The sequence below is a fragment of the Rutilus rutilus genome (assembly GCF_951802725.1).
Source record: "Rutilus rutilus genome assembly, chromosome: 1".
Taxonomy (NCBI): Eukaryota; Metazoa; Chordata; class Actinopteri; order Cypriniformes; family Leuciscidae; genus Rutilus; species Rutilus rutilus.
Window position 1 is genome coordinate 22,451,359 of NC_140209.1, and position 144,179 is coordinate 22,595,537.

Here is a 144,179-nt window from a genome sequence, read left to right on the forward strand (position 1 = left end):
GGAGTAATGATGCTGAAAACTCAACTTTGATCACAGAAATGAATTACTATGTAAAATATTTTAAAATTGAAAACAGCTGTTTTAAATTGGAATAATATTTCACAATATTACTGTTTTTGTTTGTATTTTTAATCAATAAATGCAGCCTTGGTGAGCAGAAGAGACTTCTCCTAAAAACATTAAAAAACTTACTGACCCCGAACTTTTGAACAATAATATATATATATATATATATATATATATATATATATATATAAATATAGCTGCGAGCAGCGATGGAGGGCCAAAGCCGGCGGTACCGCCACCCCGGTGCCTTTAGGTAACTAAAGGCACCGGGGTTGCGGTGCCACCGGCTTGGGCCCGTAATCGCTGCTCGCAGCTATATTTTTCTTTTATTTTTACCATGTGCTTTTATTTTTGTTGTTGTTTTTGATATGACTTTTTAGTAGCTTGATTTGTGATGTTCAGAGTTTCTGTTTATCTGAATATTTTGTTTGTCACCATTGTTGAGGTTCATATGCTGATTCTTGATATATGTGTGTTCCTGTAAATTTAGAAGTTTTGTGATTCGTAAATATGTAAAACACAAATTATCTGATCTCATGACATGTTGTAGTATCATATGACTATTACAATCAATTTTTCATAATTTGAGAATAGACTTTGGTCAACATCAGCATATCTTCCACTAGACATTGATACCACAGCATCAATACTCAACCATCAACACCACTGCATATTTTACTTTGCTTTTATTGCTATAACAAGCTTGTCTTATAAAGATATGGTTATAGCAGCGAAAGAAAAACTAATGTTAAAGAAACAAAGAGTCAAGAGCCCAACTAAAGAAAGCACTGATCACGATCATGGTAACTTCAAATGAAATATTGTCAATACATCATCAACATCTAAATGCAAGTGTTTTTCTGGACTACTCAGTTTTCCTGTCATTTAAGTGTTGTGTTTTAGTCAAGGTAAGGCCATTTTCGATTCTCTGCTTATTTTCAATTTTTAAACTTCACATAATTCTGTATTTGAGTAGACGCGCTGACTACATTAAACAAAAGCCGCGAGTGAAAATTAATATTGCAGTCTAATTTGCACTTAAGCCTTATTTGCTCTCAGCAGTTTCGATTCGGCACATTGTCACGTTATTTGACTTAATTGCCCGAGCGAAACAGCTGTACTCACTCAAGCGGTGAAGCATTATCTGTATAACTATGTAATTTGCGCGCTGTCGCGGAAGCGTCAGCGGAAGCGTTCAGCTCTCGTGCTCAGCCTCCTCGTGTGAAGACCGACTCGGGTAAAGACCAGCGACTCTACCTGCGCGACTCCACCGAGCAAGGACACTAGAAAGGCACTTACGTATCTCCTTTTCCCCTCTCCTTCCCTCTCTTATCTTATTGTTGACATTAATCAACATGTGCTTTCAACACATTACTGTGATCTCTCGCCAACGCCCCTTCATCGCGCGCAAAAGACAACGCAATACTGCCAATCTGCGTCCAATTCTCTCATCCTCACACACTCCACTCTCTCTTTCCGTGGGTCTATGGAATTGTCAGTCAGCAGTCAATAAAGCTGACTTCATTCCAGCCTTCGCATCTCATTCTACTCTTAGTATCTTGGGCTTGACTGAGACCTGGATTCGTCCAGAAAACTCAGCAACCCCTGCTGCTCTCTCTAGCAATTTCTCCTTCTCTCACTCCCCTCGCCAGTCTGGGAGAGGTGGGGGAACAGGGCTCCTCGTTTCTAACAATTTCAAATACTCCGCACTCTCTTCTCTATGCAACAACAACTCATTTGAATATCATGCTATTACACTTACAACTCCCATTAAGATCCATATTGTAGTCATTTATCGTCCCCCTGGTCAGCTGGGAAACTTTGTAGATGAGCTGGATGTGCTGCTGTCCACTTTCCCTGAGGACGGCACCCCACTTCTAGTCTTTGGTGACTTCAACATCCATCTCGAAAAGCCGCATGCAACAGACTTCACCTCTCTCCTAGCCTCTTTCGATCTCAAACGACTCATCACCACAGGTACTCACAAATCAGGCAACCAACTGGACCTGGTTTACACACGCAATTGCATCACAGACAACATCCTGGTGAGACCTCTCCATGTTTCAGATCATTTCCTCATTACTTTCAGTCTACATCTCTCTACCCCTTCACCACCAACACCCCCACCAGTCACTTTCAGGCGAAACCTGCGCTCACTTTCTCCCTCCCATCTTTCCTCTGCCGTGTCATCTTCTCTTCCCCCACCCTCACAATTCTCATCTCTGGATGTGAACACAGCAACGGACACCTTATGCTCCACTCTAACCTCTTCTCTAGACATTATCTGCCCTCTCTCCTCCAGGCCAGCACGTGCTACTCCCCCTAACCCCTGGTTATCTGAGGTTCTTCGGGAACACCGGACTGAACTTAGGGCAGCGGAGAGGAAATGGCACAAATCAAAAGACGCATCTGACCTGAGTATGTATCAATCTCTCCTCTCTTCCTTTTCTGCGGATGTTCATGCTGCAAAATCTTCATACTTCCACAACAAGATCAACAGCTCCTCCAACACACGTTCACTCTTCAAGACATTCAACTCTCTCCTCTGCCCACCTCCACCACCACCCTCCTCCTCCTTAACTGCTGACGATTTTGCGAACTTCTTCACCAACAAAACAACATCTATCAGCAGTCAGTTTTCAGCTCCACACACACAGGAACCCAGACTGACCGCTTCCACAGCCAATATCCCACTGTTCTCCTTCTCCTCGCTAACCGAGGAAGAAGTATCTACACTTCTCCTCTCCAGTCATCCTACCACCTGCCCTCTAGACCCCATCCCCTCACACCTTCTACAAGCCATCTCTCCGACACTTCTACCATCACTCACACACATAATCAACTCATCCCTCCATACTGGCACCTTCCCTACAGCATTCAAGCAGGCTCGGGTCACTCCACTGCTTAAAAAACCAACACTAAACACATCATCTGTAGAGAATTACAGACCTATCTCTCTTCTACCGTTCATTGCGAAGACACTTGAAAGAGCTGTTTTCAACCAAATAACATCCTTTTTGTCTCTAAACAACCAGCTGGATGTCAACCAATCTGGCTTCAAGAAAGGGCATTCAACAGAAACTGCATTACTGTCAGTCACAGAAGCCCTACGGATCGCTAAAGCTGCTTCCAAGTCCTCAGTCCTCATTCTCCTGGATCTGTCTGCTGCCTTCGACACTGTGAATCATCAGATCCTTATGTCCAGCCTCTCATCACTGGGCATCACAGGAACTTCACTCCACTGGTTTGAGTCCTATCTCACAGGTAGGTCCTTCAAGGTCGCATGGAGAGGTGAGGTATCCAGAGCACATCAACTGACCACAGGGGTTCCCCAGGGTTCAGTTCTTGGTCCCCTCCTCTTCTCCATCTACACTACATCACTGGGACACATCATACAGGCACACGGCTTCTCCTACCACTGCTATGCTGATGACACACAGCTCTTCCTCTCGTTTCAACCAGATGATCCCACAGTAGCTGCACGGGTCTCAAGCTGTCTGGCGGACATCTCCACATGGATGAAGGAACATCACCTGCAGCTCAACCTGGCAAAGACTGAGCTTCTCATCCTCCCTGCCAATCCGTCTATACAACACGACTTCACCATCCAGCTAGAGTCATCATCAATCACCCCATCAAGGTCGGTCAGAAATCTCGGAGTAACGCTTGATGACCAGCTGTCCTTCACAGATCACATTTCAAAGACAGCTCGATCATGCAGGTTTGCACTGCACAACATCAGGAAGATCAGGCCTTTCCTAACTGAGCATGCAACACAACTTCTGGTCCAGGCCCTGGTCATTTCTAGGCTTGACTACTGTAATGCTCTTTTGGCCGGACTTCCAGCATGTGCAACAAAACCTCTACAGATGATCCAAAATGCTGCAGCTCGTCTTGTCTTCAACGAGCCCAAGAGGGCCCACGTCACTCCTCTGTTCATCTCTCTGCACTGGCTACCTCTCGCTGCTCGCATCAAATTCAAGGCATTGACGCTTGCTTACAGATCTATCACAGGCTCAGCTCCCTACTATTTTCACTCACTCCTACGAGTCTACATCCCTACCAGACGCCTACGATCGATCAACGAGCGACGTCTCGTGGTTCCATCACAGAGAGCCACAAAATCACTTTCCAGAACATTCTCATTCACAGCTCCATGCTGGTGGAACGCTCTCCCCGGCCTCATCCGGAATGCAGAATCACTGGCAACATTCAAAAAACAGCTGAAAACCCATCTCTTCCGTGAGCACTTAACCTCATAAAAAAAAAAAAAAAAAAAAAAAAAAAAAAAAAAATCCTTTGAAACATCACTTATCAGACTTATGCTACTCTGAATAATGCCTGAACTTTGTATTCTGAGCACTTCTTGCGTTGTTGTTGTTTTTGCCTCTTCATGATGACTCGCTTTATTTAGTCCTAATTTGTAAGTCGCTTTGGATAAAAGCGTCTGCTAAATGACTAAATGTAAATGTAATGTAAATGTAAACCTCAGTTATTTCTCATTAAGTCTGATTATGATTATCACTCTTCAGGTGATTTCATCTAAAGCTGTGGCTTAAGTCAGTTGTTTACAGTAAAATCTTACAGTCATATTTACTAAACAAAAAAGTACAATTCTGTGATTTGCTTTGTGTGATTTGATGTGTTTTTGCACATAATGCTATAGTGGAGATATGCTAGTGGTTTAATGATCTGTTGGGATTTAAAGGGTTTCTGTTGAGTTTTGTGTGTCACCATTGTGCTGAAGAGTAGAGCCTGTGCTTCAGTCCAGGATGAGCAGAAAAACACTGATGTTATGTTGCATGTTGCTTTATTTAAAGGCAGTGACTGTGTAGTTGCTGATGCATTGATGATGTTTTTAAGTTTTTCAACTCATTCATGTGTGATGATGATCACTAGTAGGATTTAGTTCAATTGATGTTTCTAGTAAATATTTAATGGCAATTGACCAATCAATTTTCTCAAATGAAGTGAGTTATCTCAGGTTTTAATTCAGTACATTATTAATAACAGTAACATACTGTAAAGATTACATTAAAGAACTGTAAATTCACACCTGTTCTTGTTTTGCTGCTTTTACAGGTGTGCTGTATAATTTTACAGTATAATTGAAGTTTATGATTTACAGTACTCTTGTAAAATTTACAGGCTTACTGGCAACCACAATTGCCAGTAAGTTGCTGTAAATTTTACAGCAATTTGTTAGTGCTGTATTTTTACTGTTAAATTGTAGTTGATGTTTTACAGGACTCTTGTAAAATTTACAGGCTTACTGGCAACCAAAATTGCCAGTAAGTTGCTGTAAATTCTACAGTAAATTTTTTACAGTGCATGTTATAGCCAGATATGACGATGCTTACTTAGCCTACAGCACGCGTCACAGCAGATCAGCATCTATTCATAAAGCCAACGTGCAAACTATCGCAAATCAAAGTGAAAGTGGGTCGCAGATGCTTTAACACACAATCAACTTCATTAAAAGTAAAGAATCGAAATGATCTTACCAGGGCTGTTGCCGCTCTCATATTGCGGTCTTTGATTTAGAAATTTTAGCTGACGATCAGTAAAATGCAGCTTATCTGTTGCTAGTTATGTGCACTCCATCACATCTGCCTATAGCGCGGGATTTGAAGTTCGGATTCATATCCGTTTTGCAAAAACAGATTTATGTGTTCATTGTTCATATTGATAAATCAGAGAGAACTATCCGATCTGAGAAAATGCATGACAGCCCCATTCAAGCGCGAATGGGAACAGTTTCTAGGGGGATGCCAGGTGTGAAAAAAAAAATAAAAAAAATTAAAACGAATATTCGAATGTCAAATTTGAAAATCGAATACCAACCCACCGAACGAATATTCGAATACTCGAATATTCTGGTACAGCCCTACTGTATATATATATATATATATATATATATTACACACACACACACACACACTGAAGTAAAATCAGAACAGAATTTACTCAATCCTTTTCATTTTCACATTTTACAACATTTCATTTTAAACACAATGTTCTTTAAAATTGAGATTCAAGCAGCCAATCAGGGCTGGCTCTACATTGTTTAAAAATGTGATCATTGAATCACTTTGTATAAAAGCATAAGAACATCATTCTTAGGTGTACGTTTAGGTGCTGTGGTTGTATTAGTATTCATTCTTGCGGAAATGTTTTTTTCTTGAACTCAGCCTTAATATAATGTAATAATGTCTGGTGAATATATTTTACGAAGAAGGAAGAAATAATTTCATACCTGCTACACAGCAAAAACTCCAGTGTTAAATGTACTCTCCTGGGAGTTTATTTGGCTCCAGACTCAAGAGTGTCAAAATGAATGAGCTAATTAAGTGATTGACTGAGTGATGAATGAGCATTATTGAAGACACCTAATGTTAACAAGCAGAATCACCAACGCAGAAATATATATATTTAAGCCACCATTATAGTGATCAGTGTTTGCTTGAGTTCTTAGGCTCTTGACCTTTAAACTTTTAATATTAGATTTAATTTGTCTGTTGTAACTGAGTTATAACAGCCAGATGAGCAAAGAGAAAAGCCATGGTGTTGGTTATGTTTTGACAATCATCATTTGACTTAAAGCACAAAACTTATTTAGAGAGTTAGATTTACATTTTGATTACAGCAGCCTGTGATTCTATAGCAAACGTTTTTCAGCATTTTCAATGTAATCCAAAATATTTCTTGAAAGTTGTTCTGATCAAAAGACTTTAAAAAAAATAAAAAATTGTTTGTTTTTTTCTTTCTTTTTTAATCAGAGCAACTTTTAAGAAATCCTTTGGATTATTTAAAAAAAATGCTCGTATGCTGTAGAACCACTGTGATGCTGTAATGAGCAATATACGTTTAAGTCAGAGATTAAATGAGTTCAGTGATTCAGGTCAATTGATGATTTTGTTAAAACATAAACACCACCTTTTCTCTTTGTCCAGCTGGCTGTTATAACTCAATTACAACTGTAATACAAATTCTAAAGTTAACAATTTAAGGGTCAACTGCACAACTAAAGCACACACTGATCTCCACAATGATGACTGTGTTCATTGAAATATAATATCTGAGTAATTTGTTGCTAAAATGATTTAAGTAATATATCAATCATACATTTAAACACACAAAAAAAAAAAACATTATTTCCTAAATGTTATGCATGTTTCCTATTAATATATATCTGTCAAGTTTTGTAGTGATATGATCAAGGTTTTTTCTTTCTTGTGAAATCTTTTGAGGTGATATTGATATATTTTCAGCCATCAGTTCCTTCTCAATTCATTTTTTATTACCGTTAACCACCGCATATATTAGTACATATTTCTAATGATCTGAATTATGACTATAATCAGAACTCTGTACTGTAAATATGAAGAAATTACTTTAAAACAGTAAAAACCCGACTCACTGTTAACTCTTTCCTACATTGATAATTTTAATGTAGGGATGAAACCAAAGTTGAATAAAGACTCAGAAGAAGGAAAAGTTTTGACTTTGACATAATATTATTGTCTTAAATCTAATATTAACTTTTGTAAAGATGCCACAAACCAAAACAGTTTTTGAGATTTAGCAGCAGTGATATTGTCTCATTCATGTTTCGCCCAGGGTTGAGGAAGAAGCAACAAGGGTGTAATATAGGAATTTCTCCTCTCCTGACCTGCACATAAACCCATGTGTAAAAGTGTCTAAACAAGAATTTTTATTTGTAAAGAAAATGTAAGAAAGCAATATGTCATGAGATCAGGCCAAAATAACAAACAAATTAACCAACTGGGACAGGAATAAAGCCAGTTCCTGTTTGGTGATTTTCCTTTCAGACTTTTATCTTTATCAGCCAACCCCGACTGTAAATGCAGGTGAATGAACCAATGAAATTGGAGCTATCCCTTTAACCCTCTGATACTGGGGTTAAAGGGATAGTTCAGCTGAGTTGAATTTGTGGAAAAATCATTTATGGGTATTATTTTAATCTTTGCGGCCATACTTTTTTTTTCTTCAATAATGTGCATTGTAACTATTTAAAAACATACGCCAACAATACAGGAAAATGCATCAATATATTTATGCTAATCGATGTTTGAGGTTTCAAAATAAAAGTTTAAACCCTCGTTTTGAGTTTGCATGTTCTGATCCCTACATTCTTGTTCAAGAAATTACAGTGGCTGTAGCATTTCTATCATAAAATGTGACCAAACATTACAGATTAAGTCCTATTAAACACTAGATAAACAATGGTTTGCTCTTGATGTAAAGTGTAACAACAATCCGCAGCCTCTCCTGGCATTTGATATAATCCATAATTTACATAAGTTTAGTTTATACCTTTCTTAATGTTGTACTGTAACACAAAGCAGATGGTCAGTTCTGCATGGGATTAAATTACTGAAATCCTCCCTTGATCAACACCCTCTAGTCTCTGGGACTTGATTAAATTACTGGAATCCTCATTTACAAACACCCTCTATTCTCTTGGACTGTGAGACACAGAGAAAATGGCGCCTACCATCTGCGTAAAACATTGATCTCTGATCTGGGAACACAGATCTCTTCCTGAGTAAACAAAAAAAACAATTCTGTTTGACTGTTCGGCTAATATTTGCTGACCAGCGAGGCGCCAGGCTGGCTGGAGATCCCGATGAGCCTCTGGGGATTTCCCCAGCGTATAACACCTCACAACAAGCCACAATTGTTTAACAGATGTTCGACCAATTTGTCCACTGATTGTAAACTCATCAATTCAAGGCACGCACATACATACTGATTTCCCCTGAGGCACCCAGCAGCCGCCCAGCCGCGTGAACTGTGAATGACTTTACACACACAAAACACAGAGACACTCTCATCCCTGAATACTGTGATCAAAATTACCCTTTTAAATGTATTGAAATGTATTTGTGTTGTGTTTCACGGTCTCCGTATGACACATTGCTATAACTATGAGCTTTATTGGTATGTAAGCCATTTTATATGCATTCAATTATGCAGAATCATGTTTCTTCTTGTTATTAACTCACAGAATCACCATTCGTGGTATCATTTTGTTCAAGAGAACAAGAGTATTCTCTTTTGTTATTATTATCTGCTTTTATTTTTGCTGTTGTTTTTGTTGCAACTTTTTAGTAGCTTGTTTTGTGATGTTAAGAATTTTATCTGATTATTTTGTTGCTTGTCACCATTGTTGAGATTCATACGCTGATTCTTGATTTCTCATTTATTTACATGTTTGGAATAAAGTAATGCAGAATGTTTTTACTTATTGTTGACAATACACATTTATGTGCTGTACACTGTAAAAAGTTTAACTATTATTTACTCAATTTTATTGGTGAAACATTTTTACACTCAAAAAAATTGAGTAAATTTTAAAGCTGTGAAATCAATGAAATATACTGTATGAATTGAGTAAATGCAAGTACAAAAATTAAGTAAATCTGAGTAACTGCATCTGGTACATTAACAAATAAAATTGAGTAGAAATAATTTAACATTTAAACATTTAAAAAACAATATTTATGAGTAATATTAACTGTTTTTATTAATGAGTAATAATATTTTTTTTTATTTTCTCTAAACCTTTGTAAAATAGTACTCCAGACAACCAGCAGTATACATGACATTGGCCTTTATTTTCAATGAGTACAGCAATACAGCACATTTTAAACTGTTTTTAACATGTATTTGCCTGCATTTAAACTTATTTAACAAGTAAAAATGAAATATTTAAACATTCAGGTAGCCTAATTCAAGTGTAATCAACCAGTCTGTTATCCAATATCCACCGAATCTGCGCTGGTCCTCGCGCCGGAGACGGACTCGCCTCTGCGGGTGAACTTCGAACTTCATACCGCCGTCCTGCGTTTCACTCAGTCACAGCCGAAAGATACTGCGAGCGACTGACACAACCTGCCAATAAACAAACAGTGACAGTTCTGAGGACATTTTATCATCAAAATGATAATAATTATATTCATCATCATTAGGAATGAAGTCGTGTGTTTATGCAAAGCGTTTCAATCACGCAAAAAGACAGGCGCGACTCTCGTTTAGGTGTCAAATTACGCCTCTGTATGTTGTTTTGCATTAAATATGCACAGTAAAGATTTTATAGATAAAATAAAACATACACCAACCTGAATTTCACAGAGGAAATGCACCAAATCTGCGACGCTGAGAAGAGAGCTGTTGTCTGGAGACTGGAGAGTTCAAACAGCGCGCGCTCCCTGGCGCGCTCACTCAACCAACCGTCGAGCTGTCCTCAGGTCAGAGGGCGGGGGAGGGGTGCGTTGTTTTAATTGAGTAAACTTACTCAATTTTAAGAGTGTGTTAAATATATTAATAATATTGATTTGAATTAAGTAATTTTTTTGTTTCTTGAAACAGATCAGTTTAATTCAACATTCTCGAATATTTTGATGGAAATTTCACAAATATATTAAGTATATTATAAAGAAATAATTGGTTAGTCAAATACTAAATCATTTTATTGAAAAAAACTTAAATATATCTGTAAATTTTAGATAAAATTAACTGTTGGATTTTTACTCAATTATTTTGGTATGTTTAACTCAAACAATCAAATAAACGATATTCAGAGATTTTATTAAGTTAATAAAGTTAAAAATTTCTGTAATATTTACTAAGCCACAGAATTATTTTTTACAGTGTAGTATCAATCATTTATTACAATATTTATCCTCATTCTCATGTATAAGAATCTGTTATCTGCTTGAGAAATAATTAAAGGGTTAGTTCACCCAAAAATAAAAATGTTGTCAGTAATTACTCACTCTCATGTTGTTTCAACCCCGTAAGATCTTTGTTCATCTTCGGAACACAAATTAAGATATTTTTGATTAAATCTGAGAGCTGTCTCACTCCTCCATAGACTTCTATATACAGTATAAATTGCTGGCCCAGAAAATGTATTAAAGACATTGTTAATATAGTCCAAGTGACTACAGTGGCTCAATCTTAAGTTTATAAAGCGACAAGAATACTTTTTGTGCACAACAAACAAACAAAAACAACGACCACTATTCTTTTCCTTCTCTCTGGGCCTCGAGTCTTTTCACGTAGTATAACTGCGCAGCGCTTCTGTGTTGTACGTCACAACACAGAAGCGCTGCGCAGTTATACCTACGTGAAAAGACACTAATCACTGTTATGGTGACTTAAAATGAAACACAGAGTTAAACCTCTGTTAATTCTGAATAAAAACTTCTGTAGACATCTGACAGAAATAAAGTCAGTCTGGTTAGTAATAAGTGAAGCTGGTAATGGTGTTTGTGGAGTTGTTTAATCCTTAATCCTGTTGTTTCAGCCCCGAAAAAACGTTGCACAACGTTTTTTAAACAGAAACGGTGATGTGTTGAACATTTTTCTGATGACGCAAGAGTTGCAGCTATGGCAGCTGAGAAGGCCACTCTTTGTGTTCTTTGTGAAGAATTTTCGGAGCCTGATGAAGTCGGTATAAATGTGTTTAATACTACAAAATATGCCCGATGTTACAGTTACTACACTTGCCGCCCAGAACAAAAGAGAACATCCCAATCGAGTGAAGGGATTTGTGGAAACTGAAATGGAAGCACACATCTTACCTAATTCAGACTAAAACACATCTATTTAGCCTCACATACTGACTTTATTTGTAGTTCATACTGTTTTAACCCCCTGAGGTCGACAATCGCGCTGGCGCGATAGGCTCGCTTTTTTTCAGTTCAGTTCAAAAGAAATTAATTTTGCTCTGTTGACTTTGATATTACAAGCAAGTTTCATACATCAATCGATTCTGTTAAATGTGTATTATTTTTGTGTATACTCACAATAAAAACAAAGTGTTGTGCTTTTTGCCAAATAAAGAAAAATAAACGTGATGCGAGTTCTGCCTTCTCTCTGTCAGTTAAATCCATTCTGAAACGCGTCCGAAAATGAACTGTAACTCAGCGAATACTCAGTCAAACAGGCATACAGACACACAGGCATGAAGCTTGAATTCTCTTCTTTTAAATGAGGTAATTTATATAAAAAACAAATATTCTCATCTTGTGAAATCTGTATTAAAAGAGAGCGATTCCAGTCAAGCTAATTAGAGCTCATTCAAAAGTAATGTGACTCCGCCCATGGAGAGCGCGTGCTATTCACTGAGGCAAACCTGTGAACGCCCCCCATATCAGCTCGAGAAAACACAAGTTTAATCATATCATTGTAGGCTACGTGTTTACACCATCTGGCAGCGCTGTGAGGAATAATAATAATGGAAAATCTACCTCAGAGTGCGGGTATTGCGAGGAGCGATGATCCGAATACTGTAGTAAGTTTTTTCTCCTTCTCAAGTTAATCGCGTTTCTGTGAATGAATGAACGGCAGCCGCAGAGATGCGCGCTGTTTACCACAGCTCACAAAAAGACAGTTTAAATTTAAATCGCCTTTCTGTGTGTGTGTGTGTGTGTGAATGAATGATGATGTTTTAGCAAACTGTATTGCTATACTGAGATGAGTAAAAATCGACTGAAATATGTTGAAATAAAATGTAGGCTATTTGTATAAGCAACGTATTAAACTGCAAATTAACATTTATATGCCCTAATATTTCATAAAAACAATGTTACAGTCAGGCGTTTGGTTTTAGCAAACTGTATTGCTATACTGAGTAAAAATCGACTGAAATATGTTGAAATAAATGTATTTGTATAAGCAACGTATTAAACTGCAAATTAACATTTATATTTCTTATAATAAAAATGAAAGACCTATGTTACAGACATATGAAAGACAACATTTCGTTGATTAGTTTTGGATAGATTATACATTTTTACTGTAAAATATCTGCCACCTCAAATAAGCTTTTGTTTGCCAATTTTTGCTCATGTTAAATATAGTATGTTTTGTCAAAAATAAAGTAATCAAATAATCAATCAAATCCTTAAATTTTGAAATATGTATGATAAAAGGTATACTTTAGTTTTTACAAAGAAAGATTACAGTTGAATTGTTGTTGTAATTGTAACCTTTTTAATAAAAAAATTTATTTACAAGGTAGATGTAAACAAACTATTAAAAGGTAAATATAAGCCTTTTCTTTAAATAATTTTTATTGTGTTTTATTAGTGACAAATTTGGGGAGAGGATAAATATTCCAAAACTGAAAATACACAATTACTAGACATGTTTTCCTTGGATATTATAGGCCAAATTGCAAGCACAATATGTGGAAAAATAAAAAAGAATAGAGATGCTTCCAACTGTTGCTCTTGCATTCTTGTGGCTCAGTGACTCACCTGAATGAATGGCTAATTAAGTATGCGGGCCCCATTGTCTCCTCAGGTGTGAACCACTAAATATGCATAAAAACAGAAAGTGCTTTTCCAAACAGAAAGTGCTTTGCGAGATTCAAATCAATGTATTGTGTTATGTGAATGATTAGGCAGGGTGATTTTCACTAGCCTGACTACGTCAGACTTCCTACTTCCGCTAATTTCATTTCGCTCCTGTAGTCAGTCTGAGATTGCAGCCTATCTTTCAGTTTTCCACCGGCCTGAAAACAGCCGGGCCAATCAACGAACAGAGGGCGGGCTGAGAGCCGTGGCGTGCACGCTGATTGTACCGTGGATGCATAGATTTACTTCACATAATTTGCAAAAGTCGTTCACAGCCATGTTTACTCTGGTATTTCTCTCAAAGGTTTAGTTTTTGCATCATACATGCGTTTACAGTGGAAGTTAGATGCGGCTGAGCATGCGCATAACACACGCCATAACCAAACGTTATGTGATTGGCTTACGGGTAACCAATGATTTTAAACTTCAGACAAGCGCCCCACCCGTTTTTTTTGCCATTAATATGTTTATAAGCAACTGAAAAAAGCACAAATGTCAGGGCATGTCAGAACATCTCAAGGACCCCAAAAACACCTTAGACCCCAGATGGTTAAAGGGGTCATATAATGGTACATGCACTTGTACAAGTTGATTGTACTAAAATGTCTGTTGGCAGTGCCTGTACACAACCATCCTATCATGATAAAAATCCATCCAGTGGTTTTGTTTTAATCAGCACCCAAGGACGACTTCCTGGAAAACAGCCAGGGAAGCCAGGACAGCATATTACAGCCTCCGATAACACCAGAGCAACAGCCCCTTTCACCAGACACTTTTTTCCTCTCTCCAGCAGAGCCACTTCTGTGCTTCTCACAGAAAATGGAAGAACTGGTGTATGCTGGAACCAGACTATCCCACTATTTTGCTGAAAGCCCCCAGATACCAACCAAAAAAAGACAGGCACCATTACCACCAAAGCCTGCGGGCCCAGCTCGCCCTCCCCCTCCTATGAGAGCTCTTCGGCCTCTGCCACAACGCCAGGGCCCACACCCTCCTCCATCTGCTCGAGGTGAACCAAAAACAACTGATACCAGCTCTCAGTGATATGTGTCGGGTCCCCGCTATGATAACAGTAACTTTCTCAAATGTTTACAAAACAAACGGGAACCCAGTGTGCCTGTATCTTTCTCTATTGCTGTTCTATTACAAGATAGAAAGTCTAAGGCCTTCAATAGCCGTACAACAAACCTAACTAATCTGGTGCCTATTACACGTCGAAATAATATTGCTGTGGGGAAAAGGAAAAGTAAATCTGTTAAGTTAGCACTCTTTAACATCCGCTCACTTAAAAATAAATCACTTCTAGTCAACGACTTAATAACCACAAACAACCTGGATTTTATGCTTCTAAATGAAACCTGGCTAGAAGACAGCTGCAGTGCAACAGTCCTCAATGAAGCAGCCCCTCCTAACTTTACTTTTATGAGTGTCTGCAGAGCTGTTAAGAGAGGTGGGGGTCTAGCTGCTCTTTTTAAAGATATCTATCAATGTAAGCAAATATCATTTGGGAATTACTTGTCTTTCGAATATCTGGGTATTGTGTTAAAAGGTGCTCCACGCATTTTACTTTTCATTATTTACAGGCCTCCAAAATACTCTCCAGCCTTTGCTGAGGACTTTACAGAACTGTTATCAACAATTACCTCAGAGTTTGACTGTTTTGCCATTGCTGGAGATTTTAACATCCACATAGATAGTGCAGAGAACAATATGGCGAAAGAAATCAAAAGTGTTTTAAAAACTTTTGATCTGACTCAGCATGTACATGGACCCAAACACAATCGTGGACACACTCTAGATTTACTTATCAGTAAGGGTCTAAACATTTCATCGATTGTTATTAAGGATGTAGCGCTGTCTGATCATTTCTGTATTTTCTTTGATATATTGATCTCTCCTGCACTCAAAAAAATGGTTTTGGGGCACTGTTCGTTCTACCCAAATGTTTTTTGTTAAAATAACCCACATATATTTGTAACCCAGGGAGGGTTATGATTAAGTACATTAACAGCTAGTTACTGATTAAATCGTATTTATAAGATTTATGATTCAGATAGTATCATAATAGTGTCTGTGTGTTCAGTTGATATTATCTATGTACTGCCCCTTTAAGAGTTACGCTAAACTATAAAGTTTGATTGGGATGTACATGCTAAAACGTGTCTTTGCCCAGCATGTTTGTTCATTTATTGGTGATTGGTTAATTTTACGCTTAGTCCCGCTTCTGTGAAGAGGAGTGAACTTCTGATTGGAGAAGGGGAGGAAGAGGGAGATTTGGGGATTGCGAGAGAAAGAGTTCCGTGAGTTGTGAGATTAAGAGAAGAAAAGAGTGAATTTAACGACTGAATTAGTGTGTTAAACTTAAATCCAGTGTTGTGAAGACTTTTGTTTGTTTTGCTTGTGTTTTTATTATTGAGTTTAAACTTTAAAGTAAGGTTATTTTTCCGAGTCTGCTTCCCAGAGCAGCACGAAGCTTCGTTCAGTATTGAGACTGAGACTGAGAAACCAGACGGCTAACTGGAGTTTGACCGCAAATAGTCATCTGAGTTTAGTTCATTTCGAAGATGGACGAGACTGATTTTGTGCTGAATTAGAGCTCCGGGATCCGGACCAGGCCGCACTCTTATCCCCGCTGACATAGTGGAGAGAACCGCGCCGCCCTTCTGCCGACTGCTGGGGGAGACTACCGGACGATCAGCCGCTTCTAAGGAGGAACATCGCGGAATTCATCGGTGTTCATCTGCGTTCATCTGAGTTCAGGTGATCTGTTGATTTATTTTGGCTCATTCGAGTGAAGCGGCCATTTGCTGTTTTCAAGGCCACAACGCTCCCTAGCAACGTTTCAGGCCTGCAACGGGGTGGGTTGTTTTGACTGTGGTCTGTGGGGTAAGTCGACTTCCTAGAGGGTTAGTGGGTCCCGCCTCAACCGTTCCTGTGGAGCTGAATGGATGTTCTTGTCAAGCTTTACTGGACAGTGGGTCCCAGGTCACCATTGTATTCGAACAGTGGTATTCCAAATACTTACCGCAGATACCCATCCATCCGCTCACTGGATTGTCCATTTGGGGACTGAGCTCTTCTAGCTATCCATACAAGGGATACATCATAGTGGACGTTTTGCTTCCTGTTTCCCTCACTGGGGTTAAAGAGTCCGTTTCCATTCTCGCTCTGGTCTGCCCTGAACCTCAAGGTCCCCAGCAAGTTCCTGTAATAATCGGCACCAACGCAAGCTTCTTTCAACGTCTGACCATGCTCAGTCAGGACTCTGGTGTATCAAACCAAGCACACTCACTGAGAATTCAGTCGTCGCTCCTCAAACCATGTTTCCAGCAGGTCAAGGGAAAAGAGGAAGTCCCAGAGTCAGCTGATGGACAAGTAAAGTGGAAAGGACCAGGAGTCCTTACTATCCCTTCACGAGGTGAAAGCTATGCAGTGTGTAAAGTGGAGTGTGAGAAGCCACTGAGAAAAGACATTTTTCTTGTGGAAACACCAATGGACAGTCAACTTCCAGCTGGACTGTTTATCCCTCCAACGGTTATGTCTTCTTCTGCCATTGATGTGAACCACTTCAGAGTGCTGGTCTGCAATGAGACCTCTAAAGACATCCGCATCCCAACTGACACAGTAATTGCTAAAGTGTTTGCCACTGACACGGTAACAGTTACACCAGACGCTCCGATAGATCCGAAGAGGATAGATCCCAGCGTGTTCAAGTTTGGTGACTCTTCTATTCCTGCTGCTTGGGAGAAAAGGCTTAGAGAGAAGTTAGCTGAGCACGGAAACGTGTTTTCCCTTGAGGAGTGGGATGTGGGCCGAGCAAAAGGAGTGAAACATAATATCAGACTGAGTGACAGCCGACCATTTAGGGAACGATCCAGACGTGTTGCACCTGCAGACATTGACGACGTGAGGCGGCACATTAAAGACCTGTTGGCTGCAGGCATCATAACAGAATCCAGAAGCCCTTATGCCTCACCGATTGTGATTGCGCGGAAGAAAAATGGAACCATTCGTATGTGCATAGACTATCGCACTTTGAATTCCAGAACAATTCCCGATCAATACACCACTCCCAGAATAGATGATGCTTTGGACTGTCTGTCTGGAAGTAAATGGTTCTCCGTTTTAGACTTGCGTAGTGGCTATTATCAGATCGAGATGGCTGAGGAGGACAAGGAAAAAACAGCATTCATCTGTCCTCTGGGGTTTTACCAGTTCGAGCGTATGCCACAGGGGATCACGGGGGCTCCCGCCACATTTCAGCGGCTCATGGAGAGAGCTGTTGGAGATATGCATCTTCTCCAAGTCATTGTGTATCTGGATGACCTCATTGTCTTTGGCCGTACATTAGAAGAGCATGAGGAAAGGCTGCTGAAAGTGTTGGATCGGCTGGAAGAATATGGGCTCAAAGCATCTATAGACAAGTGCCAGTTTTGTCAGCCACAAGTCAAATATGTGGGACATATTGTATCTACTGATGGGATAGCTGCTGATCCTGAGAAGGTGAAAGCAGTGTCACACTGGAAGATGCCGCACGATTTGAAGTCCCTGAGGTCCTTTCTAGGATTTTGTGGTTTCTACCGCCGTTTTATTAAGAACTACTCTGGCGTTGTTAGACCACTGACTGACTTAACCAAAGGTTATCCCCCTGTTACAGGTCAATACAAAGCGGTACAGAAAGGCAAGTACTACCATGAGTCAGAGCTGTTTGGTGAGCGCTGGGACTCAAGCTGCACAGAGGCCTTTCATAACATCATCTATTGCCTTACACATGCCCCAGTACTGGCCTATGCAGATTCAGCTAAGCCCTATGTCCTACATGTCGACGCAAGCTTGAGTGGTTTAGGTGCCGTGTTAAATCAGGAACACCCAGAGGGACTGAGACCTGTCGCCTATGCCAGCCGCAAACTGAGTGCTGCTGAACGCAACTATCCCATTCATCAGTTGGAATTCCTGGCACTCAAGTGGGCCGTTGTGGATAAATTCCACGATTACCTGTACGGAGCAAAGTTCACCGTTAGGACGGATAACAACCCCCTCACCTACGTTCTGACCACCGCTAAGCTTAGTGCAACTGGACATCGGTGGCTGGCAGCCTTAGCCACATATGACTTTAGCCTTCAGTACAAACCAGGGCGTCACAACATTGATGCGGACGTACTGTCGCGCTATCCCTCACACACTGAATTGTCGCAAGAATGGGTGGACTTACCAAGATCAGGAGTAAGGGCCATCTGTCAGCTGGCTGATACTCACACCTCCGATGAATCATACAATAGGCTGGTAGATCAGTTGGGTGCTACTCCAGAAGTCATTCCTTCTGTGTATGTTTGTCCAGTTCAGTTGGAAATGGGACACAAAGAGCAGTTGTCCAACGCTGACTTGAGACTAGCACAAGAGCAAGACCCCATCATCGGACAGGTGAAGCAGGAAGTGGAGAAAGGGCTTATACTTACCACTACAAAAAGTTCTAACCCTATTGAGACTCTCTTACGGCAACAGGGCTTGAAGCTGAACATTCGCCACAACCTCTTGTACCGAATTACAACAAGTACCAGCGGGAGAGAGAGAGAGCAGCTAGTTTTACCAGAAAGATACCGAGCCCAGGTGCTACAGTCTCTTCATGACGAGTCAGGTCACCTTGGAATTGAGAGAACCACAGAACTTTGCAAAGATCGTTTCTACTGGCCACGCATGAACAAAGACGTGGAGCAGTATGTGAAGGAATGTGGACGATGTATCACTAGGAAGACTTTACCTCAAAGATCGGCTTACATGAACAGCATAACGAGCAGTGGCCCACTAAATCTTGTCTGCATCGATTTCCTGTCTATTGAACCTGACTCGAAGGGAATCTCCAACGTGCTGGTCATCACAGATCATTTCACCCGCTATGCTCAGGCATATCCTGCAAGAGACCAGAAAGCATTAACAGTGGCCAAGATCCTTGTTGAAAAGTTTTTCATACATTATGGTTTGCCTGCACGCATTCACTCCGACCAGGGGCGTGATTTTGAAAGTAGGCTCATCAAAGACCTCCTCGGAATCTTGGGAATTCGCAAGTCTCGGACATCACCTTACCACCCTCAAGGAGACCCGCAGCCGGAGCGTTTCAATCGAACTCTTCTGTCCATGCTGGGTACTCTGGATCCTGCCCAGAAGAACAGGTGGAGCCAAAGCATCAGTCAGTTGGTGCATGCGTACAATTGTACTAAGAATGAAGCAACTGGGTACTCACCTTATTACCTGTTGTTCGGGAGAGAGGCTCGACTTCCGGTGGATGTATGCTTTGGGACTTCGGCGGCTGGTGAGAGTGGGATGAAACATCAGCAGTATGTCGAGAGAATGAAAAAAGAGCTGCAGAATGCCTACCACTTAGCCTCTGAGAGTTCTCTTAAGACACAGCAAAGGAACAAGAGACTGTACGACCGTAAAGTGAAACATCAGACTTTGGAGAAAGGAGATCGGGTGCTTATTAAGAACCTGGCCATTACAGGAAAGCATACGTTACAGGATCGCTGGAACTCTTTACCCTACCTTGTTATGGAAAAACTGCCAAACTTACCTGTATACAGGGTAAAGCCAGAGACCGGCACAGGGAGTGTCAGGACCTTGCATCGAGATCATTTGTTACCTATTGGAGATAGAGTGAGGTTGTACTTACCTGATGAGAGGAAAGAGGTCCAGCGCCCAGTGGTGACCAGGGCAAAAGCTGTGGAGAAAACACAAAGAGAGCAATCAGCACAAGATTCAGCACGTTGTGATTCAATAGATTACACTGATAGTGATGAAAGTAGCCTGTGTGATTACTTCCCAGTTCAACAAAGGAGACCGTTCAGACAGATGCCCACCCCATCATTAAATACAGAAAACTTAGAGGTCCCTAACAGCCAGGAAAGAGTTCCTAATCAAAGGGAAGTGATGAGAGATCTACCAGAGTGGGAAGCAGAATGTATTTCTCTGCCGACCCCTGATTGGATAGAGGATCTGGAATCAGAAGGGGGAGACGGGCAGTTCATGAATCTCCCAAAAGAAGCAAAAACTGAAAGAGTTGAACCTTGTCCAAAGAGACAAGTAAAACCAGTGAAAAAACTGAGTTATGATGATCTGGGGCAATCTACGGACAGACCCTTAACCCTAGTATACAGGGGTATGGTGGTGCAAATTGAAGATTTCCCAAGAAAGAAAAATGTTTGCAAAACATTGTGGTGCCACCCTATGGCCCTGTGCTCTCAATGTTTTAGATTGAGTAAAAAATTAAAATCTAGAGCCCTGGTACTAATGTAGATGGCTAGTCTCATGGGGACATGAGTCATAAAGAAGGGGGAGAGTGTAACCCAGGGAGGGTTATGATTAAGTACATTAACAGCTAGTTACTGATTAAATCGTATTTATAAGATTTATGATTCAGATAGTATCATAATAGTGTCTGTGTGTTCAGTTGATATATCTATGTACTGCCCCTTTAAGAGTTACGCTAAACTATAAAGTTTGATTGGGATGTACATGCTAAAACGTGTCTTTGCCCAGCATGTTTGTTCATTTATTGGTGATTGGTTAATTTTACGCTTAGTCCCGCTTCTGTGAAGAGGAGTGAACTTCTGATTGGAGAAGGGGAGGAAGAGGGAGATTTGGGGATCGCGAGAGAAAGAGTTCCGTGAGTTGTGAGATTAAGAGAAGAAAAGAGTGAATTTAACGACTGAATTAGTGTGTTAAACTTAAATCCAGTGTTGTGAAGACTTTTGTTTGTTTTGCTTGTGTTTTTATTATTGAGTTTAAACTTTAAAGTAAGGTTATTTTTCCGAGTCTGCTTCCCAGAGCAGCACGAAGCTTCGTTCAGTATTGAGACTGAGACTGAGAAACCAGACGGCTAACTGGAGTTTGACCGCAAATAGTCATCTGAGTTTAGTTCATTTCGAAGATGGACGAGACTGATTTTGTGCTGAATTAGAGCTCCGGGATCCGGACCAGGCCGCACTCTTATCCCCGCTGACATAGTGGAGAGAACCGCGCCGCCCTTCTGCCGACTGCTGGGGGAGACTACCGGACGATCAGCCGCTTCTAAGGAGGAACATCGCGGAATTCATCGGTGTTCATCTGCGTTCATCTGAGTTCAGGTGATCTGTTGATTTATTTTGGCTCATTCGAGTGAAGCGGCCATTTGCTGTTTTCAAGGCCACAACGCTCCCTAGCAACGTTTCAGGCCTGCAACGGGGTGGGTTGTTTTGACTGTGTGTGTGTGTGGGCCCACGTTTTTATATTGACTGTTATTCTGTTATTTTTGTGTTTTATTCGGTTGGTTGTGGTTTTATATACCAACTAAGTGTGGTGTGGGGATACTGATTTTCCTCATCTCATTCATACAGTGTCTACTGATATTTTTATTGGTGATTTAATATATTTACGGTGTACTGCATTCATTTTGGGGTATTATATGTCGTTTTCTATACTGGAAAGCACTTAACGGGTATTAAGAGTTATTTATCAAAAGTAATATACATTTCTGACTTTTGATAATCCATTCCAGTCTTTATAAATACTTTATTCATTTATTTTATTATTTTTTTCCCCTGTTGTTTTAATAAATCTTATTGTTAATCTCTTTAAACTTACCTTTTGGGTGGATTGAGTTTTTTTCCTATTGAGTTTTAACATCCATTCGGTGTAAGAATACTATTAAAAGAGTATAAATATATTTAATCTGGGTTACAGTTGCCAACTAGGGTAATAGGAAAGACATTAATATAAAGTCAAGAGACATTGTTAGAACCTGGGTGCTCCGCCCTATTAAAGGTTAAGGGTAGGGGGCGCTACATATTTATTTTCCCATCAAAACACTATTGTATTGCGTTTAAGTAACTTAAGTTGTGTAATGGTCCACTATACTTAATTATCAAGCGTTAAACTAACGTAAGTGGTTTGCTTGCGCGATTCAAAAAACCGGATGTGACGATTTCCAACGTATTGGATGAAGACGGCCAACGAGGTGCATGCTAGAAGTCAGAGCTAGAAGTACCAGCCAGGTAAGAAAAGTTAATTATAAAGTTATTCCGAATGCAAAGTGTTTAATTTCTTTTAGTGTTTCGTTAAGTCTGTTCTCGAATGCTTTTAATATTGTTTAACTATCAAATATTGTGCTGAATGTGTTGATTACGTTATTAATTGATGATTGCATTCGATTAAAAAGATGCAAGTTTATTGTGGTTGTGGAAAACGCATGATTCTCTGTCGTGTAATACTTAATATGTATGTGTGCTCGTGGAACAAATTATTTGACAATAATTCAAAATGGTTTTCGTAGGGCTGGGCGATTTAAATCGCGATATTGTTATGCGCATCTCATCAGTAAAGCCGGTTCCTTGATTAGTAGTAAATCACCATCACCTGCTTTCAGATGGAGCGGCATTTACTACAAAGAGCCGTAATTAACTGACAAGCTGAGCCATAACGCATCAATATCGCGGACGTATCGCCAGCGATATTTAATGCGATATGGCTCAGCTTGTCAGTTAACTACGGCTCTTTGTACACAGCAAAACCTCCAGTGTTAAATTAACACTCCTGGGAGTGTATGAGTCCACACTCAAGAGTGTTTAAGTTAATGAGATAACTAAGCGATTAATTTAGTGATGATTGAGCATTATTGAACACACCTGATGTTAACAAGTAGAATCGCTGAAGGAGAAAATCGCAAATTGTAAGTTACCATTATTGTGATGGGTAGTTGCTTTAGTTGGGCTCTGACCCTTTTATGAATACTTTAGATTATGTTTGGTGGTTGTATCTGAGTTAAAACTGCCAGTTGAACAAAGAATCAAAAGTGATCTGATGGTGTTGGTTAAATTTTGACAATCATCATTTGAACTTGATCACTGAACTCAATAAAATCCTTCTTTCTGACTTTGATTTATGTTGTTGGTTACAGCATAACTGTGAATCTGAATAAATTACCAGAGTTTTTTATATAATATAAAGGCTTTCTTAAAAGTTGTTTTAAAACAAAAATCGTTCGTTTAGGCACACACAGATGTCAAGATTCAGTCTATGCATCTCAACAATGGTGAGGAGCAGAATAGTCAATGAGGAAAAGCAAATTACATATGCTGAGTCCCAATTCGCATACTATCCGTCCTAAATAGTATGCGAAACTAGAATTAGTACGTCCCAAATCGTAGTATGTTGAAAAGAGTATTCCAAAGATACCCGGATGGTCTACTATTTCCGGTTAGAAATTGAAGTGCAGATCAATGCACACTCTAACGGCTAATATTGCCCACAACCCATTGCGTGCGGGAGGGGAGCTTTGTGGTGATGGTGGTATCTATGGTGATGTAAACATTAGAGCCGCGGAGATTCGCCCTCAGTTTTTAAGTGTAAGAATTCAAATGTTGAACCCTTATTAAAGTCATATTTTATTGTCTCGTAATATTAATGGGGTTATGTTGTCCCAAAAAGTACCGTGTTTATCTTGTAGGGTCCGATGAAATAAAAAGTACGGTGTCATGCAAGTGTCTTTTTTTAATGTATTTCTTCTGATGTTTCTGTCTTAGATTATTATGATAGTTACCTTACTATAAACCCTTATGAAAATAAACACCTTTTACTACACTAACCATAGTTTAACCACACTGACTTATTTGTAGTAATACTGTGGCTGTAACGTTACAAATGTTAACTTTATCAATCCAACCAAAGAAACATGATTACTACACTTTTACTATAGTAAAAGCATGGTTCATTTTCATTGGGGTATTTTTGAGTATTATACACAAGTATAAAATACGTTTAACAATAGTTATACTATAAACTTTAAAGGGTAACTAAACCCCTGGTCAGAGCCTGACTCCACCCACTGGCAATATTTGAAAAATGCTGGAAAAGTAGGCAGAGCCCTGTGGAGAGGGGGCGTGCATCTGAGACCTATCTCTCTGCAGGCAAGGGCGTGGTTAGCTGGTACCCTCTGACATCAGAGTGTACCACAACTTCCAATAGGAAAATTCAACTGCAGTAGCCCCTGTTCAACCTGAAGAGGGCAGCACTCAGACGTTTTTACACCCTATTTAGTCAAATTAAAATACTTCAAACACAAATGTCAAAAAAATTACTTGAATCAATGAACAGCACTAATAAAGCCCCATTCTTACAGATCATTCACTAAAAAAAGTTGGTTTAGGGTTTAGTTACCCTTTAAATATTTTAGCTTTCGTTACACACATTACACATGAACGTCAGAACCAGCCGCCTCACAAACGACCTGCGTTTGGTTGATCTACGACGACAGCCTGCATCACTCCTCAATTTGGTAGGACAGATTGTAAATGTATTTTGGAAAAAACTATGAGGAAAAAAAGATGGGAATAGTAAATACAGTTATATTGGACATATAAGAATGAATGAAATGTAAACTGTTTTGTTAACAGTCATGGTGTGCGTAACTAGGCAACCACGTTCTCGTTCACGTTGCATGACGTCATCGAAGTATGTCCCAGAATGTGCATACTCTTTTGCTACACACTCAAAAGTATGTACTTTTTCCTCACAAAAAAAGTACATACTTTTAGGTCGTAGTATAAGTAGGCGAATTGGGACTCAGCCATAGACAATTCAGATCATAATTTATTCATACCGCAATGCATGATGGGAGCCATTAATGAGTTGTGATTGGTGGCAGCCACTGTCACATGCTTTATTATTGTCACCATTGTTGAGATGCACAGGCTGATTATTGATGTCTGTGTTTTAAATGAAGTAATCTGAATATCTGTTGATCAGAACAATGTTTATTAAATATCTTAAATTATAAGTAAGTACTGATAATCATAGGCTGAAGAATCACAAAACTGCTGCTAACATGTTAAACCAAAATATCTTAATATGTTTCATTTTTCAGATCACAGCATGCTTATGTCAAAACATAACCAACACTATATGATAACAATTTACTTTGCTCATTTTTACTGTTATTAATCAATAACAGCAGACAAACAACAGTAAATATTAAAGAAAACATATAATGGTCTAGAGCCCAACTAAAGCAAACACCCATCACCTTAATGGTAACTTACAATTTGTGATTTTCTCCTTCAGTGATTCTGCTTGTTAACATCAGGTGTCTTCAATAATGCTCAATCATCACTAAATGAATCACTTAATTATCTCCTCAGCCCTAAATGCCGCTCCATCTGAAAGCAGGTGATGGCGATTTACTACTAATCAAGGAACCGGCTTTACTGACGAGATGCGCATATCAATATCGCGATTTAAATCGCCCAGCCCTAGTTTTCAGTCGAAGTAATGAAATGACTAACGAGGGACATTCTAAAATGTTTAATGTGGCTAACAGTGATATTATACAAATCTAATAATATATGTATGATAAACCTTACAATGTGCAGATAAACAGATGAACCCAGCATATGAATGCAATGCGTTTAGTTCATATTATGGGTTGATTTGTTTAACGTCAGGCTGTGGTTTATTAATAAGGTATGTAACGTTAACGTTACAGAATTTGATCTTTTAATATTCATTTCTCAGTATTACGTATTTAGCCAGCTTAAGCATTTATAACCTGTGAGTAAATTTGCTTTAGAATGTCTAATAACAAAACCTCCCAGTGCTTTAATCTAAGCCAGTGGTTCCCAATTCCAGTCCTCGTGACCCACAGCTCTGCACATTTTGTATGTTTCCCTTATTTAACACACCTGAACCAGATCATCAGCTCATTAGGAGAGACTCCATGAACTGAACTGAGTGTGTCAGATAAGAGAGACATACAAAATGTGCAGAGCAGTGGGTCACGAGGACTGGAATTGGGAACCACTGATCTAAGCTACAGTCCCAGTAAAATTGGTTGAAGCTCTGAAGCAAGCACAGATAAGGCCACAATCGCCTGTCGTAGATGGATATATTTTGCCATGTTTTCTGATGGTCTTTTTTTTTATGACAGTATGTTTTTCATTTTGGTTTTTCCAGTTCATCACTGCCTAAATTTGGTGTAATGAAGGAATGCCAGAACTTTATTGATTTAGAAAACAACGTTTTGGCTAAGGTAAGTGAAGCTCCTTTTTAGGATTTATAAAAAGTAGTAATAATTTTGCAAACTTTGTTACAACCCACGGCTCGGCACAATTATAGTATTTAAAGTTTTACGAATTACACTAAAGCTCTTATTATTGCACTGATTGAGTATTAGCTGTGAGCAGACAGTGTAAATCAATGCACTGTAGAAAACAGTGACCATAAATGAGAAAAAACAAAGTTGGAATGTTATTTAAATTAAATCAATTATTAAATTAAATTAAATTAAGGAAAACAAATTATAAATCAGTTCCATTTCAGATTCCAGATGATCAATGGCTTATGCCACGGCCACACTAGACTTTGAGCATGCAAAATTTCTTCGGGCACTGCAACGATCATGATATGAAGTCGCATCCTTTTTTTATAAACATGAATTCAACATATAAAAAGTAGTAATGTAAAATGTAGAAAATATACAATCTACTCGACTTGACTGCAAAAATATAGTTCTTTTAGTTCAGCCAAAAGGTCACGCCTCGACGTACATGAATAGAAGTCAATGGGACGTAAAGTGTTGTGACTGACCCTTTAGGACAGTGGTTCTTAATCCTGGTCCTGGCGACCCCCTGCTCTGCACATTTTGTGTCTCCTTCATTTAACACACCTGATTTAGATCATCAGCTCCAAGAACTGAACTGGATGTGTCAGGTAAAGGAAACATACAAAATGTGCAGAGCAGGGGGGTCCTCAAGACGAGGATTAAGAACCACTGGTTTAGGGCCTTCATGCATCCTCGTGAACAAGATGGAGGGAAGTTAGTGAGGGAAGGGCATAAAAAAATTACTTAAACGCAGCCCATGATGCTGTTCATCACTCAAATTAAAATCATTGAATTTTAATTGATAATGGCACCGCATTGTGCAGCCTATGATTGTAAACATCTAGCTATAAATTTCAGATTAATCAATTATTTAACAGAACTAACCCCTATATAAACGTGAATAACTTTTGGCTCTTTAGCGTTTAAAAAAAACAATAGTGCATGGATTTTTTGGAAGAACATCGTTTTGCTTGTGCTTTGGCTCTGCATGACTGTGCAGATGAATATGGTTCTTTCTCGTAACTAAAAAAAAAAGAGATAGACAGAGATGATTTTACTGATCATAAAACATTAACTACTAGGCTTTTAGATATAACCAGTTTAGATGAGAAAATTCTTAAAGGAACACTCCACCGTTTTTTCATATTAAACTATGTTATTCCCTTAACTAAGACGAGTTGATACATACCTCTCTCGTCTCAGTGCGTGCACTCAATCGCTCTGGCGCGTGGTGACACTTTGATAGCACTTAGCTTAGCCCAGTTCATTCATTAGGTTCCAAACAGAGATGAAGCTAGAAGCGACCAAGTATGACTGAATTTTCATTTTAAAGTGAACTATCCCTTTAAAGGGATAGTTCACTTTGAAATTAATTTTTGATATGTTTTAGCTTACCTCAAGGGCATCCAAGATGTAGGTGTCTTTGTTTCCGCATTAGTTTCAATTTTGATATTTTTAGGTCAAACCGTTCTTGTCTGTCAGTCATATAATGCAGGTCTATGGTCACTGTCTCAAAACACAAGCACAGAGTCCAAATTAAAACAATTCCCCACGTCCAAATGAAACAATTCCCCATCATAAGTACACATTGATGGCCTAAGACACGAAACGAGCGGTTTGTGTGAGAAAACGAACAGTATTTATATCGTTGTTATCTCTTGAAAACAGCACACGTCCAAATGATCTGACGGCGCGGGCGGGTATAGATATATACATAGATGTCGCCTTGGCTACGGTTTCGTTCCAATGAACTGCAGTAGCGAAGGCGACATCTAGTGTATATATCTATACCCGCCAGCGCCGTCAGATCATTTGGACGTGTGCTGTGTTCAAGAGATAACGATATAAATACTGTTCGTTTTCTCACACAAACCGCTCGTTTCGTGTCTTAGGCCATCAATGTGTACTTATGATGGGGAATTGTTTCATTTGGACGATGGGGAATTGTTTTAATTTGGACTCTGTGATTGTGTTTTGAGACAATGACCATCGACCTGCATTATATGACTGACAGACAAGAACGGTTTGACCTAAAAATATCAAAATTGAAACTACTGCGGAAACAAAGACACCTACATCTTGGATGCCCTTGAGGTAAGCTAAAACTTATCAAAAATTAATTTCAAAGTGAACTATCCCTTTAAGGAAATAATCAGGCAAAGTTATAATAGATGAATGTTGTTATTTGTATCTTTAGACTGATGACATTGAAGTGAGGACAGCATGCATAATCAAATCTCTCTGTGCATACCTGAACGAAGACCCTAGCAGCATATGGTGAGTATGTGCTTTTTAAAATGTTGCTGTATTTTCAAGGATGCTTAATGTTTTGTTAAAGTTAATACATAGGAATTTAAGAGTAAAAACTTTATTTTTTTTAAATATCCCTTCTAGGATACAGACGTTGCCAGCACTGAGGAGGTGATCCAGAAGACTGATGGGAATTTATGTCATAAGACATGAAGGTGCAGACATGGAAGACAGCCCAGCAGATCTTGGAGTGGTATTAGAGGGTCAAAAGGTTCTTCAGGACCTTACCAGTGTCCCATATGCAGCAGCCATGTTGTTGGGACTGATTTATGGACTGAACCTGAGCTACCCTCCTGAACTAAGGTACACATTCGAAGTCCTTCAAAAAATAATTCTGGAGCTAGATGGCAACAAGTTGTCCAATAAAGTCCAAACACTGAAGACCAAGCTCTTCTCTGATGTGTTTGAGTAAGGACTCTAAGGACCGTTCCTGGAATGCCAGAATGTTAATGTAAAAAAAAAAAGGGCAATATTTTGATTTTCTTTTGCAGGTTACACTTGTTGTATTTTTCAATGATCAAAATTGTTGAACTTAGTTGCAAGCTGCCTATTTGGTGCTCGGTGCATCTGTTATTTTCTGTGAAAGATGTCTAGTACATTTTAGCAGTAATATGTAATTTGATAATTGTTAAACATATCGTTAGACACATTGACATTTTGGTTGCATGGAGGATTTTTTTATTATTATTGTATTGTGTAAATTTGCTTAAAAAAATAGAGTTTTAATTTACACTGAATTTGCAGAAGTCTTTTTGACTTTTTTGAACAATGTGTAAAAGTATTTTTTTCTGATGTTAATACATTTGCACAAGTTAAAAGAGTTGAATGTATGGGTGAGCAGGCTGTTAAAAACTGTTTAATTGCAACTGTTGAACAAATACAGTTTGATAATTTGTTACATATCTTGTCTTTTTATGACTCTACAAGACAATCACACACAAACAAATGCTGCTTTGAAAGGAGTAACTTTAAATAGATACTACTGAGTTAAAGTAACAAGAACTAATTGGATGGAACCACTGTCCATAATTTAAATGAGTTATTTGAAACAAATCTCCTTGTGTTTGTTGAATGTAACCTGTTTGGACAGTTTTAAATAAACTACTGCATGTTCACTTAACTTAACCGATTTAAGTTACAGGGAAGCAATTCCATTGATTTAGTTCGACATTACTATTTCACATAGATTCTTCCCCATTCAGTTGTGTTGTCCCAACACAAGGAGTTTACATAGATTCAAAAAATTCCATTAATGTTAATAAAAAGCAATTTGCTTGTGTGGAACCACTGTCCATAATTAAATTAAGTAAGTTTAAAGAATCATTTTTTTGAGTGTGCCACTGAAGCTAGATCTGTGTCTGTCAAGAAGAGATGCTTAAATGAAAACACTAGTGTACTATTTATGAAGGCTATATCCTTAACACCAAGCATATCTGCAGACTCTGTTGATTTTCTCCTTGATTCTTTTAACTCAAAAGTTAAAAGTGTAATTGATGATATTGCTCCTTTTAAAGTCAGGAAGAAGAGTGGCAGACAAAAAGCACCTTGGAGAAACTCAACAGCAGTGCAAAATATGAAAAGACAATGCAGAAAAGTAGAGCGCATGTGGCGGAAGACAAAACTTGTAGTCCATTATAACATCCACAAAGACAGCCTTCATACTTTCAATATGGAACTAGGCCAAGCTAGACAGACTTTCTTCTCAAATATTATAAACAGTAATTTAAACAACACACGCACTCTTTTTGCTACTGTAGAGAGACTGACAAACCCTCCAAGCCAGATTCCCAGTGAAATGCTCTCAGACAACAAGTGCAGTGAGTTTGCTTCTTTCTTTTCTGAGAAAATCAATAATATCAGAAAGGTGATCAGCACATCCTTGAGTTGCCCTGGGGTCAGACAGATCAAACCACCTGAGAAAGTAGTTACTATGTCTGACTTCAAAGAAATTGATGGCAACATTTTGGAAGAAACCGTACAGCACCTTAAAACATCAACCTGCGCTCTTGACAGGGCCGGATTAACCATTAGGGCAACTGGGCACTTGCCCAGGGGCCCATGACATCTAGGGGGCCCTGACAGGTAGGAAATACACATAAATTTAATAAAGTTATCAAACTCTTTACGATCTTCTTCACTGCATAAAGTGCATCTACGCGGGTTCACGCGACTTTCCTCCCTCCCCGCTGAACGCCAGCGATTACTAATTCGTGAAATGCACTCCCGCTGGTTGAGCGCGGTAAAGTTCGTTTCAGTTTCGATATTAGCCGGACATTTGTTCTAGGGTCGGTAGTCTAACAAAGATATCAATAGCAAGATTAGTTTTAACATTATGTGACCATTGTATATCGACATGATGAAATATTCGTTCAAAATCATTCGTGCATTAATGCTGCATAATTATACCTGAGAATGCTTTGACGCGTTTCCACAGCGCACGATGCTTAAGGGAACGTCTGCCAATTCCACCAACTGCGTTAAACGTACTCTATAATTTGTATTATTTAAAATTACTTTTTACATTTAAAAACAGACGTTTTCAAATCCCAAAGCTTGCAGAAGGTTCCTAATGTCAATACTGACTTTACAGCTATAGCTTTCCTGGTAGCCTTGAGTAAATTAACATGTCTAAGAAAATGATTCATAAAATGTATAAATATCAGTTGAGCCTATGTTTATTTTCGTCACTGACACAGACGAAAATGAAAAGACTATCAGTCAAAGTTCAGCTTTAGGAGAGGTAGAAATAGGCCAGTATAAGAATGCTGAGAGAATAAGAAATATGAAGATGCAGGAGAGAGCAGGTATTGACAAATAATCTAATGACAAGGTTTTAAAGCTAGCCTATTTCTTATAATTTTATGGCCTTCAAAAGTCCTAAATTGCACATATGTAGGTCAGAGAAATCCAAATTTCCTCGGGGGAGCATGCCCCCGAACCCCCCTAACTACAGGGGACCTTGAGTCTTGATGCCCAGGGCACAGGAAATTGTTAATCCGGCCCTGGCTCTTGACACACTTCCCACATCATTTTTCAAAAGTGTGTTAAACAGTTTAGAAGCAGATCTTCTAGAAGTGGTAAATGCTTCACTTCTCTCTAGGAGTTTTCCAAACTCCCTGAAAACTGCAGTTGTCAAGCCCCTCCTGAAAAAGAGCAATCTGGATAAGACCATATTAAGCAACTATAGGCCGATCTCAAATCTTCCTTTCATAGGCAAGATTATTGAAAAAGTTGTCTTCAATCAGCTGAACAAATTCTTGAGCTTGAATGGATCCTTTGACCATTTTCAATCTGGTTTCCGACCGCACCACAGCACAGAGACAGCGCTCATAAAGATAATAAACGATATTCGCTTAAATACTGATTCAGGCAAATTATCAGTGCTGGTACTACTCGACCTCAGTGCTGCATTTGACACTGTCGATCATAACATACTTCTTGACAGGCTGGAAAACTGGGTGGGGCTTTCTGGGATAGTCCTAAAATGGGTCAGGTCATACTTGGATGGGAGAGGTTATTATGTGAGTATAGGAGATCATAAGTCTGAGTGGACATCCATGACATGCGGAGTCCAAGGCTCAATTCTTGCGCCACTGCTGTTCAACCTGTATATTCTCCCAATGAGCCAAATAATGAGAAAGAACCAAATTGCTTACCACAGCTATGCAAATGACACACAGCTCTACCTAGCCCTATCGCCTAACGACTACAGCCCCATTGACTCCCTGTGCCAATGCATTGATGAAGTCAACAGTTGGATGTGTCAAAACTTTCTTCAGTTAAACAAAGACAAAACTGAAGTCATTGTATTTGGAAACAAAGATGAAGTTCTCAAGGTGAATGCATACCTTCACTCTAGGGGTCAAACAACTAAAAATCAAGTCAGGAATCTTGGTGTGACACTAGAGTCAGACCTTAGTTTCAGTAGTCATATCAAAGCAATAACTAAATCAGCATACTATCATCTGAAAAATATTGCAAGAATTAGATGCTTTGTTTCCAGACAAGACTTAGAGAAACTTGTGCATGCTTTCATCACCAGCAGGGTGGATTATTGTAATGAGCTCCTCACTGGACTTCCCAAAAAGACCATAAGACAGTTGCAGCTCATACAGAACGCTGCCGCCAGGATTCTGAGCAGAACCAGAAAATATGAACACATCACTCCAGTCCTCAGGTCTTTACACTGGCTCCCAGTTAAATTTAGGATTGATTTTAAAGTATTATTACTGGTATATAAATCATTCAATGGCCTAGGACCTAAATACATTGCAGATATGCTCACTGAATATAAATCCAACAGATCACTCAGATCACTAGGATCATATCAGCTAGAAATACCAAGGGTTCACTCTAAGCATGGTGAATCTGCTTTTAGCTATTATGCCAGCCACAGCTGGAACCAGCTTCCAGAGGAGATCAGATGTGCTCCTACTGTAGTCACATTCAAATCCAGACTCAAAACACATCTGTTTAACTATGCATTTACTGAATGAGCACTGTGCCAATGTTCGTCCGACTGTTTGTACTGTACTGTATTTTATTTTTCTAAACTGTTTTAATTATTCTTTTTTATTTTTATTATTTTAATTTCTTCTATGTAAAGCACTTTGAATTGCCATTGTGTATGAAATGTGCTATATAAATAAACTTGCCTTGCCTTGCCTTGCCTTAATCTCCTTATATGTTTTCCCCTGTCTCAAATCAAGCCGTTCGATATTATGACGTCACAATATCCAACGCCCCTCCCGCGATTGTTGAGTGACAGCAGCGTTTCAACGGTTTCAACACAAGACCCGCCCTGAGCGAGCTGTGACAGCTGTCGTCATAGTAGTCCGCCATTGTTGATATGCTGGAGCAGAATGGCGTCTAAGCGATTGTGGTGTTTCTTGGGTGTAATAACGAACACAGCAGTCATTCTGATGTTCCTAAATCTGAACCGCTGAAGACGCAGTGGCTGAGTTTGTTTTCGAAGGGAATTCCCCACGAATCACGATCAACGTCAATGCTTTCATGTTTGCGCGAATCATTTCACCAGGCTGCTTTATAAACGAGGGTCAGTACGTTATAAAGCTGGTTTTACTAAGAAGCTGCTCCTGAAAAAAGGATCTGTACCAACTATTCGTGTTCCTGACGCACCTCCAGAAGAAGTGAGTGAGTGTAACATTTTATTAATCTTTATATTAATCTTTGCAAATCGCTTGCTGCACGCTTCACAATGAATGCGGCTATTCTTACACACAGGGTACATTACGGCATGTTTTCTATGTACGACGATCTCAATATAATTCATAATCCCATGTTTATAATAAAAAACGCATTATGGATATGGTGTTATTGTTTTTGAAACGGTGTACGCACAGAACAGAGGGGCGGGGTGAGCAAGCTCATTATCATTTAAAGACCCATGCACCCAAACGGCGTGCTGAAAACAGAGCTGTTTTTGACCAGGTAAAATGAGTGTTTTCTTACAATACTAATGAGAATTTTTAATTAAAGTATATTACAAACTTTTAATTTAGACCCTAAAGAATCATATTAGCTTGTACAAAAATGACATTATATGACCCCTTTAAGTGCTAATTACGAACTGGGTAAAATGTTAAACTTGTCCATTTAGCTTTCCATCTAGCCTACAAGGAGCATTATAGGAACAACATTTGGACATACAAATGTAGCATGAATTCAATACATTATTGTAATTACTGTAAACATTAATTTAGGGCATACAGCTGTCCTACAGGAGATGACAACATACAATGCATCATAATGTCAGCATTATTATTTCACTGAACATTTTAATTTTGAGATAAAGGTCTGAGGCACTCAGGAGGATGAAGATTAAAAAGCCTTTATTAATCCATGGCTAGTATAAAAATAAAAACATGCCTACGCGTTTCAGCCAACAAGGCTTTCGTCAGGGCTTGAAGTCCCTTCAAGCCCTGATGAAAGCCTTGTTGGCTGAAACGCGTAGGCATGTTTTTATTTTTATACTAGCCATGGATTAATAAAGGCTTTTTAATCTTCATCCTCCTGAGTGCCTCAGACCTTTATCTCAAAATATATGTGGATCCCTTGACTGAAGAGCACCGGAGGTATATATATATATATTTTTATACCCAAGAAGCACTCTCAGCATTCTCCTGCCTACTGAACATTTTAACTTGAGTCGGACCATTTATCTTTGTATATAGTTGTTTAAATAAAGCTTAATGTAGAATGAGTTACACCTTCAGTATGATGCATCAGAAAAAAACAATCTGAGTTATATCAAATCTGATCCCAAACTGAAAACGGAATATCACTCCCATTTTAAAGATAGCAATCTGTCAGAAGCATAATATAAGCACATGGCTGTAAACATGACACCGTTTACTTAATTTACTGTGTTGATGCTCCTTGCGAATTTCGTCCATTGTCGTCTAATTGACCTTTCGCAAAGACCCGCCCACCTTAGTTACTGTCGCTATGCCCGACAAGCTACGCTGCTCTCACGCCACACCGTGTTCTCGCGCAGTGATAAATACATCGCGGAGCAGAGAGGAGACTGACAACACGCTGACAGACAGGACAGACCAGGTTACTTTTTGGTTACTTTTGATATTAAACATATTAAACAAAGTCTCACCTTTCAAATTTGGTCATTCTTTAAAAGAAATTGAAACGATACATACCGTTTTGTGGCTCTTAAATGTGTCTGACAGATCGCTGTAGAGCATCAGTTAAATCTGCTCGTGAACCGATCATCTCTTCCTTCTAGTTCATTTATACCATCAAATAAACATAAATGAACATAAGAAGGAATGTTGTTTTAAACCACGGAAAGGCGTCAGTACATTCCGTTTTTCAAGTTAAAATCCTCCCATGTTAATCTGCTATCTCTCCTGCCTGCTTTGTCGGACAAAATGGCGGATGGCGGATTATGATTGGTTAGATCGCATGTCAATCAAGCTCCCTGCGAAGGGTCAATTCAGTCCATCACATGATACGTCTGTGTGGACTAAATTAGCCATTCTAAAGTTGAGTATAACATCCGCATACATTGAAGAACGATACAACGTCTACGTTTAAGAAATGAATCACTTAACTTTACTCAGAACACACCGTCAAGGTTCACATGCCAAGTTTGCATTGCATGTTATTCAAGGGCGAAGCAAAGCAACAGACTAACGTTACATAAGAAGGCAACCGTGCCTACACACAACATTAAGTACGCGCATCAAGGATTTATAGTTAAACACATACCATCATTCAGAAAAATTCTAAGCTTCGGCTCTGTAACACGAACAAACTTTTGTTCAGTCTTGAATCTGACTTTTATCAGCATCCTCTTGGGTTAGTCCTGTAGAGCAAATCAAATGATACACAATTAGGCGATGTGTTTGTAAGCCTATGCCTCACGTTGACCTTACGTGACATCTTGCAACCATGAAAAATGGTTTACTTTAACGTTATCAACGGACACCTCTTATTATTTCGGCAGCCCGTTTGCTTTTGAAATAAGTTCCGTCACACTAAAGAGTATAGAAAGTTAGTAACCAGTGTTGGGTATAGTTACTTTGGAAAGTAGTTAATTAGGTTACAACGTTACCATCAATTAAAAGTAATCAGTTACGTTACAGCGTTATCTATTCATAAAAGTAACGCGTTAGAGTACTCATGCGTTACCAAAAATTAAAAGCCGTTTACAGCGGCTCACACATGACAGACACAGCCCCTTTAAATGCACCTAGAAGTCGTGACTCCTGACAATGAATAACGTCAGTCATCCGACTAAATTAACACTGCAGGATAACAATAACAGGAAAGACAGTCAGCAATAGGCTATTCCACATGGCGTTTTATTTATTTATTTATTTATTATCACAGAACATATTAATCAAAATTCGCACCTACCCAGCCCGGGTAGCCTAGGCTACTGTATATGAACACCATACAAGATAACTCCTGATTTTTTCTTTAAATCTAATGCAGTTATCAAAGTGTATCAAGTGTGCTTACTTGTAAACACAACCTGAGGTAAACAGGCTTGCAGATTTAAATCCATTTAGAAATGAACAACCAGTCAACGATCTAACCGAAATTAACAGCTGCCTGTCAAACAAAAATGATTACAAACCGAATTAAATTTTTGGCGGTCGACAGAAGCTTTTCACCAACGCAGAGTGTGCATTTTCTTTTCCTTTTCGTTGACAAATTGAACATGATGTGCGTACTTCCATAATCCAAACGCTGTCTTCTCTGCCATCTTGCCGGGAGTTTAAAAAAAAAAAAAAAAAAAAAAAAAAACCACACAAACACACACAGGGTCAGACTCAGGCGCATGCAGGGCACAGACGTATCACAGCCATTGACTTTACGATCACAGCGCTTCGGCTCCGCTGATATACCCGCAGGTGGCAAAGTAGACCTAAGCCTACTGTCTGACAAAAAGCAGGCTGCAGTCGGGATTTTCCTTTCCTTAAAATAACGGATTACTTTTAAAAAAAAATAACGAATTTACTGATTACTTAACGCAAGAAACTAACGCGTTAAGTTACACATTTCACGAAAAAGGTAATTAGAGTACTCTAACGCGTTACTTTGTAACGCGTTACCCACAACACTGTTAGTAACGTTTGCTAACATTCGCGCCTAAAATAGGTGCTAGTTAACGTTATCATGGACTAGCCAAGCTAGTGCTAGCTAACTATTTTAAGCGCGAACAAAAGCAACAAAACCTAAGAACTAAATTATTAACAACGTAATCCAACCTATGTCATTTTTTAAAATAAATCATGCCTTGTGGTCAATTTTCCAAACAACAATTGGCTTACACAAAATATTTTCATCAAACTCACCATAAATCCCGTGCAACTGTGACTCCGTGGCAAACAGAAAATCCAGCAGGAAAATTTGAAATCAGTAGAGTCGTCGCGCAGAGCCGTTGGCCGTTTTTGGAGGGGTGGTTACCAACATACTTTCTTCAGAGCAAAGTGGCTGGTACTCTGATGATCGACTCTTACTCTTTGGGTTATTTTACACTTGCATGATTAAAAGAAACTCTTTAAGTGCATATGTAATTTTACACTCCAAATTTTACACTGCTGATTTTACTGTGTACCAGCTTTCCTCCACTCGACTCGCCTTTGTTTGGTTTTCCCCTGTGTAAAAGTTGTACCTGTACCTGCTTCCAGGTACTTTTTTTCATATCACCTCCGGCGAGGTTCTAAGCGAGCTGAGGTGATACTAAAATGTGACGTGAAAACACGGCAGACTGCTGATTGGTCAGAGAGATTCGTCACTATTCACCACATCATCATTGCATGCGCCAGACGGATTATCCTGAATAAAAAAACAGCAAAAACATCCAAAAACAGCATACACTCAATTTCCTCCATTGTCCTGTGTGTGTGGGTAGCGGGTGTGTTTCGCATAGAAGATTAAGTCACGGCAGTTTCCTGCGGCGTCACTATGACGACCAGGTACTATTGTGGAGGTACTATCTGCAATGGAAAACGGAGCAAAAAGCCGAGCCGAGCCGAGCCGAGACGAGGCGAGTCAAGACGAGTTGAGCTGGTACTGGTAATGGAAAAGCGCCATAAAGCTGCGGCTGGAAGTCAAGTTGTAGTTTTTGTGTTTCGCTTTTTTTCTGTTCTTTGTCCTTCGGTGATTCTGCTTGTTATCATCAGCTGTCTTCAATCATCACTCAATTAATCATTAATTATCTCATGAATTTCAACACTGATTCAGTGTTACATTTAACAACCTGTAGTGTGCATACTTAGTTTTTATTTGATCTGGGCTAACCCATGTGGGGCCTACATAGAAACTGAGGACAAAACTGGCCGGGCCCCAGTTAGGTAGACCAGGTCAAACCCATGTGGGCCGCACATGTCTGTTCTGGCTGGTAGTGCTTTTCCACTCATGCTGTACAAAGAAGAACACTGTACAAAGTGGTTAAGGTAAGTCCACCTAATATAAAGTTTGACCAGTTATCACGTATCCATACATGGTTGAAAAAATATTGCAGAAAGAAAATAAAATTTTCACAAATAATCAGTAATACCACCATTAAACAGAGTAGATATCATTTTTATTTAAAAAAAAGGCCAAACACCTCATGACATTTTTTGTAAATACATATTCAGATATAGCAGAAGAGCAGAAGGTAGCAGGAGACACAGTAATGATTATTGAATAAACTTTTGTGTCTTGCTTCATCTGTCCAGAAACGAATTCAACAAGTTTTAATATAAGAAGGAAAGGGAATTGAAATGTACTGCTCATGCTCTTGACGATTATGGCAATTAAACAGACAGCTCATCTCTTACTTTTGCAGAAAAGTTATTATCTACAGCAAGGGTCACCAGACTCTGTCCTGGAGGGCCGCTCTCCTACAGAGTTTAGCTTCAACCAGCTCAAACACACCTGCTTGAAGTTTTGTGTATGCCTAGTGCAGGGGTAGGGAAGTTCGGTCCTAGAGAGCCGCTGCCCTGCAGAGTTTAGCTCCAACCCTAATCAAACACACATGAACAATCTCATCAAGATGTTCAAGGAATTCTCAAAGCAGGACTCGCTTGCTGCATCCTGCGGTGGACATCCAACTGTAAAGACAGAAGCCACGTCTGTGACCAATAGGTAGGGTAGGATAGGTTTTAGGTGGGTTTCAATATGTAGGTAGAAGAATGGAGAGGATAGAATAAAGAATGAGGATATTTTAGGAAAAGTTTTAATGGACAGACAAATATATAGAGCACTAATTGCGTTTATATATGATTCAGGCAGGCCTGGGGTGGGTAATCGGGAGAATCGGGAGAATTCTCGGTGGGCCGCTTCATATTTGTCACGTTAGTTACATTAGGCTACATTAGGCATCTCGATCTGATTTCGAGATCGCCCAAAACGTCCGGGATTCGGCTTTTGCGTTCTACAGTCGCCATTCATCATGTTTACTGTGGTGGTAAGCAGGACGTGGCTGAGGGGCGCGGGAGAACGGCGCGAGGCCGGTGGCGTGATTACTGATGAGCGAGACCTGCGAGACGCATCAGTCTTGCATCTCACGGAGGAGCGGGTATTTTCTTAGCAGTGTTAAAACGCACATCAACCAATCACTTGTTTAACGTTCATGTAAACACTACATTCAGATTCACCAATCGGAATGAATTCAGTTAGACTGAAACAAAAGGTGAGCATGTAAACAATGAATGGCGACCGCAGAAAGCAAAAGCTGAATCCCGGACATTTTGGACGATCTCGACGGCCGGACATGTCCGGGAAAAAGTGTATGGTAACCCCTACTACTCAGCTTTCTTCGTCCATGTTTTCTGCAGGTTTCTGCCGGTGAAATCAAACGTACTCGCACTGATCTGTGATAGGTCTGTTAGCGCATTAGCTCCAACCCCCTATGGGTGGGTTTGAAAGGGTGGGAACTAGTGCTTGTAGTCTTAACAGAAATCCCCCCCCCCCCCCTTACACTTCCTCCTACAATGACGCAAAATTACGATTTTTGCGTCATTGTAGGAGGAAGTGTAAAGAGGTAAATACAGATTTCTCTCGTCTCAGGGGAAAATGAGAAAATGTTATACGACCATTCAATAGTATGACTGGGTTTCTAACATTGCAAAGCTTAATGCAAATGGGTGGAGTGTTCCTTTAAAGGTGCATTGCGCGAGAGTCTGAGTTTTCGCAGAACTACGCCCCCTCTGGCGGCAAGCGAAACTGCAACCAGAGGTGTGCACGCTCACGGACCACACGCACACGCACGCTTGCACGAGCTCGAGCTGGTCATAACCCAAGGAGCATCAGCCGCACAAATCTTTTGTTTACAATCATAATGTCTTCAGAGGTAATAAAGTTTTAAATCTGCAAGTAATTTAAAATATGTGAAAGGAAAGGCAATTGAGTAAATAACACACTTATGTGTGAGGGAAAAAATGGGGGTAGTAGAAAACTTCGTTTTTTATTCCCATCTATCTCCATGTTGAACTGTGTTATGTGTTTACTGTATCCACTTATGACTATTATTATGGAAACACGTTCATGAACAATATAAGTTATAACTTTGTAAAAGCTCAAAATTGTAATCATGATACCATACCATACAGTCGGTCAACAAAGTACACCCAAATGTCTCAAGGTAATAAACAATCAAGTGGCACTATGACGTTACCATAAAAGCCAAACAGGCTAATCCGCCGAAGATTTGCGGGGGTTTAGCCTGTTTTATTGATCAGCTAAGTAGCATATTCCAATAGCAATACATCGTAATTAAGCAGTAATTTGCTCAAAATTTGTGTCTAAGTATCTAACTTATATATCAGCATTTTATATCACAATCATTCTGAACCTGATCACTGACAATGGTAAGTTAGTAAAACCTATTCCGATTGTACATTTATCTAGCTTACGCTAAAGCATTACACATTTTATGGATCGTCATTTATTGTCATTATTGGCCGTATCAGACATTAGAGAATGGGATATATCTTACCTTTTTATCAAGAAAAAAGCCAACTGAGGATCCCGTTTGAGCCCTAGAGCAGACCGGAGATCTCTCCATTTGTTGAAAGCCTTCCCTATGTTTACTCTCGTCTTACCCCGACGCCTGTCTGACTCCAGTTTGGACCTTTTGGTTGCACTAGACAAAAGTTCTCTTTTTTTTTTTATCTTACGTGGAGTTTGCGTTGGTGTTTGAAATGAACTACAAGCCGGTCTCTTAGAATCCATTTTCTACGGAGAATGGCGGCGTCGGCGCATACACAATCACAAACCTGCCAGACATATGAGCGTGCCGTGAACGCGCATGACGTCACGCCCAGTCTCAGATTCCGACCCGAATCCCTCTTATTTATTTTACTGTACAGGATTATAGAGGCAATCGCAGTGATCAGAGAAGGGCTCAGTCAGCCCATCAGGCAATTGTTTAAGCATGTATGGGTTAGAAAACGGGTATTTTTAACATGAAAAGTTGCGCAATGCACCTTTAAGTATCTAATTAACTCCACAACTGCTTCAGTGTTACTTTTAACACCCTGCTGGTAATTCCCATATGAACACCGGGGAATTTACTGTGAGTAATCATGAAGACCTTGATGACGTTGTTCAGGTGTGTTTGATTAGGGTTGGAGCTAAACTCTGCAGGACAGCTTGCTCTCCAGGAACAAATTTGGTGACCCTGATCTACCGGATTACCTACAACAAACTAGAAAGGAAAATAAAGGAAAAATAAATGATTGAACTAAAGGAAATTTCAAATCATAATATTTGGATAAATTTTTTATTACATAGTTTTGTGTATATATGAAATCATTCTTTAAACAAGTTCTGATCAGAGACTAGAGTGCCAACAGTGACTGCTCAACTAGCATCTTCACTAGTAGCAGATCCAACAACAGCTCCAACAACACCTCCACCAACAACTCCAACAACAGCTCCACCAACAGCTCCAACAGCAGCTGCTACACCAGTTCCAACAGCAGCTCCAGTAGCAACAGCAGCTCCAGTAGCAACAGCAGCTCCAGTAGCAACAGCAGCTCCAGTAGCAACAGCTCCAGTAGCAACAGCTCCAACAGCTGCTCCAGCAGCAGCTTGAGCAGAAGCTGCTGCACCAGCTCCAGCAGCAAGAGATTTAACACCAGCTAAAAGAGCATTTGTAATAATAGAACCTGCAAGAGTACTTCCTCCACCACTAGCAGTTGCTATTAAAGCTCCAACACCAGCTCCAACTCCAGTTAAAACAACAGCTCCAGCAAACATTCCACCAAGAACAAAAGCTGACATGCAAAAATGACGCTTGTACTTGGAAATAAAAGGTAAAAATCCACTCTGGCTTGTTGTATGTCTTTCTAATTTCGACTGTAACTCTGCTCTGATTGTCTCCTCTTTCTCTTTTAGCATTCTCTCAATCCGCTCTTGTATGCGTTCCTCTTGTTTTCTCTGTTCTTCCTCACTGGGTCTCTCTGCTTTAAGTCTTTCATATTCAGCTTTCATCTCTGCTCTGATTCTCTCCTCTGTCTCCTTTCTCACTCTCTCAATCTCCTCTTGTACTTGCTTCTCCACTTGTTGTTTTCTCTTCTTTTCCTCTCTCTTTCTCTGCTCTTCTTCCTCTCGCCTGAATCTCTCAGCATCTTCATACATCTCATTACTGTAATGTCCTCCTCCGTTCTGCTCTATCATTGTGTCAATCTTCTTCAGTAGATCATTCACCTGATCTCTGTTATTCACATCTTTATTGTTGAAGATGTGAAATCTGCCTCCACACTGATCAACTAGACGTCTTAATGCACTATTCTCCTCAACCAGTTCCTCTACTGTCTGTTCTTCTAGCAGATCTCCATGAGTGAAGAGAATGGTGGAGTATTTTAACACCTCCTGACCAAACATCATCTCAATCATCTGAGGAATCTGCTGCTCATGTTCAGTGAATCTGTCAATTACTCTGAACACAATGATAAAAGCATGCGGTCCAGGACTGGATATATAAACACTTTTCGCTATTTCCACCATTATCTCCTCAGGTTTGATAGAAGTGTCAAAGAATCCAGGAGTATCAACTATAGACACAGATCTTTCTGAAACAGTGGTGTGTTTCTCTGAACATTCACTGGTTACTGAACTTGTACCCCTCACAGATTTAAACACTTTCTGTCCTAGTATTGTGTTTCCAGATGCACTCTTCCCAACTCCACTTTTACCCAGCAGAACAATCCGTCTGGATGAGAGACTGTCAGCAGGAATATTCTGGATGGTGATGGGAATCCTTTTCTGTGTTTTTTTTGACACTGTATACAAAAAAAAAAAAAACAAAAAAAAAAAAACAATTATATATATACAAATATAAATATAAAAAAAAACCCCACCTACAACAAATTATGTGTTTTAGTAGACACTGTTTCAAAAACCACAAACTCAGATAAAAAGCCAAGTGTCAAATGTCCCAACCAAAGGGAACACAGATCACCATAATGGTGACCAACCATTTTCAATAAAACATCAACATCTAGACCTCTGTTAATTCTCCCAAAGAAATTTAGCTAAGATCTTCACAAATTTATCGTCTTATTTTATTTGCAGTTGATTTCAGGCTGTGTGGTTTTAAGTCAGTTTTAGTTGAACCAACATCCCATTGTAACATTGATTCAACGCCATTACCATTGATTTTTTAGACGGCAGTGTTTCGTTTCAGGTCAACATTATGGTGATCAGTGTTTGCTTTAGTTGACTCTTGACCCTTTTCATTTTTTTTTTTTTTTTTTGTAAATTTTTCTCTGGTTGTCCCAACATTGTATTCATATAACATATTTGTTACTGCAAGTAAAATGATTCACTGATGTCATTCAGAGTCTAAATACTTGCCTATATGCTAATATCTCATTTTAGTATTGGAGACAGTATCCCAGAAACTCTACAGTTCCAGATCCAACAACAACATGAATAATTTTGAAAATACTTTGTACATATGAGCTATTGTGCTTAGACACACAGACATCAAGAATCAGCATATGAATCTCAACAATGGTGACAATAAACACATCTGTATACTCATTGAACACTTTTTTGTCCAACTGTTAAGTAGTAAGAAGTTATTGTTATTGTTCAAATTAAGTGTAACTGAAATATTGCAAATATCATAAAATATCTTTATTTTATAAAAATAAAGTATAGATGTCCACAGTGGTCTGAAAGTCCCAAGTCCTGCAGTATTTTTATTTTATTTTGAGTATGATTGACAAAAATAGGTTGCTGTAAGCTATCTTGGCATGTTCCCAAAATTGTGACTAGGTTGCTGTAAAATGCCAATTGCTTTTCTATCTAGAATTTATTATTATGAACATCACCTTTGGGTCACATCACCATACTGATTTTGACCCCCACCCCCACTTTTTCAATGGCAATTTTTAATTTCAAAGTGCAATAAAGTGTAATGGCTCGAAGTCAGTAGTTCTTGCATTTCTCTTTTTTTTCTGTTCTTGTTGTTTCTCTTTCCTTAAATGATTCTGCTTATTAACATCAGTTTTTTTCAATAATGCTCAATCATCACTTAATCAATCACTTAATTATCTCATTAACTTCAACACTGCTTCAGTGTTAATTTTAAAGTCCATCTGAAATCAAAATGGACCCTATTTACTTTGTTAGCGAATATTACTAGTCTTGTGGAGAACAATTAATCCGTGCAAGTTAACCCCCTGGGGTCGGCGGTATCGCCGGCGATACCAGCTCGCTTTTTTTTTTCAGTTCAAAAGAGATTAATTTTGCTCTGTTCACTTTGATATTACAAACATGTAATACATCAATCGATTCTGTTAAGTGTGTATTATTTTTGTGTATACTCACAATAAAAACAAAGTGTTGTGCTTTTTGCCAAATAAAGAAAAATAAACATGATGTGAGTTCTGCTTTCTCTCTGTCAGTGTAGTCCATTCTGAAACGCGTCCGAAAATGAAAAATAACTCAGCGAATACTCAGTCAAACAGACATACAGACACACAGGCATGAAGCTTGAATTTTCTTCTTTTAAATTAAGTAATTTATATAAAAAACAAATATTCTCTGTTCATGTAATCTGTACGAAAAGAGCAAGATGTCAGTCGTTCTCATCTTATCTAATTATTTTTAATGTGACCCCGTCCACGGAGAGCGCACGCTATTCAAACGCAAATGACTGAGGCAATCGATGCAAACTGTGAGCGCCCCCATATCAGCTCGAGAAAACGCAAGTTTAATCAGATCTATATTATATATATATAAATATATATAAAATACTATTTTTGTCAAAAATAAAGTCAGCAACTAAGATGTTAGCTGTTCCAATGTTGGCTATATTCTAATGAATAGATATGTTAAAATGTAGGCCTATAATAATTTTTTTACAAAGAAAGAGTACACTGTAAAAAATTATGCAGGAGGGTGTTAAATTCAACCTGTGCAAATCATATATATTTTACTTAAGTATATTAGTTAGCAAGAAAAATATATTAAAATGGGTACATTCTAACTACACTACCTATTTTTTAACAGTAATATCGGCAACCTTAAAATAATGAGTAAAACATACCCCAATTTATTGGTTCAGTGGTCGCAAATTGCACATGCGCCAACTTCAACGTCCAGGCGGGAATCACGGAATTCAAATTCAACGTCTTCTAGCGGGACCACGAAGCTTTGAGCTCAAGGTAAGTTTTGTTTGTTATTGTTGTTGTTTATCGTGTTGATATAACATAACGCATATGTTAACTTATTTAATGGTAAGATTTACTGTAGCCTACCAAAAGATTTGTAATGTGCTCGCTTCTGTTATCTTGTCGGCGCGGCGCCACAACCATAGCTGAGGATGGTCGATTTCGCGTAGTTCCAGGGTCATATAACTGTTACACCTGCAAATGCGAGTAAAAATCTACATTCATGAGTATATTATTAGTGTTATGTACATGGCTAAAATTAGTGAACAAAGAGCAGCGCGCATTGCATCTGTGTGTTTGACAGAGAGAGACGTTGACGAGTTGACGTCCTGATGACAGGGTAACGTAAGGCGATCAAGGCAGAGTAAAACTGTTTGTGGTTTGCTGGATAATTAATTTTAAGGTTTCCTTGCATTTATATGATGATCTCTGTGTTAGAAGGGATCAAATCATAATGTACTTTTATTATTGTTATTTTTTACGGAGATATGATAATTGTGTGCATTTATGTTGGGTTCTTTCACTTATGTCAAAAACGGTTTTGTGTTAATAATAGGCATTATTTTACAAACTACTTAATATAGTTATTTTAATATATTTGGGCAATTTGTGCATGTTTTCGCTTGGGTTCGCAATGTGCTTAATTCGTTATCCATATCCTCATTTAACGTACACAAAATTGTTCACATATTATGCTAGCATATCACCTAGCTTTACCTGCTGCTCTCCTCTTTTGATTTTGCATCATGCAGATGTAATTATGCATCATGCAATAGCAGTGTTGTTGTTGTTTTTTTAAGCAAGATGCAGCTTACAGTGATTTAAGCCTAAATGCAGTTAATTTATGTCTGGATTAAATCTATAATCAAAAATGTATAATTAAAACATTTCTTACTTTCTTTTTCTTCCACAGAAAGATCTTTATGAAAACATTTGAAGACCGTGCAAGAAGAAAGTTCAGCCACAGACTGTTTCATCCATCCCATGAAGGCGTTTATTTTGAATGGGAAGTGTTGAAGAAGTTTTATAACGTAAGTGGTAAAACTTTACAATAAGGTTTCATTTGTTAACATTAGTTAATGCATTAATTAAGATGGACTATTAATGAGCAATACAGTATTAATCTTTACTAATCTACAGTCGTTCATTGTTCATATTAGTTCACAGTGCATTATAATGTTAACAACTTTTTATAATAATAATTAATTGATAAATGCTGAAATTAACATGAACTAAGATTAATAAATGCTGTAGAAGTGTTGTTCATTCTTCGTTCATGTTAACTAAAGTAGTTAAAGTGATAGTTCACCCAAAAATTAAAGTTGTCATTAATTACTCGCCTTCATGTCGTTTCAAACCTGTAAGACCTTCTTTTATCTTCAGAACACAAATAAAGATATTTTTAATGAAATCTGAGAGATTTCTCTCCCTCCATTGAGTCTACAACCACTCCATTGACTCTTCAAAAAGTTCATGAAGATATTGTTAAACGAATCCATATGAATGTCGTGGTTTAGTTCAAATTTTCTGAAGAGAGACGATCCTTTTTATGATAAACATATTAAATTTAGGCTTTTATTCACATAAACATTGTTCAGCGAACAAATAGAAGCTCATTGGTTCTTGCTTAAGCTCAAACGTGTACGAGAATGAACCTCATTGATTCTCGCACATCAAGGGAACATGTTTGAGCTTCCGTTTACCACAACTGATGTTGAGTTGATGAATGTTTATATGTGAATAAAAGACTACATTTAATCTGTTCATCATATAAAGTGATTGTCTTTCTTCAGAACATTTGCGCTAAACCACTTAATTCATAAGGATTAGTTTTACGATCTCTTTATGAACTTTTTGAAGCTTCAAAGTGGTACAGTAGTTGTGTAGACTGCAAATGGAGGGTCAGAAATCTCTCAGATTTCATCAAAAAGATCTTTATTTGTGAACGTAAGTCTTACGGTTTGGAACGACATGAAGGTAGCCTAAATGATGACAGAATTTAAAAGTTTTGGGTGAATAACCATTTAACTAATGAAACCTTATTGTAAAGTGTTATCACGTGAGTGAAATTAAGTTGTATGTTGCTTAAAATTGGTGATGAATAATGGTTATTTTTTTACCTACATTAATTTGTGTTAAATTTATAACAAATTTAATGTTTGTTATCCATATTACATGTCAGTCCATTAAGGTAAATGAGATCTGTTTGAAATAACAAAATGTGAGAGAGATTTAAGACTGTTGCTTTTAATGTATATTCTGACTTCCCATTATTTTTAAATGGAAAGTGTTGAAGAAGTTGTATGTTATATGAATGTAAGAGAGCTCTTTTGTAGTTCCTTTGTTAGTTTGAAATGTTAGTTTTTTGGTCAATAAAAAAGTAATAGATGAAATATCCTGTGTCTGGCCATTTTTAGGTAAATTTAACCATCTCTGAATAAGTAATGTTTAATTATTTCTATTGACTTATTATTATTATTAATACAAATTTAGTAGATGGACTTTTGCCTGCTAACAATAGAGTAATTATTACTCAGTAATTAGTTGTGTAATGTATTGAGAATTATTAGGTAGACTTTACCTAATTTTGTTTAGTATGTCATAGCCATTAAATGTAGGTACTCTTTATTCAAAAATTTGGGTTGAAATCTACCCAAACAAAGTGAGTGCAAATTTTTACCTCAATTTTATTGGGTAGATTCTATAGGTTTATTTTTACAGTGTACACTTGAAATATTGTTGGAATTGTAATTATTTTTGTAATTGTAACCTTTTTAATAAAATAGCTAAACATATTTACAAGATAGATGTAAGCAAAATCTTAAATGGTCAATATAAGTCTTTTTCTAAATATATATTTTGTCCTTGCACTGGCTCAGTCAGTGTCACACCTGAATAAATGGCTCATTATGCAAGACATTACGCATAATGGCTGGGACATTGTATTCTCAGGTGTAAACCACTCCTCCTTCACGCCCTCCTCACATATTGGCTTTCCAAGCAAAACCTGTCTTACACAATTTAAATCAATGTATTGTTTTATGTGAACGATAAAGCAAGACTATTTTCACATAATTTTGAAGCCAGAACTCGAAGCGACAACATCCATTAGTCAAAAGTCTTGTGGACACATATTTAGTACGTGTTTTGTGGTCTTATTTCAGCAACTTTCATTTTTATTTTTTTCAATAACCACGCATAAACATTATTCTCTTAAAAATACAAACATCTACATACATGTTGCTCGCATGTTATGGTAGCCCTGTTTGTGCTTTATAGAGTGAATTTACACCTTTGCCATTATCATGTTTATAAATAACTGAAAAAAGCACAAATGTCAGGGCATGTCAAAACATCCCAAGGGCAAACACCTTAGACCCCAGAGGGTTAATGCACAGAAAAAAAATTGTTTGACGTGGTAATCTTTAATCAAAATCTGAAAAGTTACTTCCGGTCTGGAATGGCGTTCCTTCTCTGATGATGTAGGTTTGACGGCTTAGGTTGGGAAACGCTATATTTGCGTAAAAATATTTGCGTTCTCTCGCAAAACTTTGCGCTCCCTCGCAAATCTTTTGCGTTCTCTTGCAAAACCTGTTGTGAGTTTGGACAATCACTTCCTGTTTAATGTCCCGCTGGCAGTGTTTCAGAGCTCCATATACGTTAACAATGAACCGAGTCATAGAGTTTGATTTTTGGCGTACAAATATATAGAAATAGCTTTTGCATGATAATTCCTAACTGAATTTGATGGCATTACACTGTATAACAGTGTGAAGTTATTTCATCAATAACCTAATCAATCATTTTCATCAATTTCCTAATAACAGTGAAGTTATTGATTTTGTTTCTTAATAAATAATCATAAAAAGTATTAATTGTTATCAAACTAAGTGTTGTTGTGTAACCAGTAGGAGACCAGTGATGTGTGAACTGAATTTGGTGACAGTACAGTGTGTTACAGTGAAGTTATTGAATATTTTTCATAATGTAAAATGTGCAAAAGGGTTTTAGGTTTTGCACTTTGCCGACGATCCCTTTGGACTTGTATCTCTGCCGCCTGCTCATAGAGATCAATTTATGAAGCTCGTTTTTTAGTAAATTTGGGTTGTAGCTCGTTGTCTACGTTACTATGATTGGAAAGAGGTGTCATTTGTTTAGATCAAGAGTTATTGATCTGGGATATTTGAATCTGTGAATCCAACTTTTCTGAACTCCTTCAATTAAAGCCCATGTTGCAGGTTTTTTTTTTTTTTTTTATTAATATAACCTTGTATGAAAATACCATATGAAAAGTAAATGCAGGATTAAAAATTGTTTTGCAAGACATAAGGGCACACATTTAATAGAAAACGTGACAGTTTCCTTGACCGTGTTGAAAAAAAGCTTTTTTTCACCATCGCGTCATATGACGTCACATGAGGTAGTCGTTTGGCTCTGCGTTCACGCTCAGTGCAGAGATAGGTTGGTATTCAGTTGGAGCGGTCGTGATTCAGTGTGTTTTCTGTGCTTATTGTATTTCAGTTAATCATCGTCATGGTAAATGATTGTGAATTATGGCCTGTCAGGACATCGAGTCCACAGGTTTCCGAATAAGAAAAAGGACGGTGCAATCTTCCGTGCCAGTGTGCGTTTTGTGCCGGGTAAGAGACGGGACTTCACTTCTGCTTCTGCTTTGAAAAACGCGGTAGTGTGGACCGAATGATTATAATCCCGGCGATATGTGCACACTGTCCCGGCTCCTTCATCGGGTCGCCCGGTGACGGTCCGCCGTCAGCATGTGGTTCGGCCGCCAGCGGGAAACATGAAGCTCACAGATCTGTCAGAGATCACTTACTGTACATCTGTTTTACAAAATGTGCCTTGTCTTAATTTAATTCATTAACATATCCTACATAAACTTGTAATGTAATGCATTTATGTGTTTGTTATTAGTCTGCAGCCGACACTATTATTATAAATATAATATATTATGTTCTATAATTCATTTTCAATCTGTACAAACCGACTTTAATGTTTGTGTTGGCTGTTTCTACATATAAAGTTTTTATACAGTAAGACAGTTGTGATTGTGATCATTTTTTTTATTCATCGTCACCAAATGGGTCAATTCAAAGCCTTTATAAAGTCCCTCTTCCTCTGGAAACTGTCTCCTAATGGCTGACACACACAACACATGCAGGTAAGGGTCTAAGTACTAGCTTTGCTATTGCCTGATACATGATGATAATAATCTGTACAGTATTGTGATCTGAGCATAGTGTTATACATATCGTCGGCTAACGTGAATACATCTATAAGCTAACACTGTTCTCTCGCCCTGTTCTCCTCACCACAACTCACCGTTGTTCTGTCTAACCCTGGCCTGTCCTGCTCACTTGGCTTCATATCAGGCTCATAATTATATGATATCATCATATATATCAATTATATATGAATTATATATCATACGAGTAAACATTTAGGCTACAATTCCCCCAGCTTTCCGAGCTGTCATTGCGATCCATTGCTTTCCTATTGTTTACTTTGACCGCTATACCTCATGTTACGTCACTTCAGGTTCGGCGGTTTAAGCGATTTTCAAATGCGGAAGTAAAAATTTCTCACAAAAACGACTCCAGAAGCCTAAATAGCGTTTTATAAGTATATGTTTATATTTAAATCTATGTTAAATATATGTTTATATTTAAATCTTATATTAGAGTCCAAGTTCAAACTCTATGACTCGGTCCATTGTTAACGTACGGAGCTCAAAGTGAATTAAACAGGAAGTGTTTGTCCGAGCTCACAACAGGTTTTGGGAGAGAATGCAAATATCCTTGCGAGACAATGCAAAAGTTTTGTGAGGAAACGCAAAGTTTCTCAGAGAACGCAAAAGATGTGAAAAATATTTTTTCTCCCATACCAAATTTTTTCCACCATCTCCCTTTGGGGCTCCGTAGCAAACAGATATTGTGGCAAGAACAACAAATGAATGAATGAATTAATGTATAAATAGGAAAGTTAACTTGATTCCTACTCTACTTATATGATCCAGAACATTCACATTAAATCTAGTTAAATATACTTACGATTCTCGAAGTTCCTCTGGAAAACTTTAGATATCAGAGAATTCACTTGGAGACTAGGTCCTTTTTTGTTGTTGATCACATGGAATCTGCCCTCATATTTCTGAATGAGTTTCTTCAAGCTTTCAATTTCCTTTATGCTCTTGTTTTCATCTCCCAGTTCATCTGTAAAGAGAATCCAGGCGTTCTGCATGCCTGTTTCTCCCAGCAGCTCCTCAATCTTCTCCACAGTTTCTTGTTCTTCCTCAGTGAATTCGTCTGGCCGGAGAACGATGAGAAACGCACACAGACCTGATTCACATTTTTGCAGAACTTTTTCATATTTCCTCAGCTCTTTCTCACTCTCTGTACCAGAAAAACCTGGTGTGTCATAAACAGTGATTGGTAATCCACAAACAGCACCGACTTCAGCAGCAACATCTCGAGTGACTGAAGTGGAGCTTTTCTTTGTTGTGAAAGCTTCTCGTCCCAGTATTGTGTTTCCTGATGCACTTTTCCCAACTCCTGCTTTTCCCAGCAAGACCAAATTTAAATGCAGATTTGGCATGACGTTTGTCTTCTCCATTTTATTTTGTAACCTATAAATAAATAAAAATCAACATGGTGTAAGAGGAAACAATTTACATGAAATAATTTACCATCGGAAACGTTCCGTTTCAAAATGTTCTGTCCAAAATATCAGTAAAGCCTACTAGATCATTTTGTTGTTACTTTAAAATTGGAGTATATTTTTAAATCTGTAATTTTACTTGTAACCAAGTACATATTTAGCTATTTGTAAAATCACATTGTGTTACCGAGTACAATTTTATTTTATTTTCAAATTTTTAACCGGATTTTCGGTAGCCAATAAAAATATCCGATCGTAAATGGACTGATAAAAACCCTGCTATTTGGACTCAAAAAGGCCGCCACAGGTTTTGCTGATCATAATTGAAGGAGGCAAGGAGCTCAGGGTGATTAATGGACTGACAGTTTGGAGAAACAACAAGTAGTGTTGTTAAAATATCTATATTTTGATATTTTATATAAATGTCTGCTTATAATAAATCTGATTTGTTTTATATAAAATTAGCCCATGATTTACTCACCCTAGAGCCATCATGACATTCTTCTTTTTTAGACGAATATTTCAGAGTTATATAAAAACATGTCCTGGCTCTCCCAAGCTTGATAATGAGAGGGAATGGGTGTCTGTGAATGGGTGGCTTCTAAACTGAAGCGATGCATTTGTGTGAATGAAAAAATTCCATATTTAAAACTTTATCGACTAAAATAACATTTATATAGCACTATCTTAACTAGTGTTGACCTGATTTCCGCTTGTTCGGTTTGACATTAAGGTCTGTTTCTTGTGGCAGAAAATGCGTTCCTGAACTGAATGATATAAGAATCAGCAGAGGTGTAAAGTCCAGGGCTGCGTTCAGCGCCGACAAAACGTTGCACAACGTTTTTTAAACAGAAACGGTGATGCGTTGAACACACTGTTCTGATGACGCAAGAGTTGCAACTATGGCAGCTGAGAAGGCCATTCTTTGTGTTCTTTGTGAAGAATTTTCGGAGCCTGATGAAGTCGGTATAAATATGTGTTTAATACTACAAAATATGCCCGATGTTACAGTTACTGCACTTGCCGCCCAGAACAAAAGAGAACATCCCAATCGAGTGAAGGGATTGCTGAAACTGAAATGGAAGCACACATCTTACCTAATTCAGACTAAAACACATCTATTAGCCTCACATGCTGACTTTATTTGTAGTTCATACTGTTTTAATACCCTGTATTTTCTTTCTCATTTTTAGGAAAAGCACTTAATTACCATTGTTTATTTCTATACCAAATGTCATACACTTGCAATGAAGCTAAAAATATAAACAACTACATCATTATGTTGATATCCTGTATTTTTACAATAAAACGTACGACAAACATGTCTTCTAATATCCTCAGTTGTTGCGTATACCGAGCTGCATCGAACACATTTGTAAATTACTTTCCTTGAACCCATTGTGTGAGTTCACTTTAATACCACGTGCTTTATATACATGTTGCTGCTGATTGGACTGCAGTTCTGACACACCCACCAAACAAGAGAAAACGTATCTCAAACCCTGTTGCACACCGGTGCACGCCGTTTCCAGGAAACATGACGTTCAACCCGGAAACCGTAGCAAAACGTTGCGCACCGTTTTGAACTTGAACATGCCCCAGGTTCAGAAAGTAAAAGTCCTCCTCAGTATTTTGTTCCAATCAGATGGATTTGCTAATTCAGACAGGAGACAGAACTAATGGGCTTTATGCACAGCTGCACTAGCCTACTTCCTGAACTTCAGCCAGCTCTTTGTTTACTGTCTGCCATTATTGGACAAACTGATTAATCCAGGTGTGCCTGACCTCAGTAACAATAATCAGACACACCTGGATTAATCAGTTTGTCCAATAATGGCAGACAGGAAACAAGAGAGCTGGCCGGTAGTTCAGGAAGTAGTGCAGCTGTGCATAAAGCCCATTAGTGAAATCAGCTGACTGAGTCCATGGGTGGAATAAACATATGGCAGGATTTTTACTCTGTGACCTCTGGATTACCCACCTCTGCTAGGGAATACACAGCCATGGATATTGGATATATGTTATAGGGCTATACAGCCATCTACTGGTTACACAACAGTATTACAGATGATAAATGCTGCATGACTGAGGTAAATATTTAGCACTGTAAAATCCATTTAAACATTTATATAATTTGTTTGAAATAAATATTTTAAGTCTGCAACTTGTTACTGTATGTGGGAGTTCAAAGCAGTTTGTATTGTTAGATTATAATACATTTCCTCTCTCATTGTCCAGGGACTGGAGCAACTTTTCCATAAACAAAATTCTGATGCTGACATAGTGGATGGAGTGATCCCAGCAGGGTATGCGCAAAAAATATAATGAGCAAAAATTGCAGTTTATATGAGTTTATATTGCAGTTTTGCTAAATATTCCTTTTCCAAACTGCCTAAAAAACCACCTCATGTGAGCATAAAAACTTTTTTTGTGAAATTGACGTGTTTCCATTGGCAGTATTTTCAATTTGCAATTTCAATTTTCGCAATTTGAAGGGGAAATAGGCTACTGTCATTCACAAATACTCTTTGTTGTTTTGTGGGACAGTAAAGTGTCCATAATGAAGATCAGCTGGTAGAAAGCTGTGCAGGTAAACCTCAAGAGGCACACTAGCGACTGATGTGAAGACTATGGTCTTTAGCCTCCTTATTAGTGTGCCCGTCTCCCATGCTGTCGACCATAGTTTGAGTCCCGCTTGGAGTGGGGGTGGTTTGGACCGGATGAGTTACAAATGCACACTTCATAATCTCTGTCAAAGGTGCTACTGTAGCAGCAGTCAGAGAGCTTGAACATTTTAAATATGTGGCAGTATTACTGTAGCTTCACAGCGTGTTTTCAGAACGCATCTGGAATCAACATCTTAGACAAGTTTTTTTTATAGTTTTAAATAGTTTCAGTTTTTTAACACTATGACGTCATTAATCATCTCCAGCAGTAAAAGTCGTCATCTTTTGTGTTCATGTCCAGATAGTTTTATTTGTTTTGATGAGATTTTTGGGTGTACATTAGGGATTTTTCCATTTAGACCGGGCGGGTTGTGGTACTTGGTAGAATGAAGGCAAGTTCATTTCGATTTAAAATAAGGAATCGGGTGAAAACTGTTTGATATAAGTGAAAAAAAAATTAAAAATGCCTGCGTAGTTGGCCTGTGCAGGCCCTGAAACACATCTACTGAACCCTTATGTAACAGGAAGTACACACACACACACACACACACACACACACACACACACACGCACACACACACACACACACACACACACACACACACACACACACACACACACACTCCAGTTGAAGTCCCCACTGGGATAAAAAAAAACATGAACACACACACACACAGCAAAATTACAAATTCTAAAAGAAATACAATATAATTATTGTTCTTATGTTTAAATAGTTTATTTGAATCACACATGAATAATCTTTCTTCATCATTAAATGGTTGCATAACTGAATTTGCTAGACAAATGTATCAAAGTTTGAGGGACCTAGCACAAACAACCACTGATGCTCAAACAAAAAGTGTTACTTCTATCCCCGGTCTAAAGTGAACGGACGTGTATATCAACAACTGAATGTTTGCTTTTGAATTATAGTGACTCTTTGTCATAATAGCAAATGGATATGCACACAGACGCATACATACAAGCATACATACACACACATACATAAACATGCGCACACACATACATACGAACACAATGCACTAGACACTTTAAAAAATTGCTGCTACTATACTTATAACTTATTGAAATGATCATGTGCCGAACGTTTGTATTGTGATTTTATATATAATTTTTAATAATTGTCTAGTGTTGTGTTAGGGTTTTTAACACCATGGGTCTGAGGGAAACGGAATTCCAATCCTCTTTATGTTCTGTACATAGAGTAAGAATTGACAAATATATTGAACTTGAACTTTGGTTTTGATTTGTCGCGACGCTTGCGATATAGGCTAGAGGTGACAGAAACGCTGAGAACTCAATTTGCATATTTCACCGCTATAAACAGGCATACTCTACTTTATTTGGGCAACTGTACATTTTTGTCTTTAAAGAATTGATTGGGTGGCTTCAATGAGGAAATAAACACCAAAGAAGAGAATTGTGGACACACTTCTTAAACCCACTTCACCTCAACACTTTCCATAACTTAATTAGGCTATAACAAGGGAAAATATGCTGCAGCAGTTATTAACCTTACCTGTCCAAAAATGTACGTCGGATACGTGAAATTGCAGGAGCCTTGCGTTGATATAAGACTGCAGAGATTGTCTGAGATGGTTGCTTTCGATTTCAAACTTATATGATCGAGCTTAACAATGTTGAAAGGCGGAGCAAAACCAGATGGAAGTTATAACTCAGACAAGCAAAGAGGGAGAAGTCGCATAATTAGTTCTGTGTGATTTTGTTTAGCTACTATCACACAACTTTATTAAAGAACCGCTATAAAGCCAAAACATTCTATGTTACCTTAAATTATACGTGTATCTCTGTAAGCTGCTTTGAAACAATCTACATTGTATAAATAAAGATGACTTGACTTGACTTGACATCATACATGCTTTTGATTGTCCAAACTAAACCTAAGCAAACTCTGGTTGTTTGCAGAGTAGCCTACATCGTTTTTTTTATTTTTTTTTATTTTTTATTGTGTTAATTGTGTAGGGCAGGCTATTAAACAGAACGAGAGAACGCCCCTGACGCCCGTGCATGTTATCGAGAGCGCGCCTGAAGGATTTTTTTTCTCTCAGTTAAGCCGTTTCTCAATACCAATGCTGCGTTCCAGTCCAAAATTGACCCTTCGCTAAGCTCCGCCCTCCTTAGTTACTGTTGCTACGCCTGGCAAGCTTTTGCGCCTGGCACGTCTATTACAGTATGTATGCACCGGTTTCAGACATTCCCAAGGAGATAATTAGTCATTTTTGGCGAACAGGTGAAAATCAAGACAAAAGGGACTACAGTATGCATTCGAGGGATATATCCACGACATAATATGCAACCGATTAGAGAATAATTTCATCAAAATTGAAGCTAAAGCATACTGTAGGTCCCAGCGCAAGCAGCAGCGCTGCCGCTGACCATTCAAATGGGAAACACACAAATTGAGGAACAGATATGTGCATACACAGCAGGGTAAGTGAAATTTGAAAATATTCTAATATTTATAAATAAAACCGCTCATCCATAAGTATTGTGGAATAAACACAAGACATTAGCCTGACCACTTTGCAAAGATAACATTCTCCCGCTTATTTTAGCACGCCAAGCTTACGTTACTGCTCACACGTCGTGGGTCACATAAGTGACTACTGTTATGAACTGATTAAGTTTGTTATTTTTGTTAATTTAAGTTTGCATACCAACCTTTTCCTTGGAGATCTCCGGCAAGCACCCTGATGTTCCCTCCTTTTACTAACTACCATTTACTTTTACCGGGAGAGCCGCGATCGGACTGGGTGACGTTACTAGTTAGGCCGTCGATTAACAAAATGCTGAAATATATTTTGAAGCAAGTTATATCAGTGAGCCTCGGTCTTGCCTTTAATCACACTGCTTGATCCACGAGCCGGACAATAACTTTATTCTAGAGCTGCTATGAAGCCAAAACAATTTATTTAAAATTTCCTATTATCAATGTAAAGCTGCTTTGGAACAATCTACATTGTTAAAAGCACTATATAAATGAAGATGACGCCGGGCATATCTCCCCCACAAACCCGTCCAAACTTTTAGGATACCGGGTATCAGATCATTTACAATAGGCCTTTTCAGAATGTTTGTAAACAATAGGCGCCGATCACTTCCGGGTGGCAGAACGCGAGCGGCTTCCACTGACTAACTGAAGAGATCCAGCCGGCGACTGCAACAGTAACAGTTAAAAACATTGTTGTTGATCAAAGTTGAAACGATGATGAAAACGTGTTGTGTTTGGGGTTGCGCTGCCAGATATACAGCAAAAGGTGTAGGGTTTTATCGATTTCCTGTGGGTGAGGAGGTTATAGCAACTGACCGTGAGACTCACGCAATTGTATGAGGCGCCACGTAGGATTTAAATCAAACTTCGCTTATCAATACATACATAACACACGTGCATATACACCTATAAATTACCCGCATATACATATACTATTGGATGTTCAAAATACATATGAAATAGCCTACACGTGCACACTAATATGAAATTCATAGCAATGTTAGTAATAAATGCATACACTTGTGAATATTGTATATAAACTTGACGCACGCATAAATACTCGCATACATAGCCTACACAACTAAAGCATGCATCCACGTTTTATTTTGTATGCGCGAGTGTTTTATGGATGTGTATGCGCATCGAGTTTATATGAATGTGCGTCTGTGCGAGTGTTTATAGGTGTGTCTGCGTGCTGCGAGTGTGTATGTGCGAGACGAGTGTTTATAGGTGTATATGCATGGAAGTTTAAGTATTTATAGGTGTATGCGTGCGTCAAGTTTATATGTAGCCTATATGCAAGTTATTCACAAGCATTCATTACTAACATAATATGTATTGGTATGGATTTCATATTAGTGTGCACGAGTATTTCAAATATGTATTTTGAACATCCAATAAATGTATATGCGAGTAATTTATAATTGTATTGTGTTATGTATGTATTGATAAGCGAAGTTTGATTTAAATCCTACGTGGCGCCTCATACAATTGTCACTTTTCACACGCTCTCACTACACATCCATTTTCTCACGCAACTTACCTAAATGTATATTCCTCATACATAATATCGACCAATCAGTGTTTTTCAACCGCGCAAAGGTCGATATAACAGCTGGAGAACAATTGTCACATAACATTTACCTCAGGAAAGCCATTTAATTACCATGATAGGCTATATAGCACGTTATTTTGGCTAGAAAAAAGAGCTATAGAGAGTATTTTGCTAATTATGTGTAGGCCTACTATATTACATATTTATCATATTTTTTACTTATATCATTAAACACAGTTGTTATTATGATTAAAAAAATGCATTATATTTAATTAAATTTTTTTTTTTTATTACATTTTTACTGTTGACGGTGGGCCTCCTTTCCAAGCAATTTACTAGCGTTGTCATAGGAACGCTTTGGCTTTTGCCACCCGGAAGAACGTCTATTACTGTTGTGACGTCATGGTGAATTGTCGTATAGCCTACATACGCACAACGCTTCGGCATGTGTCCCGCACTCGAAAGCTTGCCAGACCTCCCGCACCTAGTTACGGTTGCTAAGCCACGATTGGCCTGTTGCGGTTTTCGGGCGTGGCTTAGCGAAGGGTCAATTGTCATGCCCTTCACTCGCTAACTTCCCTCCGTCTCGTTCACTCGGATGTACGTCATTGCTACGTTGCACGAGTGCCCACTACTGGCGGAAGCTGCAATGGGCTGAACTGGAACGCCCTAAGCCCTTGATCACTTGGAATCAGCTATGGAGTTGATTTATTATTTACATTTTTTTTCCCTTTAAGAATTTGTTTATTGCAGCATCCAAATGTTTATATGTGTGTTTGGGTTGTTTTAAATAAATAAAAAATATAATATATCATAGAGTTGTCTGTTGTGTTGGTGATTAGACGAGCTATGTAGTGACGTCACAATCGTACTGCATTGTGGGACATATAGGTGCCTGAAGTGTAGGGGAGAGTGGGGTAAAATGAGCCAGTGGGTAAGTTGACCCACCCCCTGTTTCTAGGCAACTATGCACATTTGGTGTCATGGGACCATACATTTTGAAGGACTCCATCATTTATATATTGCTGTGAAGAGGAGAAGCACATGGGACAAGAGGGAAGTTGTCTTTTCCACAAAAACACCTTTTTTGCTTGTTAAAGTACATTTTCTGCATTTCAGGTATATTAGCCGTTTTGTCAAAGCAAATTGATCTAGGTCTAAAGTTGTGTATGGTACATGTTGGTGATTTGTCAACATTTAAAACCATGTGAATCATTAAGCTAAAGGTTATCCTGAATTGCTAAGCTAGGCTGTTTTTACCAAAATGGTGGCTATGGGGCAAAGTGAGCCAGATGATGTGGGGTAAATTGAACCAGTGGTTCAACCTTTTTGAAATGGAGAAAATCGACTAAATTGTGTTGAAATAAAATGTCTTTGTATAAGCAACATATTAAACTGCAATTAACATTTATATGCCCTAATATTTCATAAAAACGATACATTCGGCCGAAATATGAAAGACAATATTTTGTTGACTAGTTTTGGATAAATTATGAAGTTTTTTAAAATAGACCACTGCCACATCAAATAAGCTTTTGTTTAGCAATTTCTGCTCATATGTTGTAATATATATATACGCACAGTATTTATTTATTTTTTTGTCAAAATTAAAGTCATCAACTAAGATGTTACCATAGTAGGCTATTTGTTCCAATGTAGGCTATATTCAAATAAATGAATACATATAGTAAAATGTAGGCCTATAATTTATTTTTTACAAAGAAAGAGTACACTTGAAATATTGTTGAAATTGTAATTGTTGTTGTAATTGTAATCTTTTTAATAAAATAGCAAAACATATATTTACAAGGTAGATGTAAGCTAAATCTTAAAAGGTCAATATAAGCCTTCTCTTTAAATTATTTGTATTGTGCTTTATATTAGTGACACATTTGGGGAGAAGATTTTGTTTTTTTAATAACCACGCATAAACATTATTCTCTCAAAAATACAAACATGTACATACATGTTGCTCACATATTATGGTAGCCCTGTTTTGTGCTAAATAGTGCATTTACACCTTTGCCATTAATATGTGTATAAGCAATTGAAAAAAGCACAAATGTCAGGGCACTTCAAAACATCCCAAGGGCCCCAAAAACACCTCAGACCCCAGAGGGTTAACATTGTTTAGAAAGGTAAGTGTGTTATTAAATTATTATTTTAAAGAGGCAAGTTTTTTTTTATTATTATGCTTGCATAAAAAAGTGAAAGATAGGATGGTCAATTTACCCCCAGATTGCTCAATTTACCCACTGACTTGGATCCCTAGCCTGGGGTAAGTTGAGTCACATGAACACTTTTTTTTCTGAGGTCATATTTTCAAGGCTCTTTTTCATAGGTGCATTTTTTCATTTTCAGTTTATTGGCAACATCCCAAATTAACAGTGGATGTCTTCATTGTACTTCTGTCTCAATTTCCCTTGCCTTGAGATCCACATAAGTAAAAACTGGCTCATCTTACCCCACTCTCCCCTACATGTGAAGTAGACTTGCTCCCTCGGTCAAAATCGAGGGATCGAGGGTCTGTCCATATAAACTTCCCTTGTCCACTTCACAAAGTGGAATGCACTTCAAAATGGCGGCAGGGATTCCCCCGAGGGGAAGTGCTTAGGGAAGTTCGCAAGTGCGTGTCTAAAAGTGGACTGGAACGCAGCACAAGTAGGCTACGCAAACTTGGACTTGCGCCCTTGGTTCGGACTTGCCAAGTTCGACTCAGGAGAACGAACTCCCGAGCTCTACTCCGGTCATCTCTTTATGTATATTTTAGGCAACAATAAAACGAAATAAAAATACAACTCTGCCTCCGTCAACAATAAAACGAAATATGTTATAAAAAATAAAATAAAAAACACTGCCTCTTTTAATAAAAAAAAAAAATCTTAAACATTATTACTGGACACATAAATGTGGTTCAGGCAAACGCGTAGGCTAGGGGAGAGCGGGGTATGCTGTCACACTTTTCACACTGTCTAACAATTACAGAGCACCATACATCAAAATGGTATAAATCTCATACCAAATGAAAGAAGGAAGTCTTGGGCACATATATTGTATTCATAACATCTTCATATCTTATCTCATTACGGAGTTGTAGACTGTTGAATAGCGAGTGTGCACTTGTGACAATTTGCCCCATCGGCGGGTAAGTTGTCACACTAGATTATCTAAAAATAAGAACACAACTACTTAATTGTGAATATTGATTTTAATTTTTTAACTCAAACCAGAACTGGAAAAATATAAACATCCGTGCCTGGATAATCTGGAAAAACAATTATTTCAATCCAAATAATGCACATTTCAATTAAGTGGCAAGACCACTTTACTTTGAACTTTAAACTCAAACGTTCTATGGCTTGCACATAGATCCTGATAACTGAATGGAATGCTGCAGATAACCTGCTTAACTTAACCTCTGAACAAAACAGATGCCCTGTATCTGACTAATCGGACTCATCTCCAGAGTCACAATTCTGACACACATAAATTGCCTGGGCATCATGGGCCCAATTGTTGCATTTTACACATTTTACCCAGGTCTCCTTTGGACGACTGTTTGAAAATGGCTACACAGACGAGGCAGAAGCACTCTTCATCATCTGATGATGACTCTTGCATAATTTTTCTTCTTTTAGCTGCCTAGTTTTTCATAGGTCCAGATTTCTGCTTCCCTTTCTTTTGAAACAGCTTTTCCATTTCTAGTTGCTGCTTCACTGGCGTGTCAGTAAGTATTGCTGATTTGCGTCATTTTCTTCCTTTGCTGGTTCGTTTTTCGGGGTCCAGCTTTTGGATATGGCCGGATGTCCTCTGGAGTTGGTAGCCCACTGTCAACAATAGCATTGCTGGGTAAGGGTGAGCTGGAGCCTGGCAGGGCAGAATTGGTGCTGGAGCCTGGCAGGGCAGGGTTGGTGCTTCCCCTCCGCTCTGGTGGCAGGAAGCAGGTCAAGGGATTGGCGTGGAGAGAGCAGTGGCGCAGCTTGTGGGGTGAAAAAAACGCTGGTCGAGCCCCCTCCCCTGGGAGGGGCCCTGGGTGATGCCACCGGCTCCCTAGAATCCCCGTCCTCCATTTCAGCATCAGCCTTGGCATGAGCCCCCCGCGAGACCTGGGAAGGGGGACAGGCTTAGAGGGGGAACATGAGAGTGTTAAAAGTCCGTGCCCTGACATAGACTACGTTCCCCATAATGCATGTGTTCATTTGTAGTTTTGCTCAATCGCGGTTGCGCGAGATACTTTCACTTTGGTTTGGTCCAGTGCCATGAGAGCATCATTCACGGTGCAGAGAATTGCCATCCTTTGTTAATCCTGCGCTAATCTTGTGTGTATGAGTGCTGTGTGCGTCCTTATGATGTAAGTACGACTTTTACATGAATGACGCGTTTATCGCAGAGTTATTAGCCCAGGTGGCGAAGTTGTTATACTTGTGTTATTCCCTACTGTTATACTGCTGCGGCCCGCTACGGCGCTCCACATGCGTTTCTAAAGTAGCCATATACTATATATACTTTATATTGTCTTGCAAATAACTGCAAATATTATACTTAATTTATAGTTTGCCTGTTTTTGGCACTTTTTCACTATTTGGAGATTTATGGCATTATGCAAGTTCATTTATAGTGTTAGAGCTCCCTCTAGTGGATTTTTTGTTGTACTACGGGTGATTTCTTTATGCATCTGTATGTAACCAAAGCCTACTTGTTTATTAATATACATTTTATTGTATTTTCTATTTCAGATAACCACACACACACATCCACAAACACACTTAATTTGTCATATCAATACCTGTAAACCATCATCATCTCCATGTACCCGACTCCTCCTCAATAAATTCTCAAAACTGCACCATTGGATTTGCCTATTCCTTCTGACCGAGGAAGACTCAGTTGACGAGCAATCCATAATCAGCCGCAGACGCACACGGTCTCTCACATGAGAGAGAGGGGAGAGAGAGAGAGAGAGAGAGAGAGAGAGAGAGAGAGAGAGAGAGAGAGCCCCTGGGCGTGCCTGGCGGGGTCTGCATGGCGGCGGTGATCTTCTTCCTTCCCGGGCTTCGGCACCAGTGTGATGAGGTTCAATATTGTGGATGTAGGAAGGAAGAAGACAGGGGTCGGCGTGACTGGGACCTTTGCTTTATTTGTTATATATCAAAAATAATAAAACAAAAGAAATGTGCGCACACAGCACGTTCACTGTGACCAAGCACAGCAGAAACAGAAACCTTTTTTTATCCAAAGTGTGCTTGCCATGGTCCATAATGTTTGAACGAAACAACAACAGCGTGCAAATAGACATTGCGAACTACACAGCCTTGGTTACTATCAGAGGGCTCTGGTTGCTATGGCAGTACGAGCGGAAACGACGCCATTGACGGTGACAAAACATGACGTGTCTTCGAATTAAATGACAAATTTCTCCTGGTTTGAAAGTTGTTGGAAACAGTCAGGAAATTGTAAGTACATAACTAAAAAAATATATAACATAGATATAGTGATTTTTCCTATTTTTAAAGTTAAAAGTTAAAAGTTACATATTGTACCTTTAAGAGACATTATCAACACGTAATTTTCACAAGTTCCTCAGATGTTTCTAATACTACAGAAAAACACACTGTCATATATTTGTGGTAAATGCATTAAATGCATTATCATCTCCCCCTCATCAATCCTGTTATGAAACCTCAAAAAAACTGACAAACATCTATTAGAATTACAGATATAATCTGAAGAAAAGTGTCACCTAATCTATCATTTCAGGGTAATTTAGAAGGGTTTGGCATCTTTTGAATTTTATTGTTGCCAATTCTGATCAATTCCCAGTTTCAATTCCAATGTAGTTAAAAAAAAAATGTCAAGTCAAATATTTAGATATTCTTTTTGGCAAAACATATAGTTGCAGCTTTATACCATGAACAAAAATTAGCAACATAAAAACTCATTTAAGAGCTGTTTGTGTGCAAAATAAAGCTGCGTGATTATACATAATTTGAGCATTTCTTTCTTTTTTTTAAATAGAGGTCATGCTTCTCTAATGATTCTGAAAAAAATTACATTAAACAACTAAAACAACCAAAATAACATGTAATTTATGCATTAATGATTCAATCGTAAAGATAATGATCTGTAAAGCATCAGCATCTTCACTGTATTGCAGTAAAAGCTCCTGCAGCTCCAGCTAATCCTGCTAACACTGTAACAGGAAGTTCATTTCCTCCTATAAAGTGACCAATCACAGCTCCAGCTGATAAACCACACACAACACCTGCTGTCTTCAGTAATATCTGTCTAACAGCGCTGGGACGCTCACGAGAAGATGAACGGATCAACTGACTCTTCAACATCAATCTCCAGAGAATCCCAGTGAAAACTCCTGCAGTTGATGCTGATCCTCCAGTAAAGAAACCCTTAGTGAACATCCATCCATGTGAAGAGTCTCTCCTCCACACCAAAATACCTCCTGACACTACAGCAAAAAACATAAATACACAGATATATTTCAGCTTTAACTGCTTACAGAACAGATGTTTCTCCCTCTTCCCAGCTTCATATTCTCCTCTCACTCGAGTCTCTGTCTCTCTTCTGACTCTCTCGAATGCCATCTGATGTTCTCTCTCTCTCCTCTCTTTCTCCAGTTTCTCCTGTTCAATATCTCTCCTCACTCGTGTCTCTGTCTCTATTCTGACTGTCTCTAATCTCATTCTGTTTTCCCTCTCTCTCCTCTCCTTCTCTTCTCTCTCCTCCTCCTCTCTTCTCCTCTCAGTCTCCTGCATCATGTCTAGTGTGTAGCAGGAGTTTGTGTTCTCAGACACGAGTCTGTCGATCTTATCCATGAGTTCAGTCACCTGTCGTCTGTTTGCTGGAGCTTTAATGTTAAACTCATGATATCTCTGACCACATCGGTTAATAAAACCAGATAATTGAGGATTTCTCCTGATCATTTCTCCTAGTGTTCTCATGTGTCTCTGATCTGCATGAGTGAAGAGCACTAGAATAAATCTGTGAGCTTCTGCACCAAACTTCTGCTCAAACCAACCAATGAAATCCATCTCCTGCTCAGTGAAAGTGCTTAAAGGCAGAAGAAGCAGGATCACATGAGCTCCTGCTGAACATAATTCAAGAGCTCTCTTCAGCTCTGAGTCTGAATCAAAGTCAGTGTGAGTGGAGAAGATGAAGTCTGGAGTATCGACAACCGTCACTCTCCTGTTATTAACATCACCAGTGTGTGTCTGACAGAATCTGGTCACTGATGAAGATCTCATTACTGACTCAAACACTCCAGTATTAAAGATGATGTTTCCGGTGGCGCTTTTCCCAGATCCGGTTTTCCCGATCAACAGCAGCACTGTGTTCTGAAACATGTATAAAAAAAACAAAAAATTAATTGTAAATAAGGGTGTGCCATATCATACTGTCCACGATAATACCAGTATAAACTTTTACATGATAAAAAAGTGTCATATCGCGATATCAATGATACAGCGACGCAATGAGGTATGGCACATTATGTATGTTTTGCCCAGCAGCCATGTCACCCTGTAGCCCAAGACTGGTTGCCCACTGAAGCTAAGCAGGGCTGAGCCTGGTTAGTACCTGGATGGGAGACCTCCTGAGAAAACCAGGTTGCTGCTGGAAGAGGTGTTAGTGAGGCCAGCAGGGGGTGCTCACCCTGTGGTCTGTGTGGGTCCTAATGCCCCAGTGTAGTGATGGGGACACTGTACTGTCAAAGAGCACCGTCCTTCGGATGAGACATAAAACCGAGGTCCTGACTCTCTGTGGTCATTAAAAATCCCAGGATGTCTTTCGAAAGAGTAGGGGTGTAACCCCGGCATCCTGGCCAAATTTGCCCCTTGGCCTCTGTCCATCATGGCCTCCTAATCATCCCCATATACTGATTGGCTTCATCACTGTCTCCTCTCCACCAGTAAGCTGGTGTGTGGTGGGCGTTCTGGCGCAATATGGCTGCCGTCGCATCATCCAGGTGGATGCTGCACATTGGTGGTGGTTGAGCAGATTTCCCCTTCAATGTAAAGCGCTTTGAGTGCCGAGAAAAGCGCTATATAAATGTAATGAATTATTATTATTATTATTATTATGTTCCCTAGCACACACAACAACAACACCTGTCTGAGCGTGAGAGCATTAAGTCAGCCTCCAATGACGATTTAGTACCTAAAAAGGAGCTACTTCAATAGTATTCTAATAATTGCCGCAGGTCTACCACTTATAATGCGGGAAATTCCCCCGCAAACATTGATTCACTTTAGCATGAACTTTGTATAAGTAGCCTAAATGAATCCACACAGATTATAAAATCAAATCAATAATTTTTAAACTTTCTCCGAGATGCAATTTTACAAATCGCATGAGTGTTCAGCGGTGCTTCGTCTTCTCTCTCTCGCTCTCAAAATGGGTTGCACAAGCCAAGCGTCGGTACTACACTCTTGTGTTTAGCAGTCAGGATATGATGGAATTGTCTTTGTCACTTGCATCGTAACCAGAGCCGGCCTGTTAACTCTAGCAAACTCGTCACTTCTTCGCTGATTTTCCCTTTTGTTGTCGCATGTTTTCCCCACGAGCTCCCCCTACAGCTGTGGGCCGTATATTTCACAACACTGTTGTAAAAAACTCACTTGCGGCGGCCTCCTCCCCCTCTCTACCGCTGCTCATGTGCGTTTGTTATGATCGGAGCAAGCCAACTGTATCGTGTGGAGCTATGTCTACCGAGGTGGGTAATACATCATACACATTATCATAGAACATTGATTGACGTAAAGCAATTCGTGTTTCGCGCTCGTTCTCGCTTCTCACGAGACTTCCAATTTCTATCTTGCCGGGACGGTAGTCCCCAAGGATGGTTTTCCACCTGGGAACACTGGGGGGAGCGGGGAAAGTCACCAATATCACCAGAGCAGGTTGTTTAACCATCCAAATGATTTCTAGCTTTAAACAAGTGACATAAATTAATGAATTAAAGGAGCTGTATGTAAGAAATGTATTTCAATTAATCATAAAATGGCCCTGATATGTCACTAGACATTAAGAAATCATGTTCATTTCAAATACTTATATCACTGACAACAGTAGTACGGCCAGGATATTGTCATTTAAAAAGTGAAGTTGCAGCCCTCAACTGATGTTGATGTTGTCATGTTGTGTTTTGGCCTGAAGCGCCACCCTCCACCTATCTACCAATCACGAAGTCAGTAGTGTTTCGGCATCCGGGTTGCCAGCTCTGCTCTAGTTACCACCTCCTTGTAGCAGCCTTCGTTCCTGCTGGATCCTGCAGCCTATCTGGCAACCTCGAGTCAGGGGGGAGGGGGAGGGGATACACCGCTCTATACAGTAATTTGAAAGTGATTGTAGTACCAGTTTTGGCCACAATCTTACATATGGCTCCTTTAATGACTAATTCAAGACAAGAAAATGATCTATAAATATACCTGCCTACAACTGCTGCTGTGTCTGCCAGTGTTTGAGTCATGCGCATAACCTCGCGTGCATAGACAATTTGTGCGCTAAGTCATGGTGATGTTAAGCCATGTCACAAAATTTTAATTTGATCAATGATTGATGATTGGCATTTAAATCAATGATTTATCCTTTAAATTTAATAATATTCTGAACAGAACAAGAATAAAAATAATAACTATAAACAAGCCAAAACTAAATTATTTAAAGCGAAAGTGAAAGTAAGCGGCGTTGGGCTAACATATCTCTCTCAATAGAATCAAAATGTTTCAACATTTGCGACGTATTTGGATGGTAAACTATTCTTTATTATAGGCTTTGTACTTCACTCGTGTTCCAATATCGACAGAAAAAAAAATCATTCTCTTGTGCTTGGAATGTGCTTGGAAACATCACAGTGGAGCGGTGCTTACACTGAATGGTACAAATTGTATTACTGACTATTTAAACAGAGCAGTGTAATTTTTATATGTTCAGTTGACTATTTTACTATTATATAATGAACAGGCTGTGATGTCAAGATTGCAATGCTGGAATATGTTGTGAGGCGCGGGCGCGATCGATCAGTGGAAACATAAAAACATACTACGTCATGTTCATACAAGACATCATTCAAACTGCAAAGTGTTGCAAAACGTTGGAGGATATTTTGCAAATAATTTATTTAATATGTTTTGTGACAGTTTGTTTTCAGAAGTTTCAAAGAGTAAAGAAAAAGTTAAAACTTTTTAAGTATCTACTATCTTTTATTAAGTATTTATTTTGTAATAATACATAACCTCATTTTATTAATGTATAATGTAACATAGCGTGACATTTGTGTCAATAATCGTCAAACAGGTGACTCCGCGTGGTGGGAGGGGGCCCCCAAATCAAGAGCTAGTGCCCGGATTATAATGAAAACAGTAATGGATCCGGGCACTAGCTCTAAAAGTGACAGCAGCCATATGTGTCTGTCATTAATGTTGTCGTCAAAACAACAAAAGATAGCTTTAATTGTAAGGAATCAGAATTAATGTATTTAATTTAGTCAGGACTCAGGACTAGACACCGTAAATTCCCTGGTGCACTGAAGCAGTGTTAGAGTTAATGAGATATTTAAGTGATTATTTGAGTGATGATTGTTCAATTATTGAAGACACCTGATGATAGCAAGCAGAATCACTGAAGAAAAGCGAAACACAAGAACTACAACTGACTTCAGGAGATGAAATCAACTGAAGATAAAAGACAACATTAAATCTCTCAAGATCTCTCAAGATCTCAGCAGAGTTAGTTGGGCAGTTTGACTCTTGGCTTTATTATGCAAGTTTGTGGTCTTTGTAACAGTGTTTACCAAAACACATAATTTTGTTACAAAGAATCCCAGAAACAAAGATGATCAGGTAATGTAGTTTTAACCATCATGAAGAAGAATGATTCACTAATCTAATCAATTAGCAAAAATGGTTATTTGTTATTAATAGATTATTTTTCACCAATGATAATTTCTTGCCACAGATCAGACATTCTGAATTATGATTTTTTTTTTTAAATGACATGGAGCAAATTTTTTAAGACACACACAGACATGAAGAATTAGCATATGAATCACAACAATGGTGACATGCTTCATGCAGCAATACATGCTGGGTACCACCATATTATAAAACTAATGGCTCCCAGCATGCATTGCAGCATGAAGCATGTCACCATTGTTGTGATTCATAAGCTGATTCTTGATGTTAGTGTGTGTGTCTATGGTTTCTCTTCTTACAATGTATTTATAAATTAAAATTCAGAATGTTTGATCTTTGGCAAAAAAAAAATATATTGATGGTAAAAATCTGTTAAAGTCCCTGTAAAGGCAATTCTACAAAAAAATTCTAAACACATTATAAGTGCTAGAAATGTATTGCTAAAACATGTTACAAAGACTGAGAACTGTGAAGTACTAAATTGTGGAGTTAGACCGTTTAACAGTTTTTCACCCTTGCTGTGAGCCGGATTTTTTGGGCGGGGCTAAAACGGGGGCTCGATGACGCACTGCGACCCCCTGAGCTTGATTGGGCCCCTACTTGATGACGCACGGAGTCACTAAGCCTATCGCTCAATCGCGAGTTACTATCAGACAGCCTACAGTTTGCTAGCTACTATGCCCACGGCTCTGGCTACTATGCCTTTGTCATGTAAATGCGTATTCCCTGGATGCAATCACTTAGAAAACAGATCGGTGTCCTTATTTAAATTTCTGAAAAATGATCATATCAAGAAGAGGTGGATTTATCTTGTGAAGAGCTAACGTTACCTTGATGGAGAGCTGATGATCACCACCACACCCGCCTCTGTAGAGATCAGGATAGTTTACTTTCGTTGGAGACAACTGGAATTCACTGATAATCCGCTGTTACTGGTGAATGGGGCCGAACCTACTATCTCCCGCTGTCCGCTTCGGCCTTCATCCTCCCGTCGCGCCGACATGCACGAGCTGTGCGCGAGTCATATTTCCCGCGAGTGGGCGTGGTTTCAGCGCAGCCAGCGGACACGCCCCCAGCGTTTGAGACTACTGCTAATTTTTTCGAGATTTTGATAGCTTATTTTATTTACTTGGCGGCTTTTTTAATCATTGAAATTGGGCTGGGTGGCTAATAACACATTTTTCGGTGGTATGACAAACTCAGAACACATACTTAATTTTGACTTTACAGGGACTTTAATAACAAGTAACCTCTTGTGGTCAGTGATGACATTTTCAAACTTTTTTAATTATGATGAAGAAAAATATATCACCTGATGCTCTTTGTTTATGGTTTCCGTTGCAACAAATTATGTGTTTTGGTAAACAATGTTACAAAGACAACAAATAACATTTAAAAAAATTATAAATCATCAAACCACCCAACTACAGGAAACACTGATAACCATAATGGTGACCAGATATTTTCAATAAAATATCAACATCTAAAAAATGTGTTCATTCTCAAAAATAACTTCTGTAGATGAATGACAGAAATAAGGTCAAACTGGTTTGTAATAAGAGCGATTTCAAGACTTTTCAGTTGATTTCATCTAAGGCTGTGTCTTGAAGTCAGTTGTAGTTATTTTGTTTCTCTTTTCTTCATTGATTCTGCTTGTTATCATCAGGTGTCTTCAATAATTGAATAATCATCACTCACTCAATTAATTACTTAATTATCAAATTAACTCTAACACTGCTTCAGTGTTACTTTTAACATCCTGCTGGTGGTTCCCATTAGGGCTGGGCGATATATATATCGTGAGATTGTTATGCGCGTCTCATCAGTAAAGCCGGTTATAACAATCTCACCATATATATCGCCCAGCCCTAGACATGAACACCGAATTTACTAGGGCTAGGCGATATATCGCATCACATTGATACGCGCCTCTCATCAGTAAAGCCGGTTCCTTGATTAGTAGTAAATCGCCTTCACCTGCTTTCAGATGGAGCGGCATTTACTACACAGCAAAAACTCCAGTGTTAAATTAAGAAAGAAGTTAGAGAAGTTAATGAGATAATTAAGTGATTAATTTAGTGATGATTGATCATTATTGAAGACACCTGATGTTAACAAGCAGAATCACTGAAGAAGAAAATCACAAATTGTAAGCCACCGTTGTGGTGATGGGTGTTTGCTTTAGTTGGGCTCTTGACCCTTATATTATTAACTTTAAATTTTGTTTGTTTGCTGTTATTGATTTATAACAGTCAAATGAACAAAGAAAAGTGTGATCTGAAAGTAGGGCTGGGCGATATATATCGTGAGATTGTTATGCGCATCTCATCAGTAAAGCCGGTTCCTTGATTAGTAGTAAATCGCCATCACCTGCTTTCAGATGGAGCGGCATTTACTACAAAGAGCCGTAGTTAACTGACAAGCTGAGCCATATCGCATTAATATTGCGGACGTATCGCCAGCGATAATTAATGCGATATGGCTCAGCTTGTCAGTTAACTACGGCTCTTTGTACACAGCAAAAACTCCAGTGTTAAATTAACACTCCTGGGAGTGTATGAGTCCACACTCAAGAGTGTTTAAGTTAATTTAGTGATGATTGAACATTATTGAAGACACCTGATGTTAACAAGCAGAATCACTGAAGGAGAAAATCTCAAATTGTAAGTTACCGTTATGACGATCAATGGTTGCTGTAGTTGGACTCTTGACCCATATATTATTAACTTAAGATTTTGTTTGTCTGTTGTTTCTGATTTATAATCACCAGTTGAACAAAGAAAAAAGTGATCTGATGGTGTTGGTTATGTTATGACAATCATCATTTGAACTTGATCACTAAACTCATTAAAATCCTTCTTTCTGACTTCGATTTATGTTGTTGGTTAGTGAATCTGCATAAATGCCCAGAATTTTTGATATAATATAAAGGATTTCTTAAAAGTTGTTTAAAAAAAAAAAAAAAAATCATTCTTTTAGGCACACACAGATGTCAAGATTCAGTCTATGCATCTCAACAATGGTGAGGTAAATAACATAGACAATTCAGATCATAATTTATTCATACCGCAATGCATGATGGGAGCCATTAATGAGTTGTGATTGGTGACAGCCACTGCAACATGCTTTATTATTGTCACCATTGTTGAGATTCACAGGCATATTATTGATGTCTGTGTTTTAAATGAATTTATTTGAATGTCTTTTGATCAGAACAATGTTTATTAAACATTTAAAATTATAAGTAAAGTACTGATAATCATAGGCTGAAGAATCACTTAACTGCTGCTAACAAGTTAAACCAAACTATCTCAATAAGTTTCCTTTTTCAGATCACAGCATGATTATGTCAAAACATAACCAACACTATAAGATAACATTTTACTTTGTTCATTTAACTGTTATAAATCAATAACAGCAGACAAACAACAGTAAATATTAAAGTAAACATGTAATGGTCTAGAGCCCAACTAAAGCAAACACCCATCACCTTAATGGTAACTTACAATTTGTGATTTTCTTCTTCAGTGATTCTGCTTGTTAACATCAGGTGTCTTCAATAATGCTCAATCATCACTAAATTAATCACTTAATTATCTCCTCAGCCCTAAATGCCGCTTCATCTGAAAGCAGGTGATGGTGATTTACTACTAATCAAGGAACCGGCTTTACTGACGAGATGCGCATAACAATCTCACGATATATATCGCACAGCCCTATCTGAAAGTGTTGGTTATGTTTTGACATAATCATACTGTGATCTGAAAAATGAAACTTATTGAGATAGTTTGGTTTAACTTGTTAGCAGCAGTTTTGTGATTTTACAGCATATGATTAGCAGCATTTTTTTTATAATCCAAAATATTTAATAAACATTGTTCTGATCAAAACACTTTCAAATAAATTTATTTAGAAACACAGACATCAATAATATGCCTGTGAATCTCAACAATGGTGACAATAATAAAGCATGTTGCAGTGTCTGCCACCAATCACAACTCATTAATGGCTCCCATCATGCATTGCGGTATGAATAAATTATGATCTGAATTGTCTATGTAATTTACTTTTCCTAATTGAATATTCTACTCGTCACCATTGTTGAGATGCATAGACTGAATCTGTGTGTGCCTAAAAGAAAGATTTTTTTTTAAAAACAACTTTTAAGAAATCCTTTATATTATATCTAAAATTCTTGATATTCATGCAGAATCACAGTTATGCTGTAAACAACAACATAAATCAAAAACATAGTTCAAATGATGATTGTCATAATAGAACCAACAGATCACTTTTTTCTTTGTTCATCTGGCAGTTATAACTCAGATACAGCAGCCAGACAAAATTTAAAGTTAATAATATAAGGGTCAAGAGTCCAACTAATGCAAATGCCCATCACCATAACGGTGGCTTACAATTTGGGATTTTCTCCTTCAGTGATTCTGCTTGTTATCATCAGGTGTCTTCAATAATGCTCAATCATCACTAAATTAATCACTTAATTATCTCATTAACTTCAACACTCTTGAGTGTGGACTTATACACTCCCAGGAGTGTTAATTTAACACTGGAGTTTTTGCTGTGTACAAAGAGCCGTAGTTAACTGACAAGCTGAGCCATATCGCATTAATTATCGCTGGCGATATGTCCGCGATATTATTGCGATATGGCTCAGCTTGTCAGTTAACTACGGCTCTTTGTAGTAAATGCCGCTCCATCTAAAAGCAGGTGATGGTGATTTACTACTAATCAAGGAACCGGCTTTACTGACGAGATGTGCATAACAATATCGCGATTTAAATCGCCCAGCCCTACTCTTGACCCTTATATTATTAACTTTAGATTTTGTTAACATCAGGTGTCTTCAATAATGCTCAATCATCACTCAATTAATCAATTAATTATCTCATTAACTTTAACACTCTTGAGTGTGGACTCATATACACTCCCAGGTGTGTTAATCTAACACTGGAGTGTTTGCTGTGTAGTAAATGCCGCTCCATCTGAAAGCAGGTGAAGGCGATTTACTACTAATCAAGGAACCGGCTTTACTGACGAGATGCGCATAACAATGTGATGCGATATATCACCCAGCCCTAGAATTGACTGTGTATCAGTGTTTACATTTGATTACCTTATTCAGTTTCTGTTGTATTTAAGGCTGAAAGATTAGTCGACGTTGTCGACAACGCTGACAATAAAAAATTGTCGACAAATATCTTTGTTGTCGAGTAGTCATTTGATCTCACGTGACCTAATGTAAGGGCCTGCAATATCGCGATTTGACCGCTACGGCGCTGTAGCGCTAGAGTGTAATGCAGCCGTTACAAACGCTATTGCGGTAGAAGAAAACACAGCGCAAATTAATTATGACGGAGTGCAAACGAATCCGAACTAGCTAGGTGTGTGAAAGTTTCACAAAACTTCAAACCAAAAATGCTGTCGTGTGCAATACATGCAAGGCGGAACTTGTTTTTCACGGGAGCACAACATGCATGTTAAAGCACTTAAAGAAGAAACACCTCGGCACAAGAGGAGCCGGTGAGAGGTGAATGTTCTCCAGCTGGAGCTAAATAACTAACGTTAGCAGTAAATCTCTTTATTAGACAATGCAATACTACTAATAATAGCAATAATAGTAACAATAATAATATAATTACAATAGTGTGATGATTTATTTTTGCATAGAATAAAGCTTGATCGAGTTTAATGGTGCGTTCACACCGGACGCGTTTAGCGCGTCAGGCGCGAGTCATTTTAATGTTAAGTCAATGCAAAGACGCGTTACGCGCGTAAAAAATTCCTGCGGCGCGAATGAGGCGTTTAGCGCGGCGCGGTAGACGCGAATTCGCCTCATTCGCGCGTCAAGTTCGCGCGAATGACGCGAATTGAGCGTCTGGCGCGTTAAGCGCGAATGATTTTATTAGTGCTATTTGTGCATTCACGCGTTTGACGCGAATTCGCGTCTGCCGCCCGAGTTGAAAAATCTGAACTTCTGCGTCAATTCGCGCCGCGTTAACCAATCAGGAGCCTGCTTGCATGCTGCTGTCACGTGGTGAAGTGACAGTTTATAATGTTATTTTATGTTTGGCCTCAATAAATTATTTTGTAATATGACTAAAAATGCACAATAAAGCAAATAAAAACATAAAACTCGATTTCAATATATGAGAGATACTCATTTTGTATTGAATGCTATTTATTCCATATCTATTCTAGATTATATGAAACATTATTAATCTAATGTAAAGACAACAAACACAATTTAGTGTATAAAAAAAAAAATCACAGGACAGGTTTCATTTTTGAAGGCTGCAGCTCCATTTATTATCAAAACAAAAATAAATCACAGATTAGGTGCGGGCGAGGGTGAACCTCGCGCCGGGCTGTACAGCGCGGGCTCGTCAGGCAGCGACCACCACTCGAGGCCGAGGCTTATACGGCCTACGCTTTCCTCGTCAGCGTCCTCACCGTTAGGTCCACCAAACCTACCTCCTGGAGCAAATTGTGAAACCCCTGAAACCCTCCGGAGGGTTTGGTGGACCCGAGAACAGCGACGATGTCCACTACGCTGCTGTTTCTGCTCTCCAGAGCATATACGAGCGGTGACTCTCTCGATTAATGCTAATGCTAATGCTCGATAAACATCTAAAAAAAGATGGCCGCCAACAGGTTTCGAAACTTTCGCCTCTGACGCGCGTAAATTTCGATTCAAACTATTGATTTTACGCGCGTCAATTTCGCTCTTGACACGCGAATGCACACAAAGTGGTCAAGCGTATAACTAGACGCGGCAGGCGCGAATTTTGACGCATTTTCGCGTCCGGTGTGAACGCACAGTAAGAGTCAGGGCTGTTTTTATTATTGTAACTCTATTAGGTAACGTTATTCCAGTCTTATCACTTGCCTGTATTTTGTTCCATATTCATGAAGACTTACAAAATGAGATGTTATGAAGAATATCATGTCAGTTAATTTTTTATACTGTAAATTAAAAGGTGAATGAGAATGTCAGCTCAGCTCAATTGTCATGTCTTTTTTATTTGTATTTATTCTTATAATAATTGTTTGCAGATTAAGTTTGTCTGTAATGCAGCTGAATTATTATTTTTTTTTTTCTATTGAAAGAGAACAGAATATTTAACCAATGCTTAGAGCATTTGTGTGTGATTTAAGTTGGACATAAATCTGAAAACTTAAAGAGAATGACCGGTTTAGTTGGCTCAAAGATCATTAAAACAACCATTTCAAAAGCTGAAGTGATTTTCTTTTTTTATATTATAGTTAGAATATGTATAACTCAGTGTTTTAACTAATTGAAAAAGCTGAATAATCGTTCCAAGCTTACTGATTAGTCGGCAAAATAATCGACGATTAGTCGATTAATCGTTCTAATAATCGTTAGATTAATCGATTATCAAAATAATCGTTTGTTGCAGCCCTAGTTGTATTTCTGAATACTAGTGTTAGACCTACCCAAAAACTTTACTCTTTATTTGTATCTTTATTATTTTGTATACATTTTTTGCTACTTTTTTCAATTTAATTCAAAGATTGAAATCAAGCTTCCTTGTGTTTTTCAAAATTACTCAATTGTAAAAACGCAATGAGTGAGCAAATATTTAGGTAAGATAAATGTAATAAAAATAATTGTCTATTTTTTTTTCTACACCGTCATAAATATCATTATCGCAAATATTCTTGAAATATTGTGATATAATTTTGAGTCTATATCGCCCACCCCTAATTGTAAACATATGTTATTTCATTTATATTAAAGAAACAGAGACACACTCACCTGCTCCATCATCTGAAGGTCCTTTATGTTTTTGCTCAAAGACATTTCCACAGATGAAACCACTTTTTATTCATAAAACAGTCTAAATTGAACAACAACAGTAAATAAGTCATGCAAGTAACAAACACTTCAATATATTATATTATTTATTTATTTGTTTGTTTTTGTTTCAAATTTTAATTTAGTAATGACCTGAAAACAATGAAATTCGTATACAAAACTCAAAACCTATGGCAACATGAAAGTAAATACTCCAGAAAGAGAGCTGCAGGAGTAGGCTATTTAGTTTCATGTTGCCATAGGTTTTGAGTTTTGTAGACAAATTTCCTTTGTAATTTATTGCCATGGACATAAAGTTAATTAAGTATATATAAAAAAAATCGATAGACAGTCTTTTATCATTAATGTTTTAACAACGTGAAAAGAGAAATGATACCTTTTTATAGCCTATCAAGTTTCGGTTAGTATTAGGTTCATTTTTAACTGCATATAGCATCGTATTTGTTTACGATATTGTAACTCGAAATATTCTAACTTTATTCTAAGATATGAACAGTTAAACAAAACTAAATGACTGAATCGTTATACTTACCGAGAAACACACAATGTGGTCGATACAAAAAACAGTTTCCTCAGAAGGGAGCTTAAACACGACCGAGGTTACTTTTACTTACCAAAGGCTTCCAGTAAATCACGTGACGCGCTGAGTCGCTGTTTGTTTTAAGAACGGAAGGGGGCGCTGTGATACAAGCAAAAATACACCAGAGGATTATGAATAATCATTTTATATCTCATCATGTTATAAACAGTGTTAATCGGGGCTGGGGCCTTATCTTTAAAACATTTACTTAAAATAAATTGGGAAAAGCTGTTATAATACAGCTACAGTTTACATAGCTACAAAAACATGATTCATTTCCAAAAACCTCAGAGCTCTTATAAACTATACAGACCATGACACAGCAGTCCTCTGGTCTGACCAATCAAAATCGTTTTGTGCAACTTTGTACACCCTGACCTACACTGTAAAAAACAATACTGTAGAATTTACAGCAACTTAAAGCACTGAAAAAAGTGAAACATCAGTGTAATTCATTCAAAATATATATTTACATTGGTCCAATGGAAAATTGTGATTTTCAGTTTATACCTTCTGTTTTCACTTTGCCTCAAAGTAAGTGTTATGCCCTCTATCACTGAAAAAATATATACTTTGGATTAACTTAACCCATTTAAGCCCACCGGCAACTATAGTTGCCGCAGTACATAGTTGTCATTTTCCTTTTGTAAATATGTTTCTAGATGTTGTCCATGTTTTATTTCTCAATGAAATGTAAGCAAACAACCAAATAAAGGATTTAAAGAGAAAAAAAAGGTATTCACTTCCTCCCTGTCACATGAGGCTGTCAACTTCCTACCCCTATTTCCAGGAAGTAGGGCGAAGGCAAACGCTCCCAAAGAAAGGTCATTTTCATGTACTAATAAGTATTTTTTGTTGACATATATATATATATCTACATAATCATGAAGGTCTCTAGAATCCGCCAAACAAAACAAATCTTACAAGAGATCTATAGTTTTTTATATACTTAGTCAAAAGTCCAAGCGGCAACTATAGTTGCCGGTGGGCAAATGCCTACATCATGGGAAAATGGGGTGTACTGTGTTAATAGGTTAATAAATCAAGTTTATTGGTCTTGTTTAGTGCATAAACATGACTTAACCCTTTAAATGACATCTCTAAATAGATATATTTTTTTCTTCATTCTATTTATTTGTATTTATTTATTTTAATTTACCTTTTTGATACACAATGCCCTGTTATGGCTGCACTTTGTTCTGCACTATGTTCCACAACTTTAACCCTTGTGCGCTGTTCGTTTGCAGTTTACAGTCAGGCTGTTTGGGGTCTGAGAGACCCCAGGCAACAAAATGTTATTTTGTAACAATACATATATTTTAAACAAATGTAATTTTACTCAGTTTATTAATGTTTTTACTCTTCATTTGGACATTTTTACTCCACAAAATGTAAAAAAAAAAAGAAAAGAAAAATTCTCCAAAAAGACAATTTGCCTTATAAAATACCCACATTTCTAACTTTCATTCATGGGGATAACATGGATAATTTGACATGGTTTAGTGTAAGATTTTTGGCCAAATCTTGGAAAATGCAGTTTTAAAAGTAAAAAAATCACTTTAACCAGTAGATGGCTGCAGAGCTCTAAAAGTAGGCTACTAAAAGTTTCAAACTAAAAGACTTCTTTTCACAAGTTTTTCCAGTTAGATTCATATCTACATATAATGAAATCACAATTATAACAATAAAAGTTACTTTTTGTCAAAATTTGGCAGTTTTTGTACTGAAAAAAAATCAGTTTTTCAATAATGTTCCATTATGATTAGAATCAAACCTGATCAGGATGTTACAAAGAGAAAAGTTGGAGTTTTTAGAGTTTATCATTTATTTCAAACATCTGGTTTTCAAATAATTCTACAAATTTAAAGTGTGCCACTTCATTTCTGTCTGTGTGTTCTGTGTTGTTTCTGATTTTGAGGATGAATTTTGTCCATTGTTCAAATTCATTTGATTCTAATCATAATATAACATTTTTTTTTTCAGTACAAAAAGTGCCTAAACTTTGACAAAAAGTAACTTTTATTATTATAATTGTGATTTCATTATGTATGTGTATATGTATATATATGTATATGTGTGTGTATGTGTATGTATGTGTATATGTATATGTATGTATATATGTATGTATGTATATACGTGTATGTGTATGTATGTATGTATATATATAGATTGAAAAACCTCATAAACACTCAGGCAGGCAAGACAGGCGAGAAGTGGTTTCCATAGGACAGCATCTCTGTCCCAAGTTGAGACACTCTCACACTGTACCCCTTCTTTTAATGCACCTTAGACACTACACATAACATAAAATTAAAAAAAAATTAAAAAAAAAATGTATAGGAGAAAATAGGGACTGAAGAGATGTGGGGGGAGGGTTATCTTATATTATCTTATTATATTATCTTCTATTATTTTCTTACTATCTAAAAATTAATTTATCTATAGAGAGTGCTGACAATGGTAATTGTTGCATAGGAGAAAATATAGAAATAAAAAAATAAAAATTGACTAATACAATGTTGGCAGTATGATGGTGGTGATGGTAATGAAGATGGTAATAAATAATAAATGGTTACTTTGCTTATGCTTATGCATACACACACACACCTATACATTTACACACTTTTATTTCACTTCTGGAATTCTGGAATTACTAGATTGTTCGTTACTGCACTATTTTGGTCTGTTAAATAAAAATAAATAAAAAAAATAAAAAAAAGAATATCACTGCATTTCATCTCTGTTGTATTTAAACTCTCAATCACTGATTCTATCTTTATGATCAGATCCAGGCTGATGTCTTTATGAAGTTTTGAAGCTCTTGAGTGAAGTTTGTCCAGAGGATAAAGCCAAACTCTCAGGGGAACTGCCAGCTCTTGGTTTTCTTTCAGCGGTTTTGGAAGATCAGCAAAAACCTTCAACGCATCTTCAAAATGATGTTGAAATATGTCCACAATGGCCACATCTGAACTAGTTTTAACCTTGTACGAAGGTTCGATGAACGTCTATATCGGACGTGCAGAACACGTCAAAAAAGGACGTCATAAAAACGTTCATTCTAGCTCCTCAGTGGACGTCTATTCAATGTCCGATTTTTGTGAAAAAGACGTTGAAAAGACGTCTTTTGGACATCATTTTGCTTAGTGGGTTAATGACGTCTCAATCGGTGTATAAAAAATCGGTAACATTTTACAATAATGCTCCATTTATTAAACTCTAGTTAACTACATTAGTTAACATACTATTAATAAACTGCACTTCTACAGCATTGTTAATGTTAATTTTAATATTTAGCCTACTAAATATGTTTCTAATAGCCTACATTATTGAAATCAAAAGTTGTATTTGTTAACCTAGTTACAAGAGCAAGGAAAAAGGAGAGATCTGGGCGCGGGGGGGTCCATCTAAGATTATCTATAGTCCCGGGCCCAGGCAAGACTGTCAGCTGGCCTGCATTGCTACACATTCTTTGGCTGTCTTGACAATAAGTTTTAAGTTAAAAACACTTCTTCTTACTCATTAGATGAACACAAGTTTTTAAGTGGAGCGAATTAGTTGTGCTAACTTAAAAGGTGAACAAAGCGAACAAATTCAATACTGAATGTGAGATGAAGTAGTTACACTAATATCACAACCATCACAACACAAAAATGTTTTTGGAAAATGTAAAAATGAATGTGCTCAATATGATTTCTCCCAATTTACCTGAACTCACCCTTCAGTTTGAATTTGAGCTTGAGCTTTAAAACTTAAACTGACAATCCAACACACAATGTCCTCCAACAAAACCTTCCGGCAGCTGCTCCTAAAAGACCTCCATACTGACTCCAGTCACGAGCTCGTTTTGCACTACGTGGAAGTTGTTCTTCAGCCTCTTTTAAAGCCTTAGCCACTTCTCTCTCAAGCTTTATAAGATATTCACGCTCTGCTTGTTCTCTAGTTTCACGTTGAATTTTCTCCTGGAGTTTTTGTTTTTCTTTCTCGTGCTTTTCTTCCAGGTATTTTATGAAGTTCTCTTGCTGTTCTCCTAAAACCTTTTCTTTTCTTTTATTCTCTTCTTCAAACAGTTTCTGCTGCTCCTCCAGTTTTTTCTGCAGCTCTTTTTGTAGGTTTTCATCTTTTTCTTTCTTGATCTCCTCTTCTTTCTTTTTGAATTCTTCTTCACTTTTTCTCAGTTCATTGTGCATCTCTTGTCTTTCTCTCTCGTTTTCTTTCTTCATTTGTACTATTTCAGCTTCATATTTGGTTTTCAGCTCTTCTTCTTTTCTCTTGTTCTCTTCTTCTTTCTCTTTCAGTATTCTCTCTTGTTCATCGTTGATGTTCTTCTCCACCAGCTGGAACATCTCGTTGGTGTAGTAACTCCCACCATTTGCTTTTACCAAACAATCAATCTTTTCGAACAGCTCAGAAACCTGCTTTCGATCTTTAGTCTCAATGTTATTGATCACATGGTATCTCTTACCACACTGCTGGATGAGGCTCTTTAAACTATCATCATCTTCAATAAATTCTTCAACCCTTGCTCCTCTAAGTTCATCTCCTCTGGTGAACAGAACCATGGTGTACATTCTGGATTTGTCTCCGAAAGTCTCCTGGATCATCTTCACTGCATCTTTCTCCTCTTGAGTGAATCGTCCCAGTTGAAGCACCAGCAGAAACACATGTGGACCAGGTGCCGCCATTGAGACGCACTTCACAATCTCCTTTCTGGTCTCAACATTATCAACTCCAGTATCATACAGGCCTGGAGTGTCGATCACAGTTATCCGTCTGCTGTTGAACTCAGCTGTTTCTTTCTCACACTCTCGGGTCACTGAGCGTGAAGTCAGTTTTGATTTAAAAGCTGTCTTTCTCAGTATGGTGTTTCCCGTTGCACTCTTCCCAACACCCGTCTTGCCCAGCAAAACAATCCTCACACCAGTATCACCGTGTATTAAACCTGCAAACAACAAAAGAAGAACAGTTATTACAGTGAAACACACTTGCTAATATCACATTTGCTGAAGCAACCACGCCATAGTTTCTACAACACAGCTCTATATCAGTGAGAGCTGTGCTTACGAGGTAATGGGCAAATTCATTACATCAGAGAAACCATATACTAGCTATATATATATATATATATACATCATTTTTAAAAACAAATTCGGTACTTTTCCCGTTTGTCTTGTGCTTTGGACTTGTCTGCCTTGTTTGGACTGTTTACCCTGGCTTCTAACCTTGCCTGTTTTTCTATGCTGTTTGCTGCCTGCTGATTCATTAAACACTTTGCACATGAAAATTGCAATGTTATGGTGCAATCAAGTCATGTTGGAAAGATCATATTTACGAGTTGTTATCATTTAATTTTTTTTATTTTTATTTACTGTGTCAATATAAATTCAATTATGCTTTTTACATGTACAGTTACACTATCTAAGGTGCATGTACAAAATACAACAGTATTTACGATACAATTTTAAGATTGTATGATACGATTGTAAGAGCGTAATTAAATGTGTCTGGTTTGACACCAGAAACCAGACAAATTCAATTTACAAATGGCCTCGCTACTCTTACAATAAAAATAAGGTAGATATTTTATTATTAATGTACATTATATCGTATCATAAATACTGTTGTATTTTGTGCATGCACATTAGATAGTGTTACTGTACATGTAAAAAAAAGAATAATTGAATTTATATTGACCAAATAATTGAATGTGTGTATATATATATATATATGTATATATGCATATGTGTGTGTGTGTGTGTGTGTGTGTGTGTGTGTGTGTGTGTATATATATATATATATACATATATACACATACACACACACACACACACACACACACATATATATATATATATATATATATATATTAAATTTACAGGATCTACATACATTTTATAAAAACATAAAAAAGCAAAAACACACCCACTGCACATTACATTTGAATCATTTTGTTAAAAAAAAAAAAAAAAAAATATCTTGCTGAACATTTTTTAGAAAAGGTACATCAACATTTTGCTTTGATCAAAGTGACTTGAATGTACCTGACATCGTAATTATGACTTCCCAACTTCTCAGGAGGATTTGAACACAATGACAAACATCAACACACTTTCATGAACTCATACCTGATTGAGTTTTCATCATAGATCTTCTCAGTTCCTCTATTTCAGCTCTGTGTTTGTTTTTCTCCAGTTCTACTCGATCCTGAAGGTACATGAAGGTGGTGTAGAAACGTTCTTTGTTCTCTTGTATCATGTTCTCCACCTCCTGAAGTAGAGCTGGAACCTGTGAGCTGTTCTCCAGAACAAAACGATGACCTCCAAATGTTTGAAGAGACGTCTCAGTAGCGGAAGTATTATATAGACTTTTACTACTAATTAGTTTACTAATCATGCTCTTCTCTTGGATTATGAGAACCATGAGGTGGTTTTCGAATATTGACCTGAATATCCTCTGGATCTCCTCCATTTCTGCTTTGTCTTCATCAGTCAGTGGAGCATCAGGAACAATGAGGAGGAAAACATGAACTCCAGGATCACAGAGAGACACACAGCGGAGAGTCTGACGTATCACTTCCTCCTCTGAGAGCCGACTGAGAGCTGGAAGCTCCACCAGACTGATCACACGTCCATGAAGCTCCAGGTTTCTCCTCACACACTCTTTCTCTTTCAGGTGTAAGGGGGGAAGAAACTTCTTTTTTCCTCTTATAAGTTTTGATACGGAGGCCTTCAGTCTTCCATCACTTCCACATAACACAAAACACAGCTTCTGTCTTCTGCTCACGCATACACTTCCTTAAACCACAACAACAAAATAGGTTACTGCAGCATTTTTAGATATATTATTACTATGATTATTATTATTATTTTAATTTAGTATGTTAAATCAATTAAAAAACTTGCCTATATTTATAAACTTACTCTTTGCTTGATAATCCTCCAATCTGGTCTCTGGATTCCTAACTGTAAAAAAAAAGTGTGAATATATATATATATATATATATCATTGTCTCACTTGTGGGGGTTCCTGCAATTCTTAGTTAAACATTTAATTTCAAATTTGCTCTGCATATATCTAAGATATGATACACATTGCAATAAATATATCACGATTCAATACACAACTATGCATCATGGCTGAAAATTTGTTTAACTGTAGTTTTGTTTACATGAACTGCTTCTTTATCAGTTAAAGTGTGATGATCACATGGTGCTTCTGAAACCACTGGTGGGCTTTGAGTATACCTCTGATCTATCAGGATTCAGGAATAACTAAATCAATCAAATGGCTACATAAAAATAGTTGACAAGTTAGACTTGGCCTGCATTAACTGTAAGAAAGATACTGTAGTCTGTTCTTTGTCATTCAGATGTTAGGTGTGTACAGGGGCATACAACTGTCAATACTATACCAATAGTATGTCAAAATCACAGTTTTTTGCTATGCACTCTACCCAAGTTAAATGTTATACAATGTAAGTCCTTAATATTCAATAACCCAGTGTCTGAATATGGCTGGATATGTTATTTCAAATGTAGGAATACTTACAATATGATATTAGGGGTATATTGCGAAGAAACCCTTTTGCTTCCTTTTTCTCAGTATGAGTTTCTAGGTGTTTTCCATCATCGTCTGCATCAGAATCTTCGTCTTCCTCCTCTGTTCTGAGGGAAGCAAAGGACCTGTTGTGATCTTCATCTACCGATGATCCTTCTGCATAATCGTATAGTTCACATATGAGAAATTCTTCACTGTTTTCTCTGAGAATCTCCTCTATTCGTTGCGATATTATAGAGCACCATTCCTCTGTTTTATGTTCAAGCTGCAGATGTCCTCCTCCACATTCGGCATTAAACTGTTGAATTGATTCATTAGCTTTCACAGGTGCACCTATAGCGTTGTGTGTCTCTTCATCAGTCGTGAGCACAATGGTGCGTTTAATCGCCTCTTCACTGAATTCTCTCAGGACACTTTTCACTCTGTATCTGTCTTCTTCAGTGAAGTCATTGTGTTGCAGCACGAGTATGAAGACATGAGGTCCTGGATAAGACAGAGACACACACTCTCTCACTGTGTGTGTGATGTGATGGAGTGACAGATGACTCTGGAGCAGCTGAGGACTGTTGATGACCATCACACGTCTGTCCTTCAGTCTTCCTCTGACTCTCTCTACAACATCTGGAGGAGCTTCACTGTCAAACGCTGCTCGTCCCAACAGGAAGTTTCCCAATCGACTGTTTTCTGACACACTCTTCCCCAGAAGAACAATCCTCAGATCGCTTACTGAAACACACACACACACACACACAAAGACATTTAAACATTCACCACAGTAGAACAGCAAATCAAACATCGTTGTAGTGGATTCTACCCATTAAGAGGCCATTTACACAACACCGTTTTCAACTAAAAACTGAAAACTTTTAATGCGTTTTGACTGATGTTACATGACTACGTGTTTTGGGGGCCTGAAAATGCTAAATTTTGCAGACTAACACAATACACCGTTATATGACGTGTCTTTATTTACTGATGTCTACACAGAAACACCCAAGCTGGATCTGCTACCAAGCCAGGGCAACAATAACACTGCTAACTCTGAGGTAAAGCCACTTGGTGAACAAGCATGCCCACTAGTGGTCACACTCCCAAATACCTTATACTTTACTGCAATTGCATTACTCATCACAGATAGTAAAGAGGTCATATAATTATTAAAAAAAATTGTCAAGTAGAGAGTACAAATTGTTAATATCTCTGATAATCAGTAAGTAGCCAAAAATATACTTAAGTACAGTAATTACATTTACTCAAATAATTTAAACCAGTGTTTAAATCCAACATCACAGTTGTGAAACAAAAGTGAACAAAATATTTGAGTTTGAATTAATCTCGTCCGTTTTTAAGTGGATAAACTGCCTATTATTTCCACAGAATCTTCATATAATTGTTTATGGTGTTAGAACTTACTGTCAGGAGGAGGTGCCTCCATGCTTGATCTGCTGCGAACATGATTAATCACTGAAACAAAAGTCTTGCATCACTATTGGCTGTCACCACAATAACACAACTGAAAACAAACATTACATTTGAATGATTCTTACAAGCAGCAATACTGGGCAAAGTAAAAGTGTGAATTGCTGAGGTAGGGATCAGATTAGAAAATAAAGCCAGTTTAGAATTTGCTGTGTTATTATGGCATTGTAAAAATCAAATAACATAAAAACAAAAACCAAAATAGAAAAACAACAACAAAAAAGTAATCTGTCAGTTAACTTTGTTGTGACTCGTCTTGACTCGAACTCGCTGTAGCAAGAAACATAGTGTAAAGTCGGTGTTAGTGTCATTAAACAACACAGGCCTGCACAACAGCACAGTCAACAACTTGACAGAAAAAGTTTAGTGGTTAAGTGAGATCATCCGTAGTCAATAAGAGTGGTGGATATGTGAAGAAACATGTTAGTACACATATTTCGGTTAGCTAAAGTCAAAGCTTACAAAGCTTACACGCACTCTGTGCCATTATATCACCAGCTCCGTTAGGTTTGTTTCTGAACCGAAAGTGTAAACCGAGAAGACAAACTCACCTGCGCCCTCCTGTGGAGACTTTAAAGCACAAGGACAGATTCTGCACTTCTAACAAACAAGCAAATCACTCTCATTTTGTGGCTGACTTGAGTTTTTACTTTCTGTCTGATCTACTAAACACGAATTATATAAACTGAAATATAAAACATATAGCCTATGATATAAACGGTGAACCCAAAAGCTTCACCAAGCCGAGTGCATTGTTAAAATTCTAGATAACACTTTACAATCCCATTAATTAACATTATGTTTGAATGCATTAATTAACGTGAACTAACAATGAGCAATACATGTTCCAGTATGTATTAATGTTTGTTAACAGGTCATTGTTAGTTCAGGTCCGTCCATTAATTATAAAAATATGACTTTTGATTTTAATAACGTATTAATAAATGTTAAAATTATCTTAGATTAATAAATTATTTAGTGTTGCCAAATTTTACATTTAAATAATCAAATTTGCATACGTTTCTTTTCTTAGGTATATTCTTGCCAAAAATGCACCTAAAGGGTTCATGTACAGATTAATGACAATTACCAGTCGTTGAATAAACGAGAAAAAGTCTAAAAAAAAAACAGAGAATTAAAACACTACAGGCAATCTCAGCTCAAGTGCAAGTTATATTATGCCTTTATGACCTTTTTGAATTAACGTGAAGTTAATCTGGTTGAGATGGTATAAACTCAACTTTAATTGTAGGACATTCTTCCTTCTCAGACACAAAACTAGAGAAACTGACCTGCACAGATCAAGAAGATTTAACATTCACACTGCATATTTCAATTACCAATAGTTTTCAAAGATTTATAATCTTAGTTATGATGAATAGAATTAAAGAGGACAGTTATTAGAGGAAAACCAAACTGGAAATTAAGATCAGATCAGTGAATAACTGTTGTGTCAGAACTCACTGCTTTCAAACATCTGAGGTTTATTCTGCATTTCTGTCTCACTCATCTTTACATCCATTTGAGAAAGAAAGAACGAACAGCAGGAAAACACTTAAGAGTGAAAAGAAAGTGAAAATACAAACTAAAATGCTTCATTGAAAACTGCAGGTATTTACTATGGTAAAGTTTTCAGTCCAGTGAACACATGTTTAAGGCATTTCCGTCATGAACTAGTTGCTCCTGTGGTTTGTTACGCAGCAGTTTATAATCTAGATACTTCATCATGATGTCAATTAATCTTCACGATACCCTGAAATACACATGTAGAAAGTGCCGAGAAGAGTGTTTGTGTGTATGAATGGCACATTATGTCTGTCTGGGTCTGGCAGCTGATAAACCCTCAGGAGTGAGTGTGTGAGACGCTCTACATGAACAGCAGCTTCAGCTTGAGTTTAGATCAAACCACTGGTCCTCGATCTCTGAAACGCAGCATGATCTTATTCTTTTACATTTCATTTAGAAAATTTGATTAGAATTTGAATGCATCTGTATTCATTTGCACGTCTTACGTTTACAATATGTCACCCTGGACCACAAAACCAGTCACAATGGTCAATATTTGGCCGAGATACAACTATTTGAACATCTGGAATCTGAGGGTGCAAAAAAAAAAAAAAAAAAATCGAAACATTGAGAAAATCACCTTTAAAGTTGTGCATTTCTGTTCGCGATTGTGCTGCATTCACTCACATACATTTTTTATACATTTACGGTTAGGAAATTTACAAAATATCTTCATGGAACATGATCTTTACTATGAAGATTTACGGTTTTACTTCATCTGCCAATAAATATGCGTCAGTTTCACTAAACGGCTCAGCGCGCTCGCTGGCGTGGACATTTAAGAAGGGATGGATATTTGTGTGATAGGCTTGGTGAGTGAAATTATATTTGTATTATCTTTTTGTATAATTTTCTTTAGATTTTCTTTCTAAAAGTGACCAAAAATACATTTAACTCCAGCTCACCATAGGTGTCGCCAAACTGCTCCATCTCCAAAGCGTTCGCACACATGGGTCAGAGTTTGCGTGCAGGTGCGCAAATTTTCCCATCAAGTTTGTTTTTATAAATCACAACTTATTCGTCGGAATTGGCGTACGCCTCTTTCAGGCCCTGTTTTGTGCGTACGCAACGGTTATCAATGAGGCCCCTGATGATGATGACACAGCTGTTCCACGATTGGCCGGATACACCGCATGATTAGCCTAGAAATCTAGACGCACCCTAGCGGCAGCAAAATGTATTTTGCAGCCAGGGCAGTCTAGCAACTCTCCATTGACTTTCCAGATGCAAAAACCTAAATTGGGTCAGACCAATCACGTCGTGTATAGAGTAGGCGGGGCGGGCTTAACATAATGACGACAGAGTTGCGACGGTTCCCTGCTACTTGAAACCAAAGAATGACGGCTGCTGCTGGAGAACAGTCTTTCGAATCGGCTTTGGCTGCGACTCTGGAGGACTTGAAGTTAAGTTTTTCTTTGAGAAAAGAGCAAAGAACGGCACTTTAGTCATTCTTAAAAAAGGAAGATGTGTTCATAGTTTTGCCGGCCAGATTCAAAAGTTGAATCTATCAACTAACGTTAACTCCGCTGTTGGGAAAACGCTCTGGTTGGTTGAAGCGCTGTCCTATTGCGTGCAGAGTGAATTTGAAAGACAGCCGTTTATCCCGCCCCTCGGATTGAGCCGTGTCTATGGTGAGTTGCCAGACCTAACATCTTGATGTAGGTCTGGCTTGCCAGGCTACCGCATGATAACAATCATGTGTAATTTGTGTTTATTCTCACACCTTCAGTTCCACTTATGCTCACAAATCTGCATTTTTATAACTGTTAAAGCTGAATTAAGCAGTACAACTGGTCAGTGTTTCCCTGTAGCTGCAGGATAACTGTTCAACTTTAAATTACAACAACACAGTTTCAATTTCTGCTATCGTAGGCTCATTTAAATTTAAGCATCTACTGTACTTTAGACACGTGCAAACTGGGTGCCGATGTGGTGAGACGTACATGGTCGGCCAGATTAGCCTTGAATGCATCCTTGTAATCGGAGCTGCGCGGAAAGTTAAATAAATGCTGTGCACACCGCCATGCGAAATGGGGTCTCGTGCACTCAATGCGCACGACCACCCACACAGCAATGATATCATTTTTGCCACTCGCACCTGTGCACTCATGCAGATGCGGCAAGAATAAACCAAGCTTAAAGTGCTCGCCATTGTATTATTCTTTGAAACGGAAAGGGGGCGACTCTGTGTAATTGTCCTCTTAACCATCAGGAATCAGCGGTGAGAAGTAAGGTACACACGTGATAATGTTTATTTGAGTATACACCACCAATGACAAAAGAATTATGTAAAGCAGTAAACCTTGAGATTATTACTTGGGACATTAGAACAGAATATATGGATATGAGAATATGTATACAACTAAATCAACAATCTCTTAAATATTTTCTAATTTCACTTAACATTTCATTAAGGCAAGGCAAGTTTATTTATATAACACATTTCAAACACTATGGCAATTCAAAGTGCTTTACAGAAAGGAATTAAAATAATCACAAAATAAAAAGCAAGGAAAATTAAAACAGTTATAAATGAAATTAAAAGAGATATATGATACAGTTATAAAAATGAGTCAAAAGATGATACATGGATAAACTTCTCATCTGGCAAAACACTGGTGTATCATTATTAAACATGGACCTTTATGTTCATTTCCCAGCGGGCACCTTGACGTCAATTTAACATCAATATGACATCAACATTGATGTCAAAATGACGTCACAAAATAGGTCAAAAATGAAAGTCATATTGACGTCAAAGTGTTGTGCCAAGATTTTGACCTCTGCTGATGTCATTTTGCCAAACAAAAAGGTGAAATGCATGGCCGTACACTTATTACAGCTTCACTTAAAACTAACCAGATTTACTTTATTTAATTTCCGGTTTAAAGAAATCATATTTTGTATTTTAAAGTCACCATGATGGTGGTTAGCGTTTGCTTTAGTTGTGCTCTTGACCCTTGACTCTTTAATATAAAATTTTGTCTGACTGCTGTAATTGAGTATTTTTAAAGCACAATTGTTGTGGCAAAAAAAGCCATGCGAAAATGAGATCAGGTGATGTTGACTGTTGACGCCTATCTCTGTATTCATATATAAGCTCCTTCAGTATTATCAACAGCTATCGCATTTCTCAGGAGTGAATTACCTTCCTCCATACCCAGCTCTTCCTCTCTTCCAGTTAGTATGGCACTCTGATTCCCCTTTAAATCAGACTAAATTCTCTAATTATTTTTTACATTAAGATATTGACATTAACGATATCTGCAATTAATTTATGTTAATAAATGTATGTTCTGTTAATAGGGGTTATTTCTGCTCTTCCTACTCTTACCCATGCTAGGCTGCATGGATGTGCAGGGAGCTCTTGCCCAGAACAGAACCATACGGTCAATCCTAACTGTATGCTAATTGTCAATCGTATTTGACGATAGTGGTCCTGACAGAAATGGTTTATGTTGTAAATTGTAAATGGTGTCCTGTGACTACATATAAACAGAAATAGACACGACCGAATAAGTACTTTGTGTGTCTTCTTGCTTTTGTGAAATAATGGTAAATACCACTTTATTGAATGCGGAGGCGGGGCTCATTTGCATATTCATAGAACCGCTTATACTAAATGAGGCAAGGGTGGCGAGTTACATTCAAGCTATTTTAAGGCATAAAGAAAAAACATTTCAAGGAAAAAACTTTTAAATATGTAATTTTGGTGATCAAAGATGAGTTTTAAGGGATGAAATTATTGACTACAGGGGACTTTATGTAGGTTAACAACAAAAATGGCACACTGTAAAACCCAACAAGTATATATAAGTTCACAATACTCATATGTATTCATTTTTAAACTTAAATGGTTTGCCGCAATCAGTTTCCTCAATCGGTTTGAGTTGAGTTAACTTGTTGGGTTTTACAGTGCAACAAACAGCAGCTTTTATTATGTTCGTTTTGGGATCGCTTGTTTCCAGTGATTGCTTTCTGATTAGTTTTCTGATAAAACTTCCATTTGTTGGTGAAATGATGGGTTTGTGTGACATTGTTCCAGAGAGGCTTGTTACGGCGGGTTAAAGTGAAGCGCCGGAGCCCGGCCCGGAATGTTGAAAGCCCTGTCTCGTACTAGCCCGGCTATTCACTCTCTGCCCCATTAGATGCATTGACCCAAACACTCAATAGCATTCTGTTTTGAGTATTTTCTCCATTCATCTGATATCTTAAAACTCCCCTCAGATGTTTTACTGTAGTGTTTTTCCAGATCTTTTTGGAATCGACACACAAACCACTTCCAGTAGGGCAGTTCAGATAGATCAGGGGTGATGCTCAAGTCTTCATAAACTCCTCCTGCTCTTCTGTATTCTCGACAAGGGAACTTTCTATCTGGTGCATCGCTTGCCACTAATTTTTTGCAAACAACAGCACAGAGATACTGTGCTTGAGGGAAATGCCTTTCATTAATTCCTCTCTCTCTGTGGAAAGCAACACTGTGATCTCCATGATGGTTTTCTATGGTGTTGGTGCAGACGTCTTTACGAATAGGACACTGACCCCAACAGCACTGACAGAAGTGATCAATCAGAATCTCATCTGGTCTGAACTTATAGTCCAGATTTGCAGGAAAAGTCTTTGTGTTGAATCTACTGCTCATATAGGACATTACAGGAGGAAGTTCTTCTCTTATCACATCTTTTAGGAGGATGAAATCATCAACATCATCATGTTTCACTCCACTGAGGTATTTTTCAGAGAAGATCAGCTCATCTGAGAGCTGCTGTGTGAATCTCTTCAACCACAAACCAACATCTCCTCTGTTCACTTGGACATGTTCAGTAGATTCATGTGCTGCTTTCATGATCTTCTGCTGCAGGAGTTTAATGTTCTCCTTCATTTTGGGTAAAACACTGACACTGAACTTTTCACTGATGTACCGACTGACTTCATCTCTGATGAAACTCTTGAAGTGATCTCTGGTATTATGAATGTAGTTCATATATTTGTTGAAATCCTCCTCTTTTGCCATTGTCTTCAGGATGTGTTTCTCCAGATCTGATCTGTTTCCGTTCAGTGATTCACAGTTTTTCATCATTTCATCTGTCATATCTCTGGCAGTCTTCTTGTAGACACTCTGCTCAATGGGCTCTTTAAGTTTCTGACAGATGATCTCTCCAAAAATGGCAGCTGATGTTGCTCCATGACAGTATTTCTGGAAAATACTGTAATATTCTTCTCTCTTCTTCTCCAAATAGAGAACATGATCATTGGCTTCCTTGAACAGTCTGTGTTGGTCAGTGATCATCTTGTTTGCTCTCTTACAGATGGAAAGAACCAAATCCATGAAGAATTCAATCTTGAACACATAATTCACTGGTCCTTTCTGATGTTCTGTTACTCTCTTCTTGATGTAATCTATGAGCTGTTGAATGCAGCTGATGTTGTATCCCATCTTTGAAATGTTAAATGACTGAATCATTCTGTCTGTCTGCTGAGCAACGTCTGTAACTAATGATCTTATTTCAGATGCATCTTCTGGAGAAAGAGTTTGAACAAATCCACATGTTTCTTTAACTGTTTTTGTGGACTTTCTGAAAATAACATATTGAGAGAATGTTGACACAGTAAAAATATCACAGCTCTCACTGCAATGGTATACAAGACTACTTCTATAGATGTTTTTGAGGATCTCTCTCACATCTCTCATTATGTCAATGTCTTTGATTGGAGGAGTGTCTGAGATAATCATATTCACACTCTGTTCCCAACACAAATCAAATTCTTTCTTCAGTGTTTCTTCATTATTTGCTTTGTCTTTGAGTTTTAAGGCAAGTTCTTTGCTCTTTTCATAGAGAGTGTTTTCATGATTTGTCCTCTGAGCATCAATCTTTTTCTTCAGGTCTCGCTGCTGAAGAATCGCAGTTAATTTCCTCTTTGTTTCTCTCACAATGTTTTCCTGAGTCTCATACATTTTTATGTCAAATGATGATTTCCACTGAATCAGTATTTCTGCATCTGTGTCTTTCTCAAAGAATCCTGATATTGAGTTCTCCACCTCTTCACTTGTCTTTTTCAGTTCGGTTTGAAGATCAGTTTCCTCAACCTCATGAATTGCTTCATTTTCTATTTTGTTGTGTAGTTTGTTCTCAGTTTCCATCATGGCACTGTGAAGACTCCAGGACCACTTGCTGTATTCGGTCTCCAGTTTCCTGTAGGCTGAAATCTCCAGAGCAGTTCTGAAGCTGAAGATGAACCGTTCCTTCAGTAATGCCTCACAGAGATCTTTAATACGATCTTTTAAGTCTATCAGCATCATTCCACATGATTTTGAGGCTCGAGACATAATAGTTTTCTTTAGTTCTTGAATATTCTCACAGTACTTTGGGTTTGGTGGTGCCATGGGTGGGTTTCCCTCCCAGAGATGAGCAAAATACTTCACATCATTCTGAACATCAAATCTAATGACATCACTGAAATATTCTGCATCATAGTCTTCCTCTTCTGCAGCAAGTTTTGTCATCTTATCCAGTGTCTGCAGCAGTCGTCTCCTTCCCTCCATGTTTTTCTCTCTAGCTTTGACGTCTGAGACATTCTGATGCACAAACACACAGCTGGGATTCAGTCTGACCTTCTTCATCCTCAGGAAGGCCTGAACAACAATCTGAAGAATGTCCTGCATCTCAGATGGGTTTTCTCCAAAGATGTTGATCAATGTCAGATTTCCAAGTCCAACAACAAATGTGGCCAATTCAGTATCATGATCTTTTGTTGATCTTCCAGCCAGTTCTTGGGGACGGAGACCCTCAGTATCAACAACCAGAATATAGTCAAAGTTCATCTGTGTTTTCATCTCATCTGAGACTTTGACCAGCTGCATGAAAGCTCCTCTGGTTGTTCTGCCAGCACTGACGGCAAACTGGAGTCCAAACATGGCATTCAGCATGGTGGATTTCCCAGAGCTCTGAATCCCTAAAACTGACAGCACAAAGACTCTCTGGTCTCCCAGTTTCTGGATGAGTTTATCTAGAACAGCAGAGATCCAGATCACAGGAACATGAGCAGCATCTCCATCCATCAGCTCCAGTGGAAATCCAGAGATCATCATCTCTGCTGCGAGACTCGGGAGAGAAGAGAAGTCAATCTGCAGATCTTTCTTGTTCTTCTTCACAGATGAACATGATTCATAGATCTGACCGATCTCCCTCATGATGTGCTCCAAACCAAAGTCTGCGGCTTGAAGATCCTCAGATATTCTCTCAAGTTCTGCTTGTTCAGCTTTGAGTTGTTCAGATTGATCAAAATTCTCTTTCAGTTTTAAGACTGTTGACCACATTTCATCGTATTTGTGATGTAGACCAGAAAGGTCAGCTGAGATATATTCATCCAGGAAGATTCTGAGCCATTCAAGAAAATACATGTTGTTTGTAGCATGTGAGTTCATTTCTTTAATAAAGATCTTAATAAACTCCCTGATGTCAGATTCATGCTGCTGTTCACGGATTTTCTTCATCTCTGTTTTCTTTCTACTGATGTCCAGTTCTGTCTCATATGCTCGAGGTCGATGTAGTTCTTTGTTCTTCTGACTCCACTGACGCCACAGTTTCCCCTGATGAGGCAGAAATGATTCTTTGATTTCTGTCAGATCTTTCTTCTCCAGTAAACTCATCATCTGCTGTGCTGCTTCTCTTCCTCTCCTGCAGTCTTCATCATCTTCCTCATCTACTCTGATGTCTGAGTGTTTGGACACATCTTCAAGTCTGAAAGTGGAAGATGATTCTGACAGACAATCATTTATAGTTCTACTGAGTTCTTCAAGTACAACTGAATGATTTCTGTCTCTTAGACCAATCTTGTATTTCCTTTTCTTTACTTCAGTTACAGCAGATTCATTTTCAGTAAAAAGGCAAATGAGTGGCTTTGAGTCCTTGTACAGGTTTTGGATTATTGCTGCACTTTTGTCATTCCTGTTCAGTTGTGGTAGAAGAACAACATTGACTGAGGCCATTTCAGTGAGGATCTGCAGCTGTTTCTCATGATCTCCTGCATCACCGTGTAGATTACAGAACGCAACACAGTCAGTGAATTTATCCGTGTTTCTCCCAGAGGGGCAGAACCAGGCGATCTCCACCACTCCATCCATCAGGACTCTGGTTCTGCTGCCGCCTGGGCAGTTCCTGTGGAAGAACGTGTTGTGTCTCTCATTGATCAGACTGTTCATCAGCTGAGACTTGGATGAAGACACAGAGCCAAACCTGAAGAAAGACACCATTGGAGTTTTTGCCTTGCAGATCGGCTGGATTTGAATGATGGTTTCATTGTTGATGTTTCTCATCTTCCAGTTCTTGTTGATTTGTCTGAATGTCCAGAGAGGAAACTCAATCTGTTGTGTAAATGGATCAGGAACAAGCAGAGGCAGAGCGTACTGACACTGGGACAGTTTAGTGACCATCAGCTGCTTCAGGAAACCATCAGCACAATGAAATGCGGCCATCTGAACATCCATCGGGTGGATTCGCTGAGACTGACTTGTTCCATTACTAGACAAAGACATTTCATGAAAAATATCACTTTCATCTTCAGATGATTGATTGTTAATTTGTTGAGTGTGATCTTCCTTGTTTTTCTCTTTAGTTTTAATGTATCTTGCTCTGTAGTTCATCATCAGTAGTTTTTGTAGGAAAGTCTGAATCAGCTCCTCTTCAGCACAAGACTCTTGGGACTGCAGTGAATGAGCAAATATCTGAAGAAAATCTGCAGGTCTCAGTTTATTGTGGTACTTGTCTTCAAGATGAAGTCTGTGAAATAGATGATATATTTTTTCTACTCTGCTCTGCTCTGTTCCAATGTCCTTGTTTTTTCTCTGTTTAACAGAAAAACACAATGAGATATTTATTATATTAAGTCTTTTCCAGTACTCAACCTTAAATAGTTCAGACAAAAATAAAATTGTGTAATTGTATTACTCACCCTAAAGTTGTGCCAAATCCGTACGACTTCTGTTCATCTTTGGAACACAAATGAAGATTTTTTTGATGAAATCTGTCCCTCCATTGACAGCTACGCAACTGACACTTTGACACTTAATTAAAAAGTTAATTAAAGAGATTGTTAAAAAAAAAAAATCAATATGAGTTGAGCGGTTAAAGGGGGGCTCAGTAACTTCGGGATTTCTTCGCTGTATTCTCGCTTTTTGCTCGCAGGTTTCTCTCTAGAGCTCCCCCCACAGCTTCGGAAAAGATTTTTGACAACACTGTTGTAAAAACTCGTTGGCTATTCTCAGACACCAGAGGCTAGCAGATCAACGACATCAAAGCAGATGGGATATTCTTTAAAACGTCTTCTTCATTCGGGTTCGAACAGCGTGAGGGAGCGCAATAATGACGGCATTTTAGCAGATTTCTTTTGGCCGTAAAGCAATTGTTTACATCGCGAGACCTGATATCACGCAAGACTTCCTGACGCGGTGGCCAGCGGCCCGCCACCCCAAAGTTGCAAGTGCGTATTTTCCGCTCACAGGCACCAGGGGGGTGCGAAACGACCACCATTCAACCTGAAATAAGTAATATAACCATTCCAATGACTCCGAAGCTGTTCAGTTAAGGTAAAAAAAGTTACTTAGTTCACCTTTAAGTCCAAATTTCCTGAAGAGACTTGATCGCTTTATATGATGAACAGATTGAAATGAGGTTCATTCTCGTAACACACGTGCTGTGTAACACACAAGAATGAACCTCATTGGTTCTTGTGGAAGCTCAAACGTGCTGCGTAATACAAGACTGAACCTCATTGGGTCTTGCTTAAGCTCAAACGTACTGCATAACGCAGTAATGAACCTCATTGGTTCTTGTGGAAGCTCAAACGTGCTGCGTAACACGAAAATGAACCTCATTGGTTCTTGCAGAAGCTCAAACATGATGCGTAACATGAGAATGACTCTCATTGGTTCTTGCTGAAGCTCAAACGTGCTGCGTAACACGAGAATGAACCTCATTGGTTCTTGCTGAAGCTCAAACGTGCTGCGTAACACGAGAACGAACCTCATTGGTTCTTGCTGAAGCTCAAACGTGCTGCGTGACACAAGAATGAACCTCATTACTTCTTGAAGGAGCTCAAACGTGCTGCGTAACACACGAGAATGAACCACGCACCACATGTGAACATGCTTGAGCTTCCGTTTACCACAAATAATAATAATTATCATAACTCATTACATTTATATGCACTTTTTTCGGCACTCAAAGTACTTTACATGGAAGGGGGGAATCTGATGATGCGACGGCAGCCATAATGCGCCAGAACGCGCACCACACACCAGCTTAATGGTGGAGAGTGATGTGTGAGTTGATAAATGTTTATATGAGAATAAAAGCCTAAATTCAATCTTTTCATCATATAAAGTGATTGTGTCTCTTCAGAAAATTTGTACTAAACAGTTCGATTCTAATGGATTAGTTTTACGATCTCTTTATGAACTTTTTGAAGCGTCAAAGTGTCAGTTGCGGAGGGACAGAGATTTCATCAAAAAGATCTTAATTTGTGTTCCAAAAATGAACGAAAGTCTTGCGGGTTGGAAATGATATGAGAGCGAGTAATTAATGAAATAATTTTCATTTTTGAATAAACTAAACTTTTAACTACTAGGTTATTTGTACTTTGCTGAAAAACGCACTTGATTCTAATGAACATATAGATATATATAGCTACAATATGTAATTTTTTTTGCTGCTAGAGGTCGCTAACCTCTTACAATAACAAAGGCGTAGATTGATGACGCAGTGAATAAGCGGAATCATGGAACTTGCCGTCATGCAGATGGATCTAATAATGTTTATGGATGAGTGATAACATTGATGCTTTTAACATGACTGTGGTATGAATCTGGGTACGACTGCTAATGAGACAGATATCAGCGCCACACGCGAGATCCGCGTAAAGGAATGAGGACATTTCATTCTACCGATCTACCCGCAAGTGCTGAATTACTACTCACACAGTAGTGTTAATTTCGTCACCTATTTTTAATTTAGTCTTAAGGCCATTGCACACCGAAAGTCCGAAATTCGCATCCGAAATTTTCGCACGTTAAAAAAAAAATTCGACCTCATGTTATGTCAATAATGCTTGCACACTGTCTACGAAACTTTCGTCCGTAAAAAAAAAAATTCGGATTGGGTTCGATTTTCTGCGTTTTTCGCATCCACAGCCAGTGTTTTGTGAGGTTTTTTGAAAATTTAGAGCCACCGTCAAGCGAACTACAAAATCCAGAATGACGTCTGACAAGTTGATACACTTCGTCTCGCAGCACAAGTACTGTATGAAAAACAAAATGCGGATTACAAAGACACTGAATAAAATATAACCTGTATACAGCTGTTCTGTCTGCCCAGCGCTTCTGCCGGCCGTGTGTGTGTGTCCGTCCATAGACATACTGCCAGTTTCTGTTCAGGATCGATTAATTCACGGAAATTGGTGGTCTTTTTAATATGTGGCTCCAGTATCGCTAGCAAAGCATCAAACTGTTCCACTGACATTCTGAGGTAAATTTTTTATCGTTTGGGATAATTTCGCAACTCCTTGATAAGGAGGTGAAACTCTCCTTCCTCTCGGCGCTATCTCAGGATTGGATGGACCCAATATTTCCTCTTTCTTTTTCTCTTTTTATGAAGAAAGAGGGCAAGAAATTCATCCTCACTGCTTGACGAATCCATTTAGTGTTTTTTGCGTTTTTTTCCGCAAAGGTTTAATAAATACGCATCGGACTCAGTGTGCAAGGTTTCTGTGCGTGACGAATTTTACTGCTGACGAACACGAAAAAACGCATACGAAAATTTCGGACTCAGTGTGCAATGGCCTTTAGTCTTGTGCCAAATGTCCTTGTTAGTTTTAGTCATATTTAGTCATTCACATATCTTTTTTTGTTAGTCAAGTTTTAGTCGACTAAAAGTCTCGTCATTTTAGTCTAGTTTTAGTCAAAATAAAACTCAAGGTATCTTATGGCGCTTTTCCACTACACAGTACCAGCTCGGCTCGGCTCGACTCGACTCGACTCGGTTTTGTTTGGTTTTCCACTGAGTAAAAGTTGTACCTGTACCTGCTTCCAGGTACTTTTTTTCGTACCACCTCCGGCGAGGTTCTAAGCAAGCTGAGGCGATACTAAAATGTGACGTGAAAACACGGCAGACTGCTGATTGGTCAGAGAGAATCGTCACTATTCACTGCGTCATCATTGCACGCGCCAGACGGAGTATCCTGAATAAAAAACAGCAAAAACAAAAACATCCAAAAACAGCATACACTCGATTTCCTCCATTGTCCTGTGTGTGTGGGTAGCGGGTGTGTCTTGCATGTCTTGCGTAGAAGATTAAGTCACGGCAGTTTCCTGCGGCGTCGCTATGACGACCAGGTACTATTGTGGAGGTACTATCTGCAATGGAAAACGGAGCGAAAAGCGAGCTGAGCCGAGCCGAGCCGAGCTGGTACTGGTAATGGAAAAGCGCCATTAGTCAAGTTTTAGTCGACTAAAAGTCTTTTAATTTTAGTCTAGTTTTAGTCAAAAAAGAACTCAATATATTTTAGTCTAGTTTTAGTCAAAAAATTGTAGTCTTTTTTTTTAAATAACACATTATTACTGAGATTATTACTGATAAACATTTCAGTAAAAAAAGTGTTTCACATATTTCAAACATTGGTTAAATGTCATAATTACCTGAAAAAATACACTTGTTGAATGATTTTTGTTGAATGCAAATGTTAAACGTGTCTGGTTTTCAAATTCTGATTTAGGACTCGAGCTTGACTGCACATCACATTTTTTACTTTATTGATACTGCTTTTAATCGTAATGCAACGGACTGGTCATCGGGACATAAGCTGTCATGTACAATAAAAGAGCCTGCGCAGCGACAGGAAATATAATTTAACACAAAAAGCCTGCCTAGACGGTGGACTTGCGCTCAGGATTTATTGTTGTTGTTTTTTTTTTAGCTGCGTGTGGAATGAATTATTTCTATGCACACACTATTTTATTTCTTGATAACAGATCGCTGCTAACTATAACACACCGTTGCCATGAAAAACAGAGCGTTGCCATGAACACACAGGATTCTAACCGTAGAGACGGAACGCACTATTTTCTTTAGCGGAAGCAATACAGTCGTTTTTAAATCAATAAACTCCTTTTTAAATCATAATTTTGTCTCAAATTATTGATTTGTTTGGTAGGTAGAAATGTAATAAGCGGGATCCGAACTCGTTCTGATTATTTTAAAGGTGTAACGTTAACAGCTGATGAAAAAGCAGAGACGATTGTAGACGAAAATGAAGAGAGATTTTATCTTAGTTTTTATTTTATGCAAAACATTTTCGTCTGGTCTTTTTTCGTCAAAAATAATGCATGTTAATTTAGTCTTAGTCAGCGTTTTTGGACAGTGGTGCAGTCTTGCCGCACACTCGTTCCCAGGTAACGCCGCACACTCGTTCCCAGGTAACGCCGCACACTCGTTCCCAGGTAACGCCGCACACTCGTTCCCAGGTAACGCCGCACACTCGTTCCCATGTAACTCCGCACACTCGTTCCCAGGTAACGCCGCACACTCGTTCCCAGGTAACGCCGCACACTCGTTCCCAGGTAACGCCGCACACTCGTTCCCAGGTAACGCCGCACACTCGTTCCCAGGTAACGCCGCACACTCGTTCCCATGTAACTCCGCACACTCGTTCCCAGGTAACGCCGCACACTCGTTCCCAGGTAACGCCGCACACTCGTTCCCATGTAACGCCGCACACTCGTTCCCATGTAACGCCGCACACTCGTTCCCAGGTAACGCCGCACACTCGTTCCCAGGTAACGCCGCACACTCGTTCCCAGGTAACGCCGCACACTCGTTCCCAGGTAACGCCGCACACTCGTTCCCATGTAACGCCGCACACTCGTTCCCATGTAACGCCGCACACTCGTTCCCAGGTAACGCCGCACACTCGTTCCCAGGTAACACCGCACACTCGTTCCCAGGTAACGCCTCGTCTTAGTCATGAAAAAAAAGGTCGTTGACGAACATATTTCGTCTCGTCTCGTCTGACGAAATTAACACTATCACACAGGTCATTTAATTTGATGAATTAAACTAAACTTAAATTAAACAGCGTTGTTTCACTTGATCTAATGTTACACTATCACACTAAACAGCATTTGAGTGTGTTGAAAGTTATAATGTTATTCTGTGTGTTAGTTTGTTAGCTATATGAGACTAGCAGTAAGCTAGGTCAACATTAGACCATACTGATCATTTTCTAACATTTCATATCATGTTGAGCTATATAACATTGATTAGTTTTATGTACATTTGTTCACCTGTCTAATAAAGTACATGCAAGAGCGGCGTCTCTGTCAAGTCCAAGTTTGTCGCGAAGCTCTTGACATCTCGAAAACGCCACGCCGATATTGATCCACGTTTTATTTCACATTTTGTCCCAAAGTCTGCTTGCCATGATCTATAATGTTTGAACGAAACAACAACCGCGTGCCGCTAAACAATTACACAGTTGTCCACATCTGTCGCCAAGGTTACTATGGCAGTAGGAGCTGAAACCAGGGATAATGCGGATATTATGTCAGTGACAGGCGACAAGTGACAAGGGACGGGTACTATTTAAAATTGTGAATTTCTCTGAATTGACAAATTCTTGGAAACATTTAGGATAATGTAAGTACATAATTGAAAGAAATATATACAGTAACACTGTGCAAGTGGTTTTTGGACATTTTGATACAAATTCTTACATATTGTACCTTTAAGTCATTGAAGTTGCAATAAGAGTAAGTAAAAATATTTCTGTACAGTTACTTAATGTATTTATTGCCAGGTGATATTTGATGAATGATCATCATACCTCTGTGGTAACTTTGATTACGTCACTGTCTACGGTATAGTTGAGTTTCCCCACCGCTGCACACTTGATGTCATACTCAGTTCCTGGTCTCAGATCAGTCAGAGTAACTGTGTGTTGATCCTTCACCAAAGTTTCAGATCTCCAGACTGTATCCTGCTTCGGTTTGTACAGTAATCTGAGCTCCTCTGTTGCAGGACATGACGGAGGAACCTTCAGAACCACACTCTGGCCTTTGACCTCTTCAGTGATTGGACAGGCTGGTTTGGATGGAGAAGTAAAGCAAACAACTTCATCACATTCACTTCCATACAGAATAATGCAGGATCCAGGATGATTCTCCATTTCCTTTGAGGACACAATGAATCTGTCTTGTTTACAGTTGTTTAAATTGATCAACTTCTTAAATATCTTTAAGTTGCTCCTCATGGTATTTTGGATCTCAGGAGTTAGCCAAGATTTTTGCTTGAAATCAAGGCTCTTCCCATCCGTTTCCCCTTGTGTTGAAGGACTCAGATAGGCAGTTTGTTGAAGAAGCACATCTGAGCAGTTCAGTGACGTGAATGTGTAACTGACTAAATTCCCGACCTCCAGATCCATCTTGATGAGATCAATGTTGTCTTTTACCTCAATGTTTTTCAACTGTCTGAGGATTGTTTTAATGATTTCAGACTCTCTTTCTCTTTCATTCAGCCATTCTGCAAGATTACTTCCTCTAAATGGAGATTCATCATGTTCTTGTAGAAGATCATTCAGTGCAGTTTCCTTCATCACATTCCCACGGATGTTTGGCAGCAGAGAGCCGAGTGTCTTCATGAGTCTCAACTTGTACTTGTAGCAGTTGTGCTTCATGTGCAGAATTTTATTATGAAATGCAGCAAAAGTCAGAGCAGGCGAGTCTTTCAGAAGGTCACTGCATTTCATCTCTGTTGTATTTAAACTCTCAGTCACTGATTCTATCTTTATGATCAGATCCATGCTGATGTCTTTATGAAGTTTTAAAGCTCTTGAGTGAAGTTTGTCCAGAGGATAAAGCCAAACTCTCAGAGGAACCGCCAACTCTTGGTTTTCTTTCAGCAGTTTTGGAAGATCAGCAAAAACCTTCAACGCATCTTCAAAAGAAGTCGGGTTAGACGGTAGCTGGAAGTCGCCATAAAATGTACAAGTGAATTTTTTGACTGCAGTTTGCTGACTGTGATTCACACTTAGATCAGCATTTGCACCCACTGAAATGATGCCCTGCAGTTTCTCAAGAGCCACTTTTACTTCTCCTTTTACTGATTTTTTGTTCTCGTTTGAAGAAACTTGTCTGTCAAACACAAAGCAGGCATCTGCTCCATACAGTATTGCTGTCACTACATGTGTGGCAATGTCATTATCATCGTCAGGAATATTTCCAGAAGGCAAATGATTCACGGTCAGTTCTTCAAACCTGCTGGTTGAATGATAATGTAGCGTCAGTCTCTGCTGTTTGAAAGATGTCTTGGTGTCTTTGAGATATTTTGCTGCTCCACTAACATGGATGAGATCACCTAAAAGACTCAGTTTGAGTCCACCGTCAATATTCAGTAATTTAGATTTGTCCTGAATGGAGTCTAAAGCTGTAACATTGAATCCTGTATTAATTTGGGCACGAGAGCAAATATTCTGCTGCAGCTGCTCTTTATTCCAAAGTCTAATACCTGTAACAGAAAAATTGTGTTTTAACTCTCAACAGTGAATTTATTATAATCGCATTTCACATCAGAAAATAGTTTTCATTAAATCATAGTAATATATTGAATCTGTGATAATGTTATATTTTGGTACCTGGTATTACCATGTCCTTTCTGCAGTCGTACAGCATGCCGAGCTGGAAGGGTCTCCCAAGAGCTGCTGTTTCAATTGCATTCACTCCCACCGAATCCATACTAAAGCCAAAACATGTCAGAGGAGAAACAGATCCGTGAGGTTTCAGTTACTGTTTGAGAAGTCACACATTAAAAGCTGCTGACAATGTTCAGTGTTCATCTGCTATCTGGGTAAAATACAGAGAAAGAAAAATGGAGAGAGAGAAAATATACAGAGAGAGAAAATCACATACCTTGGCAGGTTTGAGCTTGACATGGTATGCGAGTTTAAAGATTGACATTTGTTTTAGGCAATGTTGAAGTTTTTTGTAGAGGCATGTATAGCTCTGAGGTCATGTTGTCTTATTTGAAGTTATGATGTTTGGGACTGTTTTTTTTTTTGTTTTTTTATCCCTGAACATCATTATTTTGGTGTTTTTATGGGGTTAACTGAAACAGTCCGTGTTTGACCCTCTTTTGTGTGGACCAACATGGAATCAAGGTTAAAACTTAACATTATTTTTTTCTTCATCAGGTTTGCACCCTGACATAATATTATTTCAGTGATGAAAAATAGATCAAGATGGACATAAAATCGATATTTGTTCAACTTATTTTACTTTGAATCATCTTTAAAAATATCAAACCAATCTTGCTTTATGTACTGCAGGATTTAATGTTGGTATTCAGGGCTTAGCCCTGAAATGGTTCTCTTCCTATTTGAAAGATAGGATTTTTTAAGTCAGTTTAGGGGATTATTTTTCTTCCATTGCACCTGTGTGTGGGGTTCCACAGGGCTCTATACTGTGACCAATTTTATTTTCCCTTTATATGCTTGATTTTTGAGAAATTTGGGATTCAGTATCATCTGTATGCAGATGATTCCCAAATTTATTTACACAATTCCCAGTGTTAAATTAACACTCCTCAGTGTACATATGTGTCCACACTACAGGGTGTTAAAATTAACACTGAAGCAGTGTTGAGGTTAATGAGATAATTAAGTGATTAATTAAGTGATGATTGGCCATTAGTGGTGACACCTGATGTTAATAAGCAGAATCATTGAAGGAAAGAGAAAAAACAATAACATAAAAAAGAGAAACACAAGAACTACTGACTTCGAGTCATTACACATTGTTGCACTTATTATTACCAGTTTGACTTTATTTCTGTCATACATCGACAAAAGTTCTTGAGATTCAACAGAAGTTTAGATGGTAATGTTTTATGGATTTTTTCGTGTCACGTCACCATTATGGTGGTCAGTGTTTGCTTTAGTTGGGCTCTTGACCCTTTTTTTTTTTTTTTATGTTAGCTTTTCTCTGACTGTTCTAACATTGTGTTTATAAAACACATTTGTTACTGCAAGAGAAAACATGACCTGCTCACAATATGTTTTGATGATAATGACATTATCTGCATGTAGTGACCTGCTTCCCTGGTGTCATTAAAAGTCTAAATCTTTTACTATATACTTGATGTCTCGTTTTAGTATTGGTGATTGTAGTCCTGAGATGCTACAGTTTGAGATCCAACAACAATATGAACAGTTTTGAAAATACTTTGTGCACAAAAGTTATTGTTTTTAAGCACACAGAAATCAAGAATCAGCATATGAATCTCAACAATGGTGACAATAAACAAACTAGAGACAAACAGGGGCCTGTACCATGAAGGTAGCTGAACAAACTCGGGGTTACAGGATTAGTTTTGAGTTGACAAAACCAAACCGATGCAATCAGGCTTTATTGGTACCATGATGCAGCTCATCAACTTTCTCTGTCAACTCGGGCTTTGATCCTCAAGCTATGATTACTCCACGCGCGCGTGCACATAAAAGAGTGACGTCGACACTGAACAACCAATCGCGGGTCGCGATTTTTCCGCGGAGGAGCAAGAGATAATCATTCATAATTACGATGAATTTAGATATGTATTTCAAGCTCGAAACAATACGTTCTCTGCTGCAAAAGCAAGAGAAGACTGTTGGAGAAAGATTGCTGATTGTTAATGCGTAAGTTAAACAAATACGTTCTATATTTATGTAAAAGTATGTAGCCTATGTATAGCCTATATGTATGTGTAGCCTATAGCCTATGTTTGTAATATATATATATATATATATATAAATGAACATGTATGTACTAAGAAAGATTAATATTCATTGATTTTTAAATGCAACCCAAACTCCAAATGTTCTTGGCAGCAGATAAAGACAAAATATAAAATATAATTCAAAGTGGTGAGTATTTACCACAACCTTTTATTATTTTTGTGAATATTTTATCACAAACACTTGTTTGCAGCAAACAGAAATAAAGAGTTAAATTCAGAAAACCAGAACACACTGGCGGAGGAGTTGGCTCTGAGTAGGCAATAAGGGACGGACGATTATGTGATTACAGGTGCTGTACAATCTGCCCCTGGTGCTGGCTCCTCTAAGCAAGTAACACTGGGTATGTGTGCAATACATTACTACTTTTTTAAGTTTTAAATATGGCTGACTGTATGTTCTGCAGTAGAGGGAAATACAGTGTCCCTGTTGAAGCCAGCACACATTCACACAGTCTCCCACACAGAGGTCAGTATGCAGCAGACAGAACACCAAACTAACCTGCTTTACAACAGCTATGCTTTACATTGGCCTATTTTTATTTATTAGGTTGGAGAAAATGATGAAGATACTCTGTCTGTGTGTTCTCAGACAGCTGCTGATGTGAATGCACTGGGCTTTTTATTATGGAAAACATTTCAATGTGTGGCATAAAAAAGGGACTGGCCCTTACACATCTCTTTTATTGTAGGATTTTTCACAACCTGCCCCAGAAACTGAGGCCTCTACCTCAATGGGCTTCAGAAGAAATGTGAACTAGGATTTCAAACCCTTGACATAAATTACAGTCAGTCCTGTGTTTGTAGGAAGTCAAGGAACTTTTTGTAATTTTAATGAGCCTCCAGAAAACTTATAATGATCATGTTTGTGGTGGAATTATGTTTCAGGTGGAAACAGACTCAGTCAGGGCCCTGTACAAAAGGAGTCTTGAACTAGACTGCACACTAAAGGAGCTGACTGTGAGCTGAGGAGGCTCCAAACAAAATCAAACAGCTGGATAAAACTGATCTCAGTATGTATATAGTCTATCTATCTATCTATCTATCTATCTATCTATCTATCTATCTATCTATCTATCTATCTATCTATCTATCTATCTATCGATCTATCGATCTATCTATCTATCGATCTATCTATCGATCTAATCTATCTATCTATCTATCTATCTAATCAACACATCAACACTTTAGTATGAATATTTATTAATGCAACTTTATCTTGCTCTCTTTCTCTCTCTCATCCCACACAACCAATAAAAGAGTTTGAGACCTATGTGCAGTTTCAATGTGCTTTTATTAAGTGTAATATTGTATGGTGATTGCATCTACAGTACATCTGCACCAGCTGGGTGGTCAAGTGTGGTCAGGTCAGTTTCATCGGGGAGCTTACTGGTGGCTATATTGTGCAGAATGGCACATGCAGCCACTATCTGTGATGCCCGCTCTGGTGACTCTTAAGGGCCGAACACAGTTAATGTGCCTTTAGGAGGCCAAAGGTCATCTCTATCTTCACTCTTGTTTGAGGGCCACATTGAAGCGGTGTTGTGGCCCTATCTGAGGGTCATGATAGGGGGTTATTGTGTAGGTTTTTCTATCTCAGTTCAAATTAACAGTGTTTTGTACTGTACCAAATTTAACTTGCTTTCCTCAAAGTGCTGACACAACACAGACTAATGGAAAATTTGAGTCAAGCACTGAGCCAGGCCATTTGGCATCCAAACTTGATCATATGTTCATGACCACAAGTCGTCTGCAGATGAAATGTTTAGTAGATCATTATTATATCTGTTAATGTTACTATTAATTTAAAGATTCATCTCACAGAAAATAATCATCTAACATATTCCCATCATCTCTACCTGAACATTATGGCTGTGATAGGACTTCCTATTAACATAATCTGCCTCATGTTCCCTAGAGCAGTGGAGACTGGAGCAATAGACTGCATACATGTTGCAATGACTTGGGAATCCCATCATAAGATTAACAGAAGAATAATAAAAGATTCAAAATAATTCTTAACATCTATTATATTGTATAGCCTAGTACATTTGTGAAATTTGCTTTTTGAGAAGAAAAAAAAGTGTTCATGTGATGTCACCCTATCAATATATCTTACTGGCAATTTTATAAAAGCCCTCTTTTATGGACATGGTCGATAAATGTCCGAGGAACACTATTAATGAAACTTTTAATGTACTCCTGCAGAGCGAGGACCACCTTGCGAATGGTTTGACAAACATATGTTTTCCTCTAGCTTCTGTGCGTCACCCACCGTGCAAGTATGTACCACTTGCAAAAAAAAAAAAAAAAAAAAAAAAATGCAACGCAACACAATTTGCGGTACAGTAAGTGCATGAATTCGACGTGTTAAATTCTTTATGTGCGGCTCAAGAAGTTCGCAAAGATAAGACATTCCTTCCGCGGAAAATCTGTATCTTTCATACAATTAACTATCAGTTAGGCAAGGGGATTTTGTCTGGCTAAAAACTCTTTCTCTATGAAACGCTCGTCAAACAATTTGCGCTGAGATGTCCACCGCATTTGGAAGAAAAGGTGAAGTCATTGCAACAGACACTTGGAATAAGTTACGTCACCTATATGTTTCTTTGCTCTCAGCTGATTGGTCAAACTTCAGTCTGAGATCTTGAATCCAGAACATAACCTGCCCCGGAGCAGGTTAGCTGTGCAGAGTAAGATACCATGGCAACGAACACCGATTAAAGCCGAGCTACTTTCATAGTACTTAAAACCCAGGGTTGGCGGAAACTAAGCTGAAACATAGCTGGCTAGCCACCTAATCCGGCTTCATGGTACAGGCCCCAGATCAACTCTGAACATCACAAAACAAGCTACTAAAGTCATAACAAAACAATAGCAAAATAAAAGCAAACAGAAAAAAAAACAATGAAAATTACAGGACAATTCAGCTGCATAATTTATTCATGCTGCAATGCATGATGTAAGACAGAGATGCGTTCTGATTGGTGGCTCCCATCATGCACTGCAACATGACGCATTTGTGTGATTGCCACCATTGTTGAGATTCATATGTAGATTCTTGATGTCTGTGTGTGATTTATAAATTTTCAGATCATTAAAACATTGCTGGAAATAGCTACTGTAGCGTTTATACGCCCACGTATAAATATTATTAATTATTATTCATAACGGAATATGACCAATAATTAATATTTTAATTATATTTAATTATCTTCAGAATTTACTGTAGCAGAATCAATAGTATGATCATTTTATCAGTTCATCCAATGAACAGAAAGCATAAACAAGTATTAACTCTAGGAAATATAATATCTTCCTGGTCAAGAAAGAATTAATCCCCAGCTAACAATAAATTACGAAGTAAATTAAGGGTAACAGCATAGGTAACTTAAATCGAAGTTCAAGACAATAAATCTGATAAGCACATACACGAGTAATCTCTTTTCAAATACAAACAATACTTTATTGATTATATAGACTACTAACACATAAAGCTAATATCTAACACAAACACACGCACACACACACATACACATTCATACGCGTTGCAGAAAGGGATAGAGTGAGGAAAGAGTGGGTTTAAGAGTGAAAGGATGAAATCTCACGATTCCATATACACTAGACATGACCTGAACGAACCATCAATCATTAATTTAATCCTTCTATCGTTTTAGGCAGGTTATTAAAGTTATATAAATACACCAGTTAAGATTTTAGCCTGCATGGAGGTACTTGCATATTTGCTTTTGGGGATTCCCTTTTTGTTGCGTGAAAGGGGTTTTCCCGGTCCGTTCGGTCTCCTCGTGCCTGATGTCTGGATCACGTGGTCAGTCACGTGGTGTGCTGGCGGAATGAAAGTCTTTGTTTGAAGCTGGCTTTGCAGAAGAAACGTGGCTCGAAATCTTGTCGCAAAACTTAACTTAGAACCGACACTCACAACGGAAAAGAAATGAAACTAAGAAAAGAAAGGAAATTGAGAGTAGATGATGATGGCTTGAATGAAGCTATTTAACCCATGTTCTTCAGATCTTGATTTGGGTTATTTCGTTTGCGCGTTTACATGGTTCCTATAGAGAGAGAGAGAGCACCGAGAGCAGCGAGAGAGAGAGCGAGAGAGAGAGCGAGAGAGAGCTTCGAGAGAGAGAACTTAGAGTTTTTGGGTCTAAGGTTTTAATTAAAAGTTTGTCCCCCCTCTTGAAGAGATCGGACCAATTAGACACTGCCTTTGTTTGCAAAGTCATAAATCATGTCTTCCCTGGGGGTTTAAAGACCAGATGCACCGTTTGGCATAATTTCTAATTAAAAAGAAGATCAAAACATATTACATAGATATCATTCAAGCCATCTTTTGAGTCATGAGCATACGATCACATCGAAATTAAACAGTACACATTTTCATTCACACACACCTAATGATTATAACATTTACATGAATTATATGGGATCACAACATATCTTATTAGAATATGCATATAAGTGGTGGAAACACACAGGATTAGGTAGTTGCGTGATTGTTTGATTGTAAGTCCATTGAAAATGATATTAAATGATTTTATGTAGTTTATTGGTAAGAATCAGTTCTCTGGTTTGAAGAGACAGAACACTGTTTGTGCGTTCAGAGGTTTTACGGAGGAGGGGTTCAGGAATGTTTGCTGGTATCGATCCGTCTTGTAAAACTATCAAACGTTGACCAGTTCTTCCTTCAGTTAACCAATAAAAGTCTTTGGTTAGCAGACTTTCTGGAGACTGAAATGATTCATGGCTCTGGGTTGGGTAATTTGAATCTGGAATGTGAGGGCTCTTGTGTGAGACCTTGGTCTCTGTCTTTCTCTTAACCAATCAGTAATTTCGGCAACAAAGATAGCATTGACCAGTTATTTCGTTAGTGCTGGGGGTCAGTTTTAAACAGCCCGACTGGTTGGCGCCTGGATCCCGTGACAAGATGGATGAGGATACGAAGTCCTGACCAAATCTTGAATTAATATTCTGTTTGAATTAATATTCTGGAAGAAGATTAGTTTGTGGTTGGTTCCTTCTCATTGTTGTTACATATCCCCCCTTCGGTCGACGATGTGTTGAGTAGAAGACATCGGTGAACGCTGGAGAAATGGGTAGAGGAAGCAAACACAAACAGCAAACAACAAGACAACACCTCCATGACTGGTCACTTTACTGGTGCAGGGCATTAGATTACCTAGGCATAAACAGGTTCACTCTCTCAATATAGTTAATCACGTTGAATAAAATTTGGTTCAATTTTAGGACCGTTATCCTAATTTGTCTTGGGATGGTGATTAATCAATTTGTGACTAAATTTGATTTGTTTGTTTTATTCTCTTCTAAATTGTTCTAGGTTTAGACCAATTTACCTTTCAATTTGTGATACGAATGATGCAGGGAGTTCTCTGGCTCACATTCGTTTTAAGGTGACTTACAAATATTAGGCGTGGTGTGTCAATCCTATTATTGCGACCTTGACCCTTATAGGGTGGACAGGCATTTTACCTAATAAAAGAATAAGGAAAGGAAGGAGGAGGTAAAACAAAACAAAGCAGTTGAGTGTTCCTGGTATGACTTATAACTACTGTTGCGCAGCTAAGGTGTCAGGTATCACGATGTAATGAGAGGTGTTCTCAGGTGTACTTGTTGGATGGGTAGTTACCATGTTTCCTATGGTAAGTGTAGCTACGTTGTTAAGCTAGTTTCTGAAGTTAGTTTTTACCTGTGGGAGAAAACATGTTTGTTGCGTGTTTTGCACGGTAGAGGTGGTTAACTTCTATATGTTAGTGAGTATGTTAGGGGTGTTGTGTAGTGTATGCATGTATGCATGCATGTATGTATGTATGTATGTATGTATGTATGGTCAGATCTGTTTCAGTCTGTTTTGCTCCCCCCTTTGCTTGATGGCTTAGCTTTGATGAGCTTGTTGCCTCTTTGCCTTGGAGAAAGGATCTTCTGTGATCTGCTGGGGGTCAAACCAGTAAGGCAGGAAGTTCTCTGGCAGACATGGGGAGGTAGTTTGGCATGGATGCGTGAAGCTGTAGTGCGAAACTTGGTCTCCGTTGTTGCATTCCTCCGATGATGCCTTCTGGTTGTGACAGCCTTTCTGATCTTCTGTGCTTACTGTTGTTGCTGTAGCACACACATGGTTCTTGAGTTGGAGCTCGTTTGGTGGTTTCTTTATGAGTGATGGGTAACCAGGATGGTGTTTTCTGGTACCTCTGGGTGTTTGTCAGTGGTTGACTGTGAGAGACCACTTTGTTCTGTGTTGTTGTAGAACAAGTGGTTGTCATCTTCATTATGAAGGTGTATCAGATGAGTCGTGGGTCTTCCGTTCCATCGCTAGTCATAGCAAATTTGACTCATCTTGTTGGTCATCCGTGTTCAGCCTGCTTTCTAGGAACACTTCCCGTTGCCTCATTAGTGGTTCCATGTCTTTTCCATGCGGTTGGTGTGGTAGCTGTCATCGGCATGGGAGTCACGTTCTCTGTGCTTCTTACGAAGAACTGTGGTGTTGTCATGCCACTGGTTGTCTTCCAGTGCAAGGCTTGTGTCTTGGCTGAAGGAGTTTGAAATTGTGGATGTTTTCAAACCTTTCTTTGAGGACCTCTTTTGTTTGATGTGGGCCTTGTGTGTCAGGTCACGCAGCTGTTGAATTGTCATTGTGTCTGCGCAGGCCTCGAGACCAAGATAATAACTCAATCCGGGGTGCAGATTTCTCAGGAAGAGGTTTTTGAAATTCACATCCTCTTCATGTTCAGGTGAGTTATGTGCACCAAAGAAGGCTTGTCGAAAACGGTGGTAGTAGGCTTGAGGAGTCTCTTGCCGACCTTGTTTAGTTTCCAAAGCGATTAACACACCATGTTCCGACTCTGGGCCTGTGAATTCTTTAATCAGTGTCTCACATAGCAGCTGGTAGTTTGACTTGACATGAGCAGGTTGTCGGTCTAGGAAGCTTCGTACCTTTGGAGTGGATGTCGATCTGAGGATGTAAAACCTGTCTCTGTCAGTCACATGTGGTCTCACCTCTAGGTGGAAGTTGATATCTCGGATGTGGGCCTGGATGTCTGGGCCCTCCGTGGAGTTCAGGTTGAACTGAGTGATACTCTTAACCAGCTGGTTGAGATCTTTACAGGTCATCCCCTGTGCAGCTTTGGAGTCTGCCTGAATGAGCTCTCTTTGTTTGTTGGCAGTGAACAGTTCTGTGGTGAAGGCTGGTGACCTTTCGGGTTGTGGCCATTCACTTCTTTCACTGTATGCCAGTTCTTGGATGGAGGACTCTGTTCTGCTCAGCAGTGGTGATGCTGAGGGAGGTCTCTCCCTTCTTGGCTCTGGTTTCTGTTTGAAAATGTGCTGGAGTTCATCTCTGACCGCGTAGAGCTCGTCGTTGACGTCATCTCGCTGTTGGGTCAGGTGGTCGATTTCAGCACTGCACCTTTCCAGGTGGTCTTTCAGAGCAATGATCTTAGAGTTCTTGACTTTAATGTCAGCTTTAGCTTTCTCTAGCTGGTGTTCAGCAGACTGGAGTTGGTTTACCAGGTGCTTCTGGACAGTCTTTAATTCTTGTTTGTCACGTTCAGTGACTGCAAGGGCTTCTTGGAGCTTGTAAACTTGCTTCTTTGTTTCTTGCTTCACTTTGTCGGGCACTTCGAGTTCGACTTGAGCTTTCACTTTGAGCTGGTCAGTGCAGAGTTGAGTGTGCATCAGCTCTCTCAGGAACTCAGTGGTCTGAAGCTTGAAGTCGTCCTGGACTTTCACTTCCAGCTTGTCTATGCGGCTCTGGGCACGTGTCAGCTCCTCCTGAAGGTGGGTGATGTGCTTGTCGCTTAGTGTCAGCTGGGCTGTGAAGGCATTGCTTAGGGAACAGATAATCTTGGTTAGTTCCGCGTGGTTGTGGTTCTGATTCTGGCTTGAATCATGTGTCAGGAATCTTCTCAGCGTTATGATTATTATTAAAAATAATAACAGTTCAAATGTCTTTGGTGTGAGGCAGTCTGCAATGCCTCCGAGCCAGGCGTCCACGTCAGTGGGGTTTGTTGTCCACGACATGTTGGCACGCTGGGGTGAAGAGACTGACACAGATCTGTGTGGGGTGTAAGCCTATATGTGGTTGAACAGCTAAGTGTCGTTTCAGTGACTGTACAACAATAGTGAAGTGTTGTAATGTCTAAGTGTTGGTCTCAGTGTAGACAGGTAGGTTAGTGATGTGGAAACTTTGTCACTCAACTAAGTGAGGGAAAGAGAGAAAAAGGTTAAAACAAATCTCAATTGAAAGGATTTTTTTTTTTGAAAAGCTGGTTTAAACTCGTGATGTGTCACTCAACTGAGTAAGGGGAAAAAAGAGAGAGAGGTTAAAACCAATTTCAATAAAACAAGAAAGAAAATTCTTAAGTAGGAGAAATATTATTTTTCTCGTAAATGCTTCCTATCGGTGAGAATCTGTTTCCAGAAAGGTAAACAATATTATTGCTTATGTTTACAAGGAGAAATAATACAATAATAATGCTGATACCTTTTTCCGAGTTTTACAGGATTGACACCACACACCGTCAGTTGGACCGCTTACAGCTGGGATGCTATGAAGGCGACGGTTGCTCAACACTGGTCTCTGTTAATTGATCTTGGATAAGATGTTAAATTGTAAATTGCGTTTACAAAGACAGAGAGAGTATGGAGAACAAGAGAGGGTTTGATTACAAATCAAATACCTAATAATTGTTTTCTTTGGAAAAATTATCTTTCTCTTTCTTTAGACTCGATTGATGGTTCTTCCAGGTTTGTTTCCTACAAATGTGAAGGATGGGAAATCAGGACAGAACAGGAAGGATGTAAGAAGGAAAGGAGGGAAGGAGATTGGATCCACAAATGGCTCTGGAGCTTTTGTCGAACTACAAGTATAGAATTGATAGTTGCCAACCAACTAAACATTCACAAATAAAGCTTTGTAAAGAGAGGGTTATCTCTGATTTATTTGAAACTTGTAGTGAGATACCAATGTCTCCTATTGAGGCCCAGGTGTGTCGCTCCACAGCGACAAAAAGAGGTCAATGGGTAAAATAGAATGGTTAAGTTTATAACCACAACTTGAGAAGGAGGTTACAACGCAATAACAATAAATGAGCAAGTAGGAGTCTAACAATATTTGAAATAGGGAAATGTGGGTTGAATAAGTTTACTTAACTTTCAAAGTTCAAAACGTATTCACCTTAAGTGATTAAATCTAAAAGAGTAATTTAGAAATTATGAAAATTATGAAATTAGATTTATCAAAAATAAATCTAGAAATCATTAGAAATTACCTGTTTAGAAAAATAGATTTTCAATTTTAATTTCCTTTTTTAAATCAAATTAGAATTTGACAATTAATAATCATAAACCAGTATTTTCTTTTTCAAGTAAAATGCAGGTAAACGAAATTAATAATTGCAAACGAAATTTCCTTTTCACTGAAAATATGGGTAATTAAAATATTAGACAGGTAAAATAAGAAAGAAGAAAAGACCAACAGGTGTAAAAATCAAGGTGTTTAAATGGTTAAATCACTTTAACGTTGTTCAAACAGACACTGTATTTAACCACTGATGTTAATACAAACGACAAACGTAAATAATGCTTAAGGCTTTAGCATATAGGCCTCACTGTAAACAACTACCTAGGTTAGGTTAGCTTAGCCAAGGGTTAGCAGCTAGCTTAGCCACCAAAGGGTTTGTTTACACTGTGGTCAGGGCTTTGCTGTGGCTCTGATCATGCGAGGGTCAGAGTTCCCCCGGAAGCGTTGGTTAAGACTTCCGTGTCACGATTGTAACTATGGCGACAAAACAACGCTAGTGGGCAAACATGTGAATTGCAGTTTGTAAACAGTAATGCATGTTACATGAAATGTCGGCACATTTCAACAATGTTCAAAGAATATGCACGTCGATCATATTACGTGAAATGTCGGCGCATTTCAAAAATACAAATAAAGGACACCACTTGTAGTTTTTACGACGTGGGGCTTCACTCAGTTGTTTAAGAGTGAGATTAACTTTAAAGGGCAGCTTTGCGCTGTAATAGATGGAACAATAGCGATCTCGGCGGATCGTCTCTGTGCAATGTTATCTGAGCACACAAAACAACAGGGTTCCTAACTGTTGGTTAAGTTTCAACGTCAAGCTTTACTTGAACACAACTTTAAATACTTCCTATTCAACTCGGACATACGCAGTGTTTACGCGAGAATTAATTGAACTGACACAGATAAGCTTATAGTTTATCACGGGGATTGCCGTGGGACACGCACGGGCACCTGATAAATAAAGACTAATCTGTGAGGAGAATATTCGTCCTTGCAGTGGAACACGCACTGAGTGACAATCAGATAAATAAGGAACGTTAGACGAGGAACACGCTCATCCGTCCTTTACATTGTTATTTTAATTACTGCAGTTTTAATTTCATTCAGCTCTCTGACTGATACAAACACACATAACGTTATAGCTATTTGAAAGACTCTGGAACACGCAGACGTCTTAAGCTATAAGTATTTCAGAAATTGAGGGACACGCTCAATCCTTACCTTATCATTGTGTGAGATCTTATATCTTGGGTTATTTTACTGCAGTTTAAAATAAAATAAAAATAGGCAGGCAGCCTAGACTAGAGTAACAGCTCTCTCTGTGTATTCACATTCATTCAAACAGGGCGCGCGGCGCTCGCTGCATACGTCATACACACAGACTCGGAGGTTCGGATCTCTCCCTTCGCATACTATGAAAATATAATTACTTCGTATATGCTTACAATTTAGGTTAAACTGCCCGCATTCTCCACCATTTAAATGTAGCGTTTATACGCCCACGTATAAATATTATTAATTATTATTCATAACGGAATATGACCAATAATTAATATTTTAATTATTTTTAATTATCTTCAGAATTTACTGTAGCAGAATCAATAGTATGATCATTTTATCAGTTCATCCAATGAACAGAAAGCATAAACAAGTATTAACTCTAGGAAATATAATATCTTCCTGGTCAAGAAAGAATTAATCCCCAGCTAACAATAAATTACGAAGTAAATTAAGGGTAACAGCATAGGTAACTTAAATCGAAGTTCAAGACAATAAATCTGATAAGCACATACACGAGTAATCTCTTTTCAAATACAAACAATACTTTATTGATTATATAGACTACTAACACATAAAGCTAATATCTAACACAAACACACGCACACACACACATACACATTCATACGCGTTGCAGAAAGGGATAGAGTGAGGAAAGAGTGGGTTTAAGAGTGAAAGGATGAAATCTCACGATTCCATATACACTAGACATGACCTGAACGAACCATCAATCATTAATTTAATCCTTCTATCGTTTTAGGCAGGTTATTAAAGTTATATAAATACACCAGTTAAGATTTTAGCCTGCATGGAGGTACTTGCATATTTGCTTTTGGGGATTCCCTTTTTGTTGCGTGAAAGGGGTTTTCCCGGTCCGTTCGGTCTCCTCGTGCCTGATGTCTGGATCACGTGGTCAGTCACGTGGTGTGCTGGCGGAATGAAAGTCTTTGTTTGAAGCTGGCTTTGCAGAAGAAACGTGGCTCGAAATCTTGTCGCAAAACTTAACTTAGAACCGACACTCACAACGGAAAAGAAATGAAACTAAGAAAAGAAAGGAAATTGAGAGTAGATGATGATGGCTTGAATGAAGCTATTTAACCCATGTTCTTCAGATCTTGATTTGGGTTATTTCGTTTGCGCGTTTACATGGTTCCTATAGAGAGAGAGAGAGCACCGAGAGCAGCGAGAGAGAGAGCGAGAGAGAGAGCGAGAGAGAGCTTCGAGAGAGAGAACTTAGAGTTTTTGGGTCTAAGGTTTTAATTAAAAGTTTGTCCCCCCTCTTGAAGAGATCGGACCAATTAGACACTGCCTTTGTTTGCAAAGTCATAAATCATGTCTTCCCTGGGGGTTTAAAGACCAGATGCACCGTTTGGCATAATTTCTAATTAAAAAGAAGATCAAAACATATTACATAGATATCATTCAAGCCATCTTTTGAGTCATGAGCATACGATCACATCGAAATTAAACAGTACACATTTTCATTCACACACACCTAATGATTATAACATTTACATGAATTATATGGGATCACAACATATCTTATTAGAATATGCATATAAGTGGTGGAAACACACAGGATTAGGTAGTTGCGTGATTGTTTGATTGTAAGTCCATTGAAAATGATATTAAATGATTTTATGTAGTTTATTGGTAAGAATCAGTTCTCTGGTTTGAAGAGACAGAACACTGTTTGTGCGTTCAGAGGTTTTACGGAGGAGGGGTTCAGGAATGTTTGCTGGTATCGATCCGTCTTGTAAAACTATCAAACGTTGACCAGTTCTTCCTTCAGTTAACCAATAAAAGTCTTTGGTTAGCAGACTTTCTGGAGACTGAAATGATTCATGGCTCTGGGTTGGGTAATTTGAATCTGGAATGTGAGGGCTCTTGTGTGAGACCTTGGTCTCTGTCTTTCTCTTAACCAATCAGTAATTTCGGCAACAAAGATAGCATTGACCAGTTATTTCGTTAGTGCTGGGGGTCAGTTTTAAACAGCCCGACTGGTTGGCGCCTGGATCCCGTGACAAGATGGATGAGGATACGAAGTCCTGACCAAATCTTGAATTAATATTCTGTTTGAATTAATATTCTGGAAGAAGATTAGTTTGTGGTTGGTTCCTTCTCATTGTTGTTACACTACTGTAATGAAAAATTAATAAAGTATTTGAATAATCAGTTTATAATACTGGGTGAGATTAGTGAATCAAGTCACTAGTAATTTCAACATCAAAACATAACCAGGGCTGTTTCCTAAAAGCATCTTAAGCCTAAATTGATATATATTTATCTTCGTCCCCGTCTGCCATTCTTTTTTATTTTATATTTTGTTACCTAAGACTTTGTTTTTAAAATATGGACATTAGTTTGGCTGTAATGCTCAGTCACAAAATAGTAAAACCAACATAAAAGAATCGTGATAAAATCATGAATCGTGATATGATATTTTTGCCATATCGCCCACCCCTACCCTGTAGTGTGGACACATATGTACACTGAGGAGTGTTAATTTAACACTGGGGATTTTGCTGTGTACCATTGAAACATGGGTATAAATGTGCCATTCAGTCTCTTCATGCATGTTTGGGCGAAGTTAAGTGTTGGCTTGCAAATAACTTTCTCCAATTAAATGAGTATAAGGCCGAGATTATTTTATTTGGAAAAAAGGTGTGTGTGGATGATGACTGCCTGGGGTTGTTTCCTGGGAAAAAAACTGTCTAGCGTGAGGAACCTTGGTGTCATTTTTGACTCGGAGCTTAAATTTGACCGGCAAATCAATGCTGTCGTTAAGAATAGTTTCTTCCATCTTAGATCAATATCTAAATTTAAATCTATCCTTTCTTTTGACGATATGGAGAAGGTTGTTCATGCCTTTGTGTCATCCCGTTTGGATTATTGCAATGTGTTGTATCTGGGTGTGAGTCAGGCTTCTCTCTCCCGTTTGCAGCTCGTTCAGAACTCAGCTGCCAGTCTTTTAACTGGTACTAAGAAAAGAGAGCACATTACTCCGGTGTTAATTAAACTACATTGGTTACCCATACGATACAGAATTCAATACAAAGTGTTGTTGTATGTTTTTAAGTCTCTGCATGGCCTAACACCTGCACAGCAAAATCCCCAGAGTTAAATTATTATCCCCAGATTTTGCTGTGTGAGTATGTTACTGACTTAATCAGCCGCTGTCAATCCAGTAGATCTCTGTGCTCAAATGATCAATTGCTTCTCATGGTTCCGCGATCCCATTTAAAATGTAAAGGTGATCGGGCATTCTCTGTTGCAGCTCCTAGGCTCTGGAATGACCTTCCTATGTCTGTAAAAACTTGTAGAAGAAGAAGAAGAAGAAGAAGAAGTTTTATTTATATAGCGCCTTTCCATAGCTCAAGGTCGCTTTACATTGTACATTACAATACATTTAAACACCCACACATACACTGTTAGACCTTACCGGGGTTTTTTACAGTAAAATACTGGCAACACTGTTGCCAGTAATTTACTGTTAATTGTACAGTTCTTTACTGTTCACTAAAACTCGAGTTAACTAATTTCACTTACAGAAACCGGCTACCTTAAATTGACCAACTGTCATTTAAATGTATTAACTAAAATGTATTTAAGCATTACTAACATGAGCAAAGTATTACTGTGAACTTATTTCACTTGAAACCACAACAAAACTTTTGTAAATAAAGAGATTTCCACTGAACCAGCAACTACACAGTCACTGCTTTTTAAATAAAGCAACATGCAGCATATCATCAGTGTTTGTAGATCTTCTCCTGGACTGAAGCACAGGCTCTACTCTTCTGCAAAATGGTGACCCAAAAAACAAGATTTTACAGTAAACTACTGGCAACAGTGTTGCCAGTATATACCTGTTTTATAACTTACAGTTTATTACTGTTAAAATACATTTTGTGGGTGTGACTTTTTTATCTTACACTGTTAACCCTTTCAACCCTACAGGGAAATCCACACTACAAAGAGTAAAAAGTAACACTGAGACAGTGTTGCAGTGAGATAATTAAGTGAATATGTAAGTGATTGTTGAGCATTAGTGATGAACACCTGCTGTTAGAACAGAAAATAGAGAAACACAAGAAATACAACTGACTTCCAGCCATTACACATTATTACACTTATTATTAACCAGTATGACTTTATTTCTGTCATACATCTACAGAAGTTGTTATTGAGATGTTTAATTGAAAATGTTTGGTTTGAAGTTACCATTATAGAGATCAGTGTTTGCTTTAGTTGGGATGTTGAGGATGCTAAAACATTAGTGTTTCTTTTGCTGCTTGAGCTGTTTTTGTGCAAGTCACACTTGTGCACACACACAGTTTATGAATGATTGTAGTTATTATAATGACAACATCATCATAACGCCTCTTCATTCACTAAGGAAAATCATTCTCATTCAGAGTTTAATCCTCAATCAAAAGTGTTACATTAGCACCACTGTGAAACCACAACAATAAATTACAATTTTACAAAAAAAATTTTTAACACATCATGCATAAACCAAAAATAACAGAGCTACACTGTCTTAAAGAAACACAGAGATATTACAATTTAGCACATTAATCTCAACAGTGGTGGCAATATATATATATTTTTTTTATTCATGCAGCAGTGCATGCTGGGAGCTTTATATTATCCTGGAACCCAGCATGCACTGCAACATGAAACTTTTGATTGTCACCATTGTTGAGATTCATGTGCTGATTGTTGATGTCTGTGTGTGTCTGCGTCAAGGAGGAGTTCAAAATGTTTTAAAGCACTATATGATTTTGATATTCTTCAGAAGACCTGATTACAGAAATATTGATTTCCTGTTGTAGATTCACAGATATATGCTAAATATGAAATACCCATAAATTTAAATAATATATGCAGGAAAGATCAGAGAATCAGACATGTCCAGGATGATTGTGACATCATCACAACATCCAAAAACACAAAATTATCTTCCTCTTGGCTTTTTCTTGCCATAAATAATGTGTTTTATAAACTTACTGTTATAACAGCCAGAGAAAAATTAATGGAATGAAGTCCAGGGACAAGAGACCAACTAAAGCAAATACTGATCTCCATCATGGTGACAACAAACTTTATTATTAACTAAATCTCTGTTAATTCTCAACAAGAACTTTTGTACATGTACGAAAGAAATAATTGTAAACTGGTTTGTAAACTGGTTTCACACTCAGTGTTGATGGAAGGCAGTTGTAGTTTTTGTGTTTCTCTATTTTCTGTTCTTGTTTCTCTGTCCTTCAGTGATTCTGCTTATCAGGTGTTCATCAGTTTCTCAATTCACTCACTTCTTTTCATTCACTCTGTCAAGGGGACTATATTAGTGAACTAATGTAGGGAATAGTGAATGAGGGTATAGGGTGTGATTGGGAAAACAGCCTCTGAGTGTCGATTTTGAGCACTGTTAATTCACAGTATATTCCTGTAGGCTAGTTTTGTTTTCTACGGTATATTACTGTTTTAATGGAAAATGGTATGATATTGTCAGAATTTGGCCTTTTTTTTTACAGCAAGGGTTAACAGTGTACATTACAGTCACATAGGATACATATAGTCACTTTCTCCAAAATGCATGTTATATAGATATGTTTTTAACTGGGTCTTGAAAGTAACCACAGATGAGGTATTAGTGTAAGAGGTAGTGAATTCCATAATTGAGGAGCATTAACACTAAATGACCTTCCACCTACAGTAGACAACCGGAAACGAGGGATGGAAAATAAACCGAGTTCAGCTAGACTAAAGTTGACTTTAACTGGAGCAAATTTGTTGATCTAACTTAAAAATTTAAATGCGATAGGTTGTCTTATTTTTTCAAGTTGGCTCAACTTGTTTTTTTTTAGTTGTCTTGACAAACAATTTTCATTTAAAACGACTTTCTGTTACTCATTAGATGAACAAAAGTATTTAAGTTGATTTTAACTGGACCGAATTAGTTGAGTTGAGTTCCCAACTTCTTAGGAGGATTTGAACACATAACGACAAACATCAACACACATAGATCTTCTCAGTTCCTCTATTTCAGCTCTGTGTTTGTTTTTCTCCAGTTCTACTCGATCCTGAAGGTACACAAAAGTGGTGTAGAAATGCTTTTTGTTCTCTTGTATCATGTTCTCCACCTCCTGAAGTAGAGCTGGAACCTGTGAGCTGTTCTCCAGAACAAAACAATGACCTCCAAATGTTTGAAGAGACGTCTCAGTAGCGGAAGTATTATATAGACTTTTACTACTAATCAGTTTACTAATCATGCTCTTCTCTTGAACCATGAGGGGGTTTTTGAATATTGACCTGAATATCCTCTGGAACTCCTCCATTTCTGCTTTGTCTTCATCAGTCAGTGGAGCATCAGGAACAATGAGGAGGAAAACATGAACTCCAGGATCACAGAGAGACACACAGCGGAGAGTCTGACGTATCACTTCCTCCTCTGAGAGCCGACTGAGAGCTGGAAGCTCCACCAGACAGATCACACGTCCTTGAAGCTCCAGGTTTCTCCTCACACACTCTTTCTCTTTCAGGTGTAAGGGGGGAAGAATCTTATTTTTTCCTCTTATAAGTTTTGATACGGAGGCCTTCAGTCTTCCATCACTTCCACATAACACAAAACACAGCTTCTGTCTTCTGCTCACGCATACACTTCCTTAAACCACAAGTATTATTATTATGATTATTATTAAATTAATTTAGTATGTTACATCAAAATTGATAAACTTGGCTATATTTATAAACTTACTCTTTGCTAGATAATGCTCTAGTCTGATCTCTGGATTCCTAACTGTAAAAAAAAAAGTGTCAATACATCAATATATATATATATATATACAGCCCGTTCTCATCCCAAGGCGTCATAATACTGACGCTGTTGACATTTCGTCTGCATCAAACGCACATGGCACCCTTTATCGTCAATATGAGACGCAGATAGATATGAGCCAGAAGGCGCCTCCTAGCGGTCTAACCCTAAACCTACCCCAGACCTAAACCTACCCATATCCTGTGCGTGTCATATTGACGCTAAAAGGTGCCATGTGCGTTCGATGTAGACGAAATGTCACAAGGGTCAGTATGTGACGTCCAAGGATGAGAATGCGTTGATATATAACATTGTCTCACTTGTGGGGCCACCTACAATTCTTAGTTAAACATTTAAACTCAAATTTGCTCTACATATATCTAGTATAAGATATGATACACATTGCAATAAATATATCACGATTCAATACACAATTATGCATCATGGCTGAAACTTTGTTTATCTGTTGTTTTGTTTACATGAACTGCTTCTTTATCAGTTGAAGTGTGATGATCACATGGTGCTTCTGAAACTACTGGTGGGCTTTGAGTATACCTCTGATCTATCAGGATTCAGGAATAACTAAATCAATCAAATGGCTACATAAAAATAATTGACAAGTTAGACTTGGCCTGCATTAACTGTAAGAAAGATACTGTAGTCTGTTCTTTGTCATTCAGATGTTAGGTGTGTACAGGGGCATACAACTGTCAATAATATACCAATAGTATGTACAAATCCCTGTTTTGTGCTATGCACTCTACCCAAGTTAAATATTATATAATGTAAGTCCCTAATATTCAATAAGCCAGTGTCTGAATATGGCTGGATATGTTATTTCAAATGTAGGAATACTTACAATATGATTATGCCTTCTGCATAATCGTATAGTTCACATATGAGAAATTCTTCACTGTTTTCTCTGAGAATCTCCTCTATTCTTTCCGATATTATAGAGCACCATTCCTCTGTTTCATGGTCAAGTTGCAGATGTCCTCCTCCACATTTGGCATTTAACTGTTAACTATTAATTTATTAACATTCACAGGTGTACTTTAGCGTTGTGTGTCTCTTCATCAGTCGTAATCTCCCAAATAACACTCCCAAATAACATTATACTCCACTACTTTCCCTTCCCCCTGATAACACTAGTCCACCAACAAATTAGTCATATATATGAACAACAGAATAATGACATCCTTATATGAACATTACACTTTTTTTTCTTTTTTTATGTAACAACGTTTATCACTAGGGACTTTGGGTAGACTGCCTCCATCCCAGTGAGTTCCAGGATACATTCTTGCCCTGTGGCTGGGGAACTCAACATTTTTAGCAGATGTGCTTTTGACAGGGTCTAGAAAGAGGGAGGTCATTCCAACGTTTGGGTCCGTCACCCTTATGTTTGAATTTTGTTCTGACAACACAAAGACTATTTTGATTTTCAGATCTCAAAGATCTAGATGGATTATAAAATGCCAGCATACTTGAAAGACAAGAAGGGGCAAAATTGTATAAAACAAGTGACAGGATCTTATATGTAGGGGAGAGCGAGGAACAAAGTAACGCTTTTTGACTTTCTCAGTTTGTGTAAATCTACTACTAATTTCACACATGTCTAGTACAATTATGTGGTTTTGTTTTATTAATACAGTATATACCCCGAAAGAATGAAAGTGAAATGTGACAACATGCCCCATAGGTGGGGTACATTGTAACATTACCATATCTGATCTAATCAAACAAACATAAAAGACAAACTAAAATATTTTCTCAATAAAATACAATTATGAACTTTTTCATATAAAATAATGCCATTTTTTAATAATTAAATATAAACTCATTTTTGAGATTTGACTACGAACACAGGAAAACACAGCTATACAACATAGTTCAAAACATATTAGTAATTAGTAATTTCTGAACATTGACTCTCAGTCTTTATCCCTCTGAGGTCTGAGCTGTTTTCTGGGCCCTGGAGGTGTTCTGACATGCTCTGACATTTGTGGTTATTTCTGTTACTTGTGACATTTTCATGGCTAAAGTCTGATTACACTGTATTCAGCACAAACTCTGCTACAATAATATATCAACAGCATGTATGTAAAAGTTTGTAGTTTTGAGATAATGACATTTATGCGTGGTTTATGAAAATACAAAAAAAAAAAATTCTCACTGAAATAAGGCATGAAACCCATACTGATTATTTCTTCACAAGACTTTTGAAAATTGTATGACATAGCCTAGAATATTTGCTCTAAAACTATGTGAAAATCACCCTGACTGCTCATTCAGAGAAGACAATATATTGATTTAAAATTTTTACGACGTGTTTTGTGTGAGAAAGCTCTATGCGTGAGCTCATTAATATGTATGGCTTTTCTCACCTGAGAAAGACAAAGACCCTCCCCTAACGGCCCTATTAGGAGCTATCAAGCCCCTGTCATTCTGAGCAACCTTGCACAATACTGTAAATGAGGAGATTTTAAAAAGAATGGCTTTTAGATTGTTTGGATTTATTTACACAACATAATCCAAATAGACACAACAAATGGCAAAAAAGCACTTATTGAAAGACAGAGACCTTTGTGCCATTCCTAAAAACATTGTACATACCTTTCATTTCCAAGGTGTTTGATTTTCACTTTACCATGTTCATGTTCCAGAGACTCATGTGAATGTTGAAGTCAGCAGGACTCAGTGGCATCTGGGCCCTGGAAAAAAAAGTGAACATACTGATATCAAGAGAAAGGCCTGCACGATTTTGGAAATAAATAATAGATTTTTCTGGTTAAAATTGCTTTTTAAAATTCACAAAATACACACACACACACAAATGTTTCCAACAATATATAATATAATGAACACCAGGTTTGTTGTGCCTTGTAGGCATAGGCTATGCGCAGTGCTGGGTAAAATAATAATAACAATAGATAGCAGTATAAATCTTCCAAAAGATTTCAGTAACAACCAAGCTAGAGAAAAATATATTGATTATCATGTTACTTCAAATGTTTCCATTCGTTATGATGATATGAAATGAGATAATAGTAAAAACATGAAGCCGTTTGGTGTGTTTTGCTTTTCAAATTTTCAAATGATACATTCAAACGCGATCGCGCTGCAAAATCTGATACATTCAAACGCGATCGCACTCAAATATAACCATACATATCTACGTTTGACCAGATATCCACAAACACAGTAGGCCTAACAGTAAACACGGGTCTAAATATTATAATATTCCCCATATCAGAAAGAGCTTTATTGCCAAGTGTGCTTGCACCCACAAGGATTTTTTCTTGGTACTGAAGCTTCCAGTGCACATATACAAATACAAATACAACAAGAACATAGTAATACAAATTCTAAGAATAAAAATATATAAAAAATAAATAAAAATAGTATAAAAGTAAAAAAGTAGGGTCACAGTTGGGTTTAGTCTGAATAAACATTTACAGATTATGAACATATTTACAGTATTTTGAGTAGTATGAATAATATAAATATAAATATCACCTGAATTAGAGAATATTACACTAGACAGTGGGAGTCTAGCGCATGTTACAGATTATAAACATATTTACAGTATTTTGAGTAGTATGAATAATATAGATATAAATATCACCTGAGTGCACTAGACAGTGGGAGTATTGCACTTACAGGCATATGCTTTGGGGGGCATGTTAAGTGTTCAGAAGGGAAATGGCCTGTGGAAAGAAACTGTTCCTGTGCCTGGAAGTTCTTGTGGCCAGTGATCTGTGTCGCCGTCCTGACGGTAACAGTTCAAACAGGGGGTGTCCAGGGTGAGTGGAGTCTGTGATGATTTTACCTGCTCTCTTCCTCACTCTGGAAGAGTACAGGTCCTGGAGGGTTGGCAGGGGGGCACCAATAATCCTCTCTGCAGTCCGGACTGTCCGTTGTAGTCTCCTGATGTCCGATTTGGTAGCTGAACCAAACCAGACAGTGATGCAAGTGCTTAAAACAGACTCAATGACGGCTGAGTAGAACTGGATCAGCAGCTCCTGTGGCAGATTGAACTTCTTCAGCTGGCGAAGGAAGTACAGTCTCTGCTGGGCCTTTTTCACAATGGAGTCAATGTGATTTGCCCACTTCAGGTCCTGGGAGATGGTAGAGCCCAGGAACCTGAATGACTCCACTGCTTCCACAGTGCTGTTCATGATGGTGAGAGGGGGGAGTGCTGGGGTGTTTCTCCTGAAGTCCACGATCATCTCCACTGTTTTGAGCGTGTTCAGCTCAAGGTTGTTATAACTGCACCAGACAGCCAGCTGTTCAACCCCCAGTCTGTAAGCAGACTCGTCACCATTTTGGATGAGACCGATGACAGTGGTGTCGTCTGCAAATTTCAGGAGCTTGACAGAGGGGTCTTTAGAAGTGCAGTCATTAGTGTACAGGGAGAAGAGCAGTGGGGAGAGAACGCACCCTTGGGGGGCGCCAGTGCTGATGGTGAGGGTCCTGGATGTGAGTTTCCCCAGTCTCACTAGCTGCTGCCGGTCCGTCAGGAAGCTGGAGATCCACTGACAGATTGTGGATGGCATGGAGAGCTGAGTCAGTTTGGCTGTGAGAAGATCAGGGATGATGGTATTGAAGGCCGAACTGAAGTCCACAAATAAGATCCGTGCATAAGTCCCAGGTCTGTCAAGATGTTGCAGGATATAGTGCAGTCCCATGTTGACTGCATCATCCACAGACCTGTTTGCTCTGTAAGCAAACTGAAGGGGATCCATCAGGGGTCCGGTGATGTCCTTCAGATAGGCCAACACCAGTCTTTCAAACGACTTCATGACCACAGACGTGAGAGCGACAGGTCTGTAGTCATTAAGTCCAGTGATTTTAGTTTTTTTGGGAACCGGAATGATAGTGGAGCGTTTGAAGCAGCAGGGAACTTCACACTGCTCCAATGATCTGTTAAAGATCTGCGTGAAGACTGGGGCCAGTTGGTCAGCGCAGGCTTTTAGACAAGCAGATGAGATGCCGTCTGGGCCTGAAGCTTTCCTAGTCTTCTGTTTTTTGAAGACTCTGCTCACGTCCTCCACACAGACCTTAAGCTCAGGTTGGATGGCAGAAGGGGGGAGGAGAGGGGTTGCAGGAGGTGATGGTGGATGTGTGAAGTGCACATCAGGGCGGGTGTGAGGTGTGAGTCTGGGCTTCTCAAACCTGCAATAGAATGCATTGAGAGTGTCAGCCAGTTGTTGATTCTCCACAGATGGGGGGGATGGTGACTTGTAGTTGGTGATGTTCCTCAGGCCTCTCCAGACTGATGCCGGGTCTTTGGCTGAAAACTGGTTTTTCAGCTTTTCAGAGTAGCTTCTTTTAGCAACTCTGATCTCCTTTGTCAGTTTGTTTCTGGCCTGGTTATACAAGATTTTATCCCCACTTCTGTAAGCATCCTCTTTGGCATGACGAAGCTGTTTGAGTTTCCCAGTAAACCATGGTTTATCATTAGTGAATGATAAGAATGTCCTGGTAGGAATGCATGTATCCTCACAGAAACTGATATATGATGTTACAGTATCTGTGAGCTCATCCAGATCGGTGGCTGCAGCTTCAAAAACAGTCCAATCAGTGCAATCGAAGCAGGCCTGTAGATCCTGCTCTGCTTCGTTGGTCCATCTTTTTACAGTCCTTAATACAGGTTTAACTGATTTCAGTTTCTGCCTGTAGGTCGGTATAAGATGAACCAAACAGTGATCAGAGAGCCCCAAAGCTGCCCGTGGGACGGAGTGATACGCATTCTTTATCGTGGTGTAACAGTGGTCCAATATATTACTGTCTCTGGTAGGACATGTAACATGCTGTCTGTATTTTGGCAGTTCACGGGAGAGATTTGCTTTGTTAAAATCCCCAAGAATGATTAAAAGAGAGTCTGGGTACCTTTGTTCCATTTCAGCTATATGTTCAGCCAGCTGTTGTAGCGCCGCGCTCACACACGCGTCTGGAGGAATGTAAACATTCGCGAGAATGAATGAGGAAAACTCCCGCGGCGAGTAGAAAGGTTTACAGTTTATGAAATGCGCCTCTAAATTAGGAGAGCACATCTTCTTCAGTGTTGTTACATCTGAACACCAACTTTCGTTAATGTAGAAACCCAATCCACCACCTCTCGTTTTCCCCGTTAGTTCTGCGATGCGATCCGCTCGGAACAGCTGGAAGCCCGGCAGATGTAGTGCGTTGTCCGGTATGGCTTCACTCAGCCAGGTTTCAGTGAAGCACAGAGCAGCGGAGTTTAAAAAATCCTTGTTAGTGCGGGTGAGGAGAAGAAGTTCGTCCATTTAGTTAGGAAGAGATCGGAGATGAAGAGATTAGCAAGATGAATAATGGGTAGTGCAGTGCGGAGGCCGCGCTCGCGGAGTTTAACCAGCGCGCCGGCGCGCTTCCCGCGTTTGCGTCTGACCGCGTGTTTTAACAACACCGCTGCCCCTCCAACGAGAATGTCCAGTAAAACGTCTGAGTAATCAAAATCTGTAAAAAACTTGTCTGGTGTGTGTTTCCTAATGTCCAGAAGTTCGTCTTTGGTGAAACTGATAGGAAAAGAATGACTAAACGCAGAACAAACGAACAAAAACAACACAATGACTGGAGAGCTCCACACCGAGGCAGCCATCCGCGGCGCCATCAGGATATTTGAAACAAAACAAAATATATCTAGCAACAGTTCAACTGCAATGTGACATTTATGCAACAATAACAAACTAATATGTAAGAATTTCTTACCTTAAATCTTTCTTGTCTTCAAATCGCGTTCTTCTTCTTCTGAGGTAGCCTAAATCCAATGTAAGCTCACGGTGCGCCTAACTCGACGAAAAGTGAAGTGTTTTGGTGTTTTGTTTTTGAGGTAATGAGCGCGATCGCGTTCCATGTGGAGATTTGCATGTGAATATCTTTTGCACTCGTAGGCGTGGCCAAATTAACTGTAATGAGCAAGCGTTTGAGAAGCTGGACATCTTGTTGGTTTTATACAAATTACTTAAACAGAGAATATTTGTTTTCGTTTTGAACCCGATCGTTTTAAAAGTACACACTTAAATGTTTATAAAGGTGTATGGCTCATAAATGTGTGACAAGTATTCGCTGAGATTTGTTTCAGTTTATAGACGTGCTCAAGAAAAAAAAGTTCACCGCGACGGAGAGGCAGAACGCACACCCTGTTTATTTTCTTTATTTTACAAAAGCACAATGTTTTGATTTGATTGTAAGTGGACACATACAAAAGTAGAAATATCACAGATTCTTTTTTCATATTTCTTTTTTCTGTATGACCTTAAATGACGGAGTAATTAAGTTGGCTTGAGAAAGCCAACTTACTGATATTGTACTTAAACTTATTATTATTAAGTTGGCTTGAGAGAGCCAACATATTGAAATCCTATTTAAACTTATTAAGTTGGCTTGAGAGAGCCAACATATTGAAATCCTATTTAAACTTATTAAGTTGGCTTGAGAGAGCCAACATATTGAAATCCTATTTAAACTTATTATTATTATTATTATTATTATTCCGAGACTAAAATTTCTATATCAAACTCGTCCTAGAGCTTTAACTCTACATACTCCAAACTCGGCTCAGACACTCAAACTGATCTGACCAAGTGTGCTATATCTTTTCAGACTGATCGGACTTACGGTTTTCCTACAAATGACGATCAAAACTCGGAAAAACTCCCATTGACTTAACATTGGGCATTCTAAAAAAATTCAAACTCACCAACCGACAAAAATTTAAATCTAAATCCCTTGAAAACTAATTCAAACTGCCATTCTATATATATTAGCCAATGAAACTCATTTAAACTAATAAACTCTAATCTCATACACTTATAAACTAATTAACTTAAATTTAATAACTAATTAACTAATAAACTCATGAATTCATAGACTTATGAACTCTTAAACTCATAAATTAATAAATTCTGAACTCTAAACTCATTTAAACTTATAAACTCTAAACTCAAAAACTTGTACACTTATAAACTCTAAACTCATAAACTCTGTGTGTGTGTGTGTGTGTGTGTGTGTGTCTGAGTGAGTGTGTGAGCGAGGTAGTCTGTGTGTGTGAGTGTGTGTGTGTGTGTGTGTGTGTGTGTGTGTGTGTGTGTGTGTTTGTTTGTATCTATCTAACTTATTTATATATCTATCATAAACTTCAAACTACTTTAAACTACTTTAAACTTCAAACCAATTTAAACTTCTTAAGTTTAAAGCTCCCAGCTCCCAAGCAACTCCATAGCAACCAAACTTGAGTACCCTAGCAACCGTTTTGCAAGACCTATATCTCTGTATCAGAACATCGTATAGAGATGAGGTTTGGCTCTTTTGACTCATGCTAGCAAACAGCACTTCCAACATGCTACATATGCTAGCAGTGAAAAGCTACATGCTAATAGCGATTAGTTAAGCGTTAAATCATGCCAAGATCATGCTAAGAACTCTATAAAAACTCCATAGTAACCATCTGTGATAACTACCAACCACCTAGTAACACCATATCAACCGCCCTGAATACCATAGCAACCCCCCAGAACACCCTAGCAACCGCCTAGCAACCACCCAAAAGACCCTAGCAACCACCCAGAACACCGTAGCAACCACCCAAAAGACCCTAGCAACCACCCAAAAGACCCTAGCAACCGCCTAGCAACCACCCAAAAGACCCTAGCAACCACCCAAAAGACCCTAGCAACCACCCAGAATACCCTAGCAACCACCCAAAACAGCCTAGCAACCACCCAGAACACCCTGGCCACCACCTAGCAACCACCCAGAATACCTTAGCAACGCCTAGCAACACCATAGCAACCACCCATAACACCCTAGCAACTGCCTAGCAACCACCCAGAACACCCTAGCAACCACCCAAAATACCCTAGCAACCGCCTAGCAACCACCCAAAACCGCCTAGCAACCACCCAAAACACCCTAGCAACCGCCTAGCAACCACCCAAAATACCCTAGCAACCACCCAAAAGACCCTAGCAACCACCCAAAATATCCTAGCAACCACCCAAAAGACCCTAGCAACCACCCAGAATACCCTAGCAACCGCCTAGCAACCACACAAAAGACCCTGGCAACCGCCTAGCAACCACCCAAAACAGCCTAGCAACCACCCAAAACACCCTAGCAACCACCCAAAATACCCTAGCAACCGCCTAGCAACCACCCAGAATACCTTAGCAACCGCCTAGCAACACCATAGCGACCACCCAGAACACCCTAGCAACTGCCTAGCAACCACCCAAAAGACCATAGCAACCACCCAAAATACCCTAGCAACCGCCTAGCAACCACCCAACAGACCCTAGCAACCACCCAAAATATCCTAGCAACCGCCTAGCAACCACCCAGAATACCCTAGCAACCACCCAAAACAGCCTAGCAACCACCCAAAATATCCTAGCAACCGCCTAGCAACCACCCAGAACACCCTAGCAACCGCCCAAAAGACCCTAGCAACCACCCAAAATATCCTAGCAACCGCCTAGCAACCACCCAGAACACCCTAGCAACCACCTAAAATACCCTAGCAACCGCCTAGCAACCACCCAGAACACCATAGTAACCACCCAAAATACCCTAGCAACCACCCAAAACATCCTAGTAACCACTCATAACACCCTAGCAACCACCCAGAACACCCTAGCAACCGCCCAAAATACCCTAGCAACACCATAGCAACCACCCATAACATCCTAGCAACCACCTAGCAAAAAAGATTCTGCTCCAAACTTTCTCAAGCCAACTTAAAGTTTGTCTCGACGAACTTTCGCATCTAGTTATTATTATTCTGAGACTAAAATTTCTATATGAAACTCGTCCTAGAGCTTTAACTCTACATACTCCAAACTCGGCTCAGACACTCAAACTTTTCTGACTAAGTGTGCTATCTATTTTCAGACTGATCGGACTTACGGTTTTCCTAAAAATGACGATCAAAACTCGGAAAAACTCCCATTGACTTAACATTGGGCATTCTAAAAAAATTCAAACTCACCAACCGACAAAAATTTAAATCTAAATCCCTTGAAAACTAATTCAAACTGCCATTCTATATATATTAGCCAATGAAACTCATTTAAACTAATAAACTCTAATCTCATACACTTATAAACTAATTAACTTAAATTTAATAACTAATTAACTAATAAACTCATGAATTCATAGACTTATGAACTCTTAAACTCATAAATTAATAAATTCTGAACTCTAAACTCATTTAAACTTATAAACTCTAAACTCAAAAACTTGTACACTTATAAACTCTAAACTCATAAACTCTGAGTGTGTGTGTGTGTGTGTGTGTGTGTGTGTGTGTCTGAGTGAGTGTGTGAGCGAGGTAGTCTGTGTGAGTGTGTGAGTGTGTGTGTGTGTGTGTGTGTGTGTGTGTGTTTGTTTGTATCTATCTAACTTATTTATATATCTATCATAAACTTCAAACTACTTTAAACTACTTTAAACTTCAAACCAATTTAAACTTCTTAAGTTTAAAGCTCCCAGCTCCCAAGCAACTCCATAGCAACCAAACTTGAGTACCCTAGCAACCGTTTTGCAAGACCTATATCTCTGTATCAGAACATCGTATAGAGATGAGGTTTGGCTCTTTTGACTCATGCTAGCAAACAGCACTTCCAACATACTACACATGCTAGCAGTAAATAGCTACATGCTAATAGTGATTAGTTAAGTGTTAAATCATGCCAAGATCATGCTAAGAACTCTATAAAAACTCCATAGTAACCATCTGTGACAACTACCAACCACCTAGTAACACCATATCAACCGCCCTGAATACCTTAGCAACCGCCTAGCAACACCATAGCAACCACCCATAACACCCTAGCAACCGCCTATCAACCACCCAGAACAGCCTAGCAATCACCCATAACACCCTAGCAACCGCCTAGCAACCACCCTAGCAACCACCCAGAAGACCCTAGCAACCACCCAAAACATCCTAGCAACCGCCTAGCAACCACCCAAAACACCCTAGCAACCACCCAGAACACCCTAGCAACACCCTAGAAACCACCCAGAATACCCTAGCAACCGCCTAGCAACCACCCAAAACACCCTAGCAACCACCCAAAACACCCTAGCAACCACCCAGAATACCCTAGCAACTGCCTAGCAACCACCCAAAAGACCCTAGCAACCACCCAAAACAGCCTAGCAACCACCCAGAACACCCTAGCCACCACCTAGCAACCACCCAGAATACCTTAGCAACGCCTAGCAACACCATAGCAACCACCCATAACACCCTAGCAACCGCCTAGCAACCACCGAGAATACCCTAGCAACCACCCAGAAACCCTAGCAACCGCCTAGCAACCACCCAAAAGACCCTATCAACCGCCTAGCAACCACCCAGAACACCCTAGCAACCACCCAAAATACCCTAGCAACCACCCAAAAGACCCTAGCAACCGCCTAGCAACCACCCAAAAGACCCTAGCAACCACCAAAAATATCCTAGCAACCACCCAGAACACCCTAGCAACTGCCTAGCAACCACCCAGAACACCCTAGCAACCACCCAAAATACCCTAGCAACTGCCTAGCAACCACCTAAAAGACCCTAGCAACCACCAAAAATACCCTAGCAACTGCCTAGCAACCACCCAAAAGACCATAGCAACCACCCAAAATACCCTAGCAACCGCCTAGCAACCACCCAACAGACCCTAGCAACCACCCAAAATATCCTAGCAACCGCCTAGCAACCACCCAGAATACCCTAGCAACCACCCAAAACAGCCTAGCAACCACCCAAAATATCCTAGCAACCGCCTAGCAACCACCCAGAACACCCTAGCAACCGCCCAAAAGACCCTAGCAACCACCCAAAATATCCTAGCAACCGCCTAGCAACCACCCAGAACACCCTAGCAACCACCTAAAATACCCTAGCAACCGCCTAGCAACCACCCAGAACACCATAGTAACCACCCAAAATACCCTAGCAACCACCCAAAACATCCTAGTAACCACTCATAACACCCTAGCAACCACCCAGAACACCCTAGCAACCGCCCAAAATACCCTAGCAACACCATAGCAACCACCCATAACATCCTAGCAACCACCTAGCAAAAAAGATTCTGCTCCAAACTTTCTCAAGCCAACTTAAAGTTTGTCTCGACGAACTTTCGCATCTAGTTATTATTATTCTGAGACTAAAATTTCTATATGAAACTCGTCCTAGAGCTTTAACTCTACGTACTCCAAACTCGGCTCAGACACTCAAACTTTTCTGACTAAGTGTGCTATCTATTTTCAGACTGATCGGACTTACGGTTTTCCTAAAAATGACGATCAAAACTCGGAAAAACTCCCATTGACTTAACATTGGGCATTCTAAAAAAATTCAAACTCACCAACCGACAAAAATTTAAATCTAAATCCCTTGAAAACTAATTCAAACTGCCATTCTATATATATTAGCTAATGAAACTCATTTAAACTAATAAACTCTAATCTCATACACTTATAAACTAATTAACTTAAATTTAATAACTAATTAACTAATAAACTCATGAATTCATAGACTTATGAACTCTTAAACTCATAAATTAATAAATTCTGAACTCTAAACTCATTTAAACTTATAAACTCTAAACTCAAAAACTTGTACACTTATAAACTCTAAACTCAAACTCTGAGTGTGTGTGTGTGTGTGTGTGTGTGTCTGAGTGAGTGTGTGAGCGAGGTAGTCTGTGTGAGTGTGTGTGTGTGTGTGTGTGTGTTTGTATCTATCTAACTTATTTATATATCTATCATAAACTTCAAACTACTTTAAACTACTTTAAACTTCAAACCATTTTAAACTTCTTAAGTTTAAAGCTCCCAGCTCCCAAGCAACTCCATAGCAACCAAACTTGAGTACCCTAGCAACCGTTTTGCAAGACCTATATCTCTGTATCAGAACATCGTATAGAGATGAGGTTTGGCTCTTTTGACTCATGCTAGCAAACAGCACTTCCAACATGCTACATATGCTAGCAGTGAATAGCTACATGCTAATAGCGATTAGTTAAGTGTTAAATCATGCCAAGATCATGCTAAGAACTCTATAAAAACTCCATAGTAACCATCTATGATAACTACCAACCACCTAGTAACACCATATCAACCGCCCTGAATACCATAGCAACCCCCCAGAACACCCTAGCAACCGCCTAGCAACCACCCAAAAGACCCTAGCAACCACCCAGAACACCGTAGCAACCACCCAAAAGACCCTAGCAACCACCCAAAAGACCCTAGCAACCGCCTAGCAACCACCCAAAAGACCCTAGCAACCACCCAAAAGACCCTAGCAACCGCCTAGCAACCACCCAAAAGACCCTAGCAACCACCCAAAAGACCCTAGCAACCACCCAGAACACCCTGGCCACCACCTAGCAACCACCCAGAATACCTTAGCAACGCCTAGCAACACCATAGCAACCACCCATAACACCCTAGCAACTGCCTAGCAACCACCCAGAACACCCTAGCAACCACCCAAAATACCCTAGCAACCGCCTAGCAACCACCCAAAACCGCCTAGCAACCACCCAAAACACCCTAGCAACCGCCTAGCAACCACCCAAAATACCCTAGCAACCACCCAAAAGACCCTAGCAACCACCCAAAATATCCTAGCAACCACCCAGAACACCCTAGCAACCGCCTAGCAACCACACAAAAGACCCTGGCAACCGCCTAGCAACCACCCAAAACACCCTAGCAACCACCCAAAACACCCTAGCAACCGCCTAGCAACCACCCAGAATACCTTAGCAACCGCCTAGCAACACCATAGCGACCACCCATAACATCCTAACAACCGCCTAGCAAAAAACTTTCCGGTCCAAACTTTCTCAAGCCAACTTAAAGTTTGTCTCGACGAACTTTCGCATCTAGTTAAGTTGGCTTGAGAGAGCCAACATATTGAAATCCTATTTAAACTTATTATTATTATTCTGAGACTAAAATTTCTATATGAAACTCGTCCTAGAGCTTTAACTCTACGTACTCCAAACTCGGCTCAGACACTCAAACTTTTCTGACTAAGTGTGCTATCTATTTTCAGACTGATCGGACTTACGGTTTTCCTAAAAATGACGATCAAAACTCGGAAAAACTCCCATTGACTTAACATTGGGCATTCTAAAAAAATTCAAACTCACCAACCGACAAAAATTTAAATCTAAATCCCTTGAAAACTAATTCAAACTGCCATTCTATATATATTAGCCAATGAAACTCATTTAAACTAATAAACTCTAATCTCATACACTTATAAACTAATTAACTTAAATTTAATAACTAATTAACTAATAAACTCATGAATTCATAGACTTATGAACTCTTAAACTCATAAATTAATAAATTCTGAACTCTAAACTCATTTAAACTTATAAACTCTAAACTCAAAAACTTGTACACTTATAAACTCTAAACTCATAAACTCTGAGTGTGTGTGTGTGTGTGTGTGTGTCTGAGTGAGTGTGTGAGCGAGGTAGTCTGTGTGAGTGTGTGTGTGTGTGTGTGTGTGTGTGTTTGTTTGTATCTATCTAACTTATTTATATATCTATCATAAACTTCAAACTACTTTAAACTACTTTAAACTTCAAACCAATTTAAACTTCTTAAGTTTAAAGCTCCCAGCTCCCAAGCAACTCCATAGCAACCAAACTTGAGTACCCTAGCAACCGTTTTGCAAGACCTATATCTCTGTATCAGAACATCGTATAGAGATGAGGTTTGGCTCTTTTGACTCATGCTAGCAAACAGCACTTCCAACATACTACACATGCTAGCAGTAAATAGCTACATGCTAATAGTGATTAGTTAAGTGTTAAATCATGCCAAGATCATGCTAAGAACTCTATAAAAACTCCATAGTAACCATCTGTGACAACTACCAGCCACCTATTAACACCATATCAACCGCCCTGAATACCTTAGCAACCGCCTAGCAACACCATAGCAACCACCCATAACACCCTAGCAACCGCCTATCAACCACCCAGAACAGCCTAGCAATCACCCATAACACCCTAGCAACCGCCTAGCAACCACCCTAGCAACCACCCAGAAGACCCTAGCAACCACCCAAAACATCCTAGCAACCGCCTAGCAACCACCCAAAACACCCTAGCAACCACCCAGAACACCCTAGCAACACCCTAGAAACCACCCAGAATACCCTAGCAACCGCCTAGCAACCACCCAAAACACCTAGCAACCACCCAAAACACCCTAGCAACCACCCAGAATACCCTAGCAACTGCCTAGCAACCACCCAAAAGACCCTAGCAACCACCCAAAACAGCCTAGCAACCACCCAGAACACCCTAGCCACCACCTAGCAACCACCCAGAATACCTTAGCAACGCCTAGCAACACCATAGCAACCACCCATAACACCCTAGCAACCGCCTAGCAACCACCGAGAATACCCTAGCAACCACCCAGAAACCCTAGCAACCGCCTAGCAACCACCCAAAAGACCCTATCAACCGCCTAGCAACCACCCAGAACACCCTAGCAACCACCCAAAATACCCTAGCAACCACCCAAAAGACCCTAGCAACCACCCAAAACACCCTAGCAACCGCCTAGCAACCACCCAAAAGACCCTAGCAACCACCCAAAAGACCCTAGCAACCGCCTAGCAACCACCCAAAAGACCCTAGCAACCACCAAAAATATCCTAGCAACCACCCAGAACACCCTAGCAACTGCCTAGCAACCACCCAGAACACCCTAGCAACCACCCAAAATACCCTAGCAACTGCCTAGCAACCACCTAAAAGACCCTAGCAACCACCAAAAATACCCTAGCAACTGCCTAGCAACCACCCAAAAGACCATAGCAACCACCCAAAATACCCTAGCAACCGCCTAGCAACCACCCAACAGACCCTAGCAACCACCCAAAATATCCTAGCAACCGCCTAGCAACCACCCAGAATACCCTAGCAACCACCCAAAACAGCCTAGCAACCACCCAAAATATCCTAGCAACCGCCTAGCAACCACCCAGAACACCCTAGCAACCGCCCAAAAGACCCTAGCAACCACCCAAAATATCCTAGCAACCGCCTAGCAACCACCCAGAACACCCTAGCAACCACCTAAAATACCCTAGCAACCGCCTAGCAACCACCCAGAACACCATAGTAACCACCCAAAATACCCTAGCAACCACCCAAAACATCCTAGTAACCACTCATAACACCCTAGCAACCACCCAGAACACCCTAGCAACCGCCCAAAATACCCTAGCAACACCATAGCAACCACCCATAACATCCTAGCAACCACCTAGCAAAAAAGATTCTGCTCCAAACTTTCTCAAGCCAACTTAAAGTTTGTCTCGACGAACTTTCGCATCTAGTTATTATTATTCTTCTGAGACTAAAAATGTCTATATGTAACTCCTCCTAGAGCTTTAACTCTACATACTCCAAACTCGGCTCAGACACTCAAACTTTTCTGACTAAGTGTGCTATCTATTTTCAGACTGATCGGACTTACGGTTTTCCTAAAAATGACGATCAAAACTCGAAAAAACTCATTCAAAAACTCCCATTGACTTACATTGGGGAGTTCTAAAAAATTCAAACCGACAAAAATTTAAATCTAAACACCTTGAAGACTAAACCAAACTGCCGTTCTATATACTATATGAGCCATTGAGACTCATTTAAACAAATAAACTCATCCATCTATCTACTTCAAACTACTTTAAACTTTAAACTATCTATCTATCTCTTTTTAACTAATCCATCTTTCTTTCTAACTTATCCATCTTTCTTTCTAATTAATCTATCTTTCTTTCTAACTAATCCATCTTTCTTTCTTTCTTTCTTTCTTTCTTTCTTTCTTTCTAATCTATCTATCTTTCTTTCTAACTTATTCATCTTTCTTTCTCTCTAATTAATCTATCTTTCTCTCTAACTAATCCATCTTTCTTTCTTTCTTTCTTTCTTTCTTTCTTTCTTTCTTTCTAACTAACTAACTAATATTTCCTTCATTCTTTCTAACTAATCTATCTTTCTTTCTTTCTTTCTTTCTTTCTAACTACTCTCTTTCTTTCTTTCTTTCTTTCTAACTAATCTTTCTTTCTAACCTTTTTATCTTTCTAACCTATCTTTCTTTCTTTCTTTCTAACTAATCTTTCCTTCATTCTTTTCTAACTGATCTTTCTTTCTTTCTTTCTTTCTTTCTTTCTTACTACTCTTTTTCTTTCTCTTTCTTTCTTTCTTTCTTTCTTTCTTTCTTTCTTTCTTTCTAACTTATCCATCTTTCTTTCTTTCTAATTAATCTATCTTTCTTTCTAACTAATCCATCTTTCTTTCTTTTGTTCTTTCTTTCTTTCTTTCTTTCTTTCTTTCTTTCTTTCTTTCTTTCTTTCTTTATTTCTTTCTAACTTATCCATCTTTCTTTCTTTCTAATTAATCTATCTTTCTTTCTAACTAATCCATCTTTCTTTCTTTTGTTCTTTCTTTCTTTCTTTCTTTCTTTCTTTCTAACCTTTTTATCTTTCTAACCTATCTTTCTTTCTTTCTTACTAATCTTTCCTTCATTCTTTCTAACTAATCTTTCTCTTTCTTTCTTTCTTTTTCTTTCTTTCTTTCTTTCTTTCTTTCTTTCTTTCTTTCTTTCTTTCTTTCTTTCTTTCTTTCTAACTACTCTTTTTCTTTCTTTCTTTCTCTTTCTTTCTTTCTTTCTTTCTTTCTTTCTTTCTTTCTTTCTTTCTTTCTTTCTTTCTAACCTTTTTATCTTTCTAACCTATCTTTCTTTCTTTCTTACTAATCTTTCCTTCATTCTTTCTAACTAATCTTTCTCTTTCTTTCTTTCTTTCTTTTCTTTCTTTCTTTCTTTCTTTCTTTCTTTCTTTCTTTCTTTCTTTCTTTCTTTCTTTCTAACTACTCTTTTTCTTTCTTTCTTTCTCTCTAACTACTCTTTTTCTTTCTTTCTTTCTTTCTTTCTTTCTTTCTTTCTTTCTAACTTTCTTTCTAACTAACTAATCTTTCCTTCATTCTTTCTAACTAATCTTTCTCTCTTTCTTTCTTTCTAACTACTCTTTTTCTTTCTTTCTTTCTTTCTTTCTTTCTTTCTTTCTTTCTTTCTTTCTAACTAATCTTTCTTTCTAACCTTTTTATCTTTCTAACCTATCTTTCTTTCTTTCTAACTAACTAATCTTTCCTTCATTCTTTCTAACTAATCTTTTTCTTTCTTTCTTTCTTTCTTTCTTTCTTTCTTTCTTTCTTTCTTTCTTTCTAACTACTCTTTTTCTTTCTTTCTTTCTTTCTTTCGAACTAATCTTTCTTTCTAACCTTTTTATCTTTCTAACCTATCTTTCTTTCTTTCTTTGTGTTAAATAATGCCAAGATCATGCTAAGAACTCTATAAAAACTCCATAGTAACCATCTGTGACAACTAACCAACCACTCAAAATACTTT

The 144,179-nt window shown here is 38.6% G+C and overlaps 4 protein-coding genes and 1 long non-coding RNA gene across 7 annotated transcripts; 1 reads left to right on the forward strand and 4 right to left on the reverse strand.

Annotated features, from left to right (window-relative positions):
- The first annotated feature begins 22,279 nt into the window (after window positions 1-22,279).
- LOC311292900 lies at window positions 22,280-29,787 on the forward strand. Its single transcript, XR_014627840.1, has 4 exons — window positions 22,280-22,480; window positions 26,433-26,508; window positions 28,778-28,857; window positions 28,975-29,787. It is a non-coding gene; the product is annotated as an uncharacterized lncRNA (long non-coding RNA).
- A 12,421-nt stretch (window positions 29,788-42,208) lies between these two features.
- Window positions 42,209-57,222, reverse strand: LOC311291964 (GTPase IMAP family member 8-like). The gene is made up of 3 exons (XM_084411349.1): window positions 56,934-57,222; window positions 52,121-52,695; window positions 42,209-43,652 (listed from the first exon to the last, which is right to left on the reverse strand). The coding sequence occupies exons 2-3, from the start codon at window positions 52,680-52,682 to the stop codon at window positions 42,229-42,231; spliced, it is 1,986 nt and encodes a 661-aa protein (XP_084267475.1). The 5' UTR covers window positions 52,683-52,695; window positions 56,934-57,222; the 3' UTR covers window positions 42,209-42,228.
- A 5,476-nt stretch (window positions 57,223-62,698) lies between these two features.
- LOC311292434 (GTPase IMAP family member 4-like) lies at window positions 62,699-78,892 on the reverse strand. Of its 3 annotated transcripts, none has more exons than XR_014627715.1 (4): window positions 78,797-78,892; window positions 78,205-78,286; window positions 64,268-66,830; window positions 62,699-63,587 (listed from the first exon to the last, which is right to left on the reverse strand). XR_014627715.1 is itself a non-coding variant. In XM_084412101.1 (3 exons), the coding sequence occupies exons 2-3, from the start codon at window positions 78,247-78,249 to the stop codon at window positions 65,622-65,624; spliced, it is 1,254 nt and encodes a 417-aa protein (XP_084268227.1). In that variant the 5' UTR covers window positions 78,250-78,286; window positions 78,797-78,892; the 3' UTR covers window positions 62,699-65,621. The 3 variants fall into 3 exon arrangements, 1 of the variants encoding a protein (XP_084268227.1); XR_014627716.1 differs by having other exon boundaries at window positions 62,699-63,604; XM_084412101.1 differs by having other exon boundaries at window positions 62,699-66,830.
- Window positions 78,893-82,593: 3,701 nt separating this feature from the next.
- Window positions 82,594-88,420, reverse strand: LOC311304361 (uncharacterized protein; the record flags this gene model as incomplete). The annotated part of the gene is made up of 6 exons (XM_084431319.1): window positions 88,355-88,420; window positions 87,812-87,862; window positions 86,390-87,124; window positions 85,762-85,803; window positions 84,967-85,635; window positions 82,594-83,783 (listed from the first exon to the last, which is right to left on the reverse strand). The coding sequence occupies exons 1-6, from the start codon at window positions 88,362-88,364 to the stop codon at window positions 82,594-82,596; spliced, it is 2,697 nt and encodes an 898-aa protein (XP_084287445.1). The 5' UTR covers window positions 88,365-88,420.
- Window positions 88,421-93,420: 5,000 nt separating this feature from the next.
- On the reverse strand, window positions 93,421-106,333 carry LOC311291602 (interferon-induced very large GTPase 1-like). The gene is made up of 3 exons (XM_084410719.1): window positions 106,124-106,333; window positions 104,318-105,996; window positions 93,421-98,288 (listed from the first exon to the last, which is right to left on the reverse strand). The coding sequence occupies exons 1-3, from the start codon at window positions 106,221-106,223 to the stop codon at window positions 93,588-93,590; spliced, it is 6,480 nt and encodes a 2,159-aa protein (XP_084266845.1). The 5' UTR covers window positions 106,224-106,333; the 3' UTR covers window positions 93,421-93,587.
- Window positions 106,334-144,179: the final 37,846 nt, after the last annotated feature.

Bases quoted from the DNA above. Each gene is read 5' to 3' on its own strand.
- LOC311291602 (XM_084410719.1), bottom strand. From the start codon at position 106,223: ATGGATTCGGTGGGAGTGAATGCAATTGAAACAGCAGCTCTTGGGAGA. The intron at 105,997-106,123 runs GTACCAAAATAT...TTTCTGTTACAG, and splicing joins AAAGGACATGGTAATACCAG to GTATTAGACTTTGGAATAAA. The intron at 98,289-104,317 runs GTATGATGATCA...TCTGTTAAACAG, and splicing joins TAATCAAAGTTACCACAGAG to AGAAAAAACAAGGACATTGG.
- LOC311292434 (XM_084412101.1), bottom strand. From the start codon at position 78,249: ATGTCTTTGAGCAAAAACATAAAGGACCTTCAGATGATGGAGCAG. The intron at 66,831-78,204 runs GTGAGTGTGTCT...TACATGTTTCAG, and splicing joins ACCTTCAGATGATGGAGCAG to AACACAGTGCTGCTGTTGAT.
- LOC311291964 (XM_084411349.1), bottom strand. From the start codon at position 52,682: ATGGAGAAGACAAACGTCATGCCAAATCTGCATTTAAATTTGGTCTTG. The intron at 43,653-52,120 runs GTAAGTATATTT...TTTTGTATACAG, and splicing joins CCAGAGGAACTTCGAGAATC to TGTCAAAAAAAACACAGAAA.